Raw genomic sequence first — 143,744 nt, 5'->3', positions numbered from 1 at the left:
CGAGCACCAGTAAGGGGCTGCTGGATCTGGTCTTGCAGGCAAGTTACGACATCCCCCCACATGTGTCCCAGGGGGCTCGCAGCCTCATTCGGAAACTCCTGACGGTGGACCCCAAAAGGAGGCCCACCCTAGAGCAGGTCATGGGGCACCCATGGCTGAGCCAGGGCGAGGACCGGTCACCCAGTCGTCCCAGCCAGCCGCTCCCCAAGCGGCCTGACCCCGCCATCATGACCATGATGTTTGACATGGGTTTCGACCCGTACAACACCTGGGTGTCCCTGGCCAACCGCCAATTCGATGAGGCCATGGCCACTTACCTTCTCCTAAAGCACCAAAGAAGCCAGGGGGTGGGCTGCCCGCTCCAGACAAAGCCTGTGCGTCGTCGGGTGGCTGGGCCTCGCCCAGGGCCCTCGGTGGATCCTCCCAGTGTCCACCCCAACAGGTGCACCAGTGAGCCTGTCCTTCTCTTGCCCCGTGAGCTGCAGCAGCCCGAGGAGGCCAAAACCTCAGGTCAGAAGGACACTGCGTGCGCCAGCGTACCGGCCATTCCTCTGCGCTTCCTCCACGAGAAGACACCGGTCCACAGGCTCGCCTCCCAGCAGGACTCTGGGCCCAGCCCTGGTAGGCTGGTAGCAGGAGGAGACAGCTTGGTCTCCCAGGGCACCTCTACGGGGCCAGTCCACGACAGAGGCAGGGGCTGGAGGCGTGTCACCAGGAGGATCGCCACCTGCCTTCATCGACTCTGCTGCTGCCTTCCGTGCGTCCACGGGCGGGCTCGGAGAACAAGCGTGGCTCCGGCGGACGGAGGCCACAGACCCCCTAGGCTCCCCAATAGAGTGGTTCCAGAGATCATGCCCACGTGACACAGCCCGATGGACAGCCAGAAGACCCCGAGCTCTGAGCATCCCTCCATCACCAAGCGGACTGGCTTCTCCGACTGGATTCCACCCGGGAGCGCATGCAGTGCTCCGGGACTCTCCTCCACCCCCACCTGCCAGAGACCTCAGAGACTTTTCCCGAGGACGCTTCCCCCTGTCCTGCTCTTCTCTGCCATCGCAGAGATGTTTCTTAATAAATTTGTTTCCCTTAAATTGTGTAATAAATTTTTTTTTTTTTTTTATTAGCTAACTGGCCTCATAAGAAAGATTAAAGGAAGCCCTTTAGGCAGAAGGAAAATGCTGCTGGGAGAAAGAGTTTGATCTACGCAGAGGAATAAGGAGCCCCAGGAATGTCAATTATGTATGTAAAATTAAATCTCTGTAAAATATTATTGCTCGTTCAGGTTAGAAAAAAAAGTAGTAGTGTACTGTGGGTTTTAAACATAGGTAGAAGTAAAATGTTTGATAACAAAGCACAAAAAGAAGAGAGGGTGAGGTAGAAGGATTTTATTGGGAGGTGTCTTACAAACCCTAGAGCACCCAGTAAAATCACAAAATGAAGAGTTACGCGTAATAGCTATATGCCAACAGACGGGGTAAAATATGAAGAGACAGAAACAAGGGATTCCAAAAACACTGGAGAAAACTTCCTGGAGTGATGAATGTGAGCCTTATTTTGTTTGGTGATAATTTCATAGGTGCATCCATATGTCAAAACTTACTAAACTGTACACTTATAACATTTGCCCTTCCTTGTATGCCATTTATATTGCAATCAGGCTGTTGAAAAAAGACCTCTTCAAAACCTCAAAAAAAAAAAAAAAAAAAAAAAAAAAAAAACCAAAAAAACAAAACAAAAAAAAAACAAAAAAAACCTTGGGAATCAATCTAACAAATGAGGTGAAAGACCTCTACAATGAAAACTATAGAACATTAAAGAAAGAAATTAAAGAAAACCTTAGAAGATGGAAAGATCTCCCATGTTCTTGGATAGGCAGAATTAATATTGTCTAAATGGCCGTACTACCGAAAATGCTGTACAGAGTCAATGCAATTTCAATTAAAATTCCAATGACATTCCTCATAGAAATAGAGAAAGCAATCATGAGCTTCATCTGGAAGAATAAGAGACCTCGAATAGCCAAAACAATCCTGAGCAGAAAAAGTGAAGCAGGAGGTATCACAATACCAGACCTTAAACTGTACTATAGAGCAATAGTAACGAAAACAGCATGGTATCGGCACCAAAATAGACAGGCAGACCAATGGTACAGAATAGAAGACACAGAGACAAACCCACATAAATACAGTCACCTCATTACTAGACAAAGGAGCCAAAACATATGATGGAGAAAAGATAGCCTGTTCAACAAATGGTGCTGGGAAAACTGGAAATCCAAATGCAGTAAAATGAAATTAAACCTCTATCTCTCACCCTGCACAAAACTCAACTCAAAATGAATGAAAGACTTAGGAATTAGACTAGAGACCCTTCACTAAATAGAAGACAAAGTAGGCCCAAATCTTCATCATGTTTGCTTAGGATCAGATTTCCTCAACAAGACTCCCAAAGCACAAGAAATCAAAGCAAGAATCAATAAATGGGATTCAAACTAAAAAGCTTTTTCTCAGCAAAGGATACAATCAATAATGTGAAAAGAGAGCCTATAGAGTGGGAGAAAATCTTTTCCACACGCACTTCAGATAGAGCATTAATCTCTAAAATTTATAAAGAAACAAATTTTACACCAAAAATACAAAGAACCCAATCAATAAATAGGTCAAGGAACTAGATAGACACTTTATAGAAGAAGATATACAGGCGATTAATAAATACATGAAAAAGTGTTCAACGTCTCTAGTAATTAAAGAAATGCAAATTAAAACAACTCTAAGATTTCATCTTACTCCAATTAGAATGACTATTATCAAGAACACAAATAATAATAGATGTTGGCATGGATGTGGGGAAAAAGGCACACTTTTACATTACTGGTGGAGCTGCAAATTGGTGCAGCCAGTCTGCAAAGCAGTGTGGAGAATCCTCAGAAAACTTGGAATGGACCCACCTTTTGACCCAGTTATTCCACTCCTCAGTTTATATCCAAAGGACTTAAAATTAGCATACTACAGTAACGCAGCCACATCAATGTTTATAGCAGCTCAGTTAACAATAGCTAGATTGTGGAACCAACCTAGATGCCCCTCAACAAATGAATGGATAAAGAAACTGGTATATATACATAATGGAATATTATTCAGTTCATTAAAGAATAATAATATGATGGCATTTGCCAATAAATGAATGGAATTGGAGAATATCATACTAAATGAAATAAGCCAATCCCCAAAAACCAAAGGCCGAATGATCCCTGATAAATGGATGATGATTTATAAAGGAGGTGGGGGAGTGGGGGGGTGAGAGAAGAATGGAGGAACTTTAGATTATGTAGAAGGAAATGAGAGGAAGGAGGGTATGAAAAATGGTGGAACGAGACAGACATCGTTACCCTATGTACATGTATGATTGCACAAATGATATGAATCTACATTGTGCACAACCATAGAAACAAAAAGTTGTATTCCATTTGTGTATAATGAATCAAAGTGCAGTCTGTAAAAATAAAAAAAAATAAAAGAAAGGTTGGAATAAAAAAATCTCTTGATGGTGGATTATGGGTCACTTTTATTTTCCTTATTATCCTGTCTGGTATATTTTGCAGAATGAAAACAACAGAGAAAAAGCCAATAAATATGCCTTTGTCAAGGCCTTCCCGTTCCTTCTAGAAAACTGTACAGCTTGCATTTTCCATACATTTTTTTCCTCTGATCTACCCAGCTCTGATCACCAGCTCTGAGGCACAGGTGCACCTCTCCCTGGCTTCCCATCGCCTATGCCGAGCCCGAGGTTTGGAACTGTAGCTGGGTGTGCAGTGCTGTGGGCCCAGAGGCTTTCTAGCTGTGGTCTGGTGAGCCTGCTCCAGTGGGCACGCTTTGGCTGTCAGAAGCTCACCTGGACTTTGGGGTTCAGTCTCGTGGGTCACGATTTTCCCTGAGCTCCATCCTGTAATCTTTGCAGAGGAAAAGCAGGAGGCCAGAGAGCCGCTTCTAACTCCCGGAACCCAGCCTCTCTCCACAAAGCCATGGAGGGTGAGCGAGGAGAGGGAAACTGGCCTCCTTATCCTCCAGTGTCTCAAGTGTCCCTGAAAAGAGAAGACCCGGGGCTGCAGTGAGCGCAGAGACCAGCATCCTCCCAAGTTAGGCTTGGAGCAGGTACACGTGTGTGACTCAGCCATAAATTCTAAGCAATAACAGGGACAGTCCCTTTGTCCCTCCATCTCTCCCTCACTTGTTCTTCTTCCTTCCTTTGGTTTCCCTTCCTCTTCCTCTTTTCCTCCTCCACCCACTTCCACCCACCTACCCCGCTTCTGCTCCTACGACACCGCCCTTTTCTCATGATCACTCTTTCTGGTCTGCGGTTCAACGGTACCTGGTCTTAAAAGAGCCCAGCTGCCTCCAGGGCTCCGTGGCAGAGGCTGTTTCCAACAGGTGTGTCCCATTGAGACCTACCCCCGGCTCTCATTTCTGCCCACCTGCCACCGCCCACTTCCCCATCGAGCTTCAGCTTTTGTGGAGAAGGAGACAAGGCTGCCTGTAGCAGGTGTGCCCCTGGCGGCCCGTCTGGCTGCCAAACACAACACTCCCGGTGCCAGGCAAGAGCTCTCTGCATGGCAGAATGTTTATGGAACTTTTCCTCAGAAAAATCTGGAGTCTAGCCGTTTGAAACCATGTGGGGAGAGATCCCGAAAGACTATTTTTTTTTTTTTTTGTGCTTTCTCCAAAGAACTTTCTCAAAAGCAATGGCAAATTGCTCTGTTTATGGAGAAAAAAAGAAAAACGCAAGAAACTAACAATAACGCGGGGTAATTATAGAGGCAGGGGTGAAATGCTGTCAGCAATGGCTGGAAGGATGTTGCTGTTTTTCCTTGGCACTCTTCATGTCAGAGGCAAAATGGCCCCTACTGTGCTAAATTCCTGTGGATGAACTCAATGGGTCTGGTTGGGGCAAAATCTTTTGGTTCTGACTAAGGGTGGAAAGCATCAGTGTGTGTTGGAAAGAGCATAAATTCCTTGACCTTTTCCATTCTCCAGGCTCTGTGTCTCCCTGGGAGCTAGGATTCGGAAGCGCTCAGATTCTGTAACATCCAGCTGTGGTCTGATGAGAGTGCCTGGTCCCTGGTCCCCACGGTAATAAAGCCCAGCGTTCACCCTTCTCCCCTTGACTGGAACTCCGGCGAGCTGCTGACCTGCCAAGTCACTGACCTTAAATGTCAGAGGTCTCCAAGAGTTGGGACAAGGAAGAAAACAGGTAGAGAGTGATTTGTGAAGAACTTTGAACCTGGAATCAGTTTCCTGTCGCTGCTGTAACTAATCACCACAAGCCTGATGCCTTAAAACAACACAAACATACTCTCTTAATGTTCTGGAAGTCAGAGTCCTAAATTGGCCTCCCTGGGCTAAAGTCAAGGTGTTGGCAGGGTTGGTTCCTTCTGCAGAAACATTCTCGGGAAAAATGTTTCTTGCTCTCCCAGCGTCTGGAGGCCACCCACATTCCTTGGCTTGGGGCCCCTCCCAAGCTGACAGTGCATCATCTGTAGTCCCACACAACATCCTTTTGACACCACTTTCATCTTTGCATGTCCTCTGACTCTTAAGGACCCTGTGAGTTTGCTTGGACTCACCTGGTAACCCAGAACAATCTCTTCATCTCAAGATCTTCAACTCGATCACACTGGCAGAGTCCCTTTTGCCATATAAGGTAACATATTCATAGGCTCAGGAATTAGGAAGCAGACCTTTCATGGAGGGTTGTTATTGCCTCTTTGAAAGGCAATTCCTTTAGTAGTTTGGGGAGACTCCCCCAGGATGGAGGATAGAGGGGACTTGCTTTAGGATAGTCAGTGGCTGAGATGGGATTTAAATTCTGGTTTAGGAACGCCTATCTTTCTGCTATACAAGCATTTGAGAGTGACTGAGGATCCTTGCAATGCAAATCATAGCCTTTTATAAAGTAAGCAATGAGACGGTCTATCCCACAGGGTGTTGGAATGATTGATTAAAACCGTAGAAACTATACATCGAGATTCTCTTTGTGCAAAACTTTTGAGGGAGTTTCTGTTTGTGCAAAGACTTACTTCATAAAACAATTCCCAGAACCCTTTGCAGTAGGAACAATGATAAGTTTCATTCTATAACTATGAAGACCTTTGCTAAGGGAGATAATATAATTTTCCCAAGAAGGTAGTGAAGCCAGGATACCAAATCAGGTCTGGATTTCAAAGCCCACATTCCTAATGACATGGTAATGAGGAGAAAACTCACAATACTCTTTTCTGATGAGATAAAATTTTGCTGTTTCCCCTAATTTACATAAGTTAATCTAATCACACTCATAAATGCAGACTTATGGAGAAGCTCTAGGCACAGAGAGGTTGACTATCTTATCTAATGTCACACAGCTATTGAGTAAAGGCCAAGAAGAGATACTGGAAATTGTTGGGACTCCTGTATCAAGTGTCCCAACAAGAAAAGTGGGGCCTGAAAGGAATACCAGGAGAAGTGGCCCCTCTGTCTCTCTGGAGGAGAGAGAAGGATATACCCAGAGGCATCAGGTGAACTGCAGATGAGGGTAAAGTCCAGCAGCCTCCGTGATGACCTGGCCTCTGCCTTCCAAGCACATCTCCTACCTCTCTTCTCTAGCTGGCTCTGCCCCTGCTACCCTGCTCCTTCTGCAGGCAGTGATTCCTTCCTACCCCAGGACCTAGCCTCTTCTTACCCCTCTGCCTAGAGCATGCTGCCTTGATTCTTGCACGACTGACAGTTTCTTGTCACCCAGACAACTCATCTCAGATATCACCTCCACAGGAGACCCTGTCTGACCACTCAGTTGAAACTGTCCCAGTGCTTCCTGCCTGGAATCACCTTTCTCTGTCACAAAGCACAGTCACCCTGCATTTGCCAATATTTGACTTTCTTATTCATTTACTTTTGTATTATTGGTCTCTCCCTCCCAGCGCCCAGTAATCTTCACGGAGTGCAGGAGGGCCTTGCTTGAGTATTTACGTCTGTGTCTCCCCGTGCCTGGTGCAGAGAAGGCCCTGAACAAACATTTCTCGAATGAGTAAGAGTTGATAGGAAGACAAAGACAGAGGGAAGACATTCCAGGACTCCAAGTGGAGGGAATGGTGGCTTTCAAAGGCTTGGGGTTTGGGGAGCAGGGCAGGGTGTGGCCAGCCATCTGGTATGGCTGTGGGATCGACGGTGAAATACAGAGTGGAGGAGATGAGTGGTCAGGATGGGCAGGGCCAGCTCACACAGGGTCTGTGTGCCGACCTAGGAGCTTCGGGTTTATCCTGACAGATAGAAAGTCAGTGCAGGAACTGTGAGCAGGGCCGTCACTGTCAGAGTCTCCTGTTTTGTTGATCATTTGGTTGAGCATGAAGAATGGATTAGATCAGGATAAGGCAGGAGGCAGGAAAAGAGGTTGGAAGATGTTATGTGTCTAGATAAGGTGACAAGAATCTGAATGCCCGTTAAGCCTGGGGCTGCTGCCCACGACTCTTACGTGGTTCTGTAGGGGACATTTTATGCATGTATGTATGTGTTCTACAGGCACATTGGCCTCATTCTGTTGGTGGCAGGTACAGTCAGTCCTTGTCCATCCCATGGCATGTCTAAGGCATCCTACAGCAGGACAGGCACCTGCAGAGTGGCCTGCTGGCTTGCTCTGGGCTGCCCAGGGGTGGGCCTCAAGTGCCTGGGTGTTAATACCTGGGAGCAGCATTAGCCGACAGCCAACGCTGGAGGGTGAACACCCGAGTCTCCTCACGCCTCTGGGCATGGGGGATACTCTGAGGTCTATCCTTCACCACCCCTCAGATGTCCCCAGTGGGAGAGAGCCCCGAATGTCCATAGTGGTAACCTCGTCATTAAAACCCCCTCGAGTGGATTCCTCCTTGTCTATTTCCCCCTCCTGTCTCAGTTATTTTGGGGTCAATGACCAAATGAACCGCTGACATTCACATCCTTGTCTCAAGGTCTACTTCTGGGGGATTCTAGCCTAAGATCCTAACGTGTGCACTCAGGCTGCTGTTGTAGAACGTTCAACACTGAGAAGCTTACAAATGACAGAAACTAATTTCAAAGTTTCGGAGGCTGGGCAGTCCATGCCAACAGACCTGGTGTCCGGTCCAGGGCCTTTTCCTGGTTTATAGATGGCACCTTCATGCCGTGTCTTCATGTGGTGGAAGGTACAATGGAGGGCCCTTGGGCAAGTTTCATTTGACTTAATCACTTCCCAAAGGCCTCACCTCCTAATACTATCACCTTGGGGGTTAGGATCTTAACATATGAATTTTGGGAGGGCACATATATTCAGTCCGGAGCAGATATTGTTCCTCGAATATGTCATGTCATACACATATATGTCATGTCATAATACATACAATCCTGTTTTAGGGTCTTTGCATTTACTCTTTCAGCGTTGCTCTTCCCGGAGGTTTCTAGAAGTTTTGCTCTTTCATCTCTTCAAATCTTTCCTGAGGTATCAGTCAGGTTGGGTGAGGTTATGCTGAGGCAATGATCAAACCCTTAATTTTGGTACGTTATGCAACCAAGACTTGTTTATCCTCATGCTACATGCCAACTGGGATTAGCAGGGATGTTCTGCTCCTCAGAGCCAATTGGGACCAAGGCTGATGGAGGCAGCATGGCATCATAGGTTCCATGATCACGACAGCCTCATAGAGGTTCTCTCCATTTCTGCTCATGTATCACAGGCTGAAGCAAGTCAATGGCTGTACCTCACAGGCAGCAGAGAAGTGAAACTCTACCTTACCTCCAGGAGGCAGAGAGCTGGAAATATTTGATCAATAATCTTAGCAATGTCTCCTTCATCTCGGGAGAGTTGGCTCTGACTTATTTAAAATGGAACCTCAGGTGCTGGCTGTGCTCAGTGTCATGATGTGAATGCTGGTCATGTTTCCTTTGAGAAAATTTGTTGAGCTCAACACTTAGAATTTGTTCACTTTTCCTTAGATGCACAGTACTTTGGTGAAAAGTTCAGAAACTGAACCCTGGTTCTGGCTGTGCCTCCACTCCTTTATTTTTCTCCATAGTGCTTATCACCCTTGACCCTCCTACACATTGGCTACTCATTTGTTTGTCTCTCCCATTGGAATGGAACCTCCACCAAGAGAAAGTATTCCCAAGGCTATTTTTTTCTCATCTAGCCTTTCACTGCTATTTGACAGTATCTGGTGTTTGGTGATAAGCACTCAATATGTACATATTAAATAAATAAACATTGGATTCAGATGTGATATTAAAAATATTTCATAACTAGGAGGCACAGGCATGATCCAGTTGGGATGGATGCCCACTGGGAACCACTAGTACCATCTTACTGAGCACACTGGCTGGGAAACTAGCCCTGACTACCCAGCCCTGACTGGGAAGCTAAATGCAGCAGTTGAAAATCTTATACTCTCTCTTTAGCAGCCTATTGAGCCTGTCCTGGGAGCAGGCATTGCCAAGGCAAATGTCTCTGTTAGCATAGCTGTAATTTGCAAAAGGAAGGGGAACTCACACCTCCTGAGCATTTAATCTTGTGCCAGGTCCTGGACTGGGCCGTTTATAGCTATTATTTAATTTAACTTCATGGCCTATGTTGTTTTATTTCAGAATAAAACCAAATTGCAGACTCCAGTGTTCTTTTTCCTCAGGGCCTCTCTTTCGCTCTCCATGTGCTCACTTTAGCAGCGTACCTGGCAGGTAAAAAGGTGCTCTGGGGACCTCAGTGGTTGATTAAAACCAGGTTGGGAAAAGTGGGCTGCCATGGGGCTCTACCTGGGGCGGGACCTCCTGCAAAACCAGAAAAGGCCACACGGAGAACCAAATGGGCCTCCTTTCCTATCTGTGTCCATACCTCATCTTTATGTTCGACACCTTAGAAGGCTCTGTACCAAAGTTGAGGTTGGTCCAGGTTGGCCTGGAAAGCCGCTATTCTTTCAACTCATTATTATTGTTGTTTTATTGAAGCAGTGCTTGAGAATACTAAGTTCACTTTTTATGAATTTTGGCTTGCTTCAAGACCAGGCCTCTGAGTCTGGCTTGGAAAATAACTTTAGCATGAACTTCATAGACTACTCACTCAGCCCCTTCTTTCTTCCTTCACTCGTTGGGATCCCCAGGACATTGGGGAGTCAGTCCAAGAACTTTGCAGCATTTGAATTCTCTTATACTTTTTAAAGATCATTGTTGGTGGTGATGTCTCCAGAAAGTCCTCAGAATCAAGAAGTCGTGACAACTCCTGCAGTGGGGACGATGACTCCTTTTCTGTATCCTTGTTCCACCATCCCAGGGTTTTGGAGCTGGAAACAACGGCATTAATTCATTCATTCATGAGTCAATTGATAAATTATTATTATTATTATTAAGTTTTCATATACCAGGCACTGGGTCAGGAGCTGGAGGTACAGCAGTAAACAGAGATATTTTGTTTATTCTACTATTCATTCTACAATTATCTACTGAGTACATACTGAGGGTCCTACACTGTGCTTGGTACAGAGAAGGTAGAGAACAGCTAGGGATGATATCAGCCTTATAACCTAGTGGTTAAGAACATTAACTTGTCCACATTCTAGATGAGCCTTCAAGTAGCTGGGTATCCTTAGACATATTAATCCAACTCTGTGTTTTAGTTCCCATGACTGTAAGATGAGTATAATAGTAATTTTTAATCTTAAAGGATTCTTGTTATGAAATGATTGAATGTCATGTTCCGGGAAGAATATCTAGTAAGTGTTCAGTAAATGTTAGCTGTTATTATGAATACTACTCCTATTAACCTAGTCAGGGAGACAAATAGGTCAAATCTTATAATGTCTTAAAATCTAGACTGCATGAAGTATTATGGAAATATACAGAATAATAAATTCCTCTCATGGAACATGCTTCACAGAAAAGGAATTTTGGGAAATGGGAGTAGGGGGTGGGAGGGAGGAACTGGGGAAGGACAGTCAGCAACAGGGAACAAGATGAGCAAAGACATGGATGTTTTGGGACCCAAGATGTGATTCAGAAGACCAAGAAAACTTGAGTGTAGAAGGTGAGGCTGGACCAGGTTGGTTGGAACAACAGGGACCCTGGAGCCAGACAGATCTGAGTTTAAATCCTGGTTTTGCCACCTCACACTTTGATGCCTCTGTAACTTACTGAACCTCTTTGAGTTCTTGAGAAAGGATCATAGTACACCCATGTCATACACATAGCCCGTACTTTCCAAGCTTTTCCAACTTGTGTCACCAAACTGTCATGGTAGAATCCTTTTTTTCTTGCAGAACTGCAAGCCAGTTTGATGTTATCCCCAACCATTTCTGAATGGCCCCAAGAAAAACCAGGCTGTGCTCAGAGAGCCATGGGCCACTTTCCTGTCTTCCTCTGGCTCCCGTGAGCTGCTTCAGCTGCTGTTTCAGGGCCACTTGGGGTTCTCAGGTCTGCCTCAACCTGTGCTGCTATGACAGAAGACCAAAAGCCTGGATAATTTGAAAAGAAAATAATTTTATTTCCCACAGCCCTGGAGTTGTCTAGGCTGGCACTTGGGAGCACCTTCTTGCTGTGTCATCCTGGTAGAGGGCAGGAGGGTGAGATAGACAGCAAGAGATTGAACTTGCAGTCTCAGCCTTAAAACCAGCATTTATCCCCTCACGAGGGTGGAACCTGCTTGGGGTAGCCACCTCCCAAGACCCCGCCTAAAATGGTGTCATACTGGAAATCAAGTTTCCAACGCATGCTTTTTTGGGGGAATACACTCAAAGCATAGCAAGGCCACACAGTTATTTCATCAAATAACTCTTTTGGTTGCTTTCAGAGCAGCACCTTGGTTCCTGAGTCTCTGGCAGGAGTAGAGACAGTTTGGGAACAGAATCCCATGCTCAGAATCATCCAGCAAACTGTAATACTGGTCTGTTGCTCTGAACCCTCTCTTGTGAGCTTTTACTCTTCTCTTCCAGTTCCTGGGGAGTAAGATAAGTAGGTTCAAGTCCCAGAAGGGCCTTCTTAGCGCAGGGTGACCCTGGACACATTAACCCAACCCTCTGTGTTTTAGTTTCCATGACTGTAAGATGGAGATAATAGTAGTTCTTACAGGATTTTTGTTATGAAATGACTTAAATGTCAGGTTTTGGGAATAGCATCTTAGGTAATAGTATCTTAAGATAATAGTATCTTTGGAATAGTATTCTTGAATTTGTGTGAGAGGGAATGTGTGCACATGCATGAGCCATGAGCCTCTTTGGCAGTTTGGGAAAATCTATAAATCTCTTCTCATTCTCAAAGTCACTGACATAGCTGATACTACTGGAGTTTGCTATCTGTGTTCTAAATGGGAAACAATGCCATACTTTGGTTATAGGTTAGTGAAAATAAAGATGTGATTCTTTTTCCTTTCCAAGTTTATGGACTTCCTGAATTCTATCCATCAGCACTTTGAGATATGGGGACTACAGAGGTCCCAGATATATCTTACATTGCACAATAAACTATCCTAAAGCTCAGTGACTTAATTGACAACATTTTATTAAATCTTATAAGTTTGCACACAGGAATTTAGGGAGGACTCTGCTAGGTGATACTGCCATTCCAGACATGTTGACTTGAATTGCTTGGTGGCTTTCATTGGATACCTCGGGTTGATCTGGAGCCCCCAAGACCAAAGATCAAATGCAGGCATGAATCCTCTTAAAAGGTCAGACCTAGAATTGGCATGTGTCACTTTAGCCACATCCTATTTGTCAAAACACCCACAGGCCAGTTTAGACTCAGAGGAGATGAAATAGATCTCTCCTGTAATTGGGTGTAATGTCAAAGATTTATGGTCATCTTTAATTTGCCACACCAGATTGACTCTTGGCTCCTTTAAGGTGGCTTATTTACTGGGTCTTTGGTCCTTTATGCACCAAGACTTCTGGCAGGCTTAGCCCCATCAGTCTGCTGGACAAGTAAAATATGTCAAAATATTAGGTTGAACATTATTTAAATGCTTTAGTTATAACCCCTTTACATTCATAGGACCATGCAAAGATCAAATATGAAAATATATATCAAGTCCCCAGGACAGTGACTCATGCTGGGATAATGACAACTCCATTTCTATTCTCTCCCCCCCACCCCACAAAACTATACCAAGCACACTCAGAATTCAGAGAAGGAAGGACTCTCTTTATGTCAGACATAGGGAAAGTTTTTGAGGAATTCTATAAGAATAATATTTCTTTGGTGCCTTATTACAGGCACATTTCATTTAATTATCTTTCTTCAAATATATGAAGCTGGAATTGTTTCTTTTTCTCAGATGGGGAAACGGAGGCTCATAGATATTAAATAATTTGTTTACAAGCAAACAGTCATGCATGTTAGAATCACAGATGCTGTGATTCTAGAGCTATGTCACAAATTATCCCAAATTTACCAACTTAACACCACAATGGGATTTATGACCAGCATAGATGGGCATTAAGAACCTCTCATTCTGGCCCAGGATTCTCAGAAGGTTAGAGTCAAAGTGCAGCTCAGACTGTTCATCTGAAAGTTTAATTGGAGTTGAAGGATCCAGTTGTCAGATGGTGGAGGCACATGGCTGACAAGATGGAGCTGGTTGTTGGCAGGAGGCCTCAGTTCCTCACCATGCAAAACTCTCCAGAAGGCTGCCTGAGAGTCTTCTTAACACGACCACTGACTCTCCACTGAGTGAATGTTCAAAGAGAAAGCAAGAGAGCAGTTGCAGTGATTTTAAAAAAGTGACTAGCCTCAGAAGTCATACACCATCATTTCCATCATATTCTTTGGATAATACATATCAGCCCTGTTGATGTGGAAAGGCACTACACAAAAGTATGAATACTAGAATGTGAGACCATCTTAGAGTCTGGCTATTACAATGCACCTTTTAGCACATGCAAGGTACTCAACAAAAATATTTTGCATTTTTGGAATGGTATTGATAGAAATGATAGTTTTTTGAATTGACTCTAGAACACTGGGGAGTGTATGAATAGTTTAAAAAGACAGATGGTATGAGTCGATCATTTATCTTTGCTTCTTCATCCCTAATCATTTTGATCATCATTAACTGACATCAACATCGATGTCCTTATCTCCATCATCATCATCATTGTCATGCTATCGATGTCTTAGATTACCTTTCATAGGAGTTTACAGTGTTCAACTTCAAAGATAGGAACAAAATACATTTGAGTGCACACATCCGTCTGAAAAAAAATAATATTAAAGCAGTGGCTATTTTTGTGGTGTGAAAAGGTAAGTCATGAGCTACTCATTTACTCTGGAAAAGGCAAGTCTCAATTGAGGCATAAAAAAGGAGGGAATTAGTTCTTTACCTGAGGGATTTGATGGAAAGACCCTATAAATGAAAGAGGGCCAACCCCAAATGTTTTTACAGCATGTTTCTGTGGCATCCTGAACTTGTAATTTCTTGTGTAACAGGATGTGAAATTTGACTTTTGGTATTTTGGCAAAGTTCCCAAGAGTTGAGACCATCTGTATAGTATAAACTAAGAAATTATGAAATCAGTTTTATTTAAAAAATTCTTAGCTCATCATCCACAAAGAAGACATATATGGGGTGGCCAGGAAACTGACTGAGAAAGATTGGAAAGTGAGTTGTTTTGTTGAGAAAATTGTCAGTCATGTATGTGGTGAGAGGTGAGGAGAGATATGCCTCTCTCCCCTTCTTCCAAGCCAGATGAGGAGGGCCTCTGAGAATCATTCAGAAAAATCCCTGGTGTTGAAGGGACGTGGATGCTGTGCAAGGCTCATGCCTGGAGGGTCTTAAGGAGAGAGGCTGAAGATTCTTTTGGCAGCCTTGAACTTTCTTAGGCAGTCACTCTAAGGTGGGATAGGGTCATCCTAGGAATTCAGCCTTGAGCTGTTATAAGCTGTGTTGGTGTTTGCTTAATAATTTAATGTGGATGGGGATAAGGGGGTGTCTGAAATGATTTGCATTGAGTTTGTAGTTTTTATAGGCCAAGTATCTTAGTCTGTTTTGTGTTGCTGTAACAAAATACTAGAGACTGGATATACTAGTCTGTTTGTGCTTCTATAACAGAGCACCACAGACTGGGTAATTTATAATGAACAGAAACTTATTGACTCACAGTTCTGGAGGCTTGGAATTCTAAGACCAAGGCACTGGCAGGTTTCTGATTCTGATTCCAAGATGGTGCTTTGAATGCTTCATTGACCATCAGAAAGAAGTGCTTCATCTTCACATGGCAGAGGTGGAAGCGCAAGGAGGCCAAAGGGGGCTGGACTCACATTTTTTTTAATGGCATTATCCCAATCGTGAGAGCAGATCCCTCATGGCTCTATCATGTCTCAAAGATTCCACCTCCTGACAGTTCAAATCATGGAGCCAAGGTTGGGGATGGGTTGAAAAAGGGCTCAGAAGAACCTGGCCAAGTGTGGTCAAGCGGGGAAACTGTCAAGGGACAAGACAACCCCAACAGAGTGCTTGAATAGGAGAGGGTGCTGGAAGTGATGGGTTGGCGGGGTGGCTGGAGAAGGCATGGCCTACGTCAGAATCACAGGAGGCCCCTTCCATTAATAGCAAGAGGGCGTAGAAAGGAAGCCCTCTGGGCAGCAAGAACCCTCGTGGGACAGAGAAGCAGTGTTTGGGCAACTGCTATGACCGAGGCCATCCAGCCAGTACTGATGATCCTGCATCCTCACCTTCTTTTCCTCTCTTACCTCACCTTCCAGCTCTCTGGGTTTCTTGTCCTGGTGCCTGAAGAGTCTAAAGAGGCACAGTGAGTGGCAGAGGAGGGCAAGAATCCAGAGTCCCCACAACCCACTACTCGATGGCACTTACTGAGTCTGAGTCAGTCCTGAGTCCAAAATAGGGAGAACTTTTTCACCGGATAAGAGTTTGCAGTCTTGACACTAACACAAATGGGATTTTATGAATTATCAAAAAACAAAAAATGAAAAGGCTATTTTTTTTCATGCCTAAGAGTGACCAGATTAGCCATAGGCTCTGTCTAAAATAGCTAAATTTCCAGGACAGGAAGAGAGGGCAGGTTTGAAGCGACAGTGAGGAGAAAATAAGATGGCCTTCACTGACTCCAGTTCGTTCAGTAAGTTGGTTATGTTTTAAAAAATGTTCTTGTCTTTTGCTGTACTGTGAGCACCACAAGGGTGAGAAACCACGTGGATCTTGTTCAGCACGGGATTCCTGGCACTAAGCACAGTGCGCGACTGACTCATAGTAGGTGCTCAGTAAATCTTTGAACTGAGTTGAGGGGTTTGGGTGAATGCAATGGCAGGTCTAGTTATTTAGTGAGAGACAAAGAAACCATACCTTTGCTCTATTTAGGGTACCAGCAAGGGCACTATTCTGCAAGTTCTGAGCCAGTCCTCTGCTGCCAATTGGCTGGTTATCCTGGGCGTAGTTATCTTGGACATCGGTGTTCTGGTCAGGAAAATGACAAGGTCAGATGGGTGGGCAAGTGGATTTCAAACAAGATGCATAGGAGAAGCATGTGGGGACTTTGTAATCACAGATGACTAGGACTGCGGTGTCTACAGGAGGCCCCAGAATCTGTAGTGTCTGGCATTTCCTAGGTAAATCTGATGTACACACATGAAACCATTGTTTGAGGTGATTTCTAAGGTCTGCTCATGCCTGAAGGGTCCAAATCACTTTTCTTTCTTGAAAAATGGGAAAAATCTTAGTATCTGCCTCACAGGGATGGTGTCAGGACAGATGAGATGATACATATAAAGGTTGAGAGAAGCTTCTGGCACATACTACAGACTCAGTGAATAACATCTCATAGATATTTGTCAGTCAAGTAGAATTGTCCACTTTAAAATTGGTTTTAAACCCACAAATATAATGCCAAATCTTTTGTTATTGTTTTTATTTTATTTTCTCACATATTTCTATCCTGGGCCATGAGCCTCTTTCCCTCTCATATGTTTGTAATTATTTTCTCTTTAAAATATTTTCTTATCCCATCCCACCCACAGACCAGTAGTTGTTTCCCTCTTATACTTTTTATTCTTAAAATCATGGATGTTCCTCATTCTTTGGTTCTCCAGGCAAACTTCCACTGTACCCCCGGCCCAGCATCCCTGACATGAAGTGTCTAACAGAGTCCCCATCATGCAAGCCAAGCCTTCTATAAGTGGCAAACCAAGCTAAATGAGCGTTTGGGGCAGTGGGTGTCTGCGCTTCTGTGGTCAAGGCCCTAGAGGCAGAGGGGTTGCTGTTGTCCTGGTGACTGTTGGCCTTGGTCACGCTCAGCTTCCTGGCTGGTTTTCACTGCATCTTGACTTGGCCAGTATCACACATTTTGTGCTGGGCCAGCAGTTGTGAAATCTTCAGCAGATCCAAGTGGTATTGTGTGTCTATTTTTAGATGTGTGTCCTTGGGGCCACAGAGAATGGGGTTCTGTGGTATTTCACTGCCTCTCTCGGGCTTTGCTGTCAGGGAGTTGACCTCATTTTTACTCACCATCCGTAATTGACTGCAGAGCCATCGCTGGGCTTCTCTAGAACCATCTCAGACTTTCCCCCCTCCACCTTCCTATTGCTGAGCTGTGTACACACTGCCTGGCTTCTTGGATGGAAGAGGAAATGGATCTTGGCTCCAGGCTCTGCTCCAATACATTTCTCTATAGCTACAATGAATAGGCTGAAGACCAGTGCATCTTGACTCCCTGCAGTCCCTGCTTTTGATGCGCTATTAAGCAAAGGGAAAATTGGAATTGGAGAGAATGAAATTCTGGAGGCTTGTTCCAAGGTTTGTCAAACCCTGTTCAAGGCGAGTGGTAGAAGACATGGCTCTCTCTTATCTTCTCTCCTCACCTACCCCTTACTTACCGTTCTTGTTTAAGACTGGGCTACTTGGACCCTTAGTTGCCTGTGAATTTTGCCTGCATATGCTAGCAGGTTATGAATTACTATGACCCAGGCACAGGGTGGGTGGGTGCTCAGATAATATTTGCCAACTATGAGTGAACTTTGAATAAGTCACATAAGGCTGGGTATCATTCGCCTTTCATTTGTAGTTTTACATGGGGTTTAGCGATGGTGGGTGTTCTATGATATTTGTGAATGAATGAATTTCAGTATCTGTGGTTTCTCAACCTGCAGTGATTTCAAATGCTGGCTGGCTAAACATATGGCCATGTTGATCAGTTTCCTGTCTGAACCTCACTTTATTTGTGTAACAGAGATAATAATACCTATCAGACAGAGTTGTCTTGAGAGTAGTGAGATACGGTGCTGGTTAATGAAGACATTCAGTAAAGGGGAGACCCTCAGAGGGTCAATGAGGACTCTGGGAAGAAAGGAAAACAGCCTGGAACCATAGGGGAGAAGATAGGGACAGCAGGAAAGATACGGTGAGGGTCACTGAAGGGAACAGAATTTTCCCACTTCCCTCAATGAAGTAGTCCTCTCTAATCCATAGGGAGATCTTCCAAGACCTCCAATGGATGCCTAAAACTGCAGACAGTCATAAACCTTATGTATACACATTCTTTCTATACATACACACATACCTATGATAAAGCTTAATTTGTACATTAAGTGCAGTAAGACATTAGCAATAATAATAACAAATAAAACAATTATAACAACATACTATAATAAGAGTTATGGTACTGTAGTCTTTCTAGAATATTCTATTTTATATTTTTGAACTGTGGTTGACCACGGGTAACTGAAATCACAGATAAGGGGGTACTGCTGTAGTAGCCACTATGGGTGACTAAGTCCACACTCCCCTTCTGGATCAGAGACATGGAGGTTCAGATAGGAAGACTAGAGAAAGTTCCTTCCTGGCTCTGATGTTCAGCTTGCGGCATGTAGGGTCCCTTGATTCCATGGAGGGATCCTTTACTGTAAGTGGCTTTGGGACAGGATACAGGTGATGAGTCCAGAGGAATCCCAGGACATTGGGAAGCTAACTGAGCACAGACCTAGATGCCTGGACCACACCTAGAAGATCAGTCCTGGTTGTACCAAGGTAAGTAGGGTTTTTAGACCATGGATTCTCCAAAATCCTTAGTGTCTGCAATCAGCATGCACAGTTAGTGTTTGGACTATGCTATGTAGAAGATTTGGATAGTCAAAAGGAGTGGAGAATGGAGAAAAATATGTCACTCGAGAAATATTTTTAAAAATTTCCTATCTACCCAGGAAAATTCATGTGATAAAGTTTAAATATGTATCAAATCTACAGGTGTCTGCCTTCTAGATATTCAATAGCCGTTACTTTTTTTTTCTCCTTTGCTGGATTAGAAGTTGGTAAATAAGAAATCAGAATGAAAGGAGCCCCACTCTCCCCATTCCACATCTAAATTACCAAGTCCAAAAATGTTGTGTCATTATAATTTTTTGCATTTGTTTCCAAGACAAGAAACATACTGTTCTTACTGGATGCTTCAGGAGAAACAAGCTCGAATGATGATTCTGGAGAAGTTTCTCTTTTGTTCTATCATCCAGCTCTCTGTGCTGGGAAATACTGCTTGAGTGAACCTAAGAGGACAAAGAGAGGACAACCATGAGCAATCTTTCCTTACTTTGCCAAAGCAGAACTGCTGGGGAGCAGCTTGGGTGCAGGGAAGACTGCTGGACTGAGAGGCAGGAATCCTTGTTCCTCACCTTGCTCTGCCATTGGTGGTCCATGTGATTATGAGCAAGTTAACTAATCTGGGCCTCAGTTTTCACATCCATCAAAAGAGGTGTTCAAAGCAAATTACCTCTAAGGCCTTGGCAGCGAGACCTGAGGATGGAAAAGGAAATTGACTGGTCACTGCCTTTCTTGTTAGAGGACCACACATTCCTGCCCATTGCTGTTTGACTCTCAGTGCTTCCCATGATGTTGGGCTTGGACGCAGACTTGCTTTGGTCAATGGAACGTAGGTGGATGTGACACAGCCATCATTCAGCAGAATGGTTAAGTGTTACTGTGTGGTTCAGATACTCTTTTGATACTTTCTACCATGATCCTGGAATGTGGTAGATACTTGGAGTGGAGCCACAGAGCTAGACTCAATCTGTAACCATTACCCAGTGTGAGTGAGAAATAAGCCTTTGGTGTTATAAGCCATTGGAAGCTTAGAACTGTTTGTTTTTGCAGCCTTACTGAAAATAGACTAGTACAGTTTCCAATGTTGACGTTCTGGTTATTCTTGCTCTAATGCAGAAGCTTCTTGGTCATTCTTCCTCTAGATGGTATGATTTTTCTTAAATCGGATATGCCTGTATCCAGTCTAGGATCAATCTAGCCTATCTGTAGCCAGGGGTGCAGTATCATCAGAACCCCATCTCTCTTCACCTCTTGATTCTGCTTCCTCATGTCTGGAATCATTCTCAGGCAGTATATTAGTGGCAAGAAGCTTCAATATTAAACACTTGTAAATTCAATCCAGCCTTAAAAGACTTTCACCAGTAGGATTTAGGCACATCCCAAGATTTACTCTGATTGGACCAACTTGAGTGAGTCATCCTTGAAACAATCCCCATAATCAGAAGGATGGAATTATTATGATAGGTTAAGCTCTGAGCTGGTCACTATGGTTTAGGAAATTCTGTGCTCTGATTGACTAGGTTTAGGTCACATGGCTGGTTTTTGTGTTTCTAAAAGTTTTCTGGAGCTTGTCCTTCAAAAGAAATCAACTGTCTTACCAGAAGAAAGGGGATGGATGTTGAGCAGGGGAATCAGCAAATGAGCATTGTACTGATTATGTCATTTGCATACAAATGTAAACAAAAGCCACCCATAATTTTCAGGATCAAATTCTAGCTCTTTGTCCTGGCTTTTGCTGGCTCATTCCCCTTCCTACCTCCAGTAAATCCTTTCCTCTCGGCAAACATCATTCTCTTGGAGGTCAAGAGACACCGGGATTAGACATTTTCTGAGGAACAATGAAGGTATGATGCCAGAACCAGATAAGGAAAACTGTGGTGTTTTTGAAATGTTTGGGTTAACTAACCCTTTAAGCATTATGCACATGCATTATGTATTCAGGGTTCACAGAATCTCATTTGGTGATTAGGGCCTGGAGCCTGAATCTGGGGTACTGTGAGGACAAGGCCCAGGTTGAATGGAGTTCCAGCCACACACTAAACTTATCCACTCCTCCCGTTCCAGGGGCCCTCTGTAGTCTCACCAAACATTTATAGTTTCTGCAGAGTGTGTACTTTTCTGAATCAAACATTAGAAAAACAACAAAATGGCACAAATTAGTACCTGTCTTTCATTGTAACCCCAAATGTAAACAGCCTTAATTCTCCAACAACATAGACTGGCAGATTGGATTAAAAAAGCAAGACCCAACTCTCTATTGCCTGCAAGAAACACATTTCATTGGCAAAGACATACAGACTGAAAGAGAAAGGATGCAAAATAATATTCCAAGCAAACAAAATCTGAAAGAAAGCATGAGTAGCTATACTCATATCTGGTGAAACAGACTCCAAACCAAAATTAGTCAGAAGAGACAAAGAAGGAAACTACATATTGGTAAAGGGAACAGCCCACCAAGAATTAAAAACAATTGTAAAGACGTAGGCTCTAAACAGTGTTGCATTTAGTTCATAAAACAAACACTAAACAACATAAAGGGATAGGCTGCAATACAATAGTGATAGGAAATTTTAAAACCTACTCCATTTTCATAAGTCATCCAAACAAAAATTTAAAAAATATATCAACAACAACAACAACAACAAAAAATTCAGAGTTAAATTATAGATCAAATGGACTTAAAAGACAGCTGCAAAATATCCCAACAACAGCAGAATCCACATTCTATCCAGTAGTTGGTAAACTTCCTCCAAAACAGAAAATATCTCAGGCCACAAAGAAGGTTTTAACAACAACAACAACAACAACAACAACAACAACAACAACAACACAGAAAGCCAGAAATAACTTCTCGCGTGTTAGATCATAATGAAATTAACTAGAAATCAACAGCAAGAGAAACTACAGAAACTGTACAAACACATGGAGATTGAACTTTTGAATGATCAGCAAGTCACTGAAGAAATCAGGGGGAAAACTTAAAAATTTCTGGAATAAAACAAAAATGGAAACACAATCAGTCTGTGAGACACAGTAAAGGCAGTTCTAAGAGGAAGTTTTAGAGCTACGAATGCCTACATAAAAAACCAGAGAGATCCAAGATGGCTGGACTAGAGGCTGCATTCCTTGTCGCTCCATAACTCGGGTTTCAAGCAGAGGATATCTATTTCTTGGTGAGGCAGTTTTTGCAGCTTATTGATCCCCTGCTGTTTACCCCATTTGTCTACTGCCATCACCTGCAGTCTGCCAGCATATCCACTATTTTTTGAGTGCAGATTGCTCACTGACTGGCACCTACCATCCGCCATTTGCCTGCCACTTGCCTGTCCATTGCCTGTCTTTCACCTACGCATCACCCACCACCCAAAGTTCACCTCCCGATTATCCAACAGCAATCAGCAGACTGACCACAGACCACCAGTGGAGCACCAGCTGCCTTCTGTTGCCTGGAAGTTCACTGTCACAGTACCTGCAGGTTTGGTTACACATGGCTGCATTTTGAGACAACAGCCAGGACTTGTAGGACCCCTGGCCAGACTGACTGAGCCCTGTCTCCAGGATCCCTCAGCCTGACTGATCACTCCCTGCCTCCGGGACCCTCACATCTACTGACTGCTCCCCACCACCAGGACCCCCAGACTGACTGACTGCACCCTACCACCAGGACCCCCAGACCGATGATTGCACCCCCACCTCCAGGATCCCGCAACCAGACCAACCACACCCCGCCTCCAGGACCTCCAGCCAACCACGCCCACACCCCTAGCTGCAGCTCCTCATTTGCTAACACATTTGGAAGTCAGAGCAGCCATCTTGGATAATCCTGGAAGCTGTATCTCCCATTTTTATGTGGGGCAAATCCCATCCTGAGACACCTGCTGAAGACTTGAGACACATTGTCAGGTACCTCTCATGCATCAGGTTACTGAAGACTGGGGGATTTGGATATTATATGATTGTTATAGTGTAGATTTCCTTTTTTCCTGATTGAAAAATTTTAAGTTTTTATTTCTTTACTTTTCTTGCTCTCTTTTCCTTTTGTTTACATCTTCGCTCAGAGTCTCTTTCTCCCTTTTCCCATGCTAACAACTGACTTCTTTTAATTACACTCTCACTCTTCCTATGATCTAGGACTTCTATATATTCTTTTTTTATCCCATTAACAGCTACATCCTACACCTCTTCACATCCTTTTGTCCTGCATTAGAAACTAGACCTTATTGCAAATCTATTTGTTATACTGAAGACAATAATTGAACTCATTGTGTTTATTATGACAATATTGTTAACGTCCTCATAGGGGCTATTTGGTTTTCAGTTGCATGCTGTCTGAACTGGGCACTGATACTATCTCCCCCTTAAAGAAAAGGTTTTGGAAACTTATAGGGTCACTATAAGCCTATGGGGGGAAACTGCAATAGCCCAGGTCTACACTGCTAGATGGGAAGATACATAACAACATGAAAAAACAAGGGAAGAAAATGATCCAGACAAATCTAGATTCTATACTAATGGAATCCAGTGACAGTATGACAGAAGAAATGTCAGAAAAGGACTTCAGATTATACATGATTAAAATTATTCGTGAAGCAAAGGATGAGAGAAGAGAGCAAATGCAGGCAATGAATGATCATACCAATAAGCAGTTGAAAGAGCAACTGCAGGAAGGAAAAGATCATTTCAACAAAGAGATAAGGATTCTCAAGGAAAATCAAATGGAAATCATTGAAATGAAGGAAATAATAAACCAAATAAAAAACTCAATGGAAAGCATCACCAAAAGACTAGACCTCTTAGAAGACAGAACCACAGACAATGAATACAAAATATTTATTCTTGAAAATAAAGTTGTCTAAACAGAAAAGATGGTAAGAAATCATGAACAGATTCTCCAAGAACTATGGGACATCATGAAAAGACCAAATTTAAGAATTATGGGGATTGAGGAAGGCACAGAGCTACAAACCAAAGGAATGAACAACCTATTCAATGAAATAATATCAGAAATGTTCCCAAACCTGAAGAATGTAATGGAAAATCAAATACAAGAGGCTTACAGAACACCAAAAGCACAAAATCACAACAGATCCACACCAAGGCACATTATAAAGAAAATGCTTAACATACAAAATAAAGATAAAATAAAGCCTTCTCTTGAAGGCTGCAAGAGAACAGCATCAAATTACATATGGGGGAAATCAATATGGATATCAGCAGATTTCTTAGCTCAGACTCTAAAAGCTAGAAGGGCCTGGAACAACATATTTCAAGCACTGAATGAACATGGTTGCCAACCAAGAATCCTATACCCAGCTAAACTAACCTTCATATTTGAAGATGAAATAAAATACTTCCATGATAAACAAAAGTTAAAAGAATTTACAAATAGAAAGCCTGCGCTACAGAATGTTCTCAACAAAATATTCCACAAAGAGGAAATGAAAAACAACAAGGTAGGTTAGCAAAGGGAGGAACTACCTTAGAGAAAAACCACTCAAAGGAGAAACCAAGCCAAGTTAAAAACCAAAAATAAGCCCAAATGACTGGGAATACAAATCATATCTCAATAATAACCCTGAACGTTAATTTCCTAAACTCATCAATCAAAAGACATAGACTGGCAGAATGGATTAAAAAGAAAGTCCCATCCCCAGCACTGGTAGATTGTGGAAAAAGAAAGACCCAACAATATGCTGCCTGCAAGAGACTCATCTCATAGAAAAAGACATCCACAGACTAAAGGTGAAAAGATGGGAAAAAACCTATCACGCACATGAACTCAGTAAAAAAGTGGGGGTTTCCATCCTTATACAGATAAAGTGGACTTCAAGCCAAACTTAGTCAGAAGGGATAAAGAAGGACATTTCATACTGCTTAAGGGAACCATAAATCAGGAAGACATAACGATCGTAAATATTTATGCCCCAAATAATGGTGCAGCCCTGTACATCAAACAAATGCTTCTCAATTTCAGGAATCAAATAGACTACAACACAATAATTCTGGGTGCCTTTAACGCACCGCTGTCACCACTAGATAGATCCTCCAAACCAAAACTAAACAAAGAAACCATATAACTCAATAACACAACCAATAACCTAGACTTAATAGACATATACAGAATATTGCATCCACCAATGAACAGATTCACTTTCTTCTCAGCAGCACATGGAACCTTCTCAAAAATAGACCATATGTTATGCCACAAAGCAGCCCTTTGGAAATGCAAAAAAATAGAGATACTGCCTTGTGTTCTATCAGATCATAATGGACTGAGAGTAGAAATCAATGACAAAATAAGAAACAGAAATTACTCCAACACCTGGAGACTAAATAATATGCTACTGAATGAAACATGGATAACAGAAAACATCAGGGAGGAGATAAAAATATTCTTAGAGGTAAATGAGAATGATGATACAACATATCAAAATCTTTGGGACACTATGAAAGTGGTACTAAGAGGAATATTTATTGCATGGAGCACATTCCAGAAAAGAATGAAAAGTCAACAACTAAATGACCTAACATTACAGCTCAAAGTCCTAGAAAAAGAAGAACAGAACAACACCAAAAGTAGAAGACAGGAAATAATTAAAATCAGAGCTGAAATCAATGAAATTGAAACAAAAGAAACAATTCAAAAAACTGACAAAACAAAAAGTTAGTCCTTTGTAAAAGTAAACAAAATAGACAAACCCTTAGCCACACTAACAAAGGAGAGAGAAGACTCAAATTACTAAAATTCATGATGAAAAAGGAAATATCACGACAGACACCACTGAGATACAGAACATAATGAGAAGCTACTTTGAAAATCTGTATTCCAACAAAACAGAAAATACCAAAGACATCGACAAATTTCTAGAGACATATGCTCCTCCCAAACTGAACCAGGAGGACATACACAATTTAAACAGATCAATATCAAGCAATGAAATAGAAGAAGCCATTAAAACCTACCATCCAAGAAAAGCCCAGGACCAGACGGATTCTCAGCTGAGTTCTACAAGACCTTCAAAGAAGATCTCATTCCAATACTTCTCAAAGTATTCCAGGAAAGAGAAGAGGAGGGTACCTTACCAAACTCATTCTATGAAGCTAATATCACCCTCATACCCAAACCAGGAAAAGACACATCAAGGAAAGAAAATTTGAGACCAATATCCTTGATGAATGTAGATGCAAAGATCCTCAACAAAATACTGGCAAACTGTATCCAAAAACATATTAATAAGATAGTCCACCACGATGCAATTCTAGATCAAATAGCCCCTATGAGGACAATAACGATATTGTTAATAAACAGAATGAGTTCAAATATTATCTTCAATAAAACAAACAGATTTGCAATAAGGTCTGCAGTTTCTAATGGAGGACAAAGAAGATGCAGAGGGATGCAGAATGTAGCTGTTAATGGGATAAGAAAAGAATATACAGAAGTTCTAGATAATAGAAAGGGTGAGAGTGTAATAAAAAGAAATTGGATGTTAGCATGCAAAAAAGGGAGAAAGAGACTCTGAGGGAACAGGTAAACAAAAGGAAAAGAGAGCAAGAAAAGTAAATAAATATTAACTTAAAACTTTTCAATAAGGAGAAAAAAGAAAATTTACAGTATAACAGTCATATAGTAATGAAACCTCCCAGTCTTCAGTAACTTGATGCATGAGAGGTACCTGACAATGAGCTTCAATCCTCCAGCAGGCATCTCAGGATGGGATTTGCCCCACCTAAAGATTGGAGCTCCGGCTTCCATGATTATCCAACATGGCTGCTCTGGCTTCCAAATGTGTTGGCAAATGGGGAGCTGCAGCTCAGGGTGTGGACTTGGTCAACTTGAGTTCCTGGAGGCGGAGTGTGTTTGGTCAGGCAGGGGTCCTGGAGGTCAGGTGTGTTTGGTGTGGTTGCAGGATCCTGGAGGCCAGGTGCATACTGTTGGCCTGGGGTCCCGGTGATAGGGCACAGTTAGTTGGTCTGGGGGTCCTGGCAGCAGGGAGCAGTCAGTCGATGTGAGGGCCCCAGAAGCAGGGAGTGATCGGTCGGGCTGAGGGATCCTGGAAACGGGGCTCAGTCAGTCCGGCCAGTGGTCCTATGGGGCCTGGCTGTTGTCTCAAAATGGCGGCAGCCATGTGTAACCAAACCTGCAGGTACTGTAACAGTGAACTTCCAGGCAACAGCAGGCAGCTGGTGTTCCACTGGCAGTTGGGATCAGTTTGCTGACTATTGTCTGACGATCGGGAGGTGAACCTCATGCCTTGGGTGATGGATAGGTGTAAGGCAGGCGATGGACAGGCAAGAGGCAGGCAAATGGCGGATGATAGGCGCCTGACAGTGAGTAATCTGCACTCAAAAAAGGGGTCGATATGCTGGCAGACTGTAGGTGATCACAGCAGACAAATGGGGTAAACAGCAGGGGATCAATAAGCAGCAAAAACTGCCTCACCAAGAAACAGATATCCTCTGCTTGAAACTGGAGTTATGGAGCCGCCAACATCATTCTTAATGGAGAAAAACCAAAAGCATTCCCTTTAAAAATGGGAACAAGACAGGGATGCCCTCTTTCAACATCGCACTTGAAATACTAGCCAGATCAATTAGACCGACTAAAGAAATTAAAGGGATACAAATAGGAAAAGAGGAACTTAAGCTGTCACTATTTGCTGATGACATGATTCTCTATTTAGAGGATCCAAAACACTCCTCCAGAAAACTTCTAGACCTCATAAATGAATTCAGCAAAATAGCAGGTTATAAAAGCAACATGCATAAATCTAAAGCATTTTTATACGTAAGTGATGAAACATCTGAAAGGGAAATGAGGAAAACAACTCCATTTGCAATAGCCTCAAAAAAAAAATAAAATACTTGGGAATCAATTTGACCAAAGAGGCAAAAGATCTCTACAATGAAAACTGCAAAACATTGAAGAAAGAAATTGAGGAAGACCTTAGAAGATGACTTTCCATCTTCTCCCATGTTCTTGGATAGGCAGAATTAATATTATCAAAATGGCCATACTTCCAAAGATGCTATACAGATTTAATGCAATTCCAATTAAAATCCCTATGACATTTCTCATAGAAACAGAAAAAGCAATCATGAAATTCATCTGGAAGTACAAAAGACCCAGAATAGCCAAAGCAATCCTGGGCAGGAAGAGTGATGCAGGAGGTATCACTATACCAGACCTTAAACTGTACTATAGAGCAATAGTAACAAAAACGGCATGGTACTGGCACTAAAATAGACAGGTAGATCAATGGTACAGGATAGAAGACACGGAGACATACCCACATTAAGTACAGTAACCTCATACTAGACAAAGTTGCCAAAAACTTACAATGGAGAAAAGATAGCTTGTTTAACAAATGGTGCTGGGAAAACTGGGAATTCATATGCAGTAAAATGAAATTAAACTCCTCCATTTGCAATGTCCTGTACAAAACCTCACTCAAAATGGATCAAGGATCTAGGAATTAGACCTGAGACCCTTCACCAAATAGAAGAAAAAGTAGGCCCAAATCTCCATCATATTGGCTTAGGACCAGACTTCCTTAACAAGACCCCTGTAGCGCAAGAAATAAAAGCAAGAATCAATAAATGGGATAGATTCAAACTAAAAAGTTTTTTCTCAGCACAGGAAACAATCAATAATGTGAAAAGAGAGCCTACGGAGTGGGAGGAAATCTTTTCCACACACACTTCAGACACAGCACTCATCTCCAAAGTTTATAAAGAACTTAAAAATCTTTACACCCAAAATACAAAGAATCCAATCAATAAATGGGTTAAGGAAATGGACAGACACTTCACAGAAGAAGATATACAGGTGATCAACAAATATATGAAAAAGTGCTCATCATCCCTAGTAATTAGAGAAATGCAAATTAGAACCACCCTAAGAGTTCATCTAACTCCAATTAGAATAGCTATTATCAAGAACTCAAGCAATAATAACTGTTGGTGTGGATGTGGGGGGAAAAGCACACTCACACATTGCTGGTGGAGTTGCAAATTGGTGTGGCCACTCTGGAAAGCAATATGGAGATTCCTCAGAAAACTTGGAATGGACCCACCATCTGATCCAGCTGTCCCACTCCTTGGCCTATACCCAAAGGACTTAAAATCAGCATATTACAGTGATGCAGCCACATCAATGTTCATAGCAGCTCAATTCACAATAGCTAGATTGTGGAACCAACCTAGATGTCCTTCAATTGATGAATGGATAAAGAAACTGTGGTATATATACACAATGAATTATTACTCAGCCATGAAGAAGAATAAAATTATGGCATTTGCTGGTAAATGGATAAAGTTGAAAATGTCATGCTAAGTGCAATAGGCCAAGGCCAGAAAACCAAAGGCTGAATGTTTTCTCTGATAAGTACATGACAATATATAACCATGAGGGGTGGCAGGGGGAAGAGAAGAATGAACTTTGGATGGTGTAGAGGAAAAAGGGGTGGGAGGGGGTGGGAATAGAAAAACAGTAGAATGAAACAGACAGTATTACCCTGTATATATTTATGATTGCATGAATGGTGTGAGTCTATGTTGTATACAACCATAGAAAGGAAAAGTTGTACCCCATTTGTGTACAATGATTTCAAATGTGTATGTAAAAATAAAAAATATTTTAATTTAAAAAAAAAAAAAAAAAAAACAGAAAGATGCTGAGCATGGTGCTGCATACCTATAATCCCAGCTGCTCAGGAGGCTGAGGCAGGAGGATTGTGAGTTAAAAGCCAGCCTCAGTAACCTAGCAAGACCCTGTATCTAAATAAAAAATATAAAAAAGGTCTGGGGATATGCCTCAGTGGTTAAACACCCCTGGGTTCACTCCCCAGTACCAAAACAAAACAAAACAACAAAACAACAACAACAAAAATATCTAGTGATACCTAATACCATACTTAATGAGGGAGAATTAAGATCATTTACATTTGCGGTTACTATTTAAAGATAGGTCTTAGAAAAACAAGAACCAAACCAACACCAATAGAAGCAATAAAATAATAAATATCAGAGTTGAAATTAATGAAAGAGAGATTAAAATAGCAATACAAATGATCAATGAAATGAAGAGTTAGTTCTTTGCAAAGATAAACAAGGTTTATAAAAACCTTAGCTAAACCCATCAAAAGAAAGAGAAGGCAAATGAATAAAATCAGAGACAAAAAAGGGGTATTTCAATAGATATCACTGAAATCCAGAGAATCAGGAGGGACTATTTTGAAAACTTATATACCCATAAAGTGGAAAATCAGGAAGAAATGGCTAAACTTCTGGGCACATAACCATCTGATTTTTGACAAAATTGCCAAAAACATAGGTTGGAGAAAAGCTTCTCGAACACATAGTGCTGGAAAACTGCATATCAGTAAGCAGAAGATTGAAACCAGATTCTTATCTCTTCACCCTGCACAAAAATCAACTAAAAATGGATCACAGACCTAGCTGTAAGACCTGAAACTTTGAAACTGCTGGAAAGAAGCATAAGGAAAACCCTTCAAGACTTAGGCACAGGCGACGATTTCCTGAAAAAGATTCCAACAGCACAGCACAGCACAGGAAATAATAGCAAGAACCAACAAACGGGACTGCATCTTATTTTTAAAAAGCTTCTGCACAGCAAAGGGAACAAGAGAATGGAGAGAAGCCTGTGAAGCAGGAGAAAAGGTCTGCCAGCTACTCTTCTGACAGGGGATCCACGGATATCCAGAATATATCGAAACCTCAAAAACTTAACACTAACCGCCCCAATCAAAAAATGGGCAAGTGAACTGAATGGATACTTGTTGAAAGAAGTACGAGTGGCTGATAAGTATATGAAAAAATGTTCCCTATCTTTAGCCATCAGGGAATGCAGATCAAAACTGAACTGAGGCTCCATTTCTCACCAGTTAGAGTGGTTATCCTCAAGAGGACAAAAAACGGGCTGGGGCTCTGGCTCAGTTGGTAGAGGGCTTGCCTTGCAAGCACAAGGCCCCGAGTTCAATTCCCAGCACACCCCCCCCCCAAGAAAAAAAAAAAAGAATACAAAAAACAATAAATTCTGGTGAGGATGTGGGGGAAAGGAACCTGTGGGAACATCAATAAGTAAAGCCATACAGACCTCACTACTGAGGTGCCTCGAAATCTAAAAATAATAGTTGCATTAACCAATTTACCTTCCCACCAGCAGTGTATGAGTGTACCCCACATCCTCATCAGCATTTATTGTTGTTTGTATTCTTGATAATTGCCATTCTGAATGGGGTGAGAGGAAATCTTAGAGTAGTTTTGATTTGCATTTCTCTAATTGCTGGAGATGTTGAACATTTTTTTCTTATATTTGTTGATCATTTGTATTTCTTCTTCTGTGAAGTGTCTGTTCAGTTCCTTAGCCCATTTATTGATTGAATTATTTGTTTTTTGAGTATCTATTGGCATGTATAACTAATTAAAACAAATAAAATTTTAAAAAGCAATCTAAAAATAGAACTACCATGTAATCTAGCTACACCACTTCTCATATACCTGAAAGAATTGAAGTCAGCACACTATGGAGATACCTGCGTGCACAGGTTCATTGTGGCACTATTCACACTGTCCAAGTTATGGAATCAGACTAGGTACCTGTCGGTGGGTGAATGGATAAAGAAAATGTGGTATAGATACACAGTGGAGTATTATTCAGTCATAAAGAAGAACACAATCATATCATTGGCAAGGAAGTAGATGGGACTGAACATTGGAATGCCAGGCACAAAAAGATGACTGTCACAGGTTTTCCATCATATGTGGAATCTAGGGGGAAAAAAGGTGACATGAAAGTAGCAGGAAGCGGGTGGGGGGGTGTCAGGGAGGATAGTGGGGGTGGATATGAGCAAAGAATGTCATTTGCATGTATGGATCTGTCACAAGCAAACCCATTATTTTGTATAATTAAAATGCACTAATTAAAAAAAAACAAAAAACTGAAACCAAAGTGCTTTTCTTAATGCTACTCCAGGCTTAAATGACTTCCTTTTCCTTTGCCTGCTTGAATCCATGTCCTTTAAACTCAACTTCAAAAAATTATACCTGCAACACCGTGTCATGGGCTACTGATCACTCCGTGTCTTGGATTCCATAGGAAAAAATGATTTAGAGATCAAACAACATTTAAGCTTCTTTATTAATGCAATAAATAACAGCATCCCACAACAGTTCCAATAACTACCATGGTTTTGATATAATGATCCAAATAATGTTATTTCAAGATTTTTGCTGCAAAAGAAATAGGGAATGAGTGAATATCTGTGATTACAATTTGTGGCAGTCTCAGATAAAGTTACTACCACTGTGGTTAGTGGCCTACATTTATAATAGATGATCACATTTCATTTCAGTTAGGAAATGGGTGAAAAGGAAGATAAAGTTTTTTTCTGATCTAAATTCAGGGAGCCCCTTGATTTGATCGGGTTGATTTGAGCAGGTTAATAACCCTGCTCTAGCCTGATGTGGTAGCGCAGGCCTCAACTCCGGATCTGAGGCAGGAGGATCACAAGTTCAAAGCCAGCCTCAGCAATTTATTGAGGCCCTAAGAAACTCAGTAAGACCCTGTCTCTATATAAAATATAAAAAGGGGTGAGGGGTGGCTCAGTGGTTAAGCGCCTCCGGGTTCAATCCCCAGTACCACAAAACAAAACGAAGCCCCCTTCTGTAGTCTCACTTAGATGTCCCTGGCCTAGCATCTGGGCGTTTCTGTGTTTCTCCTTCATTCTGTTCTCTCAAGGCTAGCCTGAGACACACGGGCACTCTAAGCTGGCACTGCTGTGGTTTGGATCTGGATTGTCTTCACAGGTTCATGTATTAAAGATTTGGTCCCCAGTGCAGCAGAGTTTGGAGGTGGAGCCCTGGGAAAGCGACTGGATCACTAGGGCTCTGGGCTCATCAGTGGAGTAATCTGTTCAGGGATGCATAATTTGAATGGACCATTAGGACGTGGTGGAAGTGTGAGAGCTGCGACCTACTAGCTGGCAGTGGGTCCTTGGGGGCATGCCCTTGGGGACTTGTCCCTAGCCCTTTCCCCTCTCTCTCTGCTCTTTGGCTGTCCTGTCATGTCCTTGTGACATGAGGTCCTGCCTCACCTCAGGCCCAAGGCAATGGAACGGGTCACTGTGGACTGTTTTTCTAGGGGTGTGTCACAGTGACAAGGAAGCCGTCTAACACAAGCACAGGAGAAACCCTTCCACCATCTACTTACGGGAGGGGCTGGGGGCTGAGGGAGGATGGAAAGGAGGTTAGACCTCTGCTGGGAACTCTCGGCCTCAGCGCTGCGCTCCAGCTTGGTCAGGGTCGGCCTGAACTTCACCCAATAAGACCCCCACACTCCCTAGAAAGCAATCTAGTGTTTCCGAATTGCTACTTCCTGAGCTTGATCCTTACAGGTCCAGTGCTGGAGGATGTTCTAGAAGCTTCTTTCTTCTAAGGCCATTTCTACTTCCCTAGTAGTCAAATTATCTTCCCTTAATCACCCAATGTCTGCCTTTCCTTCCCGACTGGAGTACTGGAAGAGGCAGACCTTGAGGTGGGAGGAATAAAACGCAAAGTCAGTGAATATTTCTTCATTTTCTTTATTACAAGTGTCAACTGCTTAGATGGCTCTTTCCCCAAATCTAGGGTGATAGTAATCAGGAATCTATAGCTAGTTCTCCTGTGGTGGACTGAGGTTAGATCCCAGGGAACACTTTATAAAGTCAATATTGTGGGAAGAAAACCTTCTTTGAAAAAGCAACAAACAGTTCATGAAGCTGAAGATCTCAAGAATGAGGCCCTGAAGTACTTGACTAGACAGAAAATGAAGAAAAAATTCACTTAACCATATCAGAGGGAAGAAAATACTGGTTTCCATATATTTGTTTTTACCACCAAAAGTTTAAAAAAATTACAAGTCTCTGTAGCTCGTTCCTAGTTTTAGCACGGGGGCTGTTCACTCGGGTACGGGGGGCCTCCAGCCCTGTGGCCTAGCAATTTGGTTCCAATTTAATCCGGTGACTTTTTGACACGCTGCTCTTGCTCCAGGCACCTATTTCTTTCCTTCTGGAGCACCTGGCTCATGGGGTTCTAGCTGTAGACTTTGGTTTATTGATGTTGGGAGCTGCAGATTATGGGGTAGACCAGATGTCTTAGCAGGTGACTGGTGTGTTTCTCAAGATATTAAAAATGTTGAGAAAAAGAGGCCTGTTTTAAAATGTCAGGAAATTTTATAGCAAAACAAACAAACAAAAAAATCTGTATTTCTAGTTTTTAGAAAAACGAGGAGGCTTGGCAAACCTGGGTCCATTGTGCACATTCCAGTGCCGACTGGTGTCCAGTGGAGGCCACCAAAGCAGATGGGTGGTGATTCTCTACTGGCTGTGGTCACCCTCTGCCCGCTACGCTGAAACCCTTCGGCCTTCCCCTTGGATTTGGGATAGAGGTGGGCATTCTCTCCCTGGCCCACAGGCCTGTACCCTCTGACTCCTGCCCGCCTCTCTGATCTCATCTCGGGCCAGCGACAGTCAGGGCAAACACGCACGCTGTACCAGACGTGCTCCAGGCTCTTGCCACCATCAGAACAGCCCTGGGAGGGAGGCCCCATCATTGCCCTCCAGGTATGGCGAAGTCACATAACTTGTCCAAGGAACACAGCTGGGAAGAGCCAGAGCTGGGATTCGAACCCAGGCAGCCCTTAACCAGCCCAGGCCCTCCCTGTATTCTAGTCGCCCAGTTCCGTCCTTCCTCAGGCCTTGTGGCCCCATCCCCACTTCCTGCTGGCCTTCCTGCTGGGCCCGAGCTACCTTCGCCGTGGGCTTTCCTCTCATCCTGCCGCGCTGGGTCAAGTGCCACTCCCTCAGGGCAGCCTCTCCACCTCTGAGTCTAGGTGTCCTCGTTCGGGTTCCTTTTCCCTCAAGCAATCTCTCTGACAGAGGCTTCTGGTAAGGAAAGTGCTCTATTGTACCGTCCAGCATGGCCGGCCCTGGCCACACTGGTCATGGGGACTTGACTGGTGTGATCAAAGAAGTGAATTATTCATTTTGTTTCATTTTAATTAACTCAGTTATATTTAAATAGCTATCAGGGGCAAATGGCTACCATGTTGGACAGCCTGGCTTTAGGGTGTTCATGTTGGAATCACATTCCCTTGGGAGTGCGCTGGATTTTTCTGTTTCTCTCAGCCACAGACTATAAACCCCAGGAGGGTAGACATGCAACTGTTGCTCCCTGGCTGTCTCAGATATTAGCCAAATGGACGCACTTCACTGCCCTTGTCTCCACCAGAGGAGAATGTGTTATGGGGGGGAGGTCATCTGACACCCCAGGAAAGGGCCGACATGGCAACAGCGTGGACGTTGGGGTCAGAGCTGCATTTGAACATAGGCTCCCAAACTTATGAGCTCTGTGAGCCTCCGTTTTCTAAGAATTAAAAAAAAAAAAAAAAAAAAAAGGAACATTTTCTACTTCAGAGGCTTGTGAAGAGTAACCGAATCATTGGTGTGGTAACAGGATTCTCTTGGGAGTTTCTGGAGCCTTCTAAGTTTCCTGTGCTGCTGCGTCTGGCCATATCCGTCTGGTCAGGGCCTGGGGAGTGTGTTGGTGCCCAGTGGGGGCAACCTCCTCCCCAGCACCTGCTCTCAATACGAGTCTGGGTCATGAGACCCACCACGTTTCGCAGTAGCCCGCCCAGGCCTGGCCCTCGCTGGCAGCTCTCCTCTGAGTCCAGGTGCAGGAGTGAAGCCCACCCCCCGCTGGTGTGAGCCCCTTTCCGGGAGAGCTCTGGGTAGCCAGGGTCTTTGTGGCCTCAGGGGCCGAGCCCAGAAGAACCAAGGGGCTCCTCCTTCACAATAGTCCAGAGGCCCCGAGGCCTGGGGGTGGGCAGGGCGCCAGGTGTCCCTGAATGGGCCAATCGCTCTGGTGACCCGCCCCTGACCTTATGTGGCTCAAGTGGTCACTGTGAGCCCAGTCCAGCTGTGAGAGGTCACCTCTCTCCCCCCAGGCAGGCGCCTTCCGTCCACACTCCTTAGAGACCCCTCTTTGAGGGTCTTAGACTCTAAGGCCAGCAGGGGGAGGAGAGGAGAGGGGTGTGGAGGAGGAGGGGGAGAGGCGGGGAGAGAACAAGCTCTGTGGGAGAGGGGTCATCTCTGTCCAGGGATCAGGGCCTCTGGGAACCTGTAACCTCGAGGGTAGCACTTGGCTCCAAGGCCACTGCTAGCAGCAGTGATCACTAGCATTTATCAAGCGTTTGGGGAGTGCTGGGCATTGTTTTAATCACTTTATCCTTCAAAATAGATTCTGTAATTTAATCCTATTTGAAACCTGAGGGAACCAAGGAACAGAGAGGTGAAGTAACTTGCTGGGAATCACACAGTAAGTGTAAAGTCAGGATTCCAACCCAAACATTGGATTTCATAACCCAGGTCTTTATGAGATGATAAAGCCAGATCCTCTTATTGTGTAAGTGCTGGTTGGGAACATCTTTGAGGTTCTGGTATACCCTGTTCATTTCCGAGCTATCACATCAGAATTCTAGGAGAAAGAGTCTTGAGGATTCCTTCAAGGAAACTCCTGCCTGGTGCACCCAGCCCCGGACTCCTGCTCTTATCATATACCGAAGAGAAATCAGGACTTGTCTACGCTAAGGCAGCCGGAATTCGGCCACTGTGATGATAGCCAGGAGAGCCTCCAGCACTGGGAGAGGCTCTGTGGAAGAAGAGTCCAGAGGGAGGGAGCTGGACGGTGCCTGGCGGAGATGCGCCTCACCTTCCCTGTGACCCAAGGCGTGCTCTTCGAAATGCTGGATCCAGTGGAACTTACAGAGAGAGGAGTGTTTGGGAATGGAGGCAAGAGCACATGGGATGGGGAGGAGTGTGGCCAGGACTCGAGTACAGAGCGGCTGCTGTGCTGAGGGTGGACTGGTCCTCAGAGACCGTTTCCTCCTATGGACAGCAGTGGCTGAACATACGTGTGAGCAGAACAGGGTGGCGAAGCACCCAAACACCACCTTGGGTCACCTCCACCAGGATGCCTAAAACACTCTTAAGATAGTCAACTGTGGTTCAAAAGTGTATCAAGGTAATGCAGATGCTGGGAATGAACAGGTTCTGCTTGACAGAGGTAGATCAGAAAGGGCTTGCTTAAGCAAATGGACACAGATTTCCTTCTGCGGGACTTTTCAGTGTCTTTAGGTTCTGGATTCTTCTCTAACTCCATCTCCAGCCAAGTTTCTTAGGATTCCCAATGATGACCTTTTTAGAAAGGAAACTTTCCTATTTGTTTATTTATTTTGTGGGGAGGTACTAGGGATTGAACTCAGGGGCACTCGACCACTGAGTCACCTCCCCAGCCCTATTTTGTATTTTATTTTGAGACAGGGTCTGAGTTGCTTAGCGCCTCACTTTTGCTGAGGCTGGATTTGAACTTGATCTGGCTTTGAATTTCGATCCTCCTGCCTCAGCCTCCAGAGTCTCTGGGATGACAGGCATGCGCCATGCGCCCAGCTTTATTTATGTTTTGATAACTATTTTCCCCTGTGTGTTTTCTAGGTCTTCAAGTCCTAGGCATCTTTTAGAGAGCTTTGCATGTTCACTCCTAAGGTGTCTGAATTAAAGGGATGACATGTGTGTCCCACAGATGCCATGTGGCTAGAATAAGCACTTGAAGAACTAGCGTTTACGTGTGCTGGTGATTTCACACGTATGACCCTATTTTATTTGTTATGCAATCATGTGTAATTTCGTAGACTGGGAAACTGATGCTCAGAAAACTCATATATCCAAAGCTGCCCAGGTAGCATCTGGCCTGACTGGGCTTGAAACTAAACTTCAGGTGGACTCCAAAGTCCATGCTCCTGGAAGGGTGGGCGGGACGTAGAATTTAGTGATGCTAGAAAATGAAAAGTAACCAAATACAGAAAGGAGCAGCTGTTGGGGCAAAGAAATGCAGAGAAGCCCCAGAGAAAAAGAATGAGTTAGCTGGCCACGCGCTCTCTCCTGGCCAGAGTGCTGGGGCTGGAGAGGGAACTGAATAAATGAAGAACAGGGTCAAGTTTTCTAAGGGTGACAAGCCAATAAAATGACAATCTGCATCTAGATTAGGGGATGGAAAATGGGGGTAATTGAAAGAAATTGGCTCTTTCTGTCTCCTTTGGCTGAGCCCTGGACCTTACACGTGTTCACTTTGGATCGATTGTGATATTCCTGCCCTGTTTCTGTGTTTTTCCCCCCTAATTTCTAAAAAATGACTTTGAAGCCAGTTTCTGAGAAATGACTTTTTCATTTTACATGGGGCTATTTTAATGATTTAATATGACTTCTTGTCATTGACAATAATCCCTCACATATTGAAAATAAAATCCTTTGGGGACAAAAGTCTTGCTTTCTCCCCCATCCAGGACTAACGATTCTTCTTTGCAGGAAGAATGAAATGGAACTTAGGAGAAAGAGGAGAAGAGAGGAAAAAGGGGGAAATGGACTGGAAGTCAAAGCTCTTGGGTCCAATCCTAGCAGAGAAAAGATCAGAGGCACTACCTAGCTGGAGGACGTGGGGCAAATTTCTTAACCTCTCTGGGTGTTGATTCCTCATTTGTAAGATCATCTCTTAAGATGTCTTCTGACTGCAATACTCCATTACTATGAGCCCATTGTGTGTGCACAAGATTAAAAAAAATCCACAGTGTGAATTTAGGCCCACTGGCAAGAACAGGGTCAGCAGAGTGGGTGGGGGAGGGGTTTCTGGGTGGGACTGGTGCTCTCCAAGCTCTGGGTCCTAGGTTGGGCCTTGTAAGGACACTGCACAGTGGTTACCAAGGATTTTAGTCCCAGCCTGGCCACTTTTCTTGCTGTCAAATGACACCACTGACTTTTGAAAAGTATCCCGGGGATTACAATAGACAGGATTCCTTCTGCCAATCAACTCTCAGGTGTTTTCCATCTCTAAGATGGTTCCAATTCAGTTTTTTTTTTTTTTTATGGGTAAAACTAAAATAATAAAACTTACTGTGTTGTAGGGAGGGTTCTGGGAGATAATATGTGAACAGTGCCCTGTGTGGAGTAAATGCACAACGAGAAAACAGCAGCACAAGGTAGCTGCTCAATAAACACCTGTTTACTGCATGTGTTCCTGTGGCTGCCCACTCCCTCCTGGCTCCAGGACCTTTCCATGCCACATGCCCCTACAAAGACATTCTTCTCCCTGGCAAATGTCCCTATTGCCCACTTGCTTTCTCCTTTGAGCCTTGGTCTCAGAGCAGCTGCCTCTTCGCTGGCACCTGCCTGCCGGGCTGGCCATTTGGTCTGGTCAATTTTCCCAGCATGCTCTAGTTCCCACATTCCCAGTGAGACTAGAATTCTGAAACCTCAAACTTTCTTTTAAATAAAATGAAGTATTTTCCCTTTATTATAAAAGTGATCTGTACTTGTAACTGACCATCTGGAAAATAGAGAGGGAAGGAAAAATTAAATCTCCATTAGTCTAAAACTAACGGCCAGACACAGGGCCCACAGGCCCTGACGTCAGGTTCTCTCCTGTTGTTTCTGTCTACAGGAAATGTGTTGGAACACCTCTGGGATCACATAACATCTGCAACCCTGTGCCTGACTTTTCCTGCGCCATCGTAGTGAGCCCTACCGTGCTCATGGGGGCAGCCAATACTCCATCGGTGGATGGCCCGGAACTTCTCCAGCTTTTTCCTTTCCTTCTTGTGAAAGATGTTTGTTGAAGGGCCCAGACAGAGCCAGGCACTCCTGGATTCTTAGGTTATAGCTACTATTTCTGATCCTTAGCTTATTTCTACTATTGCATAATCAATTAAACAATTTCGACCATAATCAAAGTTTTTTCCAAGTTTGAGATTAACTTGTTAGGTTAGGTTCCCAGAATCTGGAGTCAGTTGACTGTGGTTAGTGGAGAGAGCCGAGGTCTCTGAGTCAGGCACCCGGGGCCCATGTCCTGGCTCTGCCCTTCACTGACGGGATGACCAGGGCACGTCACGTGCTCTCTCAGGACTTCAGCTTCTCAGTCGTGCCTCCTCCAGGGCTGTTGTCAGGATCTACAGGTCAGTGTGGAATAATGCTACTGAATGAGCACGAAAACAGAAGTCACGAGGATCCAGACGTTCTGTGGGCTTTTCCTCAAAAACGAGTCAGGGCTTTTTTTTTTTTTTTTTTTTAATGGTACTTTGGATTGAACCCAGGGATGCTTTACCACTGAGCCTTGTCCCCAGCCCTTTTTTCTATATTTTTTAGAGACAGGGTCTCACTCAGTTGCTTAGGGCCTCGATAAGTTGCTGAGGCTGGCTCTGAACTTGCGATTCTCCTGCCTCAGCCTCCAGAGCCACTGGGATTACAGGCAAGGCCACTGTGCTCGCTCTGGCCCTGAGGAGGGTTAACTAGCCTCTCTTCTCTGATCCAGGATCACCTCTGTGGTAGGAAGAAAGGGGTGACACGGTATGATCTAAAGAACATCCCGAATCGATCCCCTCTGGCTGGAGGAGACAATGTGCCCTTCTTCTCCAAAGCTAGAGAACCCCAAGGCGTGTGAGGGCCCCTGGCACAGGGGTGTCAGCTGGGCCTGACAGGGTTTGCCCATAGGACCCCCTCACCACATGCCCTCCTCTGCTTGGGCCGTGTCCTTCTGCTCTGGCCAACCCGTGGACTCCTCCTCAGGGTTGTCGGATCTTTTGAGATTTCTTCCAGCAGTCACCTCCTCTAGAGCTCTGCTCCCCACCAGCCTCTTCTGAGCCCACATAAGCTCTGCTCCCCCCAACACTGCACAGCATCACTTTGCAGTAAAACTTTGTGGGCTGCTTGCCTATCCACCTATCACATTTGCCCCTGAGCTATCCATAGGGTACCTTCCAAGACCCCCAGTGGATTCCTGAAACCATGAATATTACCAAACCCTATACAGAAGCACTGTGATACTGAGACTTAGATGTAATAACTAAGATGGCTACCTAGCGACTAACGGGCAAGTAGGATATACACTGTGGACTCACTGGGCAAGGGATGATTCACATCCTGGCAGGACAGAACAGCACGGTACAAGATTTCCTCATATGGAATGGTGTGCAATTTGAAACTTACGAATTGTTTATATCTGGAATTTTCCACTTTATATTTTCACACTATAGTCAACCATGGGTAACTGAAACTGTGGAAAGAAAAATGGCAGATAACAGGGGTGCTATAGTTTGGATCTTGAATGTTTCCCCCAAACCCATGTTTCTGGAGGTGTGGTCCCCAGGCTGTTGTGCTATTGGGAATGAGTGGAGCCTGTGGGAGATGGGACCTAATGGGCAGAAGGTGAGTCATGGAGTCATGCTCTTAAAGGGTGCTATTGGGCCCCTTCCACTTTCTTTGTTTTCTTCCAGGTCAACAGAGGTAAACAGACCTCTTTGACCACATGCTCCTGCTATGATGTACTGTGCCACCAGAGGCTCAAAGAAATAGGGCCAAGTGACCATGGACCAAAACATCTGAAACTAGGAGCCAAAATAAACCTTTCCTTTTTATAAGTGGATTATCTCAGGCATTTTGTCACAGTGATAGAAGCTGACTAATACAGAGGGATTATGTAGAGGAGGGCAGCCACCTGGCCTGACTCGTTCAGTTTCCTTGGGGTTACCACAGGGCTGGGTTCATAGAAGTGCCCAATAAATGTGTAGAATGTACTGCTGAATCAACTAATTGATGAAGAGCTAACAGAAGAGCAGAAGCAGGAAGGTATGTCTTGATGGGGAGCTTGCAAACTCTAGGACCAGGCTGGTAAAAACAATGACAAACATCCCTGAAGCTGACTGCACTTGGGATGGCAGATGCCAGACTGTAATGTGAGCATCTCTTCTCTGCCCCCTCACGTGGGCCGGGTCAACTGCCCGACAACCTGTACCCCGGGGCTGCTGTTCTGCCACCCTTTCATGCCTTTAAGATTATGTCATGCCCTGCATGATAGCCATGCCCATGTATAAAGACACGAAGAAGAAACAGGATGCACATTGCATCAGTCATTGGGACAGTTAGGATACCCATGAGGTTCTTTCCATTAAAAGATGCATTTTTGTTAGGATTACTCATTCATTCGGTTAGAAATGATTTTGATATTGCAAAAATGCAGAAAGTTCCAAAGAATATAATAAACCTCCATGTACCTACCACCTCAAATTACTGTTAACATTTTAGTTTGTTTCAAATGTTATTATGCCAATGGAATTTTAAAAATTGAAGATAAAGTCAAAGTTCTATTTTCCCTTCTTTCTCAGTCCACTCCTGCTTACCTCCTCTCTCTCTCTGCTTTCCCCATCTCCTGTGCCACAGGCACCTGTAACAGGCACATAGTGGGTTTCCTTCCCTTCTGTCTTTTATACCTGATGAGTACACTTCTATACTTCTCTGCTTGTTTTAAACCACAGATACCATGAGAAAAACAATTAATGCACTTTTCTAAACCCAATTCCTCCCCTGTTAGATGTCAGAATGAGAGGCCTCGAATCTCAGTTTAAGGGACTAGAACTTTCCAGGAGGCATCCCTAGGAAGAAAGTGATTTCTAGACCTGGGAGTTGCCTTATAGGGAAGTGTTAAGTGTCCAGTTGGATTTCACATGTTGCATACAACCACAAATAACAATATAATCGGCCTCCACGTCCGTGGCCTCTGCAGCCTCAGATCAACCAGCGTCAGATTGAAAACGTTTGAAAAGAAATTGCATCTGCACCGCACATGTACCGACCTCTGCCTCTTGTCATTATTCCCTAAATAATGTCGTAGAACAACTCTTTACATAGCATTTACATTGCATTAGGTATTGTAAGTAATTTAGAGATGATTTAAAGCATACAGAAGGATGTATGTAAGTTATATTCAAATACAGCCCCGTTTTATTTAAGGGACTTGTGCACATGCAGATTTTGGTATCCAAGGTGGGGGGTGTCCCAGAACCAATCGCCTTCAGAATCTGAGGGGCGACTATAGATGTCAAGTTTACAGTATCACAGGAACTTCAGTACAGAATCTTATTTAATCTTCTCACAAGCCCGTGAGGACAGAATTTTATTTCCATTTCATGGACGAGGAAACTGAGACTTAGGTAAAGTGACATCTCAGCTTACTCAGCCAGCGTCAGGCACAGCTGGATGTGAACTGTCAGCTCCCAGTGCTCATGAGATGAGGGACAGCAGCTCGCTTGGGTCTGCCGGCCAAGGTTCTTGTTCTCATTAGCGAGGATTTCTATTTGATGCTGTTTTCTTTCACTCACTCATAATTTTTCTGAAATTTTTTCTCCTTAGGGCAATATTTTCCATCACAAAAGGTGATTTGTTTTGGAAAAGTCTGAGTAAAAACAGCTCTTCCATTTCTTGGTTTTTGGAGAATGGAAAAACACATGCGATTCAGTTGTATTTTTAAGAGCTACTTTAAGAAACAACCAGTCACTCATAAATTATTTCTTCTTTGTTAATCACCCTAAATGCCATCCAATTGTGTTTCCAGAGAATAACTGGGAACGTGAGGTAAGAAATTGACTAATTTTCCAGCATATTTACTTTCTGTGTAAAATCGGTATTCTCTATTTCAGAAAAGTAAATGTGCAATTTCTCAACTTTGAATTAGTTAACATTTTCCATGGACCAGTAGACTTCTGGTTGCTTTGGGGGCATTTGTGTAGACGTGGTTCCTATTTATGACATTTTCAACTTCAAAATCTGGTAAGTTGGGCAAAGCCATATGTATTAGTCAGCTTTTTCGCTGCTGTGACTAAATGATCTGACCAGCACAATTATAGAGGAGGAAAAATTTATTTGAGGGCTCACAGTTTCAGATGTCTGAGTCCACGGAAGGCCGGCTCCATTCCTAGGGGGCTTGAGGTAAAGCTGAACATCATGGTGGAAGAGCATGGCAGAGGGAAGCAGCTTGCATCATGGGGAAGCAGAGACAGAGAGAGACTCCACTCTCCAGATACAAAATATACACCCCATAGCCACGCCCCAATTCCAGTCTTCTCCAGCCACACCCTACCACTTCAATTAATCTCATCAGGGATTAATTCACTGATTGGGTTAAGACTCTCACAACCCAGTCATTTCTCCTCTGAACCTTCCTGCATGTCTCACATGTGAGTTTTTGGGGGACACCTCACATCCAAACCTTAACACCATAGGAAGCTGTCTGAACGAATAATGGCTAGTATTTGAATAGCACTTTGCAATTCAAAAAGCCTGTTCACAGAAAGGATTCCATTGGACAACCCTGATGATAGGTAGGGAAGGGTTCTTTGTTATCCCCATTTTACAGAACAGGCAAGCTGAGTGCTCAGTGATGGAGTGACTGGATGTGGTTGCCTGGCCCCTCCAACTTAGGTCGTCTGACTCCTGGACCACACTCACCCGACGGGGAGGCAGGCCGTCAGAGGTGGATTCCTGACCGATGTGGACTAGCCAGGCACCCTTAACAAGACAGACACTCAGCTGCTGTAAGCCTCGTGTCTTTACCTGTAGAAAGAGCAAGTAGGAGGCTCCCAGAGGGACATGAGAGGAGTCAGTGATCTGGGGAGAGACCCCAGGAACAAACGTCTTAGACAAAGCTCTGCAAGAAGGGGCACTCTGTGGGAGGATCCTGGGGGGTCCAAGCTCATGCACCCCTCTGCTCTTTCCTCTCTTCTCTGTCCTCTTCCCTTCTCCTCTCCCTTGCTTCCTCCTCTCTTCCCCTCTCCCAGCTCTTTCTCCTTTACCTCTCCTGCAGACCCTGGGGCCTCTTGACTCTGCTTATTTTCCCTGTTTTCTTCCTTCCCTCTTCCTACGGGTTTCACCTGCTTCTCTGGACACAGGACACCTAATGGTCACCTCAGTTACCTGACATCTTGGTTCAAGTGCCAAAACTGAAGAGGCAGAATTTTCAAGTGTCAACGACAAATTGTAGAAAGACAAAACCTGAATTGACCCAGCTTGGGTCAGGGTTCCTAGAGATGTGGCCAAGGTGGCGTGGGGCCAGCCATCAACAGGTCCTTAGTACGCCCTGAGGTCCAAGCCACGGTGAACTGTTTCTGCAAGTCAGGAGCCCTGCCTGCTCTCCTGACGGCGTTTCGTCTTCTGAGCCACCCTTGGAGGGAAGCACAATGAACCTCTTTTTTATATGAATATATGTACATGAGGCAAACGAGGCTCAAGAAGATGAAATCATTTGCCCAAGACACAAAGGTAGTAAGAGGCAGAAGCCAGACTCGCAGCTTGGTCTGTGTGACTCTCTAGCCGGCAGCACTACCTGGAGATAGTTACTGCTCACCTGAATGTGAAAGAACCAGCAACCCCATCACACTGTTGTTTGAATTTGCAAGAGAGCAGGGTGCCCCGAGTTCCCTTCCCAAGACAAGTGTGTTCTGATGCACAGAAGGGTCACTCTTGGGCCCTAGTTCAACTGCTTCTTAGTTCTTAGTTCTTAGGTCTTCTTAGGTCTTAGTTCTTTATCTGTTGGCTTTCTGACTCCCCTATTCAAACCCCAGCACAGGACACCCACAGCTGGATTCCCCCCAAACCCCAACAGCTGGCACTCAGGTTCAAGGTTGTCTTTCTGCCCTCTCCTCCCCAACACAAGATAATTGACAAAACAGGGCGTCATGCACGTGGGATCGTGCTCTGTGCCGACCTCGTGTGATGGAAGGTCTCGGAGGACACCAGGTGAAGCCCGTTCCTGAGACCAGGGGAGTCCAATGGGCTGGATGCCCGTGGTTTCTCTCCAGCCCCCTCCTTTGCAGAGTTCTGCTGGGTTGGGGAGTGAAGAGGTGGTGGGCATGGGACATGTGGTCTGGCCCCCTACCCCGCCCAGCTTGGCTTTTTACTTGCTTATCTAGGAAACAGGTGAAGTGTGTTGTATCCAGGCTGACAGGAGGGTGGGCCAAGACAGCTCATGAGTTCCAGGACCCCTGTGGCAGAGCCGGGAGACCATGAATGAATAAGTCCCTGGGAATGTGCACATATGGACGGCATTAGCACCCTTTGGCTGGTTTGTGCCTGTTTGAAGCAATCCTACATGGATCTCAAGGGCTGGGAGGCCTGTTTTACCTCTGGGTTGGAAATGGAGCCTTTTCTTAAAATGGGAAGACCTAGTTTATGCTTCTATGACTCTCACTAGTTGTGTGACCTGAACTTTGACAAGGAACTTGTCAGAGTTGCTTAATCTCTTCCTTCAACCTCTCAGGTTCCTCCTCTGAAATGGAGATAGTGACAGATGCTTTACAGACGTGTTCTGAGGATGAAATGAGACAATGGGTATGGATATACATTCCCTTGCACACTGAGGATGCTTTCTTGCCCCTCGTGCAATCCCTCCCTTTCCAGCCACACTTTGGGAACCTCTTCTCTGTCCCTCAGGGCCCAGCACCAGTGCCATCACCTCCAGGAAGCCTGCCCAGATCTCACCACAGCCTTGGGGACCTCCTGGCAAGGTATTCTAAGAGAGGCATTTGTTTTCACATCACGTTCCTCGTGACTAAATGTGATTAACAGTCCCTAGCTTAACAATAGAATTTTTGCCTGGTCAGCCACGTGACTCTCCAGAGTAAAGACTGCATCCCTCAACCTCCCTTACAGCTAGTGTGGCTGAGTGACCACATTATGCTAGGGACAGAAGTGATGTGGGAACCTATGGACCCTTAACGAGGAGGGTCTGTCCTTTCCCCTCCATCCTTCTTCCTACCAGCTGGAATGCACTTTTGGTGGGAAGCCATGTTGGATCACCTGCAGGAAGACGATGCCCCTGTACTAAATTGCTGGGGGGCCATCGCAAAGTATCCCAAACTGGGGGACATAGATAACAGATATTCCTTGCCCTACAGTTGGGAGGCCGGAAGGCTGAGATCAAGGTACTGGCAGGGCTGTGACGCTCTCAGGTGCTCATCTTCTCCTGGGCCCTCACTTCCCTCTGTATGGGCCAGTGTCCAAATTTTCTCTGCTCACTGGGACCCAGGCAGGTTGGACTGAGGGCTCAGCTACTCTGGTCTGACTTCATCTTAACCTGAGTACATCAGCAATGATCCTACGTCCAAATCAGGTAAGATTCTGAGGCACATGGGGGCATACGCCTGCAGGAGCACAGTTTAACCCGTGCTGGTCTCCTAGTACAAACTGCTGTGTCACCCGGGTGACCTTTCAGGGCCCAAGGTCTTACTCTGGCAGCTCTGGAAGCTGTCCTGGCTGATAAGTGCTCAAGGTTGAAGACAGTCTCTGGGTCCAAGGACCAGTCTCTGTGTGTTTGAAGTCTACTCTGTCCACCTGATCTTGGACAACCCTAAAGGCCATCCTGGCTTCCGGGCTCCTCAGGAGTTGGCTGGGACCTTGACTATGTCACAGCCCGGTTTCTCCCCCTGTTGTCTGGTTACATACCCTTTTCACAGGTGTTCATCCTGAAAATGGTTGTTAATAAACTTCCTGCCTGTGGGTCTCTGTCTTGGAGATCAAACTGCAAAACAGCATAAAGAACCCAAAGCTGAGATGCCAAGGAGCAGCATATCAGCCCTGCACTGTTCACGCCTGGACTATGGTGTGGGGAAGGAAGGCTTTTGTTCAGGTGTTTGCTACTTTTGGTCTGTCCCTGAAGCCCAGGAGGGGCCGTAGGGACTTGGTGGAATCTGCAGACGATGAACTGCAATCAGCAGGTGCAAAGACTCCGATGGTCTTCCTGGCCTGGATTTTCCAGCTTTTCATGTTCTGTGAACACAACATAGTGGACAGCGGTGTCCCCTAAATCCATCTATGCATAACTAAAAATTTCCGGATTTGGGGTTTTATCTAAGACATGTAAAACCCAGAAGACGGCCCTGCGGCTAGCTGGTTCCCCATCTGCAGCTGGCATTTGGGGTGTCCCGTGCAGGGGAAGCTCACTGACCTTTGATTGGGGCTTAGTTCCAGCTCCAAAGGCACCTCTTTCCACCTCAGTTGTTTTTCTGGGCTTCAGTTTCCTCATCTCTAAAGCAGGACCCAGTCATTTGAAAGTGCCTTGCTCTGCCTACTTCAGAAAATTGCATGAGGCCAAATTGAGCCCAGATGAGGGCCTTGGAAAGGTCAGTAGCCCTGTCTAAGTACACGAGGTGCCATTATCATGATTGGTTTTGACATTAAAAGGCTGTTTTGGTCACAGGTTGTGCGAACTGATGCTTGACAGATGGAGCTCCCCAAACGCTCCCAGGGGCCTTGTTACTGGGGGATTTTCCACTGAATGCAGTTCTCTTTCAAAGTTTTGTTTTGTTTTGAAACCAGAGAGCCAGCGAGGAGCCTGGGTTAATCCTGGATGCAGGCTGAGCAACTCAACTCGCTGAGCCAGGGCCAGGCCTTTGATTCAGAACGGGGCCTTCGGTTGACCTGAGGAGAGAGGGTCTTTCAGTTCCTAAGACAGCTGGCCACAGTTGGCCACATGTGAGATGCAGGCTTACTGCAGTTCCCAGAAGTTTCTGGGCTGAATGGAACTAAACGATTTGTCTCCATACATTTTCTTTGGGGCAGGTGTCCGAGGGGAGGGAGGAAGGTGGACGGGATGGTAGTGTATTGGAATAGGAGGGGACTTTTAGCCACTCAACTGCCTTATCCAGCATTTTCATGTCACCAAGCATAATGCATGGGCCAGAGAGGTTTAGGATCTTGTCTAACATCACACAGAGAATTCGCAAAAGAAGAGGGGACTTCTAACCTCTGGGCCTGGGGCTGTTAACCACCCTAGAGAGGCTGTTGACTGCAGGCACCCAGGGTCTTATCAGAACTGGGAAGGGCGTGGAAAGGTTGGACCCAGGGTTACACCTCAGTGACTGGCGCCTCCCTCTGAGCGCGAAGATCCTTGTTAGATGAGCTGATCCTCAGACATGGTCATGAGCAGTGACCTGGCTGGACCTGCCGTGAAGTGAAATAGTTGACTATGGTCTGATGTCTCTGCCTGTCAACAGATGCCCCAGCCTTGGCCTGAGATCCCCGTATTACAGCCCCACTTGCAGCTGCCTCCCTAGGCGTCATCCGTGGAAAATACAAATACGTCCCTTCCCTATGTCGTTGTATGAATGCTCGGCCAGGGTAACTCCGCAGCATGGGCAATTACAAAAACTGCAAGTCCTACTCCGTGTATGTGTGACACGTCAAAATACATTCTGCCACCATGTGTAACTAAAAAGAACAAATAAAATTAAAAATAAAGTAGATACAGAAAGAAGAAGAGGACAATGCGAATGCCTCTGGGAGCAGCGATACCCCGCGGCCCGTCTGTGTGTCTCCGGAACTCGGAGCAGGTCCTGAGACCGTCAGTCTGAGCACCTTGGGGTAAAGGGGGCAGAGGGGGAACAGGTGTGAAGACCTGGGTTGAGGGGATCCAGCTTCTCTGGTGATGGCTGGCAGCTCTGTGGGCCTGGCCCCTGCCAGGGTGAGGGGCACCCACCCTCCTGCCTGGTGGTCTTGGCCTGACCTCTGACTTGGTCTGGGCAGCCCAGGAAGCCAGGCTCCTCAGACCTGCCTGACTCCTTCCTCAGATGTGGGGCAGGGCAGTCGGGGGTTCAGCACATCTCAAAGCAGAGAGACCTGCTGCTCAGACTGAGCTCAGCTGCCCATTCTGGCCTTTCCTGGGACATGGAGTGTCTCTCTTAAGGGCCCTTCCTATGCACCAGGCCTGGAGGTGGCCCCGAGAGAGCAGAGGTGGGTTTCAGCTACAGAGATGGCCAAGGAGGGTGATGGGGAGGGTCTTTACAGAAGTCAAGGAGACGCCCTGCCCCTTGGATGATTTCAGGGGAAAAGAGAAGGGCGTGCCTCCTGGCCCCTAAATATACCTGCCCCTACCATGGGTTCTGCCTTCTTGCCAAGGGATAGGCCTGTCTTGGAAAAAGAGAACGTAAAGAAAAATTGAAACTCATGTATGACGTAGAAAATATAGAAATTCACAAAGGAAAAAAAAAAAAAAAAAAAAAAAAAAAGCAGAAAGCAGTCTCCTGTAATCTTGTCCCCCTAGAAAACCACTGTAAGCATTTTAGTTTGTTCCTCCCAGTATTTGTGTTTGTGTGCTTGGGTCTGACAAAAACTGCCTTTCTTCCTGTGCAATGTCTGGCCCTCTTGAGAGGCAGGACAGGTCCCAGCGCAGAGGTGGCAGGGAACAGCAGCGTCAAGGGATGCCGGAGCAATGGCGGTGCAATGGCAGCACCCTGGGGCTGGTGACCCGCCTCGCCGAGGCAGGTGAGGAAAGTGGAGATATTTGAAGTGGACAGGCTGTGGTCACACAGCAGGCCACAGGGAAGGCTCCGTGGTCACCGAAGGAAACTGCCAGCCATGGGCACTTGTTAGCCCCTGCTCCTGGATGGAGCCTCCCATGGGCTGTGCAGTGCAGAGGGGTTAGCCTCCCTGGCTGGAGAGAAGACAGGGGCAGGGACTGGAAGGAAGAGGCAGCAATTTCTCTTCTCCTGGGGAGGAGTGAGTGAGGGGCCAGAGGGGACAGTAATGGCGGTGGAGCTACTTCATACTGAGAGCAAGTCAAGGACGGAGAGGAGGCCTCTCCTCCACCCTCCCCTGTCGGCCTGTCTCTCTATCTACTGATCATGTGTATCTGTCTATAAACCCTAGGAGACACTCAGGGGCAGCAGAGGTGGCCACTAAGTGCAGGCTTTGGAACCAGACCAGGTGAGGCCCTGAGTACTGGCTGGTCCGCTCTATGGCTGTGTGAGTTTGAGCCAGTTATTTACCTCTCTGAGGCTCAGTAGGTAGCTCTGTCCACACTTCATCTTGTTAAGAACCAGCTAATAGTTGAATACTGCTTCCTGGGAGAAAGACACCCCTGGTAGCTCCTGGGTCATGGGGGTGGGTGTGAGGGCCGCTTCTCTCTCTCTTCTCAGGGCTCACCCCAGGGTAGATGTCACCCGCTTCACCTCACCCAGTTCCCCAGGGATGACCCTCCAGACGGCCTTTCTGGGGACTTTTTCTTCCAGTTCAATCTTTGAAAACCCTCGGGGAGGGAGGGATTCTCACATAGGTGCTAAGAATTTGCCAGATCTTGGCAGGCAGGAAGGAGATATTTACTCAGCTCAGAACCAGAAAGGAAAGAAAAGGGGAGGGAAGGAAGAAAGGGGAGGAGGAAATTGCAGCAAAAGGCACCAAAAGGAAAGCAGTGTTTGAGACCGAAAGGCCACCTTGTGGGGCCCCCTGTGCGCTCAGTTGCCCCTCCTGGCTCCCTTTCCACTGGTCACACTTGCCCAAACTGCAGTGTGGCTGAGGGAACCAGCCAGATTGGCCTCAAATCCTTCTCTGTCCCTTCCTGGTATGCCCTGGGGAAAGTTATTTTAAAAGCCTCAGTTTCCTTACCTATAAAATGGGAATAACAACACTTCATTTGCTTCCAGCAAGTTTCAATGGGTAATGCATCTATGTAGTTGCTAGAGTGCCTGATAAAAATGTGAAAACAATTTATGGTCATGAAAAATAAAACCAAGTGACTTGAACAGACATTTCTCAAAAAAGAATGGTCAATAAGCGTGGGAAAATCTGCCCAACGTCATTCATCATTTGGAAAATGAAAGTCAAAACCATAATGAGCTATTGCTTCATACCCATTTGGATGGTTGTTACTAAAAAAAAATTTAAAAATAAAACAAAAAACTCTCTGCAATAACACAGAAAATAACAAGTATTGATAAAAGTATGGAGAAATTGGAACCCTTGTCATTTGGTGTTACTGCTGTTGAAAATGACCTGGTGGTTCCTCAAAATAAGAAACATGGAATTACCGTATGATCCAGCATTTTAATGTTGGGGTGTACACGTACCCAAAAGAAACAAGAGTGGGAACCTGGAGAGATATTGGCCCACCCAGGTCCCCAGCAGCATTGCTCACTATAGCTAAAAGGTAGAAGCATCCGAGTGTCCACCAATGGATGGATCAATGCAAAAACAAGATGTGGCGGATACATAAATGGAACATTCTGTCCTTGAAAAGGAAGGACATTCTGACAAATGGATGAAAGTCAAGGATAGGAGGCCAGGTGATATATGCCAGACACAAAATCAGAAATATGGTATGATTCCACTTACCAGGTACCTAGAGTAGGTGAATTCGTGCAGACACGCAGTAGCAGGAGGTTGCCAGGGGCTAGGGGCGGGGCTTGGTTGCCAGGGGCGGGGCTTGGTTGCCAGGGGCTAGGGGCGGGGCTTGGAGCGTTAATGGATACAGAGTTTCACTAGGGGAAGATGAAAACATTCTGGAGGTGGAGAGTAATGCTGATTGCATAACAATATGAATGAACTCATTGCTGCTGAATATTAAAGATGTCCTTAAACATGGTAAACTTTGCTATGGATGTTTTACCACCAAAAAGCAAGCACAAAACAAAAGAAAATAAAACTAGGAAGTTATAATGACGATGTTATTAACAACAATTACTACCTCTCTGAAAGCAGATCCTGTTTTTGTGTTTTTTTTTTTTTTTTTTTTTTTTAACTTTTTTTGATACCAGGGATTGAACTCAGGGGCACTTGACCACTGAACCACATCCCCAGCCCTATTTTGTATTTTATTTAGAGACAGGGTCTCACTGAGTTGCTTAGCGCCTCCCTGTTGCTGAGGCTAGCTCTGAACTAGTGATCCTCCTGCCTTAGCCTCCCGACCACACTCTGCCTGATCCGGTTTATTAACACTCTGTTCTTTCCAGCACAGTGCCAGGCTCTCAGCTTGTGAAAGCTTAAAATAAGACAAAACAAATTCTACCTGGCCAGGAAGCGGAAGCCCGGGTAGTCACGTGAATTTTCTCTTCCCCCTGTTCACATCCTTTTCCGTGTCCTCCTTCGAGAATGCAGATCCTGTGTCTTCTGTCATTTGATTCCTGGGCCTAGTACTGGCCAACTTACCAGAATTTTTAAAATGCATAAATGACAAAGAGCTCTTCCTAAGAGCTACTTGAAGGAGAAAAAAAAAAATGCGCCTTGAGGCTCTTGACGTGGGTACATAAAAAAAGTGAGGCAGGGCGGAAGCTAATGAGCAGTCAGCTCCTCTTTCCTGGAGGCATGGGAAGCCACCTTCAGTTTACTGAGACATCCCATTAGGGGAGCTACTCAGGCAGAGGAGCTAGGGCTTGAGAAAGCAAGGTTCTTCTAGAAGTGCAGAGTCCTTGACCACGAAACAAAAACCAGACAAGTGTTCCCCCGGACAGCCGTGCCACTTCCAAAGGGGACAGCTTCATTCCCTTTGAATTACATAAGAGGCTTTCCTGGTACTTTGCTTTCTTCATCGAACATTCCTTTGAGATGTTCTAATTCTGGGATACACAATAGTCGCTTCCTGGTAAAGAAAGATTTATCTCAGGTTTGAGAGTTGGTGCATTAAAACCCTTGGAGACTGAAGGAGAGAGCTGTTGGCTCGTTTGGAGCCTTCTGGGGTCCTTTTACATCTTGTGGACCAAGTGACTTTGGCCTCCTCACTTCTTCATCCTGAAGAGAGTCTAACCACCTTCCAGCAACCTTGGCACCATCTTTATGCAAACCAAAGTTATCTTTTGTTAACAAAGGACTCTAAAACAGTGGCTTAAAGGAGCAGCCACTCATTTTAATCATGAGACTATGTATTGGTCGTTGTTTTTCTTATCTGGGCTCACACAACTGCGGTCATCTGTAAGATGACCTAAGGACTGGCCACAAGACTGAATCATTTGGGTTGACTGTGCATGCTTGTGGCCATCAGGTCAAGGTCATGGAGTACAAACTTACAGGGGACCTCATACATATGAGTGAAATGGGAGGTCAAGAGCACTGGGTAGTTACCCCCAAATTTATCTGTATTGTGTCTTAGAACAGAGGTCCATTGGTTTAATAGGGAACTTAAATAAAAGTTTAGATTTCATGTAACAGTCCAGTTATAAGAAGCAAAGACTTGAGAGAGTAAAGCCACAGTCCCAGTACCATGGATAAAACTGATGGTGGACTGGTATTTTGCCATCCACCATCCTAGGATTTTACCTTCTTCCTGGGGAGCATTATGGTTTACCACAGTTTCATCTTCCATATAACAAGCTGGGGAAGGCTAAGAGATAGGAAATATCATTTTCTTTAACTCAGAAGTTGCCCATACCTCTTTTGCTTCATGGTCCAGAACCTAGTTACATGGCTGACTGGGCTGCAGGGGAGTCTGGGGAACACAGGTTTTATTTTGGGTGGCCATGTACCCAGTTAAAAATCTGGAGTTCTCCTACTAAGAGAAAAGGAGAAGGGCAAAGATATGGGAAAGATGAAACTCCTGCCACAGCATAATCTTTCCTACAAGTTGTTCCGAGGAGCTAGTGACAGGGTGCCTAGAAACCAGGAAAGCACCAAATCACTGTTGTCCTCAGTCTTAGTTTTATGAGCCATGATAAGCCTTCTTGTGAATTGTTTTTAATCTAAGACTGGGGTTGAGAAGCTTCACTCTGGAGTCCAAATTTCACCATTTATTATTCATGTGCCCTGGGGTGAATAATTTAACCTTTTGGGGGCTCAGTTTCTTCAGATAAAATGGAGCTAATGATAGTGTTGATCTCACTGATGTTCAGAATATCAGTTTAGACAATCTTACTACAATCTGGCGTACATCAGCGGTCCACGCGTTATCATTATTTATTGTCCCTCCTTGGGCTTCACCGCCTGATTCCCCAGTCAGACCCTGGCTGAATTTTACCTGCCAGTAGAAACTAAATCTCTGAGAACTTTTCTGGGTTGCCTCCCCAGCATTCAGTCCCAACTTCTTTCCTCTTTCCTGCCTCCCACTCTGGAGCCTGAATATACCAGATACCCAGCCTGCTTTGCAGCTCAGGGTAGCTCTGTGACCGGGTTCTGGTCGGTGAGGCGTGCTGGAAAATATTTCTATTGCTCATGGACAGACAGAATGACACGGGAAGGGAGATCCCCTTTGTCCTGGATGACCCTCAGCCCTACCCCTTCTTAGTATGAGAATGTGACATCTGAAACTATAGCAGCTCTCTTTAACCATGAGATAATGACCCAAGGGATTAAGAAAAGCTAAGAATAGTGGAGAAGAATAGAAAGAGCCCGGTGTCCTTCACCTCTTTGTTGAGCTGCTGAGCCAACTCTGAAATAATTTACCTCCAGGTTCCTTGTCCTGCAAGATAATGACGTGTATCACTGTTCCAGGCACTTTCCCCTTTGGGTGCTGAGCCTGGTTGCTAAAAAAATTCTGGTGTGATGGGAGGAGGGTGCACTTTCCCTATGGCTGCTCAGAAGAAGGTGCCACCTATTAAAAAGGCTCTTCCCCCAAAGGACCCACCAGTGCACCCCCTTTTATAGTGACGACTTCAAAATGGACACCAATCATTTCAGATTTATGCTTTCTGATGTATTACAAAAAAATTCAGAATCACGCTTTTGGGCTTCGGCTCAGCTTTGTGATTTAGCACCAACTGCATCAAGACAGTAATAGCACCAGTGATCTGCGGTGAACAAGAGTCCCAGCCTCTGTCTTCAAAGAGCTCGCAGTCTAGCCGGGAGAACAGGTAGATAAGCAGATATCGCCAACAAAAAATGGTGAAATTCAAAGAAGGGGATCCAGCCACAAGACAGGAAGTCAGGGAGCAAATCAAAGCAGGAGAGAGAACAGCTACTGAGCATCTCTTTTTGGAGTGCAGAGTATACATGTGACTTTTAACTTGAAGTCTCAGTTCTGAGACCAATATCAAGGTAGGCTGCCTGCCTCCTATCTTATCAGCCCCAGCCTTTTAAGGTAACCTAATTCACACATCCATAAATGAGAGACAGACAGACAAGACAGAGATAGGGATGGGGAGGTAGAGCCAGCAAGGGCACCAATCAACTGATTGATGTAGGATCAACATAATATAGGGTTTGCTTATTTGCATGTAGTCAATCAGAGCAAGAGTGTGAACAGCAGTGCCTCAGGAAGCCAATTACAGGAAGCCAATTACAGATAAGAAATTCCTCACTGTAGAAGACCTGATGGCAGGTGGCTCCAGGGCAGCGGCTGTGCTCTGCCACCCCCTCGCCTATTTTCCTAAGTAACTCTTGAAGATCTTTGGCTAGGGACTCTGGATCACTCTGTTAAGAACTCTTCTTTACTACTGAATTCAATCTGTGACTGAGGCAAGAGAGCAGCCATTCCTACAAAATTTGATTCTAGAATTCGATTCTAGAGGCCTTCCTGGACATGAGGTAACCGATAGGGCCTTTTACCCCAAAGCAACATACAGTTGGCCTCTGCATAGTGGGTTGCCCATCTGTGGATTCAACCAGCTGTGAATGAAAAATATTTTTAAAAACTTATCTCTATAGATTCTTGGCATTATTCTTTAAATAATACAGTATAACAAATTTTTGCATAACATTTACATTATGTTAGGTCTTGGTAAGTGAGCTAGAGAAAACTTAAAAGCATACGGGAGGGTGTGAGTAGGTGAAATACAAATATTATACCTTTTTATATAATGACAAGGGACTTTGGTAACTGTGGGGAGGCCTGGAACCAATCCCCTGAGAATACTAAGGGACAATTTTATGTGTGTACATTAATGAGAAATTGCAGTTCAGACAGTTTAGATAATTTTATATTGGATGATTTTTCTAATGTTAAGTAATCCTAATTTGTGTGTGTGTGTGTGTGTGTGTGTGTGTGTGTGTGTGTGGTGTGTGTGTGGTGTGTGTGTGTGTGTGACCTGAAAAGGCTTCCTCTGATGGATTTCTACCAGGAACAGTCAGTGGAGTGAACCAAACACAGGTCACAGTAACCTCAGACTCCTGCAGCTTTGACAGGGTGCTGGTAAATGGGAACTATGCCAGATGCTTCTACTAAAGTAACCAACATGGATTTTGTGGCATCTGTCACTGCAAATCCACCTTCAGAAGACAAGTAGCCCCAGTTGGCACTGTCATGTGCCACCCATTTGCAAAAGGGTCGGACAGTTCTCCCTTTACCTGCAGGAACACTTCTCAAGCTATTCTGACTATGCCTGAAATTTCAACCTTTTGGCTGAAGCAAAACAGCGACTCTCTCTGTGCCTGATTAAAATACATTCCCAGCAGGAAAGTGAGTGCAGCTTTATATGCAATAGCACAAAGATGACCTTGTCACACTCCCTACTCTTATGGGATGCTCCTGGCAACCCAGGAAGATAGGTTCAGTGAGGGTATCTGTTTAATTGATGAGCAAACAGAGGCCCCCAAAGAAACCCAGATTTAAGCCCTTGGCTCGAATTTAGAATCTTTATGGAAAATGTAGGCTCTTGGGCCTTGTATGGCTTTTCTGTGTGTTGGACACAATATTGCAATAGTGTACTTCTCCTGGATGTTTTTAGGAAGACAGAAGGACACTTGCTGCTCTTTTGCTAGTTAGTTCATTCACTCATTCATCCATTCATTCATCTGCATTTAGCACGTGGTACTATGTAGTTTTGATCTAAAGTGGAGAGGGTTACCAAGATGCCCAAGGAGAAATTGTTGCCTCTGCCAATAAATAAATAAATAAATAAATAAATAAATAAATAAATAAATAAATCACACTACCCCTTTTACTTGAGCCCTTATTTGCCTCCAGGTATACTTTAATGAAATCCTCCCCAAACTGTATTTATTACGTAGTGTTCCCGTTTTATAGATGCAGAAACCGAGGCCTAGAGAAATCAAGAGTTTTGCCCGAGGTCACATAGGTAGGAATGGGGAGAGCTGGGATCCCACTCAGCTCAGACTCCAGAGCTCTTCTTCCCAGTATTCCACAGCCTCTCCCACATTGGACTTTCTTTGTGTTTGTCCCCTTCAACTTTGACTGAGCTTCTAGACGCAGTTGTAGCTGGATGCTACAGGGCTATGTAGCCACGTGGAGGTCTGAGCAGGGAGGTACGCCAAGGACCCGAGTACTTCAGTGAGACTTGCAGGAATTCTTAGGTAAGGACAGTGCGGGCCCAAACTGTGATTGGTGTATCCCTGCTGTGCAGGGTACGTGCCCGGTGGGCTGCTCACCGTCCCTGCCTCCGCAGCAGCAGGTCCTTGCCTCTCTGCATGAACTCCTCGGGGGACTATCCCCAGACCCCTTTTTGTTAGAGCCGGGATCTGATCTGTGGGGACAGAGTCCACTCATCACCTGTCCTCTGCCCGATAGGAGTTGCTGGTGCTGCCCCTGAGGAGAAGGGTGGCGGGACACCCAGGAAGCCCAGGAGGGAGAGATGTGCACAGGCTGGAGGGTCTGCTGTGTGGACGGACCCCAAGCACACGTTCAGTTCCCTCACTGCCCTTTCAACACGATGATGAAGGCCCTGAGAGTCCAATCAGCTGTCTTTTAAAAGGACATTGAGGTGGCTGCTTTTTCTTAAAAAAAAAAAAAAAAAAAAGAACCCAGTTGTGCGATATGGTGGGAAGTGTTGGGAGATCACTAACCTAATAAATAGCAATGCCTATGACATGGTTAGTCCTTCAGAGTTGACAGATTTTTTCCTTTTTTCTGACTTTTCAATCCCTTCACCCAACAAGCCTGTTGAGGAGTTTTATCCTTACTCTGGTCTTATAGAACGAAGTTAGTGACCGAGATGGCCTACTTCTTCCTTCATATCTGTTCTTTTTCCATCATATCATCCAACCCCTCTGCCCGGTTCCTCAAGTTCTTTGAGCTTTATCCCAGAAATTTGTAAGTTTTTCTGCAAAGGGCCAGGCAGTAAATAAATACTGGCAGCTTTGGAAGCTTTACATTCGATCTCCGTTGACACTGCACACTTCTGCCTTATGGCTGGAGAGCAGGCACAGAACACAAATAAATGGGCTGTTTGCCAGTAAATCTTTGTTTATGCCACTCAATTCTGAATGTCACCTGATTTCTCAGTAACATGAAACAATCTTCTTATTTGATTTTTTTTTCCAGCCACTTAAAAATAGAAGCATCATTCTTAGTTGGTATAAGGCACAAAAGCAGGCGGTGGGCCAAGGTGGCTTGGCCCCTGATCTACCTTTGTCTGTAAAGTCGGATGTGTCAGACATACATGGATCAGATGAGAGCCCACCGATCCACCATCACCCTCCTGTCAGGCTGCAAGAGCATGAACTTCTCTGGATCTCAGTTTCCTCTTCTATGAAGTGGAAAAGGCCTAAGAGTATGATAGGAATAATTTCTGCCAAAATGCTACTCACTACGAACTTCCGCTGCTTTCCCTGCCCCTGTCTGGAGGGCACCATGCCTGCTGGGTCTCCCCTGAATACCCACCCCCCCTGCATTTTGTCAACTTCTTTTTCTCAGTCCTGGTCGTTAGATGTTTTGTGCTTTGGCTCATGCTGAAGCAAACCGGATTTCTTCTCTTTCTTGGAGAAGTTTTTAGAGGGCAGAGACTCAGCCACTGGGTGGTGCTGTGGGAAGATGTTTTTCCTGGTAAAGGCACCTGACTATTCCTCCTGGAGGAGAACTTGGGGTTTAAAGACAGATATGCCAGAAATGGAGCCCCGAGGGCGGGGTGTCGTCCACACCCTGTTAATGTGGGTAGTGGGCCCTCTGAGTTCAGATGTTTCGGGAATCCTGAGGAGAAGCAGGGAGAAGACGGGTCCTGTGAAGTCTATTGACCTGTGTTCCCAGAACTCTCCCAGTCGTCCCTGTCTATCCTGGGCTGGACCGTGTGTAGTAATGTGACTTTCTTTTGGAGCCCTTAGACCTAGAATCCAATGGCCTTTATCTTTTAGTGAACTGGCTTTTCATGATTTTCGTGTGTCGCCTGTTGGTGAGATGTGATGTCGTTTGGACATAGCTAAGGTACAGCTAAAAGCCACAAGACGTCAGGTTAGCATCTTAATCTCTTAGCACATGGTGTGAAAAGTGGTGAAAATAAAAATATCTAATTCCAAATAGAACGTCTTCCAAGGATGAAGAGAGACCCTTGTGGGTGTGTTTTGTGAACCGTCAAGCCTAACACGGAGGGGCAGGGGTGGGAACTCAAGACAGAGGGACAGGTTTATGTCATCTTTTAGCCTGACCCTGGCACCAGGACAGCGTCACCAGGGATGCTCAAGTTAATACATGTTGAATGAATGACTGAGCAGCTGGGGGTGCAGCACCATGAGGGGAGGAAGGACGCTGAATGTGCCTGGTCAGCGAGGGGTTTCAAGGGGTGAGGCCAGGAGAGGAGCTGGAGAAGCAGGCCTCGAGAGGAGTCCGGGCACACGCCTCATCTGCTGGGAAGCAGCTAACGCATCCGGGGCCAGCTGACGGCCTGGGCAGCCTGGCTTCACCCGAGTCCACATACCAGGCCCGAGGCCATCTCAGGCCTGTGTGACTGCTCCAGAGCAGGTGGACCCAGAGCTTCTGCCGTCACGGGCATTCTGGTGACCTGCCTGGAATGTTCTCGGTCTCGTGCTTGCTTTTAGAGCCTTAGTCCCTGGTGACAGTAAACATAACGGATGTGGCCTGACACGGAGCTGCCCTGGGTCCTGGCAGGGTAGGACTGAAGGGCCTAACTCCCATGGTTAAAAAAATACAAATAAGAACAGAACAGGTAGATACAGGCAGTTATGTCGGGAATCCAGGTCCCTAAGCTATGTTTTCCTGACCTAGTTTTTTTGTGTTTGTTTAGAACAGAATTACTTGGAAAATTATCATTGCTTACATAGTTGTTACAGACCTGATAGTGAATCTAATAATAGTATCCTTCTTTAAACAGTAATGCTGGCAGCTTCCGTTTTGTCAGGGCTAACCATACGCTGATAAAGGAACTGTGTTGAGCACTTCATAGGTGGCGTCTTAGGCCTGTAAGGGATGAATGAACCCTGCAGGATTTTATCACAGCAAGTGCTTTTGGCACCTATTACTGCTAACCCTATTTTCCAGATGAGGGAGTCGAAGTTCAATCACTTCCTGAGGTCACAGAGCTAGCAGGGGGAAGAGCTAGAACTCCAGATCTGCCCGTCCGTCCATCCATTCCGCAAATAATAATCAAGCACCTACTACACATTGGCCACCAGGATTCATGCGAGAACAATAAAGATGACAATCCCCACTCTGTGGAGACCAACACAACAGAGAAGTAAATCACATCATACGTTTCATGGTGGCAAATGCAATAACAAAGAATAAAACATCAAAGGGAGGAAAGTAAGTGGTGGTAGGGTGGGAAGAGAGGGGGCTGCAGTTTCAAACAGGAAGGTCAGGAAGTCCCCACAGAAAAGGTGACGTCTGAGCAAAGACATGGAGGGGCTGGGTTGCTGAACTGTGTGGATCAGAGAGAACTTTGCTGTTCCTGAACTTTGTGTCCAATGGGGCAAACAGGCTAATGGGTGTCCAAGGAAGGTTTCTATAGATTCTCCTGAATATTTACCTGGAAGTAGTTCTTTAGTTCATTTTCTTTAGTTCATTTTCACTCTCTTTCCTTGGGATATGCTTTTCCAGGTTAGGAAATAAAATAGAAAACTAGGGTGGAAGTAAAATGAAATCATTCATCTGTCCATCCATTCATCTGTCTGTCCATCCATCTACCCAGTGTTTGTAAGACACCCACTATAAGCCAGATCTATACTTGTGTTAGGAAAAGAGTTAAGATCCAGGCCTGTACTTTAGCCACATGTGGTTAGTGGCTAGTGGGCCCTTGAAATGTGGCTATGTGACCCGAGAACTAAACATTTTATGTAATTAACTAAGATTTAAATTTATATTATACAAAACCTGAAGCAGTATAAAATGTTCTTCTGCTAAATACAGCTTCTAAATACGATTGTATTGTTTTGCTGGGATTCCATTTCAGTTCAACCACTGGAAATTTAGCTCTGAGTTGAGATTAGTGTAAAACACACTACAGATCTGGAAGATTTAGAACAAAAAGAATGCGAAGTATCTCGTCAATGACTTGTTTATATTGAGCATGAGCTGAAGTGATACCCTTGTGGACGTGTCTGGTTCAATTACATTATTAAAATTAATCTTTCTTGTTTCTTCAGTGTGTTTCTAATGTGGCTGACAGAAGAGTTGAGATTGTATATGTGGCTCACATTATGTTTTTTACTGGACAGCACCATTCTGGCCATTCCAGAGTGCCCGGGACACTCAGGGGAGCCGGGTACACAATGGAGTTATTGTAGTATCATGAGGCAAGTGCTATAATAGATGCAGGAACTGAATGCTCTGGTGACAGAGGACTGAGCCTTCAGTGCTGCCCAGTGCAGGGTCAGAGGGGAAGTGACATCTTCCTCCAGGTCTCATCTTTAGAGGACAGGAAAGGAGGTGTCCCAGGCATCGGGCCACAGCATGTGCAAAGGCCAAGAGGCATACAATGGCAAGAAGCGCCCCTGGGACGCAGGGTGCTTGGAGGAAGGAGGTGGAGGTGGGGTGAATCAGGACAGTCCTTCTGGGGTCAGACCAGGTAGAGAAGGAAAAGGAAGCACCACCCGCGAAGGGCAGGCATGCCACTGGGCCCCTCCGTGCCGGCCACCATGCTTGCTCCTACCTCAGCTATCCATCAACTCCATGCGTCTTTGTTGAGTATCTACTATGTGCTAAGTTACAGGTTCTGTTCCAGAATGATACAGCAGGGAGGGAGATGGAGAAACCCCGGCTTTCATGGTGACAATACTCAGGACAAGGAGGAGAGAGAGCTGTTTGGGTCAGAGAGACTGAGTGTCTTGGGTGACGTCACAGGCTAGTATGTACAGTATGGCCAGTATTCCTTATCCTTGGTTCTAGGGACTGAACCCAGAGGTGCTCTACCACTGAGCTACATCCCCAGCCCTTTCTATTTCTTATTTTGAGATAGGGTCTCGCTAAGTTGCTGAGGCTGGGCTTGAACTTGAGATTCTCCTGCCTCAGCCTTCAGGATTCCAATCCTGCTGTTTCTGCTGCTAACGCCAATGTTCTTGTTGCCCTGCCATGCTGCCCTGTGTCTGGCTAAGGAGTTTGGCCTTTGTCCTGAAGGTCACAGCTATTAGCAGAGTCCTGGAGGAGGGAGACGTGGGTCACATGTGCACTTCAAGGATGAACCCTGGTGAGGACTGGGGAGACGGCCTAAGTACGGTTCCTACAGATGCTTCTCCTTGGATCTGTCACAGCTGCCTCCTCCTCCGCCTAGAATCACTTCCCTCCCTGCCCAAGTTTATTTTCAAAACAGTGGCGAGAGAGACTTTTCAAGCCCAGCTCTGATTATGTCACCAGTCTAATCAAAATCGGCCAATGGCTTTCACCAGACTCAGAATAAACTGGAAAGTTCCACCCCCCTCCACAAAGCCAGGCAGGACTCTATCCTCCATGATCTCCAGACTCAACTCCTGTCACTCTCCTCCTCTTTCACTCAAGCACCACATTTTGCTTTTTTTTATTTGAACAGGTCGAGGATATTCCTGCCTCAGGGCCTTTGCATGTACTAATCCTTTTATCTTGAAGGTCATTCCTTAGATATCCAGATTATATACATCCTCACTATCTCCTGTGAGGTCTCTGTTCTGATATCACCTTATCCGCCTCCCTCCCCGCCTCCAACATTCTCTGTCCTCCTAAACTACCTAATTTTTCTCGCTGACTCTTACCATTATCTGACAGGCGATACACTGTGTATCCGTGGCTGCCTGTCTGCAACCCTAATGAAGACAGGGACTGTGGTTCACCTCTTTCTCCTCAGTGCCATGATGGGCTGTCGTGAGCCCCTCCTTAGTACCATTGAAGGCATTCGCCTCCTCCTTAGGGAGCAGGAGGTAGGAAGGCCTGCTTTCTATCTCTTCCCACCCTCTGTTTAGCCTCAGGGAAGTGCAAGCTTCTTCTACTGTGGCCAATGGCAGATCCCCTCCCATGTGACCCAGCACATCCTGCACATGACATTTCCACTCTCAGGACTTTCTGGCGGCCACTCTTCCCAGGGTGGCACGGTGTTGTTCTCTGTTCTGGAGTCCTGCCAGTGCCTTCCCGTTGACGGGAATTATCACATTTCAGTTTCTTTTCTGAATAATAGAGTCTTCTAATGAACTCTTGTTGTTCCTTCCCTTAGGAGGAAGCTATCTTGTTTTTCAGTACCAAGTTCAGGGCAGAGAAAACAAGGTAGTTGGAACGGCTGCCAATCATCCCCTTGCCCCACCCCCTTCACATGTACACAAAGGAAGCAGGAAAGAGGGAATGTGCAAGGAACTGGAAGGTGAAATCTCCCAGGAATCCAGAATGTCAGTGCTGGAGGGTCATAGAGATCACCTCCTGCCCACTGGTTGTCCCCGTACTATGGTGGACACCCCAGTGGACGCTCTTCCCAAGGGGACTCTTCTGCTATCACAATCACTAAATGGAGGACATAAGCGGCAGGAAAACTCAGTCTGGGGTTTGTCAGTGGAATCCTGGTAGTAGACACTGATTCTATTAATAAAATACTTGGAACCAGAGTGTTCCAGGTTTCCGACTTTTCCAGATTTGGGAATATTTGCATTTGTACATAAGAAGCTATCTTGAGATGGGACGCAATTCATTTACATTTCATGTACATCTTATATACCACACAGCCTGAAGGTACTTATATATAGTATCTTAAATAATTTTGTGCGCGGAACAGAGTTTCACGGTGTGGGATTTTCCCTTGGTGGCATCATGTTTGTATTTACAAAGTGTCCAATTTTGGGACATTTTTGATTCTGGGATTCTGTATTTCTCCACCTGTTCTTCTGTGTCTTGATGTCACCTATCGATCCCATGAAAAGATTTTTCCTTTTATCCTTTTGCACACAAAATACGATTATGGGGAAAGGTGGTCAAGTCTTACGAGCTGACATTACTGGGTGTTGCTGCCACCTCTTGCTGTTCTTGGTGCTTTTTGTTTTGGCACTAACTAACATAGTCTTTGTGTTAGTCAGGTTTTCATTACAGGAACAAATCTGTGACATAATAATAAAATTAGCAAGAGAAAAGCTTTATTTTGACTCACAGTTTTGGAGGTTTCAGACTGAGGCTGATCGACCCTGTTGCTTTTGGGCCTAGAAAGAGGCAGCATGTCATGGCGGGAGTCCGTGGAGGAGCAAAAAGCTGCTCATTTCATTGCCAGATGTGAAGGGGAGAGGAAGAGACTGGGTTTCCACAATCCCCTTCCAGGACACACCCTCAATGACTGATTTCCCACTAGGTCCCACCTCTTCAAGGTGCGACCACCTCCTAATAGCACCACCTGGGGCACTGGACCTTTAACACATGGCCTTGGGCCATACTTAAGATCCAAATTATAGAGGTCCACAATCAGATAGCCTGGTTTTTTCTCCCAAGTTTGGAGGCTGGAGGTCAGTCGAATGCTCTAAACGGTGCTTACTACTCCTGCAGTTGCAGTCCAGGAAGAGGAGACCAGCTCTATACTGTCCTGTCACACCCTTAGACTCCAATGCCTGGCATGTAATAGGAAAATATTATGGAATGAGTAAATTTATTTCTTACTGTTTCAATAAGAGTGTTGGACATTCCTCCTATTTGATCTTTGGTACATGAAACACTGGAAGAATTCAAGGAAAATCTGCCTTCTATGATCTACTTTCCTCTGAAACAAGTGGATAGAAAATATAAAAACCTCATTTTTGGTTCTAATTATTCACATGGTGTTACAATTCTCCACTCCACATTTCACGGGTAGGTGCAGACCCGGTGTACACTGTGTGTATTAGTTATGGAAACACTAGGTGCGATAATACACAAGACTTGGAATTTCAGAGACTTAATGCAATTGAAGTTTATTTCTGCTCAAGTGCCAGGCCAATGTCCTGGTCAGAGAGTGGTCTTATTCTTCAAGTGATGTAGGGACCCACATTTCTTCTATCTGTAGCTTCACCATCCTGGGGGATCGGAGTCCTCTGTTTCCAGCTGAGGACAGTGGAGAAGGCAGACCACTTTTTGAGCACCCTGGCCTTTAAGGAGCAGAAGTCACTTAGGCTCACGCTCCATTAACCAGAACCAGTCACATGGCCCATTTGGTTGCAAGAGGGGTTGGGAAATATATTCCCAGCTGAGGAACTGTCAGCTCCCTATTGATGGAGGAACCTGAGTCTTTGGTGGACAATTAGCTCTCTTCTGCCACAGTGAAGAATATGTATGCTCTATGATTGTTGTTTAATGTAACCTTGCCCACCACACAGCATCTTCTAGTTAGAAATATCATCTAGGGTAATGTTCCAAACCTCATCCAAGAAAAGGTATGGACAGCATCAAGCAAAACACTGGCATTACATCATAAGTCTTGTAATGGTAGGCAGCTTGGAATCGGGGTCAGAGCAAAGTCTGAGGGTCAGAGATGAGGGTTCAAATCCTGACATAGGCAGTTACTGTCTGACTGCTTAACGTTTTGAAGCTCAGTTTTCTTAAGAGTGAAATGGGACTCTTAACACCCACCTTGCACTTTCATGATGGTTAGAAGTAATATGTATAGGTGGATAAATGGCATTAGTATGTTGTGTGAACAGAGAGTTCTCAAGAAAGGAAACATATCTTTCTTTTAAATTGGTTTGAAATATCAAATGTAATAAAAGACAAATAATGAGCCTTATGTAAAATATATGATGTAGGACAGATGTCATGCTTCCAAGTGTAGATGTTACAACATCTGTCCTGTGTTCAGCACAAAACCAGAAATCAGAGTCGAATCAAGCAGTATGATTAAGTTGCTTGTAATTGCTTGGAATTCTAGGAGCCATGTGAGAAAAGAAATAATGTTAATAGCTATGATCCATTGGGTGTATGTTAAGATCTCTTGAGCCCCACACCGATCCCATGAAACATATGATAACATATACTGTTATCATCATCTACAGATGAAAAAGTGGAGACAGAGTGCAGGAAAATAACTGTCCAAGATGATCACAGAAGGTGGTGGAACAGGGATTTGAGTCCACTGTATGTGACTATGAAACTCAAACTTTTAGCCAAGGAGTCCGGGCTCCGGTTGGAGGAAATGCTTTCTCTGCGTGAAAACACTCACTCACAATGCATGATAACATCGGGCTGGAGTGGTTCAAATTATGAATGCTGTAGGAATTCTGGTTGGAGAGGAAGTCCCAGAGCTTGGGCATGACTGCGTGCCAGGCATTGTACTGGGTGTTTTTCATCCTTCCCATTTAAGGAGAGGTGGTCTGGCATGTATGGAAGTGGGGGAGAGAAAAAGCTTTGGAACTGGACAGGTATGGTTTTGATCCTGGTACTGCAAGCTGGGTAATCACAGGCAAAGTACTAGACCTTTCTCATATGATTTTCTCAACTGAAAACAGGGAGTATAAGAGCTACCTTACAGAGGAGGACTTGTCGTAAATTGGTACTAGCATATGATAGGTGCGGTCTGTCCATTCAACCGACGTGGATTAAGTCCCTGATCAGCCAGAATCAGTTAGGTTATGCTGCTGTAACAAATACCCATTAAATTCATCTTCAATATGTATAATCAGAAATATGAGAGATTATACTCCATTTATGTATGATCTATCAAAATGTATAAATGCGTCCTACTGTCACATATAACTAACTAGAACAAATAAAGTAAAAAAACAAAACATTCCCTGGTTTAATACAACAAAAGGTTAATCTTTACTCACCCTACTTTTCCAGTAGAAGCTACTTGGCAGTGTTCTGCCACCTTTACATAGAGTCCCAGACTGGCTCTAATTCTGCACTACCATGATTGTTAAGATCAGAAAGAAGAGGACCTGGTGATGCCCTCACTAGCTCTTAAAGTCTCCTTGTGGAAAACGCACATATCACTTCTGCTCTTATTCCATTGAGCTATGCGAGTCATATGGCCATATCTAACCTGAAGGGAGTTGGCATAGAAGATTTCTACTATATCTTGGGGGAGGGAAAAGAGCAGAAGATAGTTGCACAATTTTTATTACCACTGCAGACACAATTTGTTTACCTGAAAAACCTATCTGGTAATTCTTGCTTTTTTTTTTTTCTACTGCCATGTACAACTAATAAGAACAATTTTGTTCTTATTAGTTGTACATGGCAGTAGAATGCATTTATACATTTTGATAGATCATATATAAGTGGAGTGTGATCTCTTAATTTTCTGATTTTATATATATAAATATATATATAAAATATATTTTGACCCTGATATATATATATATCATATATATATATATATATATATATATTGCAGGATCAAAAGAAGAGAAAAGCCCTGAGAGGTTAAATCATTTGACCAAGGTCATATAGTCAACTGCATACCACTTACTTGATTCTAGAATCTACATGTACAGCATTTGCATAAAATGGGAACACTGAGGTGGTGGTGTAACTCAGTGGTAAAGCACTCCATTCCCAGCACTGGGTGTAGGGGTGGGAGGCAGAAAACAGTTTAGGATGGGGGCAGAGAGGCCCTGCAGGTGGTGGATAGAATAGATTTGAATAAACATGACCTTTGCATATGTATTATGTGATTGCTCTTAGGGCAGACAGGAAGAGACAGAGGGGTTTAAGGTCAAGCATCAGTAGAAATAAAATTTGGACAGATTGCTAGAATGCAGCAGGGGCACGTGTGTGTGGAGATATGACTGGGATGTTTCAGGCCTTTACTGGGGCTGCAGGGAGGAGTTTCCGGGGAGGAGGTTCCGGGGAGGGCAGGCTGTTTCCAGAGCCCAGGGGAGTCCAGTGTAAGGTGATAAGAGGTAGACAGGAGTGTGGACAGCAGGAACGTGTTGGAAGCGATGAACCTGAGGGCTGAAGAGGAAGCTCCAGGGCGTTCACTGGTGGAAAAGTAAAGAACTGCCAGGCGATTCGCAGAACACACCGTTCTTGCACCATTTATTAAAAAAAAAAAAAAATCCCCTGCGCTTTTTTTTTTTTTTTTTTTTTCTCCTCTTGCCTTCTTCCTGATGTTTTAGGAGATCAGCTCCCGGGGTTGGAGGCTTCCTGCCCGACCCTCACCTGGTGGGGTACGGTCGCTGTCGCCATCACCAGTCACCAGGATGTGGCCGTTCCAGTGAAAGGAAATCTGCAAGGCTCCCGGGGGCCAAGACCAAGAGGCCTGAAAGTTGCTTTGCTAGGCAAAGGGGATGCTCTGCAGGTCTGGGCCCCTGATCCATCCCAGGTCCCTGATGTGGCCGCCAGGGTGGGCTTCTCTGCGGATCCAGCCTCGTCTCTGCGCCTTGAGCGCCCCATTTCTTCCACAATCCCACTCTCCCACCCTCCCAAGCGGCTGTCCCCGCCGGAGTCCTGGACAGTGTCGGCGGGCCCCGGGTTCACCCTTCGAGCCTCCCTTCGTCCCGCCCCGCCTGTCCTCGGGCTGAAGCGCCCCTCTCGGGGTTTTCCAGGGCGCGAGCGGCCGCAGCGGGACGCGGCCTCCCCGGCCGGGCTGGGGGCTGGGGCGGCGGTGCCACCGGGCGGCGGGCGGGGGCCTGACTCACCGCCTGTAACCCGACACCGCCGCCCCTCCCCCAGCCCAGCTCCGGCCTGGCGGCCGCCGCGACACCTAAGCAAAAATGAGGAGGCGCCCGGGCCCGTGGAGCCCCTGGCCGGATCGCGAGCGGCCGGCGGCCCCCGGCGGGGTGCGCGCTAGCCTCCCCGGGCCCGGGGCTCCGCGGGCCGCCGCCGCCCCGGCGCCAACAGGAGCGGAGGCCGAGCGGCCCGAGCCGGAGGCGGCGGCGGCGGCCCGGCCCGAGGGCCCGCGGTAGCTGCAGCGGGTGAGCCCGGGAGCGCCCGGGGAGGGGGCGCCGGGCTGGGAACCCCCGGCCTCCTCCCGGGCCGCCGAGGACAAAGCCCCGGCCGCCGCCGCGGCCTACGCCGCGCCGCACAAAGGGCGAGTCGCGACACGCACCCAACCCCCTCCCATCCCGGGGTGGCCGGCCGGTGGCGGCGGGGAGGTGGGGAAGTCCCGGCCGCGCCGCCCTCGTCCCCTCCCCCGGGGCCGCGGAGCGCGCCGCCCCGCCCCCGCCCCGTCTGCGCGTCCTCCCGGGGAGGAGTTGGGGGGCGCGGCGCCCCACATAACACTCCCCTCCTGCGCTCGGAGCCACCCCTCTCCCCTCCCTCCTGCAAACACCACCGCCTCCCCTGCCACCGCCGCCACCTCGCTCGACGCTCCGCAGCTCGCCGCGGCCAGGGGGGCGGTGCGCCGACCGTGCGCGCCGGGGGCGCCAGATGTGCAGTCCCCGCCGCCGCCAGTGACCCAGCCGCAGCCCGAGCGGGAGCGGGCCGCCTTGCCAATGCTGTGGGGGCGACCTTGAGCGCACCCCGGCTTCCTCAGCGGGGATCCCGACAGCCCGAGCGTTGCGCCGGGTCCTGCCCTCTCCAGCCCGCCTTGCCCCGCTTCTGGACATGGAAGGGGCCGCTGCGCCCGCGGCTGGGGACAGCCCCGACCTGGGTCCGGGGACGCCGGGCTCTCCACCGGAGGCGGTGGCCGGGGCGACTGCAGCTCCAACGGTGGCTGCTGCCCCCGAGCCCAGGAAACCGCACGGGGTGAAGCGGCATCATCACAAGCACAACTTGAAGCACCGCTATGAGCTTCAGGAGACCCTGGGCAAAGGCACCTACGGCAAAGTCAAGAGGGCCACCGAGAGGTTTTCGGGCCGAGTGGTGAGTGGGGAAGTCCCTGTAGTGGGGGATCAGTGGCTCGCTGCGGCTAGGGACCAAGGGCGTGCGGGGTGGGAGTCTGTGGGCGCGGGGACTCTCTTGTCCAAGGGGGGGCTTCTTGAGAATCCCCGGACAGACTTCTCATTCTCCTCTCGGGGACCCCATGACTCAGGCGTCTCTCTCCCGAAACACTTGTTACATCCTGTCTGCACATATTTTGGGGCTTTCTCCCCTTTTATCCAAGCAGCAAAGTAGTGGCTAGGATATGTGAATACTTTGCAGTTTTGGGACAGTGGGATCTGCCCCGTTGGACACATCAGATCATGCCCCCAGATATCTTATTACTCTAGAAAGACCATTATCCATCTCAGCCCAGAGCTGGCTCTTCAAGTCTGTGTCCAGTATTTGGTCTCCCAGTACCCCCTACCCCCACCCTCGTTTACCCACAGACCTTCTCTCTGCATCCTTCCACTGATTCCCCATCACCCTGATACTGTCCCTGCAAGGGAGGGCAAACTCCTGCCTACTTTTAAGAGAGAAGGTTAGGGAGCAAAAATAAAGGCTGCTAACTGCATGCCTGAGGATTGTGACAGTTTGCATCGTGACTTCTGGGAAGACTGAAATGCCCCGGGCATGGGTAGCCATTCAGACACCGGGCTGAGTTGCAGCAGGCTTCGTTGTGTTTCAGGTCCTGGCCTCCGGACTACTAAATTGCTTAAGGGGTCTGGCCCGCTGCCCTGTGACAACTGAACCTCTGCCAGGGTGCCAGCACCATTTGTATAATCCCAGGGAGTGCTTTGAGTGCCTTGGGGTCTCTCTGTTTTGTCCCAGTCTTGGTTTGTTGTCATTTTCCTTTCTGCAGAACAGGCCCTTGTAATCCACACGGCTTGTGGCTAGAGAGTTGGGTTCAAAGTGACTGACTGTTGCAGAAAGATTTTGTGTGGTGTGTGGCAGAAAATTAACATGGTTCTTTGATTTAAAGCAGATCAGATGTAATTTTAATCGATTTAGGGCCAAAGTCAGAAACTAATTATGAGACTCCTTATGTGCACTTTTGGGGGTGTTTCAAGGCCCAGGGTCGCTTATAAATCTAACAGATGGCCACAGGGAAAGCAAAATGAGCTGTCAGGTGAAGTGCCAGTGTTGACATTTTTCTTTTGCATTTGTGTAGGGTCAGTCTGTGGAAAAAAACGGCTACCAATCAGCAAGGTCCAGCCCTTAAATTCTCAAATATCTGGATACCTGGATAACTCCCTCCTTTCTCAGATTTGCTATTTTTTTGTCAATACAACTTTATCTTATAACTTAAAACAAAGTCTATTATTGATTAATTGGAAATTTGGGATGTGTACTTTTTTTGTTTTTGTAAAGCTGCCTCTGTAATGAACGAATTCTGTGGCAAGCAAGTTGAAAATTCACTGCACAGGTGCCATTTTTGCAGGTTGAAAATTCTAAAGAGGATGTGGTTGGATGTGTCCTTTGATGAATGGGCTTTTGGGTTTGTGGAAGAGACTGAGAAATGCGCACTTCATTCATGCTTTTCTTCTGAGGTGATATTCCCCAGGCTGGATGTTGAATAAGCAAAAACGAAGCTTAGTTCTTTGCTTGTGTTGTCTTAATAGCTGTTGAAGAATCGCACTAGGAAGTTGGAAAGCAAGATAATGAAAAACAGATGCAGTTTGAGGTGCAGGTTGAGGATGTGAGAATGTGAGGGTTTAGTTGGGAAGGGCGTGTCTGGGATCTGTGAAGGGACCCCCACACCTAAGTGCTAGGGAGCCTGTACTCTTTGAAAGAATGCAACCGTGTCTTATGGCAGACGCCTTCCTGAGCTTCCCTGGGGCTTCCTGTCATGCGTTCTCCTAGCTATCTGATCCACAGACTAAGTTAGAGGGAAAGGATTTGCATCAGTAGGCAGGAGCCTGTCTTTCTCTTTTGGTGGGTGTCTTGCTTTTTATTTGCAGAAACTGAGCATTCCTCCAGGATTTTGCATTATGGTCACTAGGGGGCGCCCTGAGAACGATAGAGGCTCGTTTCTCAGCTGGGAGAAGAGTGAGCCCTTACTGTGCAGCCCTAGCTGACTTTTCCATCATGCTATTAATTTCAGCAAGATCTCTTGTTTTACTCAAAAAATTATATAAAGATTTTGAAGCTGGCAGCAGATGCAGTCCCAGAAACTGGCAGTCCCCAAACTTCTTCATTTATCCATGGGACTGGTTTCTACTTGATGGCTGACTTAGCATGTTCGTAAGATTCTCCAGTGTACACCTTGCATTTAACAGATGGGAAGACTGAGGTTTGGAGAAGGGAGGTCCTCCTTGGACCCAAGTCCTCCTCCTCCTGAGTACACTGCTCACAGATGGTGCAAGAACTGAAGTGAGAAACAGGAATTGTCAGGTGGAAAATTTTCTGTGCCTGGCTGAACAGAAAATAACATGAAACAGACAAACAAACAAACAAACAAAAATCAGTCATTAAGTTGTTCTTGCCCATTAAGTGCCCAGTGACTCAGAATCTGTCAGGGGCAGCAAGAATTTTGTCCAATGTATGAATATGGAATTTTCTTCTGGTTCCAGGGATGCATGAAATATCACAACTTGCTCTTAAGGTTCAGTGGAGGAGACTTGAGAGAGCATGGTCTTTAATTCTGCCTGTTCCATCTCTGGGCAGGATGCTGATGCGGTGGCTTTTACAGCCTTTCTCAGGAGGGGTAGTGGTTCTAACCTGCCTTGCCAATGAGTCAGGTGCTGGGGATCATGAACATTCCTGTTGAAAGCAAGGGCCCTGTTCAGAAAGGAGAGACTTTTTTTTTTTTTTTTTTTGTTAAAAAAAAACAACATGAGCATATTGTTGCTTTGGTTGTACATCTGGAAGGACCTTCTGAGTAAAGCACACCAAGACCCAGGATCTCCTTCCACGTTCTCTGAAATGCAGTTCTGAAGAGAGGTGCAAAGTCAGGAGCTTGGAGTCAACTGGTCCAGCCCTCCTGTTGGTCCAAGCATCTCCCCTTTGCATCCCCAAATGTGGTCTTGCAGTCACTGTTTAAGCGCATCCACGAGACAAGTACTCAGAGTGACTTGTGATTATGGAATCCAACATCGAGGCACTCTTGCAAAAATGCTGAGAGCCCTGGTTTGCATTCAAGCCCTCACCTGATCCCTTACTAGCTTTGTGACTTTAGGCAAGCTGTGTGACTTTGAAACCTCAGCTTCCTCATCCAGAAAGTGGGCGCTAATGGTACCAACTTCTTGGACTCATGAGAGTTGAATAAAATAATCTATATATAGCCTCAAAAGGGGGAAATGAACCATTTGGTTCCCTTTCTGGTAGTTTTTTTTCTCATTTCAAGATTTCAAGGCCATCAGAAGCAGATGCTTTGGACATTTAGCCTTATATTGTGTGGAGAAGGGTAGGGAAGATAAGCACTTTTTCAGGGTTATTAAACTAACAGGCTGGGTTAATTAGGGAGGTACACATGTAGGAAGGTGAACTAGTCAGCTAGATTCAGATAGGATCTGAACGTGTTTCTGAAGTCTTGAATTTGGGCCTCGATTATTGCATAAGCTTTGTTTTGATACGGTTTTGGGCAGAGCTGTGGGTGAACCTCTGTGTCATCTGTGGCAAGCGCTTTCTTTGAGCCAGATTCCCTGGACCTTCAGGCCGCACAAAGCACTGCCCCAAAGCCCAAACCCAAACCCACCCAACCTTTTGAGAAGAGGTGTCATGTGATTGCCTCAATGTCAAAGGTCAAGGTCAACTTTCTCCCTGCACCAGTTTACCTGGTGTGTGGTAGTACATGGTGTGCAGTGAGCTGGAGGCTTGGTCTTTGGGGACCCCAGGGCAGGGGGCTGGGATGGGAGGGGCAGGACTGGTGGGCAGAGGGTGTCTCCTGTCTACCACAGTGCCTCCAGCTACCAGAGAGCTAGCTTGGGGTGCTAGAGCATCCTCACTTAGCAAGCCAGGTGAGCTGACCAAAAGCAAGCGTTTTAAGCTCTGATCCAAAGCTATTCATAGCTTGGATGGTAGAAAACAAGATCAGAGAAGCAAAGTTGGCCTGCTCAGCCATGGGGTGTATAGCCATCATATGTACAGTGGCTGAGGTATCATTTTGTAGCTAAGGCCCAAACCCAGTTTCAGAGTGTTAGGGACCTTGGCAAGTGTATCATCCAAACTTCCCAGCTTCAAAGTGGGAAACATAAGGCACAGAAGTGTTAAGCGACTTTTCCAGGGTTGCACAGCTTGTAAGTGACTGAACTGTGTTGAAGTAACCTGATTCATGGCTTGAAATTTTTCTGTCATTCATTTAATAAATCTTTACTAAAGCAAGACACAGACCTCACTCCTAAAGAATTTGTAATCTAGTAGCAAAGATAGATGTACCTACAAATACTGGACTAATTCTTATTCATTCGATAAAGATTTATGCCTGTCTGCCAGATGCCAATGCCAATCACCTTGTTAAGGGTGGTGACATAGATATGAGTAGGCCCCAAGGAGCCTATCATCCAGTGGAAGCGAAAGAGTGAGTGGTTACCAGGCTTTTGTAAAGGGTGTGATCATTCCGGGTGGTTTTCAGGTTGCAGGGTGATGCTTGAAGTTCATTGGGCTGAGTTGACGCCGGGCAGGTGCACCTTTCCCAGTCTTATCACGCAGCTGATATTTTTAGCTCATGTGTGTCATGCTGTGCTAAGTGCTTTACAGTTGTTTCTCCTCATTGAGCCCTTGCCCGTGAGTTGTGTGCTCCAGTTGGATCCATTTTACAGACTGGGGATGGGTACATCTGGGAGGCTAGGGGATTTGCGGAGTGTCACACAACTAGTCGGTCTGTGTCCAGCAAGCCCTTATTTTTGGAAAGCCATTGCTGCGAGAGAAATCGAGACCTTCCTGTGTTGCTCAGCTGGCAATCTCTAAATTCCAGCAGGTGCTTTGCCAGTGGTGCCTGAAGAGCCGCCAAGGCTGATCCTTTTCTGGGGTGGGTTTTTTTGCTGTTCAGGAAGAGGATGTAGAGGGTAACGGATGGATGAACAGGGAGGAGAATTCTCCATCAACCCAGGGGAGTGCAGGTACTGTTGAAGACAACTCTTGGTCTGGGTTTCAGAAAGCTGAAATGGGGGTGCTTTAGGCAGAGGGCAGATTCATTCATGTGCGTGGGGAAGGGGGAGGAGACCCATTGGTGTGGAGTGCAGGGTTTGTGCTGGGGTGCAGAGGAGGCAGTTTGGTTAGGTAGGATGGGGGCAGTAATTGAGGATGGTGATGAGGATGATGATGAGGATAGCAGCTAGCACTTCCAGGGCTTACGGCAGGCCAGGTACATACCAACCACTTGAGTCCTCATAGAAGTTCTGTTTTCATCTCATTTTCCAGATGAAGAAACTGAGCTACAGAGAGGTCACCTAGCTTGCCCAAGGTTCCACGCAGCAGCAGAGCCAGGGTTTGTAAACACAGAGACCTTGACCCCTCTGGAGGTGCACTGAGCTGGGTTCGGATCAGAGCAGGGCTCTGTGCCCATTGCTTTGGGGTGCTGGCTTGGAGCAAGGAGGTTTTCACAGCAGTTGAGGTGTGACAAGATAAGAATCAGAAGCAAATTAGAGGAGAGAGACAGTCTGGCTCTGGCGAGCTGGCTGCTTGTTGGACCCCGAGCGTGCTTGAATGGATTGGGCTGGGGTGTGCTCCGCGCGGATGCACACTGCATTCTTTGTTCCCCAGGTAGCCTCTGACCCTGGGATCCCTGGGGGGCCTCAGGGGTGAGTGGGTTCACTTCCCTGCCTGCAGACAGAAATGCACCTATCACGCTGGGATGTCTTTCTCTCCTCCCCTAGGATAAGCAAGTCTTGTTAGTCCAGGTCTAACCGTTTTGAACCTCTTCCATGTTGCCACCTCCCATCAACGCCTTGCCCAGTGCCAAGCACAAAGTAGGTCCTCAACAAAGGCTTGTAGGATGGAACTGAAGTGAACAAACTGAGCAAGGGTAGGGGGTGAGGGGCGTATCCTCCCTCACCTCCAGGAGGGTTTGTCGGCAAGAAGGGTCATGGCTGGGAGTGAATGGCGGGCTGCACAGTGAGGTCTGTAAAGACAGGCTGCCTTCCTCGCACGAATTCCTTTTCTGTTACACTTGCTCGTGCATTCATTAGGAAGAGACGAATATCCAGGGCTGGTAGGGTTTCTGGCCATGGCTTCCTGTCCTCAGTGGCTCCGGAATCAGACAGCAGAAGTCTCATTTGTCTTTCCCACATGAAAGTCCTGGAGCATCTGTAAGTTATGATTTGTGAAGTATCTGCTTTAAAGCAGAATGCATTTATCATCGTCCTGGCCCAGACGACATTGGCGAGCACAGGAATGAGAAGATCCCAGGCCCCAACATAGGAGAGGCTGGGCCAGATGACCCACCCGCAAGTGGAGTCTGGCTGAATTGATAAAATTCCCTGGAAACGGCCCAAGAGCGGCCAGATGTTGGCTTCATGGCGAGACTCTTCGATAAACTTTTAACTGCGTGTTAAAACCAGGGCTGGGCAGTTCCACTCCTAGGTTTACCCAAGAGAATGCAAACATGTGTCCACATAGAAACCCGTGCAGAAATGTTCAGTGTCGTTACTCATAAGAGCCCCGAAGGAGAAGCTACTCAAATGTCCATCAACAATGAATGGATGCATAAAATGAGGTATGTCCATTTTACTTAGGGAATATTATTTATGATCTATTGCATAATGTTGCTTATGGAATATTTATGGAATGTTATTTAGCAATAAAAAGAAATGAAGTACTTAATACATGCTACAACACGGATGAACCTTGAAAACATTATGCTAAGTGAAAGAAAGCAGTCACAAAAGAACGTATATTATGTGATTCCATTTCTATGAAATGTTTAAAATGGGAAAATTCAGGGAGACAGAAAATAGATGAGTGAAAAAAAAAAAAAAAAAAAAAAAAAAAAAAAAAAAAAAAAAAGAAAATAGATGAGTGGATGTCAGGCCTGGGGGTGGACTTGCTAGTAAATGGAGATTAGCTGCTAATGGGCATGTGTTTCTTTTTGAGGTGATGAAAATATTTTAAGATTGTGATAGTGGTTGCACATTCCTGCACACAGACTCCCAACACCTGAATTGTACACTTTATTGGGTGAATTGCTTGATACATGGAATCATGTAATGAAGCTGATATTCTTTTAAAAGTGGGGTTGAGGGAGGGAGTAAGAACAGAGCAGAAGACAGAACCATCAGCCCTTCCAGATGCCATCCTGTGGACCTAAGAGCTCTCATTTTGTGCAAGAAGCAGGGTCTTGCTTGCCCTGGACAAGAGAGAGAGCCCCAGAACAGACCACCTGAATCTACCTGTGATCCCACCCCTTACAGCTGGGTGACCTTGGGTCATGTATTAACTCTTGTCTCATCCAGGGCTCATCCTCTTTCTTATTTTATGGATTGTTGGGAGGATTCAGTGAAACTGTATGGCCGAGCCTATTACCCAGTGTCTGCTACATGGTGGGTGAAGAGTAAAGGCTGCCAGAACCATTGCTAGTCTTATAGGCACCATTATCTGAATTTGGAAGAGGCTTGCCTTAGGTGGGCGTATATGTAAAGTCTTCTCCTGCTGAAGCAGCCCTCCAGACCTGAGCTCGTCTGTGGCTCTTCTGTGAGAGCCTGGTGGGCTGATGCCATTCATTTGTCCCTCAGCCAGGTGCCTGGTGCATGTACGACCTGAATGTCTCATTTGGCTGCCCTGGTAGTAGATTTTCTCCACTCTTCTGCTACTCCTGGTCACTGAGAAGTGGCAGAAGCTACACCATAAGAAAGACAGCACACATGGGAACCCAGTGCACCTTCTCTTCCTTCCAAGCTAGCAGTAAACCAGCGTCCCTGATGAGTGCTTACCCTGTGCTTAGGACTGCGGACTCCGAGACGGAAATAGGACAAGTCCTGCCACTGAGATACCTAGAATTTATTTGGGGCCATGTGACAAATACATCATGAATATTTTGAGCGCTAAATGAAGTGTAGAGGAAAAAAATCAAGGCTGCAGAGTAGACAGATGGTCTGCCCTTCTACACGACCCTGGGCAAGCTGCATGTTTGCTCTGAGCTTCTGTCTTCTCATTTAGAAAAGGCACCTGCCAGTATCCTACCAATTGAAATCGCTATCAGAAATAGAATTTGGAATCTTCTGGTGCAGAACCTGCAAGCTATTGGAACTAGAGCTATTTGTATTATTTTGGGGGAAAGTGTGGAGAACCTTATGACATTGGTGTGGCTCTTGGTTCTCCCGGTCAAAATCCTCCCACAGGTTGAGTGGGGACTGAGTCTGGATTTGCCATGTCTCCAGGCTCTTGCCAGGGTCTCCAGACCTTTCCTCCTATTCCTCTGCCCCAGCTCTGTGTCAGTTTCCTTGCGGCACAGGGCGAGTGTGGGTTGGATTATCTGTGTGCACCCTCCCTTCTACCCCTACCCTTTAGGAAGGCAGCGGGTGCCGTCTGGCTGGTCTGTAGTCTGGTGCTGGGTGTATGGGGGATGCTCAGTAACAGTGAGCCAATGAACGACCCAGCTTCTGCAGGAGCAGCGCACCAGCAGCCCTGCGCAGGAGAGTCCCTGCAGGCGGGAGGCAGCAGGGAAGGCCTGTCCTCCTTTCCGTTCTGTTTTCCCCGGGTCATGGCTCTGCTCGCCCTGCCTGCACAAGGCTGGGGAGCCCATTTGCTAGGTGCCTCTTGGTCACACTCTGCACCGTGGCTGGAGAGAAGGGCGAGGCTGAGCCCGTCCCCAGCCTGCCTCCCGCCTCAGTTCTTGGGGACTCTGCACCCTCCTAGGCTGGGCTGCTCTCACACTTGCCTGGCTTCCTCTGGAGCTAGCCTTCCACCCCCATCCGAGAAGCCCTGGTGATCAGCTCTGCAGAGTGTGCAAGCTCTGGATGCAAAAGGCATCTGCAGGGTTTCCAGAGCCTTCCTCCCTGGGTTGTAAATCAAGTACTTTAAGAATTGTAAACTGGCTGGAGTGCAGAGTTAATGTACGTCTGGAAAAAACACCATGATTTGCCTTTTAAACTCGAGAAAAGAATTCCACATCGTTTACTTTCATTAGAGGTATTGGGGCTTCCACTGGGAAGGTGCTAAGAGGGGGCTGTGGTGGGTTCCGTGTAAGGAGCGGGTGGTGGTGGCCTTCCAGTGGGCTGGGCTTGGCTTTTATCTCAGGGTTGAAGGGTAGCTTTCCAGTTAAAAAAAGTAGCTGCTCTGGTCTCTGACTTAGCATCTCTGAAGAAGCCTGAGCCCTCCTCTCTATGTCAAGCTCCCATTACTCAGGTGACTCGGGCCACAAAGAAATTTGATTGCAGCAGGCTACAGCACATCCCTGATGGCTGTTGTCATTGTTCTATGAATTGGGTCCAACTCAAGCATGCTTTGCCCAAACTGCCAAAGGATGGTCACGTCCCAGTCTTCCACAAGATGGTGGCAGGGAAGTGGGTGATCTGCTCTGTGAATGGAAAGTGAGTGTGTGGAGCCCGGGTTGGAGGCTATGAGCCTCCCATGTACTCTGGAGCTAGTCAGCTATGACTCAGTTTCTTCTTCTGTGAAATGGGAGTGACTGAGGGTCAACAAGGTGTGCGTGGTGTTCTTAGCAGATTGTGTGGCCCCCAGTGAGCGTTATCCTCAGGGGCTAGGTAGGACAGGTCTCAGCTCTCTCTGGGCTGCTGGCAGCCTGCACTTCTGGGTGCCCTGGTGTCCAGTGCTCTTGCTTCACCTGTAAGTGGAGGGCTGGAAACAAAATGTGCTCAGAGGTCCCTGCCAGCTCACAGGAGGAGAATCCCAGGACTCGCAAAATGGAATGGGTGAAATGCAGACTTCATTTCCTGTTGCTTGGTTTTTGGCAGAAAGACTCCTTGCTGGTGGAAGGGAGTAACTTCAGCTCTCAGAGCTGCTTTCCGAGTGTATGGACAGTCTCTGTCTGTGGTCCCTAGAACATGTCACCTGTATTATGGTGCAGGTGAGGGGAGGCCCTGCCTTCCCTGCCCCCTGCTTCTCTCCGGGGGCATCCCAGTCTTGCTTAAACACCTCTAGCAGCAATTCTCAACTTGCCTCTGTGAGAGGGACAGGATGACGCTCCTGACACCTCCATTTTTCCCTCCATGAAATGGGGTGGTGGAAGTAGCGCTTGCCTCCCATGTTGACACAGGATCCGTGACCGCCTGGTGCCTTACACGGAGTCAGTTCTCAGTGACAGTGAGCTGTGGTCACTTGGGGTTCAGAGAGTCGTGTTCTGCAGGGCTGTTCAGAGGTGTCTTCGCTCAGTCCTTAGATACTTAGAGCTCTGGGTGGTTTTGCTGATGGACTCAGTGAAGCCAGGGGCTCGTGGCTGCCTCTGCTCTGCCTGTGTTCAGATCTCCCTGTAGGAACCATTTATTCTCCCTGTGGTTTTAGCAGTGATTCTGGGGGGATGCTGCACGCGGGGAGGGCTTGGCTCCTTGATCCTGGGTGGAGGTGAGACTCCACAGCTGAGGAAGAGACTAAAAAGGGGCCCTCTTCGTATTCCTTGCAGTCTCCTTAAAGGGAAGGCTCAACTAGTCCTGGGTTACTACTCCTTTACTGAGCACTCTGTAAGGACTTTACTTTACTGAGCCTGTGCTAAGGACTCTGCCTGCATCATTACACAAGATCTTAGAATGGTCCTAAGAGATAGATGCCGTCACCGTCCCCACTTTGCCACAGAGGGAACTGGGCCCAGGGCCACTCTGTTCGCAACTTGGGATGATGGAACCTAACCCAGGTCCAAACTACAGTCCTAGACTGCTTCTCAAGGAGTAGAAATATCTCTGTCCTTTTTTTTCTTCGTGTGTCAGGTATTCTTTCTGTCTCTCCCAGCTCACAGATTAAAAAACACTTATTCAAATATTTACCAAACTCATCCTAGGTGCCCAGCACTGTGCTGGGCATGAGGAAGGCAACCAGGAAGAAGACACAGCCACTGGCCCAGAGGAGTTCAGCTGACCCTTGATTCTAAAATGTGCACGTAACCCTCACCATTTCTAGATCCTCAGTCTTAGTGGTCCACGCTAATCTCTCCTTGCTGGTCCATTTACGGAGACAGATACCTGCTGTCCCCCGACCCCTGCCTTTTTTTCCTTTCTTTTCTGAAGCTCTCAGAACGTCACCATTGTTGTCAAACATCCTTTCTGCAGCCTTGGTTTCCTCAGTATCAATTGCCAGCCAGCAAACTTTGAGATGGTTCCAGCGGTCCAGGAGGCAACGTCGTTAGCGGGTGTGCTTCTTAGTAGCTTTGAAAGCGAGCAGAGGTGGTGGGTGGGAAGAGGCTGGTGAGCTCAGTGCCGGGTGCATGCACGTGTTCACCGGCGTGATGGCACCCTCCGGGACAGCCACAACTTGCATCTTGGTTAGTGGAGCTGGTTCCCAGGCAGAGTCAGGCGGAGGGCTTGGGGGTCAGATGAGTGAGCGGATGGATGTGCAAACTCTGGGAGCAGAAATCCTGGAGAGCAGCCGAATTCAGGGGCCCTCTCACTAAGTAGCACCCACCTTGGATGTGTGATGTGTCGGAAGGAGCAGGAGGATCCTTCCTTTAACAATGCTTTGAAATAGCAGGGGACATTTATTGAGTGACAAGTGTGTGCCAGGCCCTGCACAGATGACTTTGGAATGTGTGTGTGGCTGGATGGTACTCAGGGCCCGACCTTGCAAGGCAGACTCTCCACCACTGAGCCACAGCTGCAGCCCTTCACTACTTTATATGCTGATTCAGGCTGGGGAGATCGCTCAGTTGCTAGAGTGCTCGCCTGTCAAGCACAAGGCCCTGGGGTCAATCCCCAGTTGCGAACAGCGTGGCCTGGGCCCAGTTCCCTCTGTGGCAAAGTGGGGACGGTGACGGCATCTATCTCTTAGGACCATTCTAAGAGCTTGTGTAATGATGCAGGCAGAGTCCTTAGCACAGGCCCAGTAGATACAGAGTGCTCAGTAAAGGAGTAGTAACCCAGGGACTAGTTGAGCCTTCCCTTTAAGGAGACTGCAAGGAATACGAAGAGGGCCCCTTTTTAGTCTCTTCCTTAGCTCTGGAGTCTCACCTCCTGTGATATATATATCTCACTTTTGAACCTGTTGTGGTTATTATGGACATTTTGCAGATGAGGAAGCAGGGGCTTTGAGGGAGCTAATGGCTTGCCTGAAGTCACAGAGCCGGGGTTTAGGGCTGGGCTGCCTGATGGGGAGTTCAGGGTCACGACCCTGGCTCCAAGGTCTCTCGGGATGGTAGGCATCTGATGAACCCAGGCTTAAAGTTCAGAGAAGCGGTCTCTGTGCTTCTGAAAATAGCAGTTTGAGAACTTAGTCCCAAGATCCCAATCATTCTGTATCTTAAACTCACTTAGGACCTGGTTGAGCCTATATCTGTGCCTTGCACCCAATAAGAATGAAAGAAATGTTGAATAGCCATGGATTGTAGTGTGTCTGAGAATGTCCTTGGGAGCCTTGGGGTTGGTCCCAGTGTTGCCACAGTCTAATCTGTGTGACCTTGGTCAAGATGTTCCTTCTGTGACTGCAACCAATTTATCTGTTGGATGAGAGCTTTGGGACCGATTTGTGTTTTAAGATTCATTATTCATTCAACCAACATAGATATTCCTTGATTTACGATGGGTCTGCATGTGAAAAACTCATTGCAGTTGAAGCTATCATAAATAGCAAATCTGTTTAGTATGCCGAGTCTCCTGAACATCATAGCTTAGCAGTACGGTATGTGGACCAGTGTGGGTCGTCTCCCCTGGTGATCATGGGGGTGATCATGGGGCTGACCCGGGGCTGCCACTGCCCAGCCTCACAAGAGAGGATCCTTCTGCACGTCAGTAACTGGGGAAAGATCCAAATTTCAAATTCAAAGTATGGTTTCTACTCAGTGCCTATTACTCTTGTACCATTGTCAAGTTGAAAAATTATAAGTCGGACTATCAGAAGCCAGACAGACTTCATTTATTGAGTGCCTGCTGTGTCTGATGCTGCCCCAGGCAATAGTGACAGAGAAATGACACAGACCAGGTTACATCCTCTTCCACAAACTGTTTTTGTGAATCTTCCTGGCTTGTCCCCAGACTGCTTCAAAGCAGCAGTTGCTGAATCTCCTCTGCGAAGGCGAGCTCTGGCGGGGCAGTTCTGTCGCTTCTGCTTACGGATGCAACCCAGGTGCCTAGAACAGGGCCTGGCTGATAAATATTGGTGACTTGTGTGCATGGGTGATGCATGCAATGCCTATTTGGCTAATGAAATCTCAGTTTATATATGTTCTACTGCTAAAGCCCAAGAAGAAAGTTAAGGAGCACAAGTCCCATTTTCTAGGAAAAACACCATTTTTACAAATTAAGATGCAGCCGAGACAGGAAGGTTTCCGATCGGTGCTTGCAGAAGGAATAGGGAGCCAGTCAGGATTCCTTGCTTGCTTTTTTGTCTGATGGTGCTTTTTGCAAACCACAGAGAAAAACCAAACAAAAACAAAAACTCCTTTTTTCCCCTCTTTGCTTAAAGCAGAAAAAGCACTTGCTTCTTAAAACAGCTCATGAAGGAAAAAATTATAACAAATATTTAGCATTTCTCTGGTGGCTGCACAGTCTGAATTCCTTTCAGCCCCACAATGAGCTCTAATTTTATGAAATGTTTGGATTAGCCACCAATTTTCCGGTGGAATTTAGGAGGCTTGTATTTGTACTTAGGCTTGAAGCGAAGAAATCTCATAAAATCTGCTTGGTGTCTCAGGCCCAGTGGGACGTTCCAGCCAAGGACAAAATGACCATCAGCAAGTGATGGGGGAGAAAGAGATCTCTGTGGCAGCTGGGGCCAGGCCTTGCTGACGGTGGTGTGTTCTTGAGCTGCAGTCCCAGGGGCTTGGCGGGGCTGCGTACCACTTCCAACTGATCATGGGCTATAAAAATTCCAGCCCAAGAACAATGCTTTGTACCTGACCTTGTTCTCTCAGTTCTCAGAGCCAGAGGACATTAGGGCATCTGGTAATTGGGTGAGAGGCATTTGATAGCCCGTGGCGCTCTGGGCGCCCCCTGATGGCATCAGTGTCTTGCGGTCTGGTCTCCAGTTCTCATCTCTCCTCCTGCCCCTTGACCTGCGCTGTCCATTAGGGACACTCGTGGCTATTAAAATCAATTACAATTCAACAAAATGAAAAATTCAGTTCTGTGGTTGCATTGGCTGCATGGTAAGTGCCCAGTGGTCCACCCAGTAGTGGCTGCCAGTGGATAATGTGCAGGGCAGTTCATTTTTGTTACTGTAGATAGTTTTGTTTGTTGGGCGTAGCTATTGTTGATGCTGAGTTTGATGGAGACCGGGTGCCTCTTACCTTGTTTTATTAAGTTTGTAGCACTTGTTGCTACTTGTAAGCCTCTCTCAGCATCTTTCATTGCTCTGTCTCCCGTGTCCAGAACAGTACCTGATAACGATTTTTAGAATAAATGAATGAAGTCATCTGTCTGATTCAGTCTTGCTTTGCATGTGTCTGACGCACGGTGGGCCTTCAAAAAAATGGAATGAATTCTTACAGCGTAGCCATTGACTGGATGACTCTGAATTCAATTTGTTGGGTCCATGCTGTGACCTTTATTGTATAAGGTTCCATAGATAATGTGAGAAGCAGGCAGATGTGGCTCCTCTAGTTAAGGAGCTTATCCAACCTGATGGTTCTTAAATTAGAGGGGAATGAGTGAATTTTTGAGGGGCCACTGTTATTAAAATGCATCTTCCAACAAAAAGTTGTACCCCATTTGTGTACAGTGGATCAAAATGCAGCCTGTAAAAATAAAAAAAAAAAATGAAAAGGGAAAAAATGCATCTTCCAGATTTGTCTGGAAAGTCTGATTCAGTAGGGTTGGGGTGGGACTCAGGGACACCTGGTATCTTGTGCATTTTAGCCAGACAACTCAGGTGAATGATGGGGGAGGTCCACAGCTCTGGACAGTTGAGAAGCTGGCTGCAGCATTCATCTGGGGAGATACCAAGCCACTTCCTGGTGTCCTGTCATGTGTAATGATAACAGCTGCAAATACAGAGCAGTAATTGTGTACCAGGTGATGTTCTAAGCATGTTAAATCACTGACCCGTATTCCTCCTCACTGAGAGGTGCACACTATTATTATCCCTGACGGGTGGATAAGCCAAGGAAAGTGAAATCATTTGTCCATGTGGACACCACCTGTAAACAGGATTCGAACCCTGAACTGTGATGTGCCTGATCACACCCTCTGACCTTTGAGCAGCTGCCTCCTGGATGCCACGTGTGCCTTGCTGCCAGTTTCTTGGAGTCAAATTCAGGGGTATTTACCAAATGCCTGTTTAGGGGATTCACACATGTGCATATCATGGAGATCTGTTGATGGACATTTGTCCATCTCTGGTCTCAAGGAGTATCAGGAATTCATCCAGTGGACTTTTCCTGTGGGTCCCCCAGGCTGGGTGGACAGGAAGGAGGCCTAGGCCACTGCCAGTGGCAAAGCCAGGCAAGTCCTAAGGACTCAATTTTCCCTCATTTTGCTCCTTGTGACTCAGTTTCTACTGTTTCGCCCAGTAGGGTGTGTGCCTGTGTGCGTGTGTGCTTGCGTGTGTGCATGCGTGTGCACTCTGTGTGTGTGGTAGGGGTCCAGCAACCCACTCTGTTACACTTTTGTCCCTGCTTGCTTTGCAGGAAGGCTGTGCTCCCTTCCTGCCCTTTTTCAGCCACAGGCAGAACAACCCTTAGACTTAGGAGCTGCCAAGAACTCCTAACCCACGTCCGCGAGACTTGAAGAGAGCAAAAAGGAGAGGGCGAGGCGGGTGGACCAGCTGGCGCGTGACTTTCGCAGGGTGCGCCTCACAGAGCTTACATGTGTTACCCTGACATCATTTCCACTTTACAGTTAAAGAAATTAATGCTCAGAAAGAGTGTCAGGTAAGCGAGGTGGCACCAGCGTTAGAGCCTCAAGTCCCCGCTGCCTCCCCTGCTGTGGGCTTTTCCAGCTGCATCACCGAGTCCCAGTCCTCACTGAGCATCAGAATAACCCGGGGACCTGGGAAAACACACTGGCGTCTGGGCTCTTCTGCCGAACTAAATGAGGCTGTCTGGGGAAGGCGCCCAGGTGTATTTTCAAGCAGCCCCCTAGATCACTGTAATGCACCCCTGGAGTTGAGAGCCACTGGCTGTGGCATGTCTCCCTCCATCTGATCATGTCTCCATCCATACTTGGCCGGCTGGGGCCTCGCCTCTGGGAAGGTGAGCCTCCCTTGTTCTTGCCCCCAGTATGCCCTCTCCAGAGAGGACTGGCTGTCCAGAGCTGCCCCACCAGGCCTGGGCTGGGACCTTTTGCTCTCTTGCATCACAGGCTGCCCATAAATCGGCAGCTGTCTTGTTTTCTCTTCAGGCCCCTGTTGTAGTGACCTTTGTCTATCTGTTTATTTCAGAGAAATAATTCCATTCTGCAAAATCGATTCCCTGGGGGCTATAGAAGTACATTTGGAGGGACTTCTTTTAGTGAGGTGACCTGAGATGGCCTCTCAGTTGAGGCGACAGCTGCTTCCTCTCTCCCCGCTCGCTTTTCACTTTGCCCTCTGACATCGTCTTCCTAGTTTGAAGGCCTTCTGGGGGTGTCCTTAGTCTGCTTCTTAAAAGTATAACAAAAATACAAGAACTGCGAGCATTTGAGAGCAGGCATGGTACTCACATCAGGCACCATTCTGGGCATTTTCTGTTGTCATCTCGATGGCAGTGCTGAGCATAAGCATGTCTAAAATTGGGGTTTATCCTAATAAGGGGACAGTTACAGTTGTGCCACATTTTTGGCCTCGTTGGAGGATGAGGTGTTCTGAGAAGGTAGAGGCTACCATATTGGAGGCAGTGGCGTTGCCTGGGATGGTGGGGGCTGGATAAATGGAATGGAAGGGTGCAGGGAAGCAGAGAGTAGCTTAACAATTCCCTCGTGTTCAGCCTGCTATGTGCTTTAGTCAAGAGATTGGAGAATACTGGTTTACTGGATGTTTTGGTTAAGTGGAAAAAGTTGTAACAGAAAGCTGCAAATATATATTTGCAGGTAATCAAAGTTCATGAGGGTTTATTAATGAACCAGTGAGCCAATGAACCAATCCTTTTAAAAATTGTGGCATGGTGGCACACGCTTGTAATCCCAGAAGCTTGGGAGGCTGAGGCAGGAGGATCTTGAGTTCAAAGCCAGCCTCAGCAACTTAGCAAGGCATTAAGCAACTCAGCGAAACTCTGTCTCTAAATAAAATACAAAAAAGGGCTGGAGATGTGGCTCAGTGGTTGAGTGCCCCTGGGTTCAATCCCTAGTAACCTCCCCTGCCAAAAAATGGTAGGCATTTCTTAAGGAAACCTCTCTTAGATGACTGATTTCCTTCTTGCCTTGTTAGAATCAAGTCCCTTGAAAGTAGATGAAACCTTTTCTTGATTTCTTTGGGTAAATTCTCCTAAATGGTCCTCAGTACTGTGTTTTGGAAATCTTCATGTTTGCAATTTATATTTTATCTGTCTTCTTCCTCATTACCTTGTATTCCTTTTTGTGATCTTTCTAAAAGGTAAAATTCTCCTTTTCCTTATAGCAGATGTAAGGTAGGCTTGATGCTGAACACTCTCAAGACAGAAAAATCAAAGATTAAAGGTGAAGTTAGTTGTCATGCCTTATCAGTGAGGCTGTTTCTTGTTCCTTTTTTCCAGCTCCCCTACACATTTGCTGTGACTAAAGCTTCTTCAAATTGTTTTAGGAGGAAAGCAATGCGGCCATCTGCAGGGACTTAGTGCGTGGATTCTGTGGCATTTTTGGGGTGACTTTTTCCTCATACTGTCTTCAGAACTGAACAGATCCTGAGAGTCAATCTAGAGAAGTTCTGTTTTCTGGAGTAACAAGATGAACCTCCTTTTGGGGAATAGGACTGGCCAGTGTCACCCGGTTAGCACGTGGCTGAGCTGCGTCTCATGACTCAAGGTCAAGGGCTTTTCCTATTTTGCTACCTATTCCTTGTGTTTTAGATTGTGGGTTTCGAGATATGTGGTTTCAAAATAAAGGTGCTATTTCTCTGTTTGGTAAATGGAACCAGAAAAAAAGAAAAAAAACCTCTCAATCTCTGTTACTCAAGAGACAGATTTGTTTTAACTTATTTTATTTTTAATGGGCGGGGGGGATAAGAAGCAAAATTTTGCCCTTTCTTTAGCGTGCTAGACCCAGCCTCTGTTGAAACATCGGTCTTAGATTAATACCGAGATGGACTCAGAAACACACTTGAAAGCAGCTTGCGTTATTATCTGTACATAGCTTGCATTTTATGACCTGCTTAAAGATGCAGGGCACATAAATCTTGGGAAGGACCGTCTTATTTACTTCTTCGTCTTTTCAGCAGATGGGATGTTCACAATGGAGACGGGTTGGCTTCAGATGTCTGCTCCAGGATGTTTTAGCTGAACTGTATGAGTCCATTAAACAAATGTAAGAGTTTTTGGGAAAGAAGAGCTACATCTCAAACCAAATGTTTTACATGGACAACATCTGGGGAATATTGGTATTCGTGTGTATGGTACATCAGAAAGCAGCTTGGCCGGGTTCCGCTGGGATGTTTCTGGCCCGTAGTTGCTGGATTTGACAGTTTTGTTGTACAGGAATGGTTCTTATGAAGTATGGCCATCAAGCAATGTGTGATCCAGGAAGGAGTGTCCTCATTTGGCCGCACACTCGAATTGTTCTGATTAGCTCCCCGACCAGCTCTTCTACAACACACGAACGATCCAATATCTGAGCGAGTTTTCCCAAGGCTTAAACTCCAGAGACAGGAAGAGTCATGATGCCAGGTGTCACCAGGTGATTCCATAGATTTGGCAAAATGTGGAACCAGGTGTGGCCCGGTGGAAGCAGCATTGGTTACAGATGTCAAGTGCTGGGTTGAAACTTGGGTATTGCTTTTATGATCTGTGGGAACTTGGGGTGCTAGCTCCTCTTTTGGGTTCAGTTTTCTTCTGCAGAGTAAGAGCCTGTCTCGTGGCGTGATGGCAGGTGTAGAATGAAGTGGTGTGGAATGCTGTCACATCCTTTGGGGGCGTCTTTTATACAACACGGTACTGCAGCTCCACGTGCAGTAGCATCGTGAATCAGAGTGGTATCTGGGAACGTTGTCTGACCTCAGCAATTTGTAGTTACTGGGTCAGGCTGTTAGTGGTGGGTGGAGATGTAAGAAAGGATTAGGGCTTATACAAATGAAGGCTTATAATATTCATCATGCTGGATTCAATTAAACTCAGTACATGCTGATTGCAAGTCCACTGTAGTGCCAGATTCTCTTCTAGATACTGAGGACTCAGAGGGGACAATGACCATGACTATGCTACCTCGGGGACATTGACCATGAACAATCTTCCCTTTTACTAGGTTATGTAGGACTGCAATTTAAGTAGCCAGGAAATGTTTTGTAGGTGTGAACATTAGTTGGCAGAGGCTATGGCTCGTCTCCTGTACCTTGGTACATAATGACCCCTCTCCCCTAAAAGGCAAAACCTTGTGATAATTTAATATGGCACTATTGCGGCATGAGAGGAAGTTGTAAAAAATCTGAGTGGGTCCCAAAGATGGCATTTTGATCAGTACTGGTCCAGTGAAATAGTCACGGGCCCATTTCCTGGTGAGAATGACTGAGTCGTGTAAAGTATGTCATATGAGCAAGGGACCCTGGAGACACGGCCTTGACCCTTGTCAGGATGGGAGAATTAGTAATGGAGCAAAGTGAGACCCAGTTCTGGTTTGAAATGATTCTCCTTTAGGAGACACAGGGGTGGGGAGGGGGCTTCCGAGGAGGCCCCGTCTGCACGTACGTGCTGGTTTGTCTGAATTCCCCCAACAATGCCAAGTCCAGCAACGGGTATATGCTGTGCTCTAGCCACCGCTTGGCCCTAGAGGTGCAGTAGTGAATGAAAAGCAGAGATGGCCTCTGTGCAAACAGAGCTGGCAAGTAATGGTGAAGGAGGTGACGAGAGGGGACCCAGGGGTGTGTCCTGGGGGCTTGTCGCAGGGTGGACAGTGTCCTGGGAGATGAATGCAGAGGATTCGGTCAGCTGAAAATGTTAGCTTCGGACGACAGAGTGTGGAGGGACGCTGGCAGAGGAAATGACAAGTGTGCGTGTCTAGGGACACGAACACATTCCCCCCCTGGCTGTGCCCTGGGTCCCTGTGAGCGCCACAAATCCTTTCCGCAGTCTCCTCTAGGTAGGGATTGAAGACTGAGTCCCGGATGAGACTCACCAGCCTGATGGGGCAGCAGGAAGCGCCCACCCAGGACCGAGGACTGTCCTTGGGGTCAGATTGTCATCTCTTGGTGCTGCCCATTTGTAGCCAGAGACACTCCTGCAAGAAGCACCCTGGGCAGGTTTGTGGCCGCTGACAGGCATCCAGGCGGATCCGGCAGTGGGGCTGCGGAGCAGGGAACCTATTAACCCTCTGGATAATGAGCAATGAGAGCTTCCCTTGCAAGGAATGAGGTGCTGCCACGCAGGGGAGGGGACTGAGACCCTGAGGCCCCGGTGACAGACACTGCAGCCTCTGCCACTGCTCCCCCACCTGACATGCCCCGTTGCTGTTCATCAGTTTTCTAAGCAGAAGGAATTCCGTCGGGATAAAAATAACTTCTGACAAATCCCTTTCACTTATCTGCATAATCGTCCATGGTGAAAACAAAATAAAATTTGAAGCCATGCCGGTTTTTACCTGTTATATTTCACCAGCTTAAGAAATTAAAAAAAAAAAATGGATTTCTTTGTTCTGCCCACCTGGACCTGCTGGATTCAACACTCATTTCCTTTCCCTTTGGAAACCTCATTTGGCTTAGGTCTTTTATATTCCTTGCTCATTGTTCCCAAGGTCAGTGATCCACTAGCAGCCTGAAGTTAATATTTAAAAGCAATATTTGCAACGAATTAAGAAATACTGGGACAAAACCCCCCTGAGTACGCTCATTCACGTGTGATATCAGAGTCAGGCTTCAGAAACCAGAGCGAGGTTGGGACTGAACTGGGCTGAGAACAGCGTCCTGGCTTGGCCGCGGGAGGACACCCCCTGGCCTTGGGTGGAGGTAAAATCGTGTGCCATGCTGCGAGACATGTCATAATTTGCCAGCACACTTAGAAGTATCTGTCACTCTCCGTCTGGGCTTATTAATAATGCAGTAGTTCTGGGACTTCATTGCAGCTGGATGGAGCCTGCCTCACATGTAAATGTTAATAACCCTTTTGTGGTGGCTTCAGTCCTGCTGGTAGCTGCGGTTTAGCATTGGGTCAGGACTCTGCTTGGCTGTCTTGTTACAGTTCCAGTATTGCTGTAAATCTGGTGAACTTGGGCCTCTACCTTAACCTCCCCGGGACTCAGTTTCCTCATTGGTCCAGTGAGGCAGTCGGCATGGAGCACCGTAATCCGTGCAGCTCCAGCGTCTGCTGGTGATAATGGTGCAGATGGTGACTTCTGCCGCGGCTCCTCTGTGCCTTTGCCGGCTGTGTCACGTGCACATCCCGATAGGATCCCCACTTCAGTCCTGGTGCGGCTCTGCAGGATGACAGCCTGAGGGGGTGCCGTTGTCCCCCTCACTTGGAGGTGGGGAAACCGAGCCAGTGCCTTGACCACCTGTGGACATCTCCTTGGAGCAGGTCCCTCCAGGTGGCTGTGAGTGCTGACAGGACCAAGAGTTCTGAGCAGCTCTGGCCAGGGCTCTGCTGGGTTCCCAGAGCCATCAGTGCAAGCTGCGCGGCCTTGGGCTTATGGAGGTTGTGCTGTAAACAGAAGCGCCAGAGTGATCTGAGGCTCCGGTGGAGGCCGTCCAGCTTAGACGTAACCTCAGCCCCTGGCCCATCCCTTTTCTTCCCTCTTTGGGACAATTGTAACCTGGAAGAAAAGCAGTTGCACTTAGAATTCTGAGCTGGTGTTGAGTTTGGCTTTCGGGAACGTGCGAGGCTAAAAATAAACAGCAGCTTGGCAATCCCAGCCCTGGCTCAGCAGCCCCGCGTTTGGAGCCTGTGAGTCGGACGCCGCCCCTGTTGGCATCTCTGGGTTACCGGGGGCCTCTGCACATCCCCAGTGTGCAGACTGTGACATAACCCATCCCAGTGGCTTCTGAATCCTCCGGCTACGACCAGGGAAGTATTTGTTGGAAGCAAACTTGCCATTTGCCAGTGGTCAGTTAATTCTGGTCACGGAGTCCTCCGTGTTGGTGGCAGTGGGTTGATTTCATTAGCCACTTAGTGTGCACTGCGACTGTCTTATTTAAGTTGCAGGATAGTAGGAGCTGGCAGGGCACATCGACTTTGGTTTAAGGTGGCAGTTCTCAAACCTCGGACACAGCTGAATCACATGGGGATTTATCAAAACGCCGCACCAGGTCTTCCCCCAGCCCCCACCCCTCAGTTCACTGCATGCAGGTGACTCACTGCCCTGGCTTTGACAGAGCGCTCTCCAGAGTCTGCCTGTCCTGGAGCTGGTTTGTTGCTCTCTTGGGGTACTCACCTGCTGCTGACTTCCAGCTGACCTTCTTTTCCCTTGTCCCTGCCTGGGCAGCTGTGGTCACTCTTGTGTTCACAGATCCTGGTTCCATACAGGAAGTGTAAATCTGTCCTGAGATTGCTTCGTCATTAGGTCCCTTCCTTGAGACATCACCGTGGCGATAGAGACATCCTCAGCGCAGTGCTTGGCGGGGACAGGCGGGGTGGGGTGAGTACTGGAGAGTGAGGAGTGACTCTCCATGGAGATAAAAGCATCCCAGCCCTGGCTTCGGAGCAGGACCTGGCCCGGTCAAATACAAATCGGCTTTGCTGTTTAAATCTGGAAATAGAACACATTTTTCATGGCAGGAGAAAAATCTGCCTCTTCTGAGGAACCATCATCTCTTTTATGGGGATTTTGGGAAATAGAGGATTGGGAACCGGGTTACGGTGAATTATATTTTTCAGAACCTCTTACAAGATGAAAGGGCAGCGGGTGGCTGGTGGTGGGTGCGAGTCTTTGAAGGCAAAGCTGCTCCCTGGCACCGGGTGCCTCTCTTCTGAGCCTGTTCATACAACTCTTGGCTTCCAACCCACTCCAGTCTGAAAAAACATCCATGTAACAACGTGAATCAACAGGCCAGAGAGGAAGAGAAGCGCCATGGGCCCCCAGGCAGAGCTGGCTCGGGCCCCGTGGGGCCTGTTGCATCCTGGCAATTTGCTGCAGCGTTGTCCTGAGTTGGCCAGGCTCCTGCTCAAAGAGCTGAGGGTCATTGAATTAATTAAGGTCTTTGCTTGCAACACAGCCTTCTTGGGTGGCATCGCCATGGTGATCCAGGCAGAGGCTTTCTGAGCAGCAGCCATCCGGTGCTCTGGGGAGCGTGGCCCGTGTGGAGCAGCAGTGCCTTGCCCCGGACACTGCCCGGCTCCCCAGATGAGAGCAGCAACCCGCACTCCCAGCCTCCAGCTTGATGTGGCGGCCCGCCCCCCATCCGTGCCTCTGGGCCCTTGGTAGGAACAGAGCCCCGGCTGCCTCTGAGCGATGCCCTGCATCGTGGTGGTGGAACGTGGCCGGGAGTGAGGTCACACCTTGTGAATGGCAGGGAGGCTGCCAGCGCGTGTTCTGGGATTAGAGCGCGGGCTTGTTCTCGCCAAGTGATGCTAATGCCGTGTTTACGACCGTGTTTCCTCCGGGTGCCCGCCCCCGGCCCTGCCTTCCGGGTCCTCGCTCAGGCCCTGCAGAACAGCCTTCACGGGCTTGGGGGACGTCCCTCTCGCTGGGCTACGGTAGCCCTTTCGCATCCTTCAGAGACTCCTGTCAGCGGCCATGGTTAGGTTCACGCCCCCTGTGTCGGTAGCCTCGGAGGCTGAGGTCTCTGGGCCCCGCTGCCTGCCCGCGAGTCTCAGCTCCATGTTTCACAAGCTGTTTGACTCTTGGCAATATTTATTTTCTCTGTGCCTCAGTTTTCTCATCTATAAAATGAGGCTGTGGTTAGGACTAAATGGGACAAGGTCTCCCGCCTGTAGCGAGCCCTGCTGAGTATGGGTCTAAAAGGTCCGTGAGTCAGGGAGCTTCCTCCAAGGGTGGGTCCTGGACTAGCCCCGCTGGCTGGCGTCACCTGGAGCTTGCTACAAATGTAAGATCCTGGGCCCCACAGCAGACCCTTGGGCTCAGAATTTGCGTTTTAACAAGGCTCCTGGGGACTCCTCTGGAGAGGCGCTTTCTAGAATGCTGCCTGCCGGCATGTGGCAATGAGGGAGGCGACTGGGCAGAGCTGGGAGCGGTTTCTCTTGGTCAGTCTCCCGTGCCCATGACCTGCCTGGACTCTGCCCGCTTCCCGAGGCAGGGCCTCCCTCCCGGGGCCTCTCTCCGGTCACTGTGAGGACGCTGGATTTTAGTTCTAACTTGCGTTGGCTGCCGTAGCTGTGGAGGGAGTAGTAAGCCCTCGGTTTGTTGGGAAACTGAGGCCTGTGAGGTTCGGGCTGGCCTGGAGCCACCAGCCAGGACAAGTCTGAGCGTTGGCTCGGCCCCTGCCCCAGCTCACAGCAGCCACTGTGGACGAGGGTGCCCGGGAGGCTGCAGAGCAGGTGGGGTTTGGTGATCATTCAAAAGAGGAAAAACTGCCAACCCAAGAGAGGAGGCTGGGCGGTTTCGGTTAACAAGAGATGGAACTGGCTAGGCCAGGTGTGCCTCTGAAGCAGGCGGGCACCACAGGGCAGAATTCACAGTCACCCGTGTAAGGTTTAAACATTAAACTATAGGGTGGCCTCATTTAAGAGCAGACCATTTTATAAGGCACACGGTGCTGTCTAGACTTGGGAGCATTTATGGACGTGGCTGCTCTGTGTCGGGCACAGACACCTGGCTCCCCTGCCCCAGTCTCGCTGTGTGGGAACGAGGTGGCTGGCTTGGGGTGGGGTGTGATTTCAGACCTCGGTCATCTCTTCTTGCTCAGTCCTTTCCTTACTTCCGTTTTTCTTTGTAGAAATGAGAGTCTAGGGAAACTGGAGACGGCTCTCCTCCCCAGTGCGGGGCACGTCTGCACCGCTCTCTGGTAGCCCCGGGCTGCAGGGGAGTTGGGTCATTCTGGCGTAAGTGTCTGCTCATTGCCGGTGTCTCTCCCCCGCCTCCCACCTGGAGGGCTGGCAGAGCAAACTGCTCCCTCCGTGCAGGGCGCGCCTGGCACGAGGCAGGTGCTCATGCCCCATCCCTGATCCTCAAGGCTGAAGTGGGTGTCTTGAGGCAGGCTTTTGATTCTGAGCAGCAACACTCCATTTTCCCTGTTGAGCCGAATGGCAGCGGTCAAAGGACAGGTGGGGGGATGGCCCTGGGGCTGCTCTGGGGGTACAAGCTGCTCTCCTGCCAGCCTGGCCTGGGCCTCGTGGCCATGCACCAGTGGTGGCCCAGCTGTTCTGAGCGTCCTGCTCTCCCAGAGGAGGCTGCCATTTCACGACTGAGGACGGAGATCGTCTTGTCCTTCATGAACTCGGGGAGTGAATGTGGTCTCCGTGCCTGAGACTTCCATTTGCTGTCCCTCGAGGAATGAAGAGGAGGAAAGGGAGAAAGGAAGTCCCCCCGCCCCACTGGTTAAAAAATGAACCTGGCCCAGCTTGTCCTTCAGCACCAGGGATCTGTGAGGTGGATCCTCTCCTTGAGAATGAGGAGCTGGTGCCCTGGGAAGTTCTGTACTGCCCAGGGTCCTCCAGCCACAGAATGGGTTTAGTCAGCCAGCACTCGGGCCATGTTCCTGATCATCAGGCCATACTGCCCATCAGCGCGCTGGCTGGGTTTTCCCCTCAGCTCAGGGAAGCAGGCACGCATTCATGCTGGGACTACAGCTACAGATCTCCTTCCAGCCCTTTGAAAACGTCTGCACGTTTCTTAGCTCTCTGGCCCCACAGAAACGGGCCCAATATGCTGCAAACAGGAGAGAAGAAAGACAGTTTCAGCTGATGTAAAATGCAACCTAGGAGCCCTTCAAAGAATGGATAAAGAAAATGTGATACATATGTATATACATATATATATATACACATACATTTATATCTATATGATGGAATATTACTCAGCTTTGAAGAATGAAATTCTGGTATTTGCTGGTAAATGAATGGAGCTGGAGAATATCATGCTAAGTGAGATAAGCCAAACCCAAAAAATCAAAGATCAAATATTTTCTCTGATATGCGAATACTGATTCACAATAAGGGGTATGGCTAGGGAAAAATAGAGTTACTTTATATTTGGTAGAGGGGAGGGAAGGGAGGGGAAGGGGTGTGGGGGAAGGAAGGGTAGTAGAGTGAAACAGACATTATTATCTCATGTACATGTATGACTGCATGACGGATGTGATCCTGCAATGTGTATAATCAGAAAAATGAGAGATAACACTCCATTTATGTATGACCTATCAGAATGTATAAATGCACTCTACTGTCATGTTCAACTAATTAGAACAAATGAAAAAAAATTAAAAAAGAGAAATGCTCTGAAGAAGATAGAATGGGAAGGATGTAGAGAGAGGGTGGCAGCTGTGTCAGCTGGAGAGGTCAGGAAGGCCCTTGGGAGGTGGCCCCAAGCTGAAACTTGAATGACAAAAGGATGCAAAGATCACAGTGTCTGCATCTTGTGTCACGCGTCAGGTGCTTAATGGATGCTGGCTGTTAGGACTGATGCCACTGTGTTCTTGGTTTGCCATTACTGGCCGACTGGCCTCAGGTGGATCATCCGTGGCGTGAACAGAGTCTTTTCCCTCCCACCTTGGCAGTTGCGGGTTCTAAGTGGCTTTCCAGCATTTGTCTCTCCCTAGGTTACCACCACCCCTTTGAAACGGGAGCAGAATGACCCCTCCCATGTTTTTGGTGGAAGATCATTGTAGGGAGAGGGGAGCTTTCGGGGGGGACAGCTGCTGGGGTTCTTAGCATTTACGGAGCCCTTTGAGTTTCCGCAGTGCCGAGTGGCATCTGGTTAGAATGTGGGCACTTTCCTTTTCATACCCAGCGAGGGGCATCTCCCGGGTAATTGCTCCGTGAGGCCATCGCCTGGTCGCTTGCTGTTAGTAGGGGGCTGACAGGGGGCTCGTTTTCTTACCGCCAGAATGTTGCTACCCTCCCCTGACCCTGGATGGTGAAAGAATTTATTCTTATTGTAATTTGACAGCGGGGCCTCCTGGAGGCCAAGTTCAGCTTGCTGCATAATCACAGGGGTTGTTTCTACCCTTGGCCCATCTTTAGTTTATGGAGGAATGTGGGAGTTGGTCCAGCAGCCACCCACATCCTCCCGGCCTGTGTGTGTTCACTGTCTGCTTCCTCCAAGAGCAGACTCCCAGGATGCAGGCCTCTCTCAGACAAAATCAAGCCCTCCAGTCGTGTCTTCACATTTGACGCAGCAGAGGAGGCCTTCCTTCCTGCATGCGGAATGGGCTGTGGTGAGGTCGGGGGTAGCGCCGAGCCTGGCACCCTCGTCGTGAAAAGGGGCTCATTCATGTCTCTGCAGCTCCCTTAGCCGGCCACGGGGTCCAGCCAGGGCCGTCCCTGCCCCGGGTCCCAGCAGGGTGTCCTGGTTTCATTGGTGCTTTCTCCACACTTGATGGCCCTTGTAGCTAGAATGGCAGAGGGGTCTGAATCATCGTGTGCCCATGCCTGTCCTGGCAGTAGTAGTTCACGGGGTGGTCACTTCCTTCTCTATTGCCCCGATTTCACTGTCTACCATGGACCCCGCTCCTCCTTTCTTCTTTCCTTTCCTTCTCTTGCTCTCTGCCTGCACTGAATGTTTTCTCAGGTCCACCATGTGCCAAGCACAGAGTAAGACTGGCGATACAGCGAGTGGTGAATAAGATCTCCGCTAGTCCAGAGTCAGGAAAAGACCCAGATCCTGCCTCAGTTACAACCAGGGAAGGGACTGATTGCACAGGAGGACTGCAGGGAGCTGCGGGGTTGGATTTAACTTGCTCTGGGGGAGGGTGGCAAATAGCAAAAGCAGCTTCCCAGTTCTTAGGGAGTCATGATGGACAGACTGTAGTTCAGGAGTGTTTTGGTTGCCAGCGCTTGGTGGAGAGGTAGCTCCTGTGGAAATTACAGATGCTCCCAGATGTGAATCCATTCCTGGTGTGGCAGACCTGTGGTCTTCACCCTGGGATTAGTCAAGGTTTAGCTGCAGCTGCTCACAGGAAGGAATTTTTTTTTTTTTTTTCTTTCTGCAGATAGCTCCATCCCTGTAATCCAGGGGGTGGGTGGTACAGGTGAATCTCAAGGTCACAAGAGGATCCACTGGAGAGGGAGCTAAGCAGGCTTTGGGAGAGGGTAGTAGATTGGTGGTGGGCTTCCTTGTTCCCCATGGATACCCCCTCTACTGTGCATTTTTGCCTCCTTAGAGCCCTGGTGGATTAAATTACCAACCAATTTGTGTATGAACTAAGCTGAATCCATTGGCAAATATATTTTTTCCTTATTAGATTCCTGTTTTTAAAGCCTTTTTTATTTATTTGTTTCTTTTGAGTGGTTGCTGTGTGCCTTGGCCCTAGCAGCTCTCTACAGTTTTCAGACTCCATTGGCAGGGCGCTTTTGGAACCGACTGGGGCTGGGCAGGGAGACTAGCTGTCACTCTCTTTGTCTTATCCCAATTTATCCCCTGAACCTGTTTGTCACACCACGTGCAGTTGAAGATGCCTTGGGCTGGAGGAGGGCGTAGGAAGGATCTGGCTCCCGAGCAAGTGCATAAACACAGCAGAGCCTGGAGTCTTGAAACCTGGGAGTTTGAGGCAGAACGGAACTCCAGATTGGCCAGGAAATAGTGATTTTTTTAAAGTCACCGCTGCGGCTGCTGTGCAGTGGTACGAATTCCACCGATTTAATCAATACCCTGTAAACCAAGCTTGCCTTTCTTCTCTTTTCAAAGAATCTGGATTCCTACACTAAGTGAATGTGACCACGTTAAGCAGCCTCCGCTTTAAGAAAAATAGTCTGCTCCCAAAACTCCAGGCTGTTCAAACCTGATGTGTGCTGTTGCCTGGAGAAGGGTGTTTCTTCTAGAAATGAAAGACACGACAGGGGGTATTTCGAAGCTTTGTTTTGGTGATTGTCAGTTCTGCCAACGAGTAACATCTGTATTTATTTTCCAAACTCCCCCAATGGCTGATTTGCATCTGTTTAGTTCTCTGAATAACATTTCATTTCCTGACTTTATAGGTTGCTATAAAATCCATTCGTAAGGACAAAATTAAGGATGAACAAGACATGGTTCACATCAGACGAGAGATTGAGATCATGTCATCCCTCAGCCATCCTCATATCATCAGTATTTATGAAGGTCAGTGGTCTCTCTTTTTTTTTTTCACTCCTGTATCAGTTACCATTTCTCATACCGTGGGGGCCCACCAAGACTTTTAGGTAATTGCCCTTTTGGGCAAGAGCCAAGTATTTCTTCCTCATGATGCAAAAATAGTCGGGTGTTATCTTTTATTTGGTTACCTTGAATGCAACCAGACACATGCAGGGCAGCTCACTTTGGTCATAAAACATCTCTGGCAGGCACCTTTTTTCCATCTTCCTGGTTCTTTGGCTGTTGCTAAGCAACCCACCTTATTTGAAAGCTGGTCTGCAAGACAGTCCCGGTTTCTGGAAAATGGCAGTTTGCTGGGTGACCAGGAACGGTGGGTATGTTGCCAGTGTCCTTCCCCAGAGCCGATGGCTTTGCTGGTGGCATGAAGAGCTTTTGCCAAGTTAGGCTGTTAGAATGAACCCCGAGCAGGTCCAGGAAGCACCAGGAAAGAGGGTTGGTACCGCAGATGCTCTGCAAGTGGAGTCCAAATTGTGGCTGGTGTTTATAAAAGAGCAGGGTGGGGAAAAGCTTATAAAAATGCTCATGCTGCAGTTCAACACTGTGGTCCTGCAGGGAAGAAATGGAAAGTATAAACCTCCCACAGCCTGTAATTTTTTTTTTAATATCCTGTAAAGAAATTACACAAGCAATATGTGTTTATTACAGAAATGCTTGAAGTATAAATGTTAAAATTTAAAAAAATAATTTCTGTTTTAACTCCTGGCTTGGTAAATAACTTTGTGTCTTTATTTTAAACCTATTTCTCTATAACTATATGTGGTTTTTATCCAAAGTTAGATTATTCTGTTTATACCATTTCTTAGCTTACTCTTTGTCATTTGTTATGTGTTTCTTCCTATGTCAATAAATGTTCCCTGTAAGGACATTTTAAAAGGCCTTATAATATTCCATTTATGGACATACCATCATTTATTGAATTTAATTCCTTTTGCCAACCATTTAAGTAGTTCCAAATTTCTGACTGTTATGGACAGAGTTTTATTTTCCCTCCTGTGCATTATTTTCACTTTCACTTTTAATTATTTTCTTATGAAAAATTCCCAATCTTGAACTTAAATGAGTCAAAGTGTTTCCCCACAATATTTTTAGGTTTGCGGTTGAGTCAGAAAAGGAACCTATTTTTAATTTCTGGTTTGATCATAAGAAGTTATCCGGTAGGGCTAAAAACAGAGGATGACCCTGAAATTTTTAGTTTTGTTTCATCTGGTTCCCTGATCTTTTTGGCCATTACTTTTTCCTGCTGCTTCTGTTTTTGCTTTTTATCTACAAGTCAGTGTTGATAATATGTTTTATCCTGCTCTTTCTGTAGCTCATTTTTGGCTGAGAGCATTTTTAAGGGAGATTTTCATTCACTCATGTATTCATTCCACAAACATCTCTTGCAGTGATTCTCAAAGTGTGTTCTCTGGGCCAGCAGCATCAGCATCACTTGAGATGCTGAGAAACAATACTCTCAGGCCTTACCTGGGACCTGCTGAATGGGAAACACTTGGGGTGGGACCAGGCAATCTCTGCTTTAACAAATTTGAGAACCATTGGTCTGTCGAGTGTCTGCTGTGAGTGAGGTTGCAGATTTAAAGATGAATTTGATATGGATCCCATCCTCAAGAAGTATCATGTGACATGTAAACAGCTTATTCTGACACTGTGGAAGCCTGGGATTAGAAGTTTTGGTGGTGCTATATGGCATCTCTACTGGGTCCTGAAAGACATGTTTTTGGTGAAGAATTAGCAAAAGTAGAATCCCATGCTGCTAAAGCCAATCTGAGTAGCACGTGCCTGGTGAATGAGTGCAGCTTCTAGAAGTTAGAAGTGAATGGAGATAGAAAGTGCAGGGTGGGTGTGAGTGTGTCCATTGTGGGGGTTTTTGCTCTGTGTGGCCTGGTCACCAGAGAAGCTGGGGTGAAGGATGACCTGCACCGTGTGGACCAGGGTGGGTCCTGCACTGTGAGCACTGCTGTGTTTGGGACATATTGGCTTAGCACAGGAACCCCTTTATCAGGAGGGCGGAGACAGCCTTCTTGCAGTGCAAAGCCTCTAGGCTCTTTATTCAGGAGGCTGGCTGTGGTCACCGAGCCCTGGCACGGGGAAGCCTGACTTCTGGACCTGCACTGTGCCCTCCTTGGGAACCAGACAGGATGAATGGAGAACAGGAAACCATTCCTCTGCCAAAGGGAAGGCCAGAGAGGAACCTTAATGGAAGAACATGCTATTACCAAAGTCGAGTTGGCCTCAGTCCAGCCCCTGCTGGAAACTTCAAGAAGAGAAGCCTTTGCTTTGTAACTTTAAACATGGGCTCCCATGTGAATTGAAGTTATTTTGGTGCCTAGTAATAGTTTCTATCAAGGCCTCAGGAAAGAGTGTGGGTCTGATTTTGTAAAACCCTTCAAACAGGTTTTGGAGAATCAGAAGAGGTAGGGTTTGCACATTGGATGGATTCGGGTTTTGTTTTCAAATCCTCCACCAGGGACCACCTGTAAGACTTTGGGCAATATGGTGGGCCTTAGTAACCACACCTATGGATGACTACTCTATCCCTCTCTTAGAGCTGTTGATAGCATTGAATGGCATGATACACATAGAGCTAAGCTCAAAAAAGATCACTCTGAGGCCCTGTGATCATCACATTTCAAGGGCTCAGTAGCCTCAAGTGACTAGTGACTACCATGTTGGACAGTGTAGATCTAGAACATTCTACCTTTGCAGAAAGTTGTTTGGACAGTGCTGGCGTATAATGTTTTATGTGTTATGTGCATGGTTAACTTTTTTTCTGGGGAGGAAGCACATAAGCTTTTACTGGACTCCTAAAGGGATTCCTGGTCTCAAATAGGTTAAGAAGAACTCATTGCTTTCAAGTATTTTGTGACCTATAAGGACCATTCAAATCAATGGGGGGTGTGTGTGTGTGTGTATGTGTGTGTGTGTGTGTGTTTTCTAGTCCAGAAAACTCCCAGGGATTTCAATGTGGTCTTTTTGTTAATTTCTTAGAGATTTCTGGTTTCTGTTCTGTTCCCTTTCCCTTCTCCCACGCAAGTTCTGTTTCTCCCACATTCACTAAATAACTGTGGAGGAGGGCAGCTCCCCTCCCTTCCCCGGGGGTTAGGAGCAGGCGATTGCCAAGGCTGCTTTCCAGCTCTCACACCTCTGCCTGTGACCCCACGGCCCCCAGCCCCGTGACTTCAGTTGCTTCACCGTCTGGGTCCCAAGATCTGCTGTGCGAGGAAAGCTGCTGCTCTGGCCTCTGTCCTTGGCTGGTAGATGTCTGTCTTCTATGTCTTCGCCTCATCTCCTCTGTAGGTGTCTGTGTCCAACCTTGCTCTTCTCAAGGACCCTGGTGGAGTGTCAGTAGATACTGCAATGGGCCCATGCTGATGACCCGCGTTAACTGAGCATCTCTGTCTTCAAGTAGAGTCGCATTCTGAGGCCCCAGGGCCCAGGGCTTCAATATGCATGTGGAGGAGGGGACCCAGTTCAGCCCCTCACGCTGGGTGTCATAACTGGCCTGTGGCCTGTTGCCCAGGCCTCCCGGCCACACTCGTTTCTCCCCGTCTGTGCCACAGCCCTGCGTTTCTGACCTGCGTCTTGCTCTGCTGACTCTGCAGCCATTTCTGTCTGGCCTTTTTCATCCTGCCTTGCTGTCCTTGGGCAGACCTGGGCGTGGCAGGGGCGAGGGTGGTAGCCCCAGTGGTGTTGGGACCCGAGTCTGTGGGCCTGTGTGCTGGTTGGTCTCCCTGTCATTCACAGAGGGGAACCTTCCTTCTGAAGCTGCTTGGTGACAGGTCCCTCAAGAGCCCGAGCTGAGTGCAGAGATGCATTAATTTGCTTAGTGGGAAATCCATGCCAAGCACCTAAGTGGCTATTTGAACATTAGCCAAGTGAATAGAAGCTGTTAAAGAACTTTACAGTTTCTCTTCAGTAAGAACCTTTATAATTAACACACACGCACGCACGCACGCACGCACACACACACACACACACGCCCCAAAGCAGTGACACTCCTAACCCTTATGTTTAAGAACTTTGGGTTTTCATGATGGAAAGAGTGTACCAACCAGTGATGTTAGAATACCAGTTCCAGAGAAGAAAGTAATCCATTATTCAAAAATGCCTGCTGTGTACTGGGCCCTATTCTAGGCATTGGGACAATAAAGGCAATTAAAATAAACTGCCTTCTCTCTTGGAGCTGATATTCAGGGAGGGGAAGAAGGAAGTCAGTGAGGTGAATGGATAAGGTGGTGAGGAGAGGCCTTTCTGACTGGTTCTTGAGCCAAGTGATTTTTGAGGAACTGATTTTTGAGCTGAGTCCTGAAGGAAGCAGGGTCTAAGCCCTTGGAAGAGCTGGCCCTTCCAGGCAAAGGGAACGGCATGTGCAGATACTCAGAGGAGGGAAGAGATTGTGTTGGTAGAAGGACACAGTGGATTTCTGAGGCGAGGGAAAGGGTGAGTAGAGCGGGGTGGAGGAGAGAGGAGGTTAGAGAGGGTCAGATCCTGACCACATGAACTAAAGGAAGGAGTGTGGATTCAACCCCAGGAATGATTGGAAGCTATTGAAAGGTTTTGAGAAGGAAGTGGCATTTTCAAATTTACACTTTAAAAATAATATTAATAATAGCTTGGATCTATTGAGAGTTTACCCTGTGCTAGGAGGTATGCATGTATTATCTCATTTAACCTTTATCTCTCTGAACCATTAGCACTCCTGTCTTATGGAAAGTTAGGCTTAGAGGGAAATTCACTTTCCAGAGTTGCCAATCAGTAAGTGGTGGTGGATCCGATTGTTGAATCCGGGTAGTGACACTTCGGAGCTGGTGCCCCTAATACTAACAGGGAACTTTGGTCTGCATTGACTCCTCATCAGAGAAAAGTATTGTCCTAGATCTGGTGATGCAGAGAAGCCTGGTCTTCACAGAGGTTGTTGTTCTATGTATCTGGAGCCTTAAGCCCAGCTTTCTAAGTATTTTAGAAAATATTTCTGCCAATATCTCAGGAAGAATCTTGCAGTCCACATCCAATAAACTCATAGTTCCAGTGTTCTCTAAACTGCAGAACATCATGAAAATGTAAGTTCTTTATATATCATTCCCATTACCTACAGGTCCCTAAAACCCATGTTGATTGATTCAACTCTGCTTACCCACTAAATCTCAAAAAATGGTGTCTTTCTCAAACCAGACCCAGGAATGAAGGTGATTAACCCCCAGATTTGTTAACTCTGGGTGGGCACAAACTCTAACTGGCTTATAATGCTAAGTAAACAGGAGAGGATAGACATCCACTCTCCACTGTACGTTAGGGTACCCTAATCAAGAGAGAAGAAAGAAGTCTCAGCAGCATCTCTGGGGTAGACTCCTGATTCCCTTCAAAGAAATTCCACTCTCTCAGCAGGGAGGTAATTGACAATATGGAAAAAACAGCCCAAAGGAAGTGCCCTGTGGAGCTTTTAGCGTGGTTGCCTAGGATGGAAGAGATAAAAAATATTTTTCACCCGAGGTTCTGATTTCAGGACAGTTTAAACATCAAAGACACATTGTCTCACCCCCATTTCCCCTTGGAAAGCCTAGGAGATCTGACTGAACATGCACTTGAGGGAAACTGGGAGTCCCATCTGCTCACAGCCTGGCATGTAAAAGCAAAGGCGGGCTGGTGGGGGAGACCAGGCCTAGCTCTTGCTTTCTGGAACTCTGTTCCCGGCCCTGTGAGATGACATCTCTGAACTGGCACTTTGCTGTGTGATAGGCCACACCTGGCTGATCCTTTCTTCACTCCTATCTGAAGTAAGGAGGGTCCTGGCTTTCTGGGACATGGTAGGAAGCCTCTTTAGTATTTATTAGCTATGATCATTCTCTTTGTTGGAAAATTTCCTCAAACCTAGGGGGAAAAAAATGAAGCAGACAAACAGATATGCCTCCTTCGGTAAACATGTCCAGCACCCACCTGCCCTGGGAGCCTTACACCTGCTGCTCATGAGAAGATGTGAGTTTGTATTTTTAAGTAGTCTCTGAATTCCTACAGTGAAGGCACTTTGGATGCATTTACCGTCAGTGAAAAAGTTCCTCCTATTTCTCTAGAAATTGCATTAAAATATGCTTTTTTAGGCTCTCTGTGCCTCCTTAGATTGTGGTAGATTCTTGTAGAAGGGAATATCACTCATCTCCTGTTGAAAATTTCTGCTCTTAAAAATCCAGACGAGCAGAGGAGAAATCAAGAGACAGGGTCTGCGCGGGAGCCCATAGTACCTATTAGATACCACAGGCCCCCTAACTTGTGGTCGGGGGGCAGAGGGGTTTGTGTAAGATATTTCCTCAGGATCCAGCAAAGGTCCAGGAGTCAGAAGGTGTTGCTGTGCATGCCTGTCCTTGGTAAATGACCCCTGAGAATGGCAGGGCCCTGGTGGACTGCCCGGGGATGCACTGGAACAGCGTTCTCAAAGGGCGGTGGGTGCCATCAGCTGGCCTGGCCTAGGTGTCCTGAATCAGAATCTCCAGGTGTGGGGGGCTACCGGGTGGGGCCCAGCCATTTGTGTAAGAAAAGGCCTTCATGGCATTCTGATGGACTCTTAGAGAAACCCCTCCTAGAAGCTCGGAGCCACAGCAAGGCCGCTTTTCCTTGCATCAGTTATTTGGAAGTGCTGACAGTGGAGGCAGGCTTCATTGTGCCGTCCAGGGGTCTCAGGCAGGAAGCCTTGCAAGCAGGTCCTGATTTAGGCTCTTCTGAAGGCAGGGGCTGGTTGCATTCCCCTAACCAGATCTGTGGTTGGTAGTACTATCCACTGCTCTCATTCACTCATTCACTTATTTAGTCTTTCATTCATTCACTCCATCATTCATTTTGCAAAAATTTATCGAGCCCTTGTGTTCCAGGTACTGACCTAGTAGGGCAAGTATATAATTTACCAACCACATAGGCTTAGGTTTAACTAAGCTCTCTGAGGCTCTAGTCTCCTTATCTATAAGTGGGTCTCTATCTGGCTACTCTGTGGATAAGTTTATAGGAGGAAATGAGCTAATTAATAAATTGCTAAGTACAATGCTGGGGTCATCAGTAAATGGTCTCACTTAATCCTGATGAAATGTTTTGGGGTCAATGAGTTGTCCTTTCTGGCTGAACCAGAAAGTTCTCTTGAGAGGTGGTAGGAGAGAAGGCTGAGGCCAGATCACCCAGATTCATGATGCTTGGGTGCTGGATGCACTTTGGAACTTCATGAGGAGTTTGTAACAGATACTGATGCCTGAACCTCATCCCCAAGGATTCCAATTTAATTGGCCAGACCAAGAAATATGGACTTAATCCTGTGAGCAAGGGGAAAGGAGCCCTGTTCTAGAAACTTGTCTTGGTCCAATCATTCATCACGAGCAAATTCCAGAGAAGCACGCGTGTCTGGCAGCGGTCACCAAGGAGTAGTGAGTGAGGCCTGTGTTCTCTTGGCCATTTGGTTGCTGCCCTCATCAGGGACCCAGAGCCCCATGAAACAGTTTGTTGAACTTGGCAAAGAGGTGTATCGTGCTTGTGTTTACTCTTTTGAACCCATGGTGAGTTGCTGAGCACTCGAACACGCTCGCTCTGCTGCCAGATTCCCAAGTCCCGCATGACGTCCCTACAACTGGACCCAAATTAAGGACTCACCCCAGTTAATAACCCAGCCCCACAGAGTTCTCTCCTCTTATGGTTGTACGAACCAGCTCTCCAGCTCCGAGTCTGTCCAGCCACATTTCTAATGAGTTTCCTATTAAGTTAGCTATTTGACCTTCGAGTGTATTATTTTCATTGTTTTCATTTGATTACACCCAAGTCATTTTTCTAGGGTCCAGAGATTAGAAATAAAACAACCCAAAACTAATGCTACTCCCTGGCTGTCCAGCCTCACCCTCCTGGGCTTCCTGGAATTCAATATTTCTAGTGCCTTAAATAATACCACTTGTACTTGAAGCTAATTTTTAAAGAAAATAAAAAAGATTGCATTTAATAAAGGGTATGCCAAAAAGGACTGGGTGGCTTGCCTAATTTGCTTAGGCAGATGACAAGCCTGTGTTTAGGAGGTTCATAGGACACCCGAGAGGAGCCTCTGCAATGACCAGGCACACAGGGATCTGGATGTTGAAAGGATTTGATGGCCTGTGACTTCCAACCCCCAAAGTCTGAGATTTTCAGCTAGGGGAATTTGTGCTTCCCCTGGGCCTCAGTGATTTCTGCCAGGGGGCTTCTCTGACCGATTGCTATCCATGCTGTGGACAGTCCTGAGGGCCTGAGATTGATACTCACACTTTGGACGGCACTGGGGATTGAAGCTGGTTCCTAGTGAAGGAGCTGGGCTTCCCTCACGTTGGCCTCTGGGGTGGGCCACGCCAGTCCTTTCCCGTTTTCTGACCTGCTGTTGTCACATATCCACCTGGAGGGCACAGATGCAGTCTCAGGTGTGGATTCTGCCAGTACGTATCCATAATCCTGGCTTTGGCCCAGGCACGTCTTCAGTTGTTCTTTCTTAAACTAAGCCTTGGTACCTAATGGTAGCAATGCTTCCAATTCTTGCTGCCTGCCCTGTGCTGCCATGATCCTCACAAGGAGGACACAAAATCGAGGCTTTGTTTTAACTGATGAAGAAACGAAGGCACAGGAATATTAAGTCACCCAGGGGGTAAGTGACAGACCTGAAGTTGACCCCACATAGCCCAGCTTCAGGAGTGGGGCTCTTAACTCAGTGAGAAGGGCTGGAATTTAGAGGTGACAAGGCTCTCCTCAGAGTGACTGAGCTGTGCATATGGAGTGGATCAAGCAGTGGCTAAATCAGGAGCTAATGCTCAACACAGGCCTGGCTCTTCCACCTTGTCTAGGTGATTGAGGGTGCGACAGGCCCCTGGGCAAAGCCCTCTGCTGGGTCTTCCAGGAGAGGAAACTGAGGCTCTCTGCACAGCAGGGTTTTGACCCAGTCCCTGCTGGAATTAGGGAGGCGTGCTGTTTTCCCTGCATCAGGTTGGAGAGCCCTTGCTGCAACCTGGGGTAGTAGTGAGAGGTTTTAATTTGCCGGGATTCTCTCAGGTCCAGGATTGGGCCAGTGAGCCTGGGTGCTTGCAAGAGAGTGGGGAAGGGAGAGAAGGGAGAGGGAAGGAGAGAGAAGGACAGGGAATGATCGCAGGGTGGTTGTGGAGGGAATGTTGGGTCCAGTGGCCAGATCAGTATGGTGCCCTTGAGCCCCTTCTCCCTTACAACCCCTTCCTTTATCCTGGCCTTCTCCCCTGCCTTCTGAGGATTTGTGCTTAGGTTCCCAAACAGCATGATAATCTTAGCGGGAATGAAAGGTCCTTAGCAAGCCGTCAGCTTCCCCTCTTCTATGGGAGCTTCTACCCGTGCTTTCCATTCCTTCTGTCTTCCCTGAAGTCCGTTGCTGGTGCTTAGTGGCCTGGTTGGCCAGGGTACCTTTTGGGCATGCCAGACAATATCCAGGAAGAGTTTAGGTTTAAGAAAAGACAATGAGTGAACTAAAAAGCTTTCCATTGTGCAAACCAGGAAACCCAGTGACTCAGTTCTGACCACCTGGTTGACAATGGCGAAACTGCCAATCTAGTTGAATTTTATCACCTTTGCTGCCGTGGGCTTGCAGGTGCCAGAAACAGGAAGATCATTTTATGAAACTATGAGTTCGTGAGATGTTTGAAATTTTGTTCTGGGGAGGAGATGTTAGAAGACTAAATTCTGTATTGTATAATTGACTTTATGGAGTTGCAGACAGCTCTTTCTAGGAAAGATCACTCTGTTTCTGAAATGAAAATAAGCTACTTTCAGCCAGGATCTTCCTTGCCTTTAAAAAAGAGGTTCTATACAGGAATTAGGGCAGTAATAACTCTGCTGCCCTGTAGCTGAAATAGCATCCTGGAACTAATTTAATAAACTAAGTGGATAGAAAGGAAAGAAGGCATGAGGAAAATTCTGACTGGTCCTCTCTTAAGTCTCTGGTGTTTTTGTTTAAAACCAACAAACCAATCTTCCTCCTGTGAGGTTCCATGTAAACCAGACAGCTGTCCACTGTGTCCACAGAATGAAATTCTCCATTTTTCAGAACTTACTCTTCCAACCTGTACCTCCGCCGCCACTGTCCCCTCCTTTGCTGCTAAATGACCTGGCATGCTTTGCTCTAAAGTGGCCAGTGGATGGTTAAAAAAAATCCCAAGATCTCCTCACTCAGCGTTTCTCCCAGGCCAGAGCGTTTTTTTTATAATACACATTTTCTCCAGTTATCCAAGTTGTGTTATTAACCTCGAGGGCAGCAGTCGGGAATCGTTAGGAGTCGGGTAATTAGCGTGGTTGTGAAAGCCAGGCAATCAGAAGGCAGAGCTGAACTGTCAGAGGGAACATCTGATGAAATTCAGAATTAATCTGGAGAAGCAGCTGTTGCTATAGCAACCAAGCCCCACTCTCCCTTGAAATGGAAAATAAACAGAAAACAAGAAAAGTAATTCAAGTTGGTGTCTGGGAAGGAGGAAGGCCCTTCTGTAGAAGAAGAGGACAAGCATTTGGGTATTTCAGGATATCCTGTAACAATGGTCAGATTATCTCTTAAGAGCAAAACCTGGGTCAGTGTGAATAGTTCGGATCCATGCCTGCTTCAGGAATCTTTGGGCTCACTTCCCTAATGTTTCTCTCTGGTCATCGAGGTGCTAAAAGTCCAAACCCTACAGGTTAGCTCTTGGATGATTTCCAAAGTTCTAGTTCTTTCCAACTAGAGGGCAACTCCTTAAGGGCAAAGATGTGCCTTTGCCCACTTATTTCTGTCTCCGCTTTGACACATGGCAAAACACTCAACCGAAGGTTTTAGCAGATTGATGAAAAGCCTTTTCAGAAAAGGTAGTCAGCTGGGCTCCATTGAATGAAGGGGCTTTACTGAACATACTGCAGGGACAAAAATGGATGGGGGAAGCCAAGTGAGGTGGAGCACGCCCTGTAATCCCAGTGGCTCGGGAGGCTGAGGCAGGAGGATCTTGAGTTCAAAGCCAGCCTCAGCAAAAGCGAGGCATTAAGCAACTCAATAAGACCCTGTCTCTAAATAAAATAGAAAATAGGGCTGGGGATGTGGCTCAGTGGTTGAGTGTCCCTGAGTTCTATCTCTGTTACCATCCCCCCACAAAAAAAAAAAAAAAGAAAGAAAGAAATGGATAGGGGAGAGTTGTGGCAAAAACGTGCACTTTCAAGTCACAAATTTGTGTTCAGATCTCTACTGGGCATCTCCCCAACATCAGTGAGTACAGATAGGCATCAGAAGACATGACCGAGAACGTTCACACACCACCGTTCACACTGACCCTCAACGGCAATCAGCCCGAAAGTCTGCCAGCAGTCAAATGGCTAAATAAACCAGAGTTCAGCTCACGTCAGAGTTCTGGGTATCAGTGAGAGTAGACCATCTTCAGCTTCAGGATGAGGTGGATTATCTCTCGTTATGTTGAGCTATCCAAGCCAGACGGGAAGATATATAGACTACATGTTGCATTTTTTTTTAAACTTCAAAAGTAACAAAATATCCATGATATTGGTTTATGTTCTGCATATTCAGGCTGTTGGCTTACTTTCATCCCAGGGAGAGGAGGTGGTTAGTGACAGGAAGACGACAGGTGGGGTGCAGGCAGGGTGCTGGCACTGTTTCCTGAAGTGAGTGCTGATTCCGTGTTTATAAAGTAGGGATGATATCGATGCGAGTATCCCAGTCCAAAATCTAAAATCCAAACTGCTCCAGAATCCAGAACTTTCTGAGCACCAAAATGACTCCACACGTAGAAAATCCTACACCCTGAAACTTTGATTCATACACATAATTATTAAAAATATTGCATAAAATTACCTTCAGGTTGTATTTATAAAGTGTGTATAAGACATAAATAAATTTCATACTTAGACTTGGGTTCCATCCAATTATATATTTGCCAGTATTCCAAAATCTGAAAAAATTGGAAACACTTTTGGTCCCAGGTGTTTCAGATAAGAGAAGCTCAACCTGGACCTGTTTCATAGGGTCGCTGTGAAGGCTGAGTACTTCAGCCCATGGGATGCAGTAATTGTTCGCTAACTGTTAACTGTGTGTTTAGGGAAGGAGGTTCACTGTCTGGGGATCTGGGAACAAGTGACCCTTGCCCTGTTTCATAGGTCCAGGATCCTGGGTGCTCTCCTGGCTCTCGTCTCCATCTCTCTGATGGTTCTTGGCAGTGTTTGGTTGACTGACTGCCCCAGGGCTCCTGGTGGGCATCCGAGGCCTGCCAGCTCCGTTCATAGCCTCCACTTCCACTTCTCAATCCCTGGCACTTGTCAGCAGTTGGGAGCACTCCTGCTTGTCTCTTCCTCTTGCTGCCCCTTCCCCCTGACTGGTCCTCCCTCCCTCTCTCAACCTGGCAAAGCCTTCTCTCATTATCCCCAAAGCCATCCACATAGTAGGTGCTTTGCAAAACTTGGTTGCTTTACCAAAAACCAGGCAGCGCCCCGCATGGACCTGGCCTGGTGCCATGGCTGGCTCTAGCTGAGCAAAGTTTCTATTCAGGGCCCTCAGTTTCCTGGTAGGCCTGGCATGTCAAGGGCCACAGTTTTCCTTACCATTCTGGAGCCGCTGGGCTTCTGGGTAAAACTGTCTGGCCAAGAGACACAGGCTTTCATTTTTTAGAAAGGAAGCCCTTCCCAACTGGTGGAAAATAAGCTTTTGCTTAGTGACTAATAACATAAACACAGACAAGATTTCTGGGCTTATAAATAACCAGTTGTAAAAGTGCCCAAGGGAAGCAGCCCATTTCTCCAAAAGAATGGCTGAGAGTGTTCCTACCACCTCGCTGATAGTGACCTTACCCATGGGCCAGGAGCCTTGGGCTGAGGGTGCGGAAGCTGGTCATTCTTCAGTGCGAATTCCCAAGGCCTTGCTCTTATAAATTATATATCCTAGACTATTCTGGAAAAATAATAGGTGATCGCAAAGTCCCTTCCTGCTTGACAATCCTATTTTTCTATGGCAGCCATAATGCATTTTAAAATAAGAGCCTCGCCGTCGGGAAGAGGAAGGTCTTAGGGTTTTTGTTCTGCCTGAGCTGCCCAAGAGGCAGGTGAAGTCATGATGGGAAATGGCTTCCATTTATTGAGCACCAGCGGGGAGGCGCCATGCTGAAGACAGACTCATTGCGTCCCCCTGTGACCGTGTTTGGAAATTATTAACCTCATTGGTACTCAGAGGAGAAGTCAGAGGAAGTAATGTATATGAATAGCAATCTAGAGGCCAAGAGCTTGTAGTCTGCAGTCAGACTGCCAGGGCCCAGTCCTGGAACTGGCTGTCCTCTCTGAAGCTGTGGCAGTCATTAGCCTAGCTGCTTCGAGGGACTGTGCTCTATGCAACAAGGATACTCAAAGGACCATAACTTATTAAGAAAGAACTCAAGAAGCTTCTCCCCTAACGCACACATCTCCAAGTCTAGAATTCTTGCTTGCATCTCACTCATGAAAGGTTGCCATCAGGACCTTGGCCATGGGACTTGGACTGCGTCCTCTGAGCAGGGGTGAGGGGTGAGATGCTGTCCCAGAGCCAGGCCTGGTCTGGTGGGAGTTCTCTGGGTTGCCAACCCATGATACTGAGGGGCTAATTTTATCACTCAGATGCCACCTCATTCATCCAGTGCTTCCCACACTGGCTCCTGACCAGGTTTTCTAGATGTCAGTAGGAATACCGAGGTGGCCCAGTTGAGCTGCAGAGGTTCAGTTAAGGAAACCAGACTCGGAGAGGGCAACCAAGTATCAGCATTTTATTTGTGTTTGACCTTGGAATCTTCTCTGCCCAGAAGATCTTACAGGAGCCGTGCTCCGGGGAATGTGCACGTGGATCTATTCCTCAGCCCCCTCCCAATGCAGCCAATAGAGAGAGAGTCAGGAAACTAGTGAGGACGGGCTGGGGTGGTGAGCAGGTGGATGGACCTATGTACAGGTAGGACCTACGGGACTTGGTGGGACCTGCCTAGTCAGTTGTCATCATTGAGCTGTCCTGAACTGGATTGTGCTTGATGCTAAGCCAGCCAGCTGCAGAGGGAGGAGCCAAGTCTCTGAAACGGCCCCTGGGTCTGCACTAGGCTGTTGCCTCTACCTCCCGGTGACAGTCACCAAGGGGCCGATGATGATTTGGCTCCTTTAAGGATGCACCAGACTCTCTGGGGTATGAGGTCCTTGTTTATTTTCCTGTCAAAGTCCTTTCCCTCTTTCTACCTTCCCTGCCTTTTTAAAATGAGAAAACCTGCTGCCTTCTCTGGTACACATCACTGTGTCATTTTTGGAGCCTGATCCACACATCCGAGGTAGCTTTTCCAGTTTCCAAAGTTTATTGTTAATGAAAAGTGCACACTAGGCTGAAATCTTGGCAGGAGTCGCAGCTGCAGGGCACGGTGAGGCCAGCAGACGCCTGAGCAACCAGTTGCATCTGGCCGTGCCCTTCTCCTGCTGCCTCTTCCCCCTTCATTTTATCACAGAGGTGGCTGGACTTGGAGGAGTCAAAAAGGAACCGCAGGGGCCTGAGCTTCTAGCAGCCAGTGACAAGTGTGGGTGGAAGGAGACCCAGGCCCGGGACACGTTCCAGTTCAAGTCAGTTGTTCATTACTGTGTGTGTGTGTGTGTGTGTGTCTGTCTCAGTGCCAGGTGCTGGAATCCTGTAATACTGAGACCAACAATAATAGCTCCCATTACTGAGAGCCTACTGTAAGTTCAGGCTTTTTTCTGAGCATTTAATGTAGCTGGTATCAATATGGTCCTCCCCTCAGTAATAAGAAGTGCTAACTGGCATTATTCCCATTTTACAGTTGCCTAGCCTGAGGCTCAGAGACGAAAAGCAACTTGCTCAGAGTCTCATAGCCAGTCAGAGGCAGAACCAGAATCTTACTTCGGAGTGTCTGATACCCAAACTACAGCTTTTGGCTCTCTCAGTCCAGGTGGAGGTGTTTCCCAGAAAATAAGTGGGTGCACTTTGAAAGTGCTAGGAAGCGGGTGTCGACTGGCGTAGTAAGAGGCAGAGGGAGGCCTGTGGAAGGCAACTCGAGTGCAGTCTTGATGAGTTGGAGTTTGTCTGCAGGGAAGACAGGTAGAGGTGCAGGCCGAGGGCAGAGTGGGGAGGTGGGAGAGAGCTGAGTGTGTGTGTGTGTGTGCACACGTGTGTGTATGTGCACCTGAGCAGTGGGCTCTGCGTTAGCAGGCGTGGGGAGCCTGCTGGGAATAGCAGAAGCTGCGGAGGTGGAGGGACGCAGGCTCAGGCCCTTCAGGGTGAGTCTTGGGTACTCCACAATTTTATACCACATCCCTTGCGTTTGATGGATTTCAAAACAATTGCTACTCCTTTTGTCTTTGCTTAGAGGACATCTTAGGTGGAAGCCAGAGTACAGAGCAGGTGGTGTGGCATGGTTCTGGCCGAGGTGGTGCTGAGGACCTAGAGCCTGTCCTTCCTTCTGTTCCTCTGCACTGGTCTTGGGACGTCTTCCTGGAACCCCCAGTTTGAATATGGCTGCTAGAGAACCTCCGAGCTGGGGAGAGAAGCATTCGCAGACATTGTGGGAGATGATATCTGCAGTGGTGGGGAGGTTGGGAGATAAGGGACAGGACAGGGCTGGAGGCAGGGACCCCAGCTCAGGTCCAACCCAGACTGGCCCTATGGCTCCCAGCCTTGCCAGGAACCAGAGCCAGACGGATTCTGCCAGTGCCAGGCAAGTTTCTTAACCTCCATGATCCTCGGTTTCTTCATTTTTCAAATGGCAAAATGACAGGTGTTTCCCTGACGGCTCGTCGTGAGATCTAAATGAGTTTGCGCAGGTCCTCAAACCTTACAGGAGCCTGGTGCTCAGCGAGCACTACGTGACTATTTTCTGTTGTCCAAGATGCAATTATGAAGTTGAATTTGATTCCTTAAATAAAAAATGTCCCCTATAATATGGCAGAAAAATAGACCAACCCTCATTTACATTCAGGTGGGGGAATAAATAAATACACAAAAAGAATGTGAAGTAAGGGGTTACAGGGGTTCATTGGGTAATGCAGGACTCAGTGATGACCCTGTTGAGCAAACTTTGGGTTTTATTTTGAACGAAAAGGGAAGCATGTATGGTTTTGAGCAAAGAGAGGACAAGGTTAGGCACCTGTTTAGGGGTATGGGTAGCTCCGTCAGATCCAGGTGCCTGGTCCTTGCTGAGTGGCAGTAAGTGGTGGTTGTGTGTTTATTACCCACCACCCTGCCCACAGCAGAGCTATTCTGGTGAGAGGGAGTTGTGAGGAATGATCTTGGCAAAAGGGGTGGTGTCCTCAGACAAGAGCCACCTTTTCTTGATGCTGCAAAGGTGTGTCCACTGGCGTGTCCACCGCATGGAGAAGTCAGTTGTCCAGCCGGCTGGAAAACTCGCCCAAGTCCTCAAGGCATTGAATGCGCTGGTTTGTGTCCTGACCCCTGGATTGCTGTTTGGCTCACTTGACCCTGCTCAGTGACATCTCCGACGTCCTCTCTCACACTCTGCAGTCACAAGTGGGCTTGCTGGATAAACGGGGTGTTTATTTATCGCTTCCCCCTCCCCACAGTGTTCGAGAACAAAGATAAGATTGTGATCATCATGGAGTATGCCAGCAAAGGGGAGCTGTATGATTACATCAGCGAGCGGAGACGCCTGAGCGAGAGGGAGACCAGACACTTCTTCCGGCAGATCGTCTCCGCCGTGCACTATTGTCACAAGGTACAGCCTGGCCGGACCGGCAGCTTTGGCTGCACAGGGCTCTGTGGATATGTTATCCTTTCCAGATTATAAAAGTGATACCTGTTTATTGCAACATATATGGAGGATTTATAAACTCGGAAGAAGAAAATCACCACTATTCAAATCCCAATGCCAGACCTGTCTTTGCCGCCTGGAAAGGCACTCGCAATTCAGGTCTTTCTGGGTGCTGTGTTTTGTCCTTGGGTGCCATTGGAAAGCACCACAGAGCCTATTTTCATTATTTGAAATGTGTGAACACTTGGGTTCTGTATGAATAGGGCTTTCTTATGTTTAATTATGAAAGGCAGCAATGTTACAATGTAAACCCAACAGCTCCCAGCGTTTAAAACCAAACAGGTACCGTGTATTCCGTCGCCCTCCTCCAGGAGACTTGGTTTTGTGCATTTCTGAATTCAAAACACCTCCCTGAGCACTTGAATTAAAGAGTCGCAGGAGTACATGTTGTCATTCCCTCCAGTCAGTGCTTTTGGAGACATTAGGAAATGTCACATGGAAAAGAAAACAAATAGCGAAGAACCAACTATAAACCTGGCAGTCGGTATGCTCAGAAGAGCAGCTTTGGTCACACGTGTCCTTTAGGCGGAATGATGCTCAGATCCTACACCCTGTTATCCACACAGCCCCAAGGCAGTGGGTCCTTTCAGGCCCCCTGCTGGTCCCATGCCCACCCACTCCCTAAAGGACCATTGGATCTATTGTCAAATGGCTCCTTCTCACCTTTCCGCTGGTCGTGGGTCACTGATCTGTCTCGTGCCTTGCCAGCTTGCCTGACTGAAAGGGCGCGCAGTATGGTGGTCACCTGCTTAGGTCAGGCCAGTGTCTCTGGTCTCATTGGTCTGCTGTGTGGTTCGCCCAAGCCCTGCTGATCCCAGAGGGACTGTCTCCCCCGCCCCGCTCTGTGGGAGGTACCCTGTTATCCTCAGGGTAGATCCAGATCTCTTTCCTGGGTCAGAGTAGAGTGACCCAAGCCCCTTTCCAGCACGGGGCATGCAGACAGACGGCGAGGCTTGTGCGCCCGGGCTTAGAGCTGCCAGCAGAGGAGTCTGTTCCTTCCCTGGGAATCCCGTCTCAGACAGACAGGGTTCGGGCTGCCTGGGATGATAGACTTTCACACAGTGGAACTACATTCCGACAAAGAATCCCCCTGCTGGTTTACAGGCGCTGGGGGAGAATGGATTCCAGTCATTTTTCCCTTCCCCACACAGCAAGTGACTAATGCTCCCCTGTCCCTGGTCGCTGGCGGGGGAGCGTCATGACAGCAAGAGCAGCCTGAAGGATGGAGGTGAAGACCACCGGGCTGGTGCACTTCCGCCATCTGTCAGACATTCCCCTTGCTCAGCCTCCTTCTTCCTCCTCTCTCTCTCTCTCATCCAGCCGCTCCTATTCAGTTCCCCTCCTGTCTTCTCATTTCAGAACGGTGTGGTCCACCGGGACTTGAAGCTGGAAAATATACTGCTCGATGACAACTGCAATATTAAGGTAAGACTCTTGGCTCGCCGATTGATAGGCAGGGTCTGTGTTGCAAGCGGCTGGGAGTGGAACCCCCTCCGGGCTGCAGCCTAGAATGAATGAGGCAGCCACTTTCTTCCCTTGCTGCTGGGCAGGTTCTGGAAGAGCTTGGCTTGAACTCAGTTTAGGTCAGTTTTGTCCAACCATCATTAATCCATCTCCCGTACATGCTAGACTGTTCTTCCTGTTGGGATATAAAGAGATGACTGAGAGACGGCCCCTGCCCTTGGGAAGCTCCTCATCTAAAATTATCCCCACAAAAGTACTTAACACCCGCTAACAGGTTTCATATGTATTTCACATCCTGTTTGCCTGGTATTCCCTTAAATTCAATCTTCACGACAGCTATATGAGATAGGAACGGTTGTTCACATCATTTCACAGACAGGAAAACGGAGGCACAGGAAAATTAAGTAGCTTACCCAGAGTAACCCAGTGGTAAGTAGTGGAGTTAGGAGTTGAACCCCATGAGCCCAGGTTCACGTCACCGAGTTGGACTTGCTAACAGGGCCCCAGGTCTCCTACTTCTCCCTGAAACCAGCCACAGAACTGGGAGGCCTACCAAATTGATGGTGGCGTTGGCTGTTGGGAAATCGCAAGTGATGGAGTTTACTTTTATGGGGAGTATTATTGCTGGCTGCCGATGGAGCTGGAGAAAGCTCTCCTGGCCGGCAGGGTTCAAGTGCCTCCTGGGGAGCACTCTGAATGTCCTTTTGATCACGTCTGCAAAATAAGCAAATACGGTTTCAAAATAAACGGAGCTCGCCGCATGGGTTTCATTATGAAATGGCCTCAGTATTCCCAGCGCCAGCAGGAGCCCTCCAATTGGCCACTTGTGACGTTAGTGCCTTATCCCTGGTCCCCGGACAAAGCATGGGAACGGGTCTGCACCCTCGTCTCTCGTTGCTGGTGTCAGTGGAGGGATGCGTGATGAGACCCTTCCCGTGCTTGGAAGGGTGGAGTTGCTTGTGTAGCTCATGGTGGCAACCTCTAGTCACTACCACCTTTTGAGAGCCCCTGGAAGTCGCATCCCAGTGACCTCTTGTTCTCCTGGAGAAGCTGACCTCAGTCACATTTCTGTGTAGTCCATGGGGTAGGAGGAACTTCTGGTCAGAGCCATTTCACTAGGAACGGGAAGTGAATGCTCAGAATCTTCCCATTTTTGGCAAAGTGACTGGATTATTCTAGAAGGAGCACTAGCTATCGTGTTAGAAAAGGCTGGGCCGTATGACTTATTAGCTGCTTGACATGGGGAAAGCCACAAGGACCCGTTTCCTCAACTGTAAAATGGGCAACAGTAACACCCAGTGGATTTGCTGTGGACTGTGAATGAGATATTCTCTCTGTTCAGCTTTATAAAACTGCTAAGCACTGTGGACACATGAGTTAAGAAGAGGCTTTGGATAGCCTGGGTTTGCGTTGCAGTCCTGCCCCTTACTAATGGAGGGTTTTAGGTCAGTGATTCACTGATCTGAGTCTTCGTTTTCTTATCTGTCAAGTAGGGATGCCACTTCCTGTCTCTGAGGATTTTTGTTCATTCAACTTTTTGGTGTGTATTTTCTGCATAGTTACTGTGTACAGTGCCCCGTTCCCAGTCCTGGGGTATCAATGACAACATGAAAAATTTATCCCGTACTATAATCAAAGTGTTGGTGCTTACTGTTGCTGGACGAGAGCCACTAAGTGTCTGTGCCCTGGAGAGGGAACCAATAGGAAGCCATCTGGCCTGAAGGTGCTGGGTCCTGGGGAGTAGGGGTCAGATCCCACCACAGAATTGGGTCCCAGCCTTTTAAGGGCTTGGGTCATCAGCCCTGGTGACTTTCTCTTCAGATTCTTCCTGCCACCTGCCCCCAGAGCCCTCACAACTAAATCCAGTCTTTACAAGGCCTGGAATGCGATCTTCTGCCCAGGGACTGCATTCTGTGGTGCACTGTGACCTCTTTGTCCTATGACGTAGTCCCAGAAGTGATAAGGCACATAGCTTCCTGCAGAGTCATAGAATTCCCCAGTGGAGGAGAAGAATGGTTAGAATTCTGAAAGCACTTGTGCAGGGGACAATGGACGGGAGCCTGGAAGGATCGTCCATTTGCATAGGCAAGATGGCAGTGACAGAGGCCAGCCCCCAGGGACCAGTCTCTCAACCTAGGATCCTAGTATGAGGTAGGCAAACCGCACACATAAGGAACAATAAAATTGAAGCTGGACATGTCTTTGTCTTTTCCTTAGAAATTTCTACTCCTGGCATTTCCCAAGGTAGGACACACACACACACACACACACACACACACACAGAGAACTCAAATTTTCTCTTTTTGTGTGTGTGTTATTTTTTGTTCTTTCTCTACTTATTTGAAGAATCCTACCAAGGTCTGAGAATCCCAGAGTGTGAAAGGTGGTCCAGGGTCACTTTCCACGCCCTTGTTATAACAGTCAGTCTGAGTGAGTCTCAGGGACGCCCTCCTGATCGCATTGTGAGCCAGAGGTTGCTGTCTTTGTTTCCGGTGTTGTCCATCAGTGCTCAGCACATAGTAGGTACTGAAGAGCTGTTTGATCTTGGCGTGAAGATATGATGGGCCGGGATTAGAACTCACATGTTTGACTTCTAGGCAAATTCTCTTTTCTTCATCTCACACCCACTTCCAAGGTTTTTTAAAATGTACTTCAGCTGGTGTTGATTTGTCTTCCGGCTGTATACCCTCAGTGCTTCCTGACTCAGCGTTTTGATGAAACTTATTTAGAAAGGGCACTTGCTGACAAAAGCAGCCAGACACATGGCCACAATCTGGCCTCCGTGTCCATCCCTGCTGAACTGGGGGCCCACAGGCACAGAGGGGCTATCCCCCCAGGGGATGGAAGCAGTGGGGTCCTGCCTTGAGGCCCTGTGGGTGCCTCTCTAAATGCAAGTCCGATTTGTGTCTAGAGGGTGGGGGGCTTCGGCCCAGGGACCCTCTAAGAATGCCACTGATTTAAGCTTGTCACGTGTCGCTGCGATCTTGGCGTGGGCCACGTAGCTTGCGCCTCTCCCCTTCCCTGCCTGATGTTGACTTGCAGAAAGCACATCTGGCCTTGGAAATCATTTATCTGGCCACTGCGAGAGGGTGTGGTTTCTAAAAATATTCACACAGTCGGTCGGCAGAAGGCATGAGAGCAATGTGCTGCTTTGGGTCGCATTCCGTACTCTGTGGAAGCATGTACTAAAATAGCACCCGGCATAGCATTAATTTGCAATTAATAAAAACGGGCCAGATTCACATCCCACTCTGGGAGAATGGAATGCTGACAATTCCCAGAGAAGACTCCTGTACAGACGCCTCCCAGTGAGAAGAGGGCCAGGCAGCGGGGTCAGCTGACCTCCGCAGAGAGGGCTGGGAATCTGGTGAGCTCCCAGGGCTCAGGGTAGAGGGGCATGCGGGAGGCGGCCTGCTGCCCCTGGTGACAATGGACAAGCTGCTGTGGATGAGAAAAGACGCTCTGAATGGCCAGGGACAAGATGAGTAGAAAACTCCGAGTCCTAACAAGACCGAGGCTTGGGATCCCCGGGATCACGGGCCTCTGGGCTTTGATCATTTGAATGTGAGAACTTTGCATTCCTGCGCTGATCAAGTCATCTGTTCATTCGTCCACTCTGTGTGTGGGGGTGTGTGGGGGTGGGTGTGTGCGTGCACACTTGCATTCACTCATATGTTTCTGCATTGATTCATTCATCAGTTGAACATCTGGGTGACATTGGATCACGAGCTTGCCCTGTGTTTTTGTTCCTATGCTGGATGCTGGGGATTTAATAGTAATTTAGATGACCAGGTCCCTGTTCTCTCGGACCCCAGAACTAGCAGTTGTTAAACCAGCAGTAGTAATGGCCACAGGAAGGATGCAGAGGTAAATGAAGATGCTCAGGTGCCTCCCCCAGTGGGCTTGGAATTCCAGTCGGGGGTACACATAATACACAAATGACATCACGGGTGTAGAAAACCCCCTCGGGAGGACGGAGCATGGAGGCGCTGGGTGGTCAGGGAAGGCCCCTTGCATGGGGCTTGAGCTCCTCGGAGCCAGCGAGCTGCCTCTGGCTTCCTGACTTGGTACGTGTGGTTCTGTCTGGAAGGCCTTCCCACTCTTCTCTGCCTGCTCTCTTGAATGTCCCTTCTTCTGGGAAGCGTCTTCTGAATCTGATTGGTGGAACCAGAGGTGCCATGGCTGTGAAGTACTGAAGGAACTAGTGGGTCTGTCCAGGGGAAGGACCAGAAGGCCTTTGTGGAGGAAGTGGAGACAGAAGTGGGTTTCGAAGGATGGGTAGGAGTTCAACAGAAAGGCATGTGACGATGGCCTTTCAAGGGAAGGAACAACATGCACAAGAATAGGACATAGAGAGTGGAGCAGAAGTTAAGAAGCCAGAGTGTGGTGCCAGACCTTCCACAGGCCTTATTTTTCTGATCCTCAGAACACCCCCACCAGGGTGGTCTGATTACCCCCATCTTGTAGATGAGGAGGCTCCCACGGTGAACAGTGGGCCTGGCTACCACCAGGCGGCTACTTGCCTCTAAGTTCCGCCCTGTCCTCCCATCCCCCAAATTTGCCCTTAGTCCAAGAGAGCGCTTCGCACGAGGTCACATTTTGGTCCTTGCTTTGGTCTGCCTTACGTTGTCTGCAGGAGGCTCGCAGACAGCTGTCCCTGGGAGGGAACCTCCAAGTGCTTTTTGTGGCCAATGGCCAGGCTGCCGGAGTCCAGCGTGTGGGTTGCCAGAGTTGTGTGAGCAGCGAGCCCCGCCGGCTGCTCCTCAGCCCCCCGAGAGGGGCCTCCTGGGTGCGCCCCCAGTCAGGAGCTTCCCCAGGTTGCTCCCGGTTGCTCATCTCCTGTGTCTCTCGAGAGGCCGGGTGAGCTTAGAGCTTCTGAAGATGAAAGTGAGCCCCTCACTGCTGCTCATTGTCCCACTCCCCACCTTCACTTCCTGACTGCGGCCGTCACGGGTGAAGCCTCAGCAATTAACTCTGGGGCTGAGCTATGGAGTGTGTCTCGCTGGACAGAATCGCTGTCTTCCCAAGAGTTGCACCAAAGGCCCGTGTTCTCTTCAGCCCCCTGAAAGCAGTAACTCCCCTGGATGTAGAGCTTGATGTCCAGGACGGCCCTTCGCCCACACCTCAGGAGAGCCACTCGCCTACCCCGTGCCTCGGTTTCCTCATCTGTACAATGGGAATGCTGGCAGAGCCCTCGTCTTAGGTTAGTTGCAAGAACTGAATGCACTAAGGTGTGTGGTGCTCACGGATCAGTGCAGGCCTTGTTCCAGAGCTGTTGCTATTATTATTATTCTTACCTCATTTAACCTGACTTTGGCTTCCTCAACACTGTGTTTACTGCTCCTGCAATTCTGTTTCCCAGCCAAGGAAATGGAGAACGTGAGAGGTTAAAGTTGTAACAGCTCGCAGTTACTGAAGGCCTGCTGTGTGTTGTGCATGGCGTGAGCACTTTCCCTTGGTTTCCTGCCAGCCCTTCTGGGTAGATTACATGATTGCCATGAACCCATTGTACAGATGGAGAAACCTAGGCCCAGAAGGGCTAGTGTGCAAGTGAGGACCCTGGACCTCGTGTTAAAGTGCAGGTTCCCATTCAGTGGGCTTGGGTGGGGCCTGAGAGTCCCCCCTTCTCAGATGCCCCTAGCTGATGCTGGTGCTGCTGGTCCCGCAACCTAACGTGCTGCGGATTAGCTCTGGTAAGAGGTGAGGCTGGAATCTGAACCCAGGTACTGAACTGCTACCTCTTACTTCTCCTGTCCTACTACACTGCCTCTCCGAAGGGACACACCTGTCTCATCCATGGTGATGATAATATTTTGTGTGGCACTAGTGCTTTCAGTAAGTTTGCCTTGCCTCCCAAACAATTGTTAGGTCAATGCAACCATTGGTATTGTTGCTATGACTGTAATTCATATCCGGTACCAGGACTGTTCTCCAGTCCTCTCAGCACCCTTATGAACTGCGTTCTATCATGAGTTCCATTTTACAGAAGGGAAAATCGAGTGGCCTGGCAGGTCCTACTGATTACCTAGGAGTGATGAGGTGGAGGTTAGCCCGGGTCCCCTGGCTCTGAAAGGTCAGGTGCACCAGCACCTCCTCTGAGACACCGCAAGTGACGGCCAGGCCATGATGGCTGTTGTCAGCACCTTGCTTTATTAGCTGTCAGTATCAACAAGCTGATACTCCCTTTTCTTACCAGGTGAGCTTGTTATTTGCAGTGAGCTACAGTTAATCTTTTTTTATGGTGATAAAATATACATAATGCAGCATGAAACAGACTGTCTGTAGGTGCACAGCACAGGACGCGAGGCAGATTCACGCCCTGTGCGACCATCACCATGCTGTGGCCTGTCTCCACGCCCATCAAGCACTGGTCCTTGCTCCACCCACCTCTTACGGAGGCCCTGCCAGCCTCTGTCTGCTTTCTGTCTCTCTGAATTTGTCTGATCGAGGGACCTCACATAAATGGGATCAGACAATATGTGTCTTTTTGTGTCTGGCTTATTTCACTTAGTGCACCGTCTTCGGGGTTCACCCGAGCTGTAGGGAGGTTAATCCTTTTGAAATGTGAATGATCACTCCCTAATTTGTCTTCTGAACTCTGTGCTTCATTAGCAGTCTTCCAGCGAGGATTGGTAGTAGCTAAAGCTTCTAGACTTCAGGCCAGGAGCTTGACTCTTGGGGCTCCTCTGCAGAGTAGATGATGGACGAGCAGTGCAGCCCATGGGTCTGGGCAGGGCCGACCCAGGACCAGGCAGGGATCAGTTCATGAAGCGAGCACAGTCGGGCACCTCTCTCCAAACCTCACCCCTGTGCCGCAAGGTGCTACTCTCAAAGCAAAGCCTGGTGGCTTCCCTCCTGGGAGTCACCTCGGCACACAGCTGATGTTCTGTTAGAGAGAACAGTGACCCACGGGTTCATGTGCTTGATCTTCTTCTTTGTGACCTTCGGCAAAGTGTCTTAGGGCCTTGAATCTTCAGCTGCTTCATTTCCAGAGCAAAAGTCAGGATTAGCATCTTTAGGGTTCCTTCATGTGGACACCAGTGCTGGGATGTGATTCTTTCTGTCTTATTATGTTTAAATCTATTATTTCCAGAACTTCAGCTTTCCCTTCCCTCTTCATGGATTTTGCCTTTCCTTGGTATTTTTTTCTGCAATTTGACTTAGTGTTTTCATGTAGGTCAGGTGGCGTTTTAAAGTGTTATTTATTTGAAAAAGAATAATTACTATCAATAGAAAAACCAGCATCACCTGTTATGAATAGAAGACAAGCTCAAAAATAAATATAATAGAAACCAAAGAGCATTATTAAATTCCAGCTTGCTCTGAGGCCTGCTCTCTCTAATAAATGAGGAGGTGCTCAAACCCACTGTGGCCCAACCGAGTCCTTCTCCTTACCTCAGAAAGAGAATCCAGAAATGATTAATGTATCACTTTGCAATTCAAAGCTGCTCAATTCTGTTCCTGTGTGGTACCTGAACTTCTCTATTTTGTTGCCATTGGAGGTCCCTTGTCCTGGGATAAAGCTCTTCATCAAGTCTTATGAAATACATTAACTATCTGGATTTCAAGGAGGCAAGTGTTCATTAGTTCCAATTCTGTGCCAGTTATGGTTGTAAACATTTTGTGAACTTTGTGTCATTTAATCTTCACCCTGTCACTGTAGGGGTAGATCATTTTCCTGCCCCCATTTTGCATATGAGACAATAGTGGCTTCTAGAAGTTTCATAACCAGTGGCCATATCGCCTCTCTTCCTTGGTTGCTATAAGCTCCATGTGGCATTGAATCTCGGTGCTGAAGTCCATGTTTGGCTGGCTCAGGGTTTGAGAACTCTGTGTGTGTGTTGATTAATACTGCTTTTCCGTTTGAGTGCCAAGAACATGGGCTAATCTAGATTTCTGTTAATCTTGTGTCAGCAGTAATGACAGTTTTACAGGAGAGGCTGATAAACATCAGTCTGTGAGGATGGGAGTGGACCATAGCGTAAACACGCTTCTCCAGCCTGGCTGGCTGCACTGCAAGAAGGATGTCCAGACCGGGGGAAGACTCCGGGTGCAGTGTGAGAGCACACGTGTGCGGAGGGAGCCTCTCATACATAGGTGTGCTTGGAAGCGCCTATGTGCCCCAGGCTCCGTGAGCTCTGCCGTGAGCTGCAGCCAGAGAAAGGCTGAAGCCTGGGGACCCTTGGGATCCCCACAAATGCACTCATTCCATTTCTCTTTTGATTGACAGGGCACACTTCATAAAGCTCCCAACCAACTTCCTGCAAGCGAGTCAGGGGCCTTGATAAGGAAGTGGAATTTGGGGCAATTAAGTGCAATCTGAGCCCCAAGAATGTGTTTTCTGAGGGTGACTGTACACCAGCTGCTCTCAATGACATTCCATTCATTCAAGGATGACTTTTACAAAATAGGTTTATTCTAGGACTTTTGTTCCAAACAGAACCTCAGTGGTGTTCAGGCTGGGCTGCTCTCTGGGCATGTGAATCACTCATCCTATTTATAAGCCTCCAGTGGAAATCAGCTTGGGGAATGGCAGAAATCCATGGGGACTTTGTGTGCAAGGCTGGCTCAGACTAGGGTGAAATGTGCAGATGGCCCCAGGGCAGCGTGGCCCAGTGGTTGGCAGCTTGAGAGACACAGGTGTTTTCATGTCCACTTACTAGTTACATCTTGGATGGACAACCTCATCTCCCTAAACCTTAGTTTCCTCATCTGTTCATTTTTTTTTTTTAAATGTGGTAAAATATCCATAATGTAAAATAGATCATTTAAGGGCTGGGGTTGTGGCTCAGTGGTGGACCGCTCGCCTAGCACATGTGAAGCACTGGGTTCGATCCTCAGCACCACATATAAATAAAATAAATAAAATAAAGTTCTATCAACATCTAAAAACATTTTTGGTTTTGATAGGATTAGAAAATACAACAGTGCCTGTTAATTGCAATTTGTTCAGTAAGCAGTTTATTACTGTTATTTTGCATTATCTATTCATTATCTTGTGCTTTTCAAAATAAATTTATACTGTTCAAAATATCATGCCTGGTGACAAGTGTTACTTGGGTGGGGACAGATGCTAAGCACTGGGTGATTACTGAGATGAGGGGAAGATATGGACAATTTTTAAATTAATAATTTTACAATAATTTCCCTTCAATCCAGGGTTTTACTTTCTGTGGTTTTAGTTACCTACAGTGTGAATGAGGGTCCAAAACCATTACATTGAAAATTCCAGAAATAAACAACTCATGTATTTAAAATTATGTACCATTCTGAGTATTTTGTTGCAATCCTGTGCCATCCATTTCCATCCTGCCTGGGAAATGAATTATCCCCTTGTCCAGTGGATCCACGCTGTATATGCTACACACCCATCAGTCACTTCGCCATCTCGTTCGTCACAGTGACTGTTGCAGTGTTACAATGCCTGTGTTCAAGTGACCCTCGCTTTACTCAATCATGGCCCCAGAGTACTAGAATATGATGCTAGCAATTAATCTTATGACAGTATATTCTTATAATTGTTCTATTTTATTATTAGATATTATTGTCAATATCTTTTATGCCTGTTTATAAATTAAACTTTACCATAGGTATGTATCTATGGGGGAAAATGGTATGTGTAGAGTTTGGTGCTATCTGAAGTTTCAGCATTCACTGGGGGTCTTGGAGCATGTCCTTCGCAGATGATGTGGGGCGTCTACTTTGATGTTCATTGGAAATATCACGCAGGTGACTTTGTAGGAGTTACCTCTCAGAGCAAGTCTGAGAGTTTCAGTGGAGAGTCCATGAGTAGCGGAGCACACGGTCTGCAGCTGCGGTGGAGCTGGCAATGCGTGCTGTGGCCTGGGAAACCTGGGCCTGGTGGTACTGAGTGGTCTTTGGCTGGAGACTCAGCACTAGAGAGGAAATGGCCCAGGTGCCCTGGTCTGCCCTGTTTTCAACTGGTTTGTCACAGACCCTAACAGCCAATGCTAACAAGTCTCACGGAGTCTTCTTCTCTTTATAGATTGCTGACTTTGGGCTCTCCAACCTGTACCAGAAGGACAAGTTCTTGCAAACATTCTGTGGGAGTCCACTCTACGCGTCCCCTGAAATCGTCAATGGGAGGCCTTACCGAGGGCCAGAGGTGAGCAGGCTCCCTGGTGTACATGTATTTTTTTGTTGGTGCATTATAGTTCTACATACTTTGAGATTTGTGGTGACCTATCTGCACATGCACACAATACGACAACGTAACCTGACCACTATCCCTCCCCAGCATTCATCCCCTGCCTCCCGCCCCACCCCTTGGTCCCTTTCCTCTGCTGATCTCCCTTTGATATTTTGGAGATCCACCCACCTTTGTTTTCCTTTTTCCTCTTTAGCTTCTGCAAATGAGAGAAAGCACACCACCTCTTCACCTTCTGAGTTTCACTTATTTTGCTTAATTAACATGATGGTCTCTAGTTCCATCCATTTTCCTGCATGGGCCATAATTTCATTTTTCTTTGTGGCTCAATAAAACTCCATTGTGTATATACACCACAATTTCTGTGTCCATTCATCCGTTGTTGGACACCTAGGCTGGTTCCATAGTGTGGCTATTGTGAATTGTGCTGCTGTAAACATGGTGTGCACGGATCACTGTAGTAAGATTCCTTTCACTCTTCAGGGTAGATGCTGAGAAGCAGTATGGCTGGGTCACGTGGTGCTCCGTGCCTAGTCTTTTGAGGACGCTCCCATACTGGTTTCCCTAGCGGTCGTACTAATCGATAGTCCACCAACAGCAGCACATGGATTTCACTAAGGAAATACATTTTAGTGGCACCTTCTATTTCATGAGAGATGTATTCCTCTGTATGCCTAAAGCTTTCAGGGCTGCTGCAAGATGTATACATATAAAAAGGTTATTTTGAAAGTGGGTTAGTTGTTGGTGATGGTTCTCTTTACAGAGAGGTTCATCCACTTAGTGTCCTTTAAATAGCAACTGTTCGGTGTGTGGAAATGTTTTTTTCCAAATATTTATCCGTTCAAGAGTATTTGGGGCAGGACTGGGGGGTGAGGAGGAGGATGGCAGTGTCTCCAGCAATTCCCGAAGAGAAAGTCTTAAAATTAGACTCCAAGGGAGGAGCATTGGGTTCAGTTTACAAAATTACAGGAACTCAACACTGTAAATTTATCTGAGTGCTTCTTTGGTGATGACTGGTCTCCAAGGTTAGAAGCTGGCGGTCTCTGATCTGGCTTTATTTGGCCACATTCATCCTTAATAAAAAAATTAGACAACACTTAATAATTGGGAGCTCTCATAGGAGAGTCTGGTTCCTGACTTCTCTTTGAAAACGAAGGACGTTGGTGTGTTGGGCCCACATCTCCAGGTGGCAGCAGTCAAACCAGGGGAGGCGACCTGCCCAGGTTGGGGGGGGTGCCCTCTGCAGTTGGTCTTCAGCACTGTGCATCGTACCCCAAATTCTTCCCTCCTCTGTTTGTGCCTGGCTCTTGCAAGATTTGCATTGGCACCCCCTTGATGCATTTGAAGAAGGGAAAGGAAGGAATCGATTCCTGTGTTAGGAAGGAAGAGTCATGTGCTCCAGAATAATCCAGGCCCTACTCACCTCAGAACTACAGTGAGGATCCAAGAACATGACCTACTTAAGAAAGTCCTCCAGTAGGCTGGGCCCTGCGTTACCATCGGTGGTCAGGCTGTGGTGGGGACCCGTCCGCCAGGTGCTCAGTTCTCGGGGGTGCTGGGAGGGGCTGCTCACGTGCTGTGATGCTGGTGGTCTGGAACGCAACCGGGAAACTGCTCCTCAGCTCTCTGTGTCCTGTTTCTCTGCTCCAGGTGGACAGCTGGGCCCTGGGCGTGCTGCTTTACACCCTGGTTTACGGAACGATGCCCTTCGATGGTTTTGATCACAAAAACCTCATTCGGCAGATCAGCAGCGGAGAGTACCGGGAGCCCACGCAGCCCTCAGGTGTGTGCCCCCGGGAGGGCCCAGCTGGAGGGGGCCCACCCCCCTGCGCAGCTCACACTCTGCTTTATCTGTCTGTCTGTCAGGAGGTGCCTGCCCTTCCTCATTCATCTTTCTGGAAAGTTCTCTGTGGCAAAGCTGGCTTGTTAGGCTGCTTTATCCAAACTTACCCAAGTGAACTCTGCGGAGCAGATGTTCCGCACAGTGGCCTGGGGGTCCTGGTCTCACTGGGTGAACTTGGGCAAGTTGGTCAGTGAGCCTCTTTGGGTTCAGTTTCTCTTCTGTATACAACGTCCCTTCCAGCCACGTAGACATATAAGCCACCTTCCTAGACCGTTGGTGCCACGAGGGTAGTGACCTCTGCCAGGTCTGGCTCAGGGTACTGTTTCACTATCTGGTTATATCATGACTCTCCTGTTCCCCAAAACAAACTCAAACAGCCCCCGCGCGATCTTATCCCTCTGTCTCCGGGTCGGGCAGGGCTCTCTCCCTCTGTGGTGTCCCCGCGGTTCTCCTTCCGGGACAGAGCCTGGTCGGGCAGCTCAGGGCTCTCAGAAGGAGGGAGCTTCCCGGGGAGGGAGAAGCAGCTTCCAGGTGTTCTTACTGACTAGGCTCGGAAGCTGGCATGTTCCGTTGGTCAAAGTGACGGAGGTCATAGCTCCTTATGTTCATGGAAAGCAACACGCGTGGACAGGGGAGCGTAGGCGGCCACCTGGGAACCTGGGAATGCAGTCGTCGCAGGCATTTCAGTCACGTACATGGCGCCCACAGTCGATCCTCATTATGCACAGTGCTTACGTTCTGTAAAGTTGCTGCAGACACCGAATGAGTGAATCCTGAACCGCGGCCTCAGGGGCACACCCTTAGATTCCTGTGGGTTTCCAATCACAATCTGTTTGTTTATTGATCAATCTGTGTATTATTCAATTTTTTTGTATATTTATCTTTAAAGCCCCCTTATTTAATATGCATTATTGATCTGTTAACCTCAAACTCCATGGCCATCAGCACTTTTGCTCTGGTCTGAGCGAAGTGCGTAACATGTGTTTTCTTCCACGGGACACAGGGCGACCTTCGTGCACTTGGGGACACTAGAAAGCCCTTCGGCCGTATGTTGGGGGCCATTTTAAGTGGCAGAATCACAGCAGAAAGTGCACAAATGTGAAAAACATGGCACATGTAGGCTGAGAAAGGGACCGTTGCTCACGGTAGGAGAGCTGGACCGAGGCCGCCAGCACATGCGTGCACTGGCGACAGATGCCTCACGCTCCGTGTGTGCCACAGAGCCTGAGCGAGTGCGGGATCGCAAATAGATCTTAGCGAGTAGGAGGACTGGCAAACGTGGAATCCGTGGGTAATGAGGACTGACTGGCACATAGCGTGGCACATAGCGACAGGCACGTGTCTGTTTGTGTGTTTTCAATAAACCAGTCTGTTCTTTTTGGGGGGATTTCAAGGTGACTTCTGTGGCGGCCTTATTTATCTCCCTAGCTAACTGGTGCCAGTGAAATCTCCGGCACGTTGTAAGGGTTTAGGAAATGCTTGTTGAATGACTGAATGATCACCCTGTTGCTTTTCAGGGGTGCAGCCCACCCCAGCCCCCATTGCTGGGTCTTTGCTACTCAGTGCTTTATAAATGGCTCCTGGGGAGGCGGCAGCTTCCCAAGATGTAATTCACCTCCCGTTGGGGCTGCACAGTTTAATTCTAAAGTCAACTTACTAGCTGAGAGAGTCACTGGGTTTCTGTAGCCTCCTGGACGTCTCTCTGGGCCTTTCCCCTAATTCTCTGGCAGCAGACATTTGCAAGGGTTTTTTTTTTCAAATAGATTGTGAACACTGGGTAGCAGTTACAGGTCAGCTGTCTGACCTGACGGCTTGGTGGATACAGACACTGCTTATGTCAGACAGGGAAAGAAGGTGAGCTCACTGGGCGTGGCTCTCAGAACCTGGCCAAGAGCTCAGGGTGAGGCCAGCTTTGGGGCCAGCGGCTCTCCCTGCCCAGGTGTGGCAGGTAAGAGCCACTCCTGGCACAGAGGAGCTCCTCTCCGTTCTCTGCCTCCAGCACCTTTCTCCCATGACTGTGAACACTGTGTTTATGAGCCCACCTTCGGAGGAATAATGAAAGCCATGATGAGGGCCACCTTTTCCTTGGAGCGGAGTGATGTTCTCCATCGTTGCTTGGGTGGGGTTTTAATTCTCCCTGGATTAGCTGGCCTGCTGCCCTTGATGAAGGTCTGAGAGGGTAGAAGTCCAGTAGTTCCATGACATTCCTTCTCTCATGGAGGGACAGGGCAGGATGTCGTGGCCTCTGTGTCAAGTCTTGCTTCTGCTTTTGATGTGCAGTCTGAAAGGCTTGCGCTTCTTGCTCCAAAGTGTGGCTGGACCAGATCTCCAGTGGGTTTTTTCCTAAAGCAAGTGTGTCTCCAGAGCTGCTCCTGGAGTCCCCCCCGCCGCAACCTCGAAAGCTCTGCCTGACACTTTCTTCTGTCTCTCGTCTCCTAGATGCTCGAGGGCTCATTCGGTGGATGCTGATGGTGAACCCTGATCGCCGGGCCACCATCGAGGACATTGCCAACCACTGGTGGGTGAACTGGGGCTACAAGAGCAGCGTCTGCGACTGTGACGCCCTTCGTGACTCCGAGTCCCCGCTCTTGGCGCGGATCATCGACTGGCACCATCGATCCACGGGGCTGCAGGCTGAGGCGGAAGCCAAGATCAAGGGCCTGGCCAAACCCGGGGCCTCTGAGGCCATGCTGGAACGGCAGCGGTCGCTGAAGAAATCCAAGAAGGAGAATGACTTTGCCCAGTCTGGCCAGGACTTGGTGCCCGAAAGCCCTTCCAAGCTGAGTTCCAAGAGGCCCAAGGGCATCCTGAAGAAGAGAAGCAACAGTGAGCACCGCTCGCATAGCACCGGCTTCATCGAGGGCGTGGTGGGCCCTGCCTTGCCCTCTGCCTTCAAGATGGAGCAGGACTTGTGCCGGACTGGCGTGCCCCTCCCGAGCTCCCCCGAGGCAGACGTGCCAGGGAAACTCAGTCCCACGCAGTCGGCCACAATGCCCAAGAAAGGCATCTTGAAAAAGACCCAGCAGAGAGAATCGGGTTACTACTCGTCCCCAGAGCGCAGCGAATCTTCAGAGCTGCTGGACAGTAACGAGGCGATGGGCGGCGGCCTCCCCTCCCCCAGCCCCCCGGACCCAGCCAGAGTGGCTTCTCACAGCCTGTCCTGCCGGAGGAAGGGCATCTTGAAACACAGCAGCAAATACTCAGCAGGCGCCACGGACCCGGCCCTGGCCAGCCCCGAAGTGCCCACACTGGAATCCTTGTCAGAGCCCGGTGTCCCCGCTGAGGGCCTCTCCCGGAGCTACAGCCGTCCCTCCAGCGTCATCAGTGATGACAGCGTCCTGTCCAGTGACTCCTTCGACCTGTTGGACGTGCAGGAGAACCGCCCTGCCCGCCAGCGCATCCGCAGCTGCGTCTCTGCTGAAAACTTCCTGCAGCTCCAGGACTTCGAAGGGCTCCAGAACCGGCCGCGGCCCCAGTACCTGAAGCGGTACCGGAACCGACTGGCGGACAGCAGCTTCTCCCTCCTCACGGACATGGACGACGTGACTCAGGTCTACAAGAAAGCGCTGGAGATCTGCAGCAAGCTCAACTAGCCCTCCAGGGCACAGGGCACGGGCGGGGGGGTGCAGGGAGGAAGGGGAGCAGGGCTTGTGCCAACAGGCTGGTTACCTCTTTGCTGGCCAGGACAGCAGACTGAAAAAGGATTGGCGCCGTCTGGCTTGGCCAGGTTTGCAGCCTTGAGCCAGCACCTAAAAGGGAGAAGCAGGCGCCCTGCCAGTTCTGCCAACTGCCAGTCAGAATTTGGGTCCTAATTGGCATTTGCATATGGCACCTCCTGGAGGACCAGCTGCCCAGGGAGGGTGGTGTTGGCCAGTGCTTGGTGGGACTGGGGAGCAGATGGGGAAGGGGGCATTTCCCTAGAAGTCATCAAAATGCTTTGGAGGAGGGGCAAGAGAAACCAGGACCATCTGCTTTGGATGAGCCCAAAGAGATTGCTCCTTTGCTTCTTTGCGAGCTTGATCTGACTGGATGGGGCTGGCCAGATTTCAGCAACCTGAGTTTGGATGGGTGATTGATTTATAATGTCTCTTGGGTGTGTTGGTTTAAGTGGCCCATGCACAGCAGAGTGCTGGGATCCAATAGTAATGGCTGCCATAGAAGGGGAAGGGAAGGCAGTAGCACTCCTGCTGCGTGGTTATCATCTTTGGCCTGGCTGAGCCCTGGGAATTAGGTGAAAGCATCCTGTCTGATCTGCATCAACTCTTCTGCGCCACTGTTGTGGCATTTGCTAATTTGCTACTCTGCCTTGAATGGAAAACAGGGATCTGGTCAGAGAATGCTCTGAACTCTGCTAGGACTATAGTGTCAGCCCATGGTGATTGTGTGGCTCCTTGCTGTTGGCCTTGCTCTCAGCACAGCTTCCTGAGAGTGGACAGGGAGAAAGATGACGGTGTCAGAGGCCAGACTCTCATGTATTCTAGAGCACACCACCCTCTGGGGCCTTTGCACAGTTGATTGGAAGTTGAAGTACATTTGCAAGGGGCAACTTGTCCCTTTCCTTCATGTCTCAATATTAACTGGAATGCTGCCTTTTGCTTTGAATTGGGTGTGTGACACTGTCCACAGTTTCTAAAGGATTATTACCTGGCTCAGTCACTGGCTCTGTTCCCTGATAGCAAGTGGTTTCCCATCCACCCAGTATGGAATCCTCAGAGGTAGAGGAGTTCGCTTCTGGGAATTAGCATGTAGGTGGGATATTTGGATGAGGAGAGGAAAGTCAGACAGGTGCTTCGTTCCCCAAATCTAAGTATTCTGTCATGGTTTTGAATTCTGACACAAGCTCCTGGGCTTTGGGGAGAGAGAAAGTTCCATCCATTTAAATGAACGAGGTGTCGGAAGAGCGAAGTGAGTGAGGAGGAAGCGTAGGGGAGAGGAAGCCTTCTTTAGAAGCCGTCCAGAGGGTTCTGGAGGAGGCAGAAGAGAGGTGCAGGACTCCCGTACACATTGTGAAGCCGGGTGTATCATTTCTAAGCAGCCACTGACAAGCACTCCCCCAGGGGGACATCTCGAGGACACTCTCTGAAATGACAGGTCTTTCGGGGATGAGTCTAGTTTCTACTGGCTTAGGGACATCAAAATCCTGATTTCAAGGTGGCCGACTTCATAGTCACTTAGAACCGGGATGACTGATCTTGGGATATGTTTGGAAAAACCAGAATTCACTAAGAGCATTCACTGGGACGATGTCGCCCTCACCTTCAGGAGGTGGTTCTGGCTTGTGGCTTCCCTCAGGTTGAGCTGAGCATCTTGTGAGAAGCTGCTTAGTTTCCTCTCATTCAGTTCCGCTCCTTCCTGAACTCCAGTAGAGGTCAGAAGGGAGAAAGATCTGTAAAGGGCGAGTTGTGTTTGGGATGTGGGGTGCGTGGAGGGCACCCTGCAGCCTCTGAGCTCCCTCTCTCTGCCTCCCATCTGCAGTCTTTCCTGACCAGCCTCTTCTGCCACACTGCTGGTCGCAGATCAGAGCAGCTGGGCTCGCTGGCAGCTGTTGGGATGACTTAGGTATAACATCCACCTACTTACCAGCCAGTGTGTTTGTCCCTTTGGCCAAGTGACTGCATCTGCTTAGCATTTTCCATGATTCTAATCTTTAAGGAAAATGACACCATCAAGGAAAATCATTCCACTCCTGTCTCCCAAACACCTGCATGTTCTTTTTGTCAGTAAACCTGGTGGATTGTGGCAAAGAAGAGCCTCCATTCAGAGGCAGAGACTCTGAGTCGAGTCCTGGTCTGCTGTTAAATGGCTGGTGTCCTTGGGCACCTGTCGTGTTGGGGACTTGTTCCCCTCTCCAGGCGGGGCTCCGGGGCCGGGTTAGTTGGTCTCTCAGGCCCTGCCCATTTCTGTCGTTCTTCTGACATCCTCTGGTTTCTGGATGTGACGTCAACTCTCCTTTCAAGGAAAATCTCTGAAAGCCCTTAAAGGCAGCCCTGCTTCCTGATCAAGCCCCATCACCCCTGCCAGCCAGTCCCCATCCAAAGAAGTCATGCTTGGTGCATTTCCATGCAATTACAGGTGAGGACAATTCGATGACCTGGTTTGAAAGCAGGAGATTTGATGTCCGCTCTCCTGGTCTTTTCCTTGCCTCTGTGGGCTTTTCGGCGTCTTAGTTTACACATCTGCCAAAGGGGTAGAATTATACTTCTTTTTACAGGTAAATTTCAAGGCAAGATCAGTTTTCAGGAAGTGCTTCAAGACCCCAGGCGAAATGGAAATACTAAGTACCCTCTGAATTTCCATCCCTGTTACCAGGTGCTTCTTCCAGGAGCACGTTTCAGGGTGAAGTTCAGGAGTTTTGCCCAGGCCTGCTGTCTTGAATACAAATGTGAATGATCGACTGACTGCTTATCGCCAAACTGGAAATGTTCTGTAGGGATTTACTGGCATGGTATCATTCCTAGGAGAAAAAAGAAAAAAAAAAAAAAAAAAAAAGGGAGAGAGCAGGAGACACTTGACTGCACATTTTTTTTTTTTTAAATCCGTGTTGTGACTTTTTATTTAATTTCTATTTTTTTGGTAATAAAAAGTTGACTTTTTAATTTGAATTTGTCTTTTTTTTATTTATTGGTCTGAAAGGCATTTCAAAGGTATTATAATAATATATTGGTGTAATTTAATTGGTGCAACATGCTCTATGGCTCCAGTCAAAATTGTTTTTTACTCATTTGATTGGCTTGAGAACAGCCTACAAGGGACAAAAAGAAAAACGCTGGATAACCACCCAAAGTGTTTGTATTTTCAATGGAAACTGATTTTTGTTTTGTTATTTTTTTTTTGTTTGTTTCTGTTTTTATTTTTAAATTAAATAAATTGCAATGAACTGAACTGGGACTTGCCTCTTTCTTCAGTTGTTTTTCTCAGTTGGGTAAGTGACAGAATGGGGGAAGTCATGGAAATCGACCCACGCTGGCTCTGCTACCAGGGGCTAGTTTATTCAGAATACTCAGAAGGGGCCGCCTGCCGCTTGCAGGAGCCGAGGTAGGAGTGGAGGGACCCTGGAGGAGTATGTCCTCTCTTTCCTGCTCCCTCCACACCAGCTTTATTCTTGATAATGTCAGATGACATCAAACCCTGCCCCAGTACCAACATAGAGTCAGGCACTTCGGGATCCATGCAAGAAAAGTCTGATTTTCCAAAGAAGTTGCAACTCGCGCGCTTTTCTGATCTCCCGGAAGGACATCAGATGCCTGCGGTCACATGCTTCCCAATTCCTCCTCCCTGGTTGTGTGACCCACCTTGACTTGCCCCACAACTTCCAAATTGATATTCTCAGTTGTAGTTTCCAAGAGGGACAACCAGATTCCTTTGCTGTCATCAAAAGCTAACCACTCAGCCAGTGCTCTCCAGAGCTTCCGCTTCCCCGCCCACCCGCTCCCGAGCAGTCCTCTTTCCCAAGGGCAGACAGATGGTTAATCTGATCCCACAGGGTCAAGAGCAATGGGCTATGACTTCCTGTTTGGGGCCACTGCTCTGCTCATAATAAAATGGCATTTCCAGTCCCTTTTTGCCACCATTTCTTATGTGAACAGACCCCCTAGAAAGCGCTTGGAAAGAAGAATGAACAGTAGAGTAAGATTGAGGAGTTCCTGCATCTTGGCCATCATATCAAATGAAATCAGTACCAGACATGCTCTGCACCCAGGGGTGGTGTTTCAAGTTCTGTACAGTCTGACTTTGCAAAGAAAGACTGTACAGTCTGACTTTGCAAAGAAACGACAACCGAGATCCCCTTTCTTTTCTTATTTTTATTTTTTTGCGGTACCGGGGATCGAACTCAGGGCCTTGTGCTTGCGAGGCAAGCACTCTACCAGCTGAGCTATCTCCCCAGCCCCGGATCCCCTTTCTGATCTTCTTGTAGCACTGTAGCAAACAAAACCACAGGATGCCCAGGGAAACTTGATCTCCAGTTAAATAATGAATTTTCAACATTTTTAAATTAGTGCATTTTAGTTATACATACTATTAGGGTTCTTTTTGACTTAATTATTCATAGGTGAGAGTTGCTGTGGTACATTTGTATACGTACATAGGAAAGTTTGGTCAGATCCATTCCCCTGTTCTTTTACTGTCCCTCTTTCCTCTCCCTTATTCCCTTATTCTAATCTACTGATCTCCTATTTAATAATGAAAAATTTTTTAGTGCAAGGATACCCCCCATGCAACATTTGGACCATGTTTATACCAAAAAATTCATTACCTGAAATTCAGATTTAATGGGCCATCCTGTATTTTATATGGCAAGCTAATCTGATGGAGCTTCATTGTCTAAATGGACCAGGTGTATTACCAAGGGTTGGGAGTGTATGCTCAGGATTGTGGCCTGCCGATCAGAACACGGTGACGCCTTTCAGGGTGGGCTGCACTGGAAAGAACCCCAATTCCAGTCTGGACGTGATTGTAACTGAGTCAAATTGCTATGACTCTTTGGTCCTCAGTTTTCTCAGCTGTCTAATGGCTTTATTAATTGTTCTCATACCTATCTCTAACAGGACTCTTAAGGAACGAGAGAGATTCTGTGAAGTTACCTTTTATACCTTGAGTCTCAAACTCATTATGAATGGGAAATAGTAGTCATCTTTCTTACAGGGCAATAGTCACTGACTTTTAAAATAGGACATTTGTTTAAAGGCAATGTGTCTGACCTGCAGACTCTTAATTTTTGCTGCAGTATTAAATGGGCAGTCATTTGCTGGGGAAGCTCTTAAAAGTGAGACCCATTGAGAAGACATCATTTTGCATCTAGACAGAGGCACAGGTTGGGCTCAGCTCAGCAGTTGGACCAAACATGAGGTATGAAGGTTAATAAGGAAATGGGGGTGACCACAGTGGCAGAAGTTGACATGTTGTCAACTATTGGTGGGGTTAATGGCCAGTGGTCACTTTAGGGAGGAAACTTGAGAGAACTAACATTTATTGAACTACATGATACTGCATCTTTGTTGACAAGTGGCAGGAACTCACTCAGACAATATTAAGTAACAGGAGGAGTTTATGCTTCACAGAACTGAGAACTCCCAAAGAATTATGCATATCTCAGGCACAACTAGATCCAGGGGCTCAAGGGAAGGCATTGGCTGCTTCTTCATTCACTCTTGCCAAATGTGAACTTCTTTCTTAGACAGGATCCCTCCATGGTACCAAGATAGTTCCTAGCTACAGGAAGGTTATGAGCCTTTTAGAGTATCATCTGAATTCAGGAGATTCTTACTGTCCTAATAGATACAGAACAAGGAAGGACTGTGATTAGCTTTGCTTGGGTCATGTGGCTCCTTCTGGCCCAGTCAGAGTCCAGGTGAAGAGATGTTCTGATTGACCAGCCTGGATCATGTGCCTGAACTTGTGGTGTACTTGAGTGACATCTCCTTCAGAATCACACCAAGTGGGAATGCAGATCCATCAAAGGAAGGGATGCAGAACAGATAAAAAGTGACCTGTGTTAATTACATCTTTTTAGCATCAATTTCCTCGTCTATAAAATAACATTAAACAATCCCTAACTTTTAGAGTTTCTATGATGAGTACATTAAATAAAGTACCCAAGAGTGTCTAGTGCATAGAAGATTTTAAATTCATACAGATAATCTCAATGAAGACAGCGGTGGTAATGCTATACAAAGTAGATATACTTGCTAGAAAAGATTTCAAGCTGTAAAATCATCTATAAAATCAGAACATTCAGCTGAAATTGGCTTAAACACTCCAAGGGCTTTATTAGCTCATATACCTGGAGTTCTAAAGGTGGGGTAGGTTTCACAGTTACTAAGGTCTGGTGGGAGAAATGCACAATAAACAAGTAAATAAGACATCCTCAAATTACATATAGAAATATAGTGCTATGAAGGAAATGAATCAGGTGCAGAGATAGAGAGGTGTTAACTTCCTGTAGAAAGAGTTGTCAAAGATGTCTTCTTTGACAACTTTATCAAAGGTAAACTTTGATCCATGGATCTGAAGAAAAGGAACTCTGCATAAGAACAGGGAGCACTCCAGGCAGAGGGAATCATATATGCAAAGGCCCTGGGGTCTTCGAGACAGTTTCATGGGGTTGATTTCTATTCCATTGACACAGGAAAACACGGTCCAGGGAGCATGGTGTTTTGTTAAACATGTGTGGCCACATTCTAGCATGGTCTGACTGTGATCATTTATGACTGTGTATCCTTAATTACAAATGGCTGCTTTCTTCAACAGGTGGTCCCCAGACAAGACACATGCTGTGATGTGCAATTTTAAATAAGAATATGTTTCCATTGCAAAAATTCACTGCCAATTTATTGAAATTTATGGAAAGGATGTTTTTAATCTGCACAATCATGCAAAGCTTGAGGCATAGAAGTATAGCCACAGTGATGTTATATGAAGACCAAAAAGTTCAGACTGATGTTTTTGTGTTGCTAGACCTGCCCATAGGCTATAATTGTCTGATTCCATTATGAGCTTGCATGGGAGAATAGCAATTACATTTACTTTAAAATCGTGACAACTGTTTTGTTCCTGATGAAAAATTCATACTGTTCATCTCTGCCTGACTGGGATATTCATTGTATTTTGGCCAACGGGTGCTTTGGTCTACTCTTTTTGCTAGTTTTTGTTTGAATTAGTTTGGATAGGCTCTGTTATGGCGAAGTAACAAATAATCCCCCAAATGTCAGTGGTCTCATAAAGAAAGCAATCGTCTCTTCCTTTTGCTAAGTCCAATACTGGTTGGGTGGCCCTCCGGCACCTGAGCTTCTCCCAGCCTATGTCTCTGCCATCTCAGGGTCTACACGTCTGACTCTGTGACTGAGGGAGAGCACAGCCTTTAAAGGTCGGGTGTGTGTCAGCTGTTCTCATGTCCCAGGCCCCAACCTAGCTTCATGGACAGTCTTCCAGTCTATAGTACTTAAAACATGGAAAATAAAATGAAATCAGAGGAACATTTACCAACAGTTTAGCCCCAGATTTTTTTGCTCCCTATGAGGAGCTCCCAGCACTAAGAAAAGTAATTTTTTTATTATTATTAACCAAGGGCTTCCTGAGCAGCACTCTGTGCCTGCCCTTTAATACATATATCATTTATTTTAACGTTCCCTTATCTCCATTTGTACAGATGAGGAAACAGCTTTGGGAAAGTGCAGTAACTTACCCAAATCACTCAACTATCAAATATGGAGCTGGATTCAAACGTGGGCCTGGCTGACTGCCTTCTGAGCTCGCGTTGTTAATTGCTCTGTTGGGCATCTGTGATGATCCTTCTGCGACTCCATCTCCTTGACCAGAAGGATGTCACCATCCTGTTCACATAAAAGGCATCGTCCTGCAGGATCTCAGCAGATATCGGGAAGGAAGACACTGGCCCAAGGTAATACATTCTCCAGACAAGTATGGAGAGCAGACCTACTGCCCCCTTCCTCCCACTGATGTGGACTTCTGGAGGATCCAGCCCTGACAGGTGGATCGGTGGAATGATTTGAGTTCTGTAGCCACTCTGGAGTGCATTAAGGTGAAAGAGCTCCTTTCTCCATCCAAGCACCTGTAATGGCTCAGCACTCACTGGACGGGCTCAGTGGCCCTCCGGGGCAGGTGCCTACTGCTCAAAGCTGTGTATTCATGCATCCCAACAGGGTCCCACATGCTCTTTCCTGTGCTGGGAGCTCACAGCAATCTGCTCAGAGCCATGTGGAGACAGGATGCCAGGCTGTGAGACTTGCCTGGGGTCAGGCGCCCCTGGCAACTTTCATGTCCCAAGAAGCAGTGCAGCACTCTGTCTTCACGGCCCAGAGCAGTGTGATGTCCCAGGCATCGCCCCAGTGGGTCCTCCAGAGGAGCACCTCACTGTCAGGTGAAACCATGGGAGGAGGACCATTCATGTCAGAGGCAGCTGGGGAAAAGGGCTCCCAAGAACAGCTAGCCCAAGAAAGTTCTGCAAATTGGAATTTGTGAATCACTGAAGCTGAAACACATCTGATTCAGCAGTACCTAGAGCATTCCAGAAGCTTCAGCCATCAGGCTTTGGAGCCCAGACAAAGGCCCGTGTGCAAAGCAAAAAGCCAGATGCAGACCTCAGAACTAGCCCTGCTGGCCTGCTCCAAAGAGTCCCTGGCCGTCGGTTACTGCAGGCCAGATGAACCATTCCACACGCATGGAAGCGTGGACTCTAGTCTTCCCATCTCACTGCTTTAATTCAGCACCGTGGTTTTGAGACTCCTCTGTGTTTCTGCACGTGTCTGTAGTTCACTCCCTCTTGCCGCTGTGGGATTCTCCACTGCAGGAGCACACCACGACTGATTATAAACGAAGCTGCTGTGCATACTCCTGCACTCATCCTCGCGTGGATACGTGCTAGCATGTTCTCAGCAACACATCCAGGAGTGGGATTGATGCATCATACGGCACGTGTATGTTTAATGTTAAAAATACCCACGGTCTCCCTAAGTGGGCGTGCCATTTTGCATTATTACCATAAACACAAGAGGGTTCCGATTGCTCCGCATCCATCCCAACACTGGGCATCATCTGTCTTTTTAATTTTCTGGTGGGTATAGAGTGGAATCTCATTATAGTTTTAATTTACATTTATAGATGACTATGATGTTGAGAATCTTTTCATGTGCTTTTGGAGCACGTATTTTCTTTTATAAGGTATCTCTGTACCTTACCAATTTTCAAAATTGGGTTGGTCATCTTCATATTGTTGAGTCATAAGAGTTCTTATATATACAGGACACAGGACTAGGTAAGATCTATATTGTAAAATATTTTGTCCTAGTCTATGAGTTTGCCTTTTAATTTCCTTAATTGAGTGATTCAAAAAGTGGAAGTTTTGAACTTTGATGAAGTCCATTTCATAAATTTTTGAGTGGTTTGCTTTTTTTGTATGTTCTAAGAGATTTTTCCCTATATTAATATGGCAAAAATTTTCTCTGTCATCTTCTAGAAGTTTCCTATTTGAGCTTTTATATTTAGGCATATGATCCATTCTGAGGTAATTTTTGTTTATTATTGGGGGAAAGGATAGTGTTGCATTTCTTTTTTCTGTCTAGAGCTCAGTGGTTGGATTATTATTTGTTGAAAAGACTATTCTTTCCATTAAATTGACATAGTACTTGTGTGTCGGAAAATTAAGCATGAATGCGTTGGTTTATGTCAGATCCTTTGTTCTTTGCCATTATTTTGTCAATCATTTTGCCAAAATTGCACTGTCTTGGTTACCAGAACTTTATAGCAAGTCTTGAAATCATATAATTTTTTGGTTCCTCTTTTAAAAATTATTTTGGATCTTTTAGGTCTTTTGTATTGTGAAATAAATTTTAGAATTCTCTTGTCCATCTCTACAAACCAGTCTGCTAAGGTTTTGGCTGCGATTACAATGGATCTGTACATCATCTGTGGAGAAATGACATGTTAAAAAACAGTACTAAGTCACTCAATTTGTAGACAGACTGGGGCTGGGGTTGTGGCTCAGTAGTAGAGTGCCTGCCTAGCATGCGTGAGGCCCTGGTTCGATCCTCAGCACCATATAAAAATAAAATAAAGGTATTGTAGACAGACTGTCTCTACTTATGTATGTCTTTAATTTCTCTCAGCATTGTCCACTATGGAAATCA

At 47.1% G+C, this 143,744-nt stretch overlaps 1 protein-coding gene across 3 annotated transcripts; it reads left to right on the top strand.

Moving 5' to 3' along the window:
* Positions 1 to 69,404: 69,404 nt before the first annotated feature.
* Positions 69,405 to 136,983, top strand: NUAK1 (NUAK family kinase 1). Of its 3 annotated transcripts, XM_079141600.1 has the most exons (8): positions 70,407 to 70,521; positions 99,142 to 99,315; positions 99,671 to 99,791; positions 116,379 to 116,530; positions 117,986 to 118,051; positions 128,097 to 128,216; positions 129,909 to 130,041; positions 132,541 to 136,983. In XM_079141600.1, the coding sequence occupies exons 3-8, from the start codon at positions 99,719 to 99,721 to the stop codon at positions 133,692 to 133,694; spliced, it is 1,698 nt and encodes a 565-aa protein (XP_078997726.1). In that variant the 5' UTR covers positions 70,407 to 70,521; positions 99,142 to 99,315; positions 99,671 to 99,718; the 3' UTR covers positions 133,695 to 136,983. The 3 variants fall into 3 exon arrangements, with proteins under 3 accessions (XP_078997725.1, XP_078997726.1, XP_078997727.1); XM_079141599.1 differs by lacking the exon at positions 99,142 to 99,315 and having other exon boundaries at positions 69,405 to 70,521; XM_079141601.1 differs by lacking the exons at positions 70,407 to 70,521; positions 99,142 to 99,315 and adding an exon at positions 94,534 to 95,171.
* The last annotated feature ends 6,761 nt before the right edge of the window (positions 136,984 to 143,744 follow it).

The sequence above is a fragment of the Sciurus vulgaris genome, assembly GCF_902686455.1.
Source record: "Sciurus vulgaris genome assembly, chromosome: 5".
Classification (NCBI taxonomy): domain Eukaryota; kingdom Metazoa; phylum Chordata; class Mammalia; order Rodentia; family Sciuridae; genus Sciurus; species Sciurus vulgaris.
This window is presented reverse-complemented; position numbering and strand designations above follow the sequence as displayed.

What these genes read in the sequence shown, in the direction of transcription:
- NUAK1 (XM_079141599.1), top strand. Translation starts at nt 70,264, where the DNA reads ATGGAAGGGGCCGCTGCGCCCGCGGCTGGGGACAGCCCCGACCTGGGT. An exon ending in CCGTGCACTATTGTCACAAG is followed by an intron (nt 116,531 to 117,985) that starts GTACAGCCTGGC and finishes TTCTCATTTCAG; the next exon opens with AACGGTGTGGTCCACCGGGA. An exon ending in GGAGCCCACGCAGCCCTCAG is followed by an intron (nt 130,042 to 132,540) that starts GTGTGTGCCCCC and finishes CTCGTCTCCTAG; the next exon opens with ATGCTCGAGGGCTCATTCGG.